This window comes from Nicotiana tabacum, chromosome 9 (assembly GCF_000715075.1).
Source record: "Nicotiana tabacum cultivar K326 chromosome 9, ASM71507v2, whole genome shotgun sequence".
Lineage (NCBI taxonomy): Eukaryota > Viridiplantae > Streptophyta > Magnoliopsida > Solanales > Solanaceae > Nicotiana > Nicotiana tabacum.
This window is the reverse complement of record NC_134088.1, coordinates 71,275,886-71,420,064: the sequence shown is the minus strand read 5'-3', so window position 1 is coordinate 71,420,064 and position 144,179 is coordinate 71,275,886. Positions and strand designations below refer to the sequence as shown.

Sequence of the window (144,179 nt, the reverse complement as noted above, 5' to 3'; positions counted from 1 at the left end):
GCAAGTATCCAGATGGCACCATTTGAGGCATTATATGGTAGGAGATGTAGATCTCCCATTGGGTGGTTCGATATTGGGGAAGCAGAGTTGATAGGGCCATACCTTGTACATCAGGCTATGGAAAAAGTTAAGATCATAAAGGAGCGGTTGAAAACTGCTCAAAGCCATCAAAAATCCTATTCGGATGTTCGTCGCAGAGACTTAGACTTCAAAGAAGATGATTGGGTATTCTTGAAGGTTTTCCCCATGAAGGGTATTATGCGATTTGGGAAAAAGGAAAATTGAGTTCGAGGTATGTCAGGCCGTACAAAATCATTGAGAGGATCGGTGAGGTGGCGTATAAGCTTGAGCAACCACCTGAGATGTCATTAGTACACCCGCTGTTTCATGTGTCTATGTTGAAGAAAGTAGTTGGAGATCCGACACTCATTGTTCCGGTTGAGACTATTGAGGTTAATGAGGAATTGACTTATGAAGAGATTCCAGTTTCTATTATTGATCAGCAAGTCTGAAAGTTGAGAAACAAGGAAATTGCATCTGTGAAAGTGTAATGGCGCAACCAACAGATTGAAGAGGCTACTTGGGAGGTTGAGGAAGAAATGAAGAAAAAATACCCTTATTTGTTTGAATAACTATGTATTTATAAAGTTGTGATCTAGGAAAATTATAAGACTTACTTTCTATGAATTTTGTATCAATTGTACAATTGGCATTAAGGGTGTTCCTTTTTGGTAATACATTGCTTGTGAGGCCACAATTGGTGTTGTTTTGTTATTATGTTAGTCGTTGGATTATGTATATGCTGTTAGGATGTGTTTCTGGGGCTCTCTCTCAGGTGGATAGGCCCAGTTACAGGGGAAACTCTCGCAAAAGTTTTGGAAATTTAGGGAGTTAGTCAAATTTGGGACTACTGGTGTGTGGTATGAAAACTGAGTTACATAAGATGCTAATAACAGATTTTTACCCTCATTCGAGGACGAATGATCCTAAGTGGGGGAGAATGTAAGGCCCCGTAAAAATTTTCAAAAGAAAAAAATAATGTTTCGTGGTGCCAAATTGGTTTTACGGCTCGGACTATTTGGGTTGAAAAATGCGACCGCAGAATAGGTCTGCGGGCCGTATAGTGACCACAGACACGAACAGGTTTTTTGCTATTTTGGTCACCGATATGCGGTCCGCATATCGATTATGCAATCGCATATGCGATCGCAGACCTTGTTCCGGAGCTTCATTTTTGGGGGTTTTAAACCGACCCTATTTCGTTAAAACACATCCCATGGACCATTTTGATCATATTTTATGATATTCTTAGAGTGAGAGAGAGGGTCCTAGTGGGAGAAGTGCTATTCATCACATTGCTCTCCAATTCTCACTTAGAATCTTGAAGATTATCAAGAGAGGCACCTAGGTCTTCTTCCTAATAGGTAAGATTCTATCACCCAAACTCTTAATTTCAAAATGTAACTAGAATGGGCCATTAGTAAGGTAATTCATGAGGATGGGAGTGCTTACCTTGAATGCATGTATCCTTGTAGTATGTGGGAAGATTGTGAGATAAAACTGACAGAGAATGGGTTGGGGAAGGATGGAATCCTCCACAAAGAAAAAGGCCTTACAATATTTATGCACACCTAGTGTTTGATAATATGCTCAAATGAGCTAAAACCATGTTCATCTTCCTAATTTTTATTCAATTTTGTTATATTGCTAAAATATATTGAAGTGGCTAATACTCCAGAACATATTAGAGTTTTAAGGAGCTCAATTGAGGTATGTTGGCTAAACCCCATTCTTCTTAGAATCGTACCCCACGGTGATCATATAATTGGAGTAAGCCCTTGATCATTATAGAATTGGCAATTTCTAACGTGTTTGTGTTGAAGGATGTAAGTTCAATATTTATTCTAGATGCCTCATCATGTTATCTTGTCATTGAGGATGTGTTTGAAAATGTGGAATATGTGTTAGAAATGTTAAGACTTCATGTCAAGATCGAAATAAAGGTTGTTATGCCAAATTGTATGAAAAGCCTCTATGTGCATAAGATCCCCAAATTGCTCATATATGAATTTAATGTCTTGAATGGGGAGTCTTATTGATTTTGATAATGATATTGAATATGGAAAAGGGGTCTGGAACTATGAAATATGGCCAAGTGCCAAAAATGACTTTGTAATCGTAATCACTAGTGTCAATGAATCGAAAGTACATGAAAGAAGTACGATGTGAGATGATTGACTGAAAAAGGTAATGTCTCAAATGAGATGGCCTAGCATGTCAGGCCGATATCGGACTCCGTGTAAGAACACGGTGGTATGTGTGGATGAAATTATGAAAAGGGTTGATGTCTCAAATGAGATGGCCTAGCCGATCGGGCCGTGATCGGACGCATGCCGCACACATGGTGGTTCTGTGCTGGAAAGTTATAATGAAATCATGGTAATGTCTTAGATGAGGCGGCCTAGCCGATCGGGCCGAGATCGGACTCCGTGTAAGAATACGAAGGTATTGTGAATTGTGGAACATCGGTACTAAAGGTCACCCAACATAGTAATATGAAATTGTCTTGAAAATGTATATGATCCTTAACTTGTTATTTTACTATTATTTGAAGCCCTTATTGAATTCTTGACTATTCCTCTTGTGTTATTATTCATTCTATTGAGTTGGTGTTTAGCTATACATACTAGTGCTATTCGACGGTACTAATGTCCCTTTTGTCGAGGGCGCTGCATCTTTAAATGGATGCAGGTGGTTACATAGCAGACAGTGCGGATCACAGATAGTGCGGCATCCTCTTCTCAGCGGACTCAGTGAGTCCTATTTTATTCCGGGGTCATGTATTGTAGCTTTTGTTTATATTATGGTCACTTTTTGAGGTACAGCCGGGGCCTTATTGTCGGCACCATCTTTACTCTCTTTTTTATCTTTAGAGGCTCCGTAGACACTATGTGGGTTGTATATGGGTGTTGGAATTGTTAAACAAGTCATGTTGTGCTTGATCACTTGTTCCACTTGAACTTTAAGAAATGTGTATTTTGGGACTTAAAAGCGCAATGACTAATGAAATGATTTAGAATTGTATGAATGAGACTCCTACTGTATAATTAATGAAATCACGTCTTCTCTTGGTCATGGGTTAATTGGGTAGAAAGTATCTAACAGGCTTGCCCGGCCGGGTTCACTCAGTTGAGTGTCGGTCGTGCTTCCCGAGGATGTGGCGTGACAATTATTGAGACCTTTGATGCATCAATTAGATAGAATTTTAAGTTGCAGGCTTTTTTGTTGTGGACCATCAATGACTTTCCAGTATATGAAAATTTATTTGGATGGAGTACAAAAGGAAATTGGCATGTCCATGTTGCAATAAATATACTTCCTCAATTTTATTGGCTAATTGTAAAAACAATGCTTTATGGGTCATTGGCATTACCTTCCTATTAATCACAAATGGAGGAATGACAAGGATTTATTTGATGGTACAAAAGAGAAAAGCCTCCACCAAAAATGCATTCTGGTATTGAGATACTTAATCAAGTGCAAGATCTTGAAGGGATACAATTAACAAAGGATCCAGAGAAAAGGAAGAAGATATCACATGAAAACCGAAAGGATAATTGGAACAAGAAAAGTATCTTTTTTGAACTTCCATATTGGAAATCTCTCTTGTTGCGACATAATTTGGATGTTATGCATATGGAAAAAAATATATGTGACAATATTATGGGGACAATCATGAATGTCAAAGGAAAGACCAAGGACACAATTAAAACCCAACTAGACTTGCAAGAAATGAACAATATGCCGGAATTGCACCCCATCAAAAAAGGGGAGAAAGTCGAAGTTCCAAATGCATGCTACACATTGCCTCCCGAAGGTAAGCACAAACTATTCCTTTTCTTAAAGAATTTAAAAGTTCCTGGTGGATTTTCATGTAATATTTCTCAATGTGTAAACCTGAAAGATCACAAGATATCTGGGTTGAAAAGTCATGATTGTCACATTCTTTTGCAACATATACTCCCCCTTGCACTTCGTGGTATGTTGTCCAAAGAAGTATGTGAACCGCTTATTGAGTTATCTTTATTTTTTAATGTGCTTGGATCAAAGGAGTTAAGGATTCATGACTTGGAACATATTGAAGCACACATTCTTATAACACTTTGTAAATTAGAAAAATTCTTCCCTCCTTCATTTTTTGATATCATGGTGTACTTGGCTATTCATTTAGCTAGTGAAGTTAAGATTGTTGGACCTATTTATTATCGGTGAATGTATCTTGTAGAACGATGGCTATATTTTTTGAAATCTCTCATTGGTAATAGGGCATGTCCAGAAGGTTCTGATGCAGAGGGTTACATTGCAAATGAATGTATGACTTTATGTTCAAGGTATCTACATAGGATTGAGAAAAAATTCAATTGGTCTGAACGGAAATATGATGGGGGGTTAAAAAAATCTAATGCATGATTATCTATATTTTGTCAACCTGGAAGTACTTTGGGAGCCAAAGATCCATGTGAGCTTGAAGCAAATGAATTGGAACAAGCACATATATACATACTGAAGAATTGTGATGAAGTCATACCATATCTCGAGTATGGGGAGTTCTTTCATATCGTCTTATTTCCTTATTTTCTTTAGGGTATTTATTTTTTCTATATGACATTTATGGTTCCCTTCAACTTTGTAGAGTGTTTGCACAAACTCATGCAGATACTTCACAATACTATTCTAAAGGAATTTGGAGTGGGGAAGCTCTTCACTTCTTACATAAAGATAATGTAAGACAAGAGGGGAATAGATGAGTAATCTCGTAAAGTTCAAAGCAAATTTGCAATTCCTTGTAGCAAAGTAACTGGCACAAAACTTTCCGGCAAATGCCAGAGGTCTTGTTCTTATAGTTTTTGTAAATTGATCAAGTGTTCATGAATTGCAGCTTCTTTTACAAAGGAGTAATAGTTATGAAAACTAAAAGAGGTTGACTGAATTTTGCTGTTCCTTTCATATCCTTCCAGTAACTCGAAGTTCTGGTTGACTCGAAGTAACTTGTGTTAGGTTTTAGTTTTAATGATAAAAAATAATATAATTGCTTTTGGTGTAGGGACTCAAGAAAATCAACCAAGATTAAGCATTCAAAAGGAAAAGAAGCACTAACGATCCGGCGAGATAATCAATCTAGGATTGATTGAAGAGTTAAAAAGGAAAAGAAGCATTGAAGATCCAGCAAGATAATCAATCACTAGCTATTACTGGAAGGACTCAGAATTAAGGAGCAAATCTGGCACTATCAAGACTTAAAAATGGAAAGTTGTCAAAGTCCACACATCAAGGAAGAGTAACGGGAATTAACCTTATTCTTGGAAAGAATTAATTTCTTTCCAAGGATCAAATCTCTTGGGTTGGAAAATCTCTTCAGTAACGGTCTCCTACAAAGTATTTATACCAACCTTAAGTCTTAGAGAGATATACTTTGATCAAACCAATTACCCTCTCTTTGTTCTACTTCAAACAAACATTGTAGCTCTACTAGATCTATTGTGTAACAAGTTAGAGAAGAAATAGAGAAAAATATTGGTGAGGCATTGTATCAAGAAAAGACGAGTGACATAGAAACTGAGTTGTTTGTGTAAACTACACCATTCACTTTGTACTCAAGAAACTCAATCACTGAAAGAGAACTCCCTTGCAACCCAAGGGGACTGGACTAGGATTCACAGTGAATCCGAACCAGTATAAAAACTCTAGTGTCTTTAATTCCTGCACCTTACTTCTGCATTTTAATTCTGCACTTTTTATTTTCTCACAATTACATCTAGTCGACTAATTGAAAAACCAGTCAACTTATAATAATAAATTTTAAAATAAGCAATTCACCTCCCCCTCCCCCCCTGAACTTTCAATTGGTATCAGAGCAAGGCTCACATTTTTCTTTTGCTTAACAGCTTGTGAGAAAAGATCATGGCTAATCAAGTTATTGTCGGAGCACTCTTCCAAGAAGGAACATCGCAAGTAAGGCCACCATATTTCAATGGACAATATTTCTCTCACTGAAAAGTGCATATGGAAGTGTACGCAAAGTATTATGATGTCAAGGTCTGGCGAGTTATCAAAAAGCGGAACTATCCTCTGTCGGCTGCTGCTAAACCACCTATTGATCCTGAAGATATAGATGAATATACTGATGAACAAATGGAAGTTGTGCAAGTTAATGCTAAAGCAAGGAATCTACTTTATAATGCTATAAGTGGTGAGGAATATGAGAAAATCTCCAGTTACGATACAGCCAAAGAGATGTGGGATAAACTTGAAGTTACTTATGAAGGAACCAGTAAAGTAAAAGAAACCCATATCAACATATTGGTTTATGACTACGAACTCTTCCAGATGAAAGAAGGAGAATACATTGAAGACATGTTTGCCAGATTTAGCAAAATCATTAGCGATCTAAAAGCTTTTGGCAAACCATACTCAAGTGGTGATCAAGTTAGGAAAATTTTGAGAAGTCTACCCACTACTTGGCAGACAAAAGTGGTTACACTTGAATCACAGGATTTGAAAAAATTATCATACGATGAACTTCGAGGAGAACTTATAGCCTTCGAGAAAACTCATCTCAAGAAAACAAACCAAGAAAAAAAGAAGAAAATAGTTGCTTTCAAGGCTACAACTGAAAGAGCAGACAATGATATTGATCACGACCCTGAAGCTCTTCAAGAAGAAATTACCATGGTATCAAGGAACATGGATGCTTTAATGAGGAGATACAGGAATACAAGAAGAGGCAGGATACCACCTAGGAGAACTAGGAAATATAACGAACAAGACAAAAATGATGGCAAATGCTATGAGTGTGGAAGATTTGGGCATGTTCAAGCTGAGTGTCCTGATCTTAAAAGAAAGGTTTCCAGAGGTTTTAACAAGAACAAATCATTTGGAAGCTGGAGTGATGAAGACAGTTCAGAAAACGAAGAGATAGCAAAACTATGTTTCATGATAATTCTAGAAAATGACATGAACAAACTCTCAGGGTGCTGGACAGATGAGGACACTTTAGATGACGAATGCAAAGATGACAATGAGAACTGTTTCATGGCGCAAGGTAAAACAAGTGAGGTAAGATCTTATAACTGTGAAAGATGTAATGAATTGTAGGATATTCTTGACCTTACTTTGAAAGAGTCTCAAAAAATGATAAATGAACTAAAGAGACTCAACAAAGATGTAAAAGACTGGAAACTCAAGCTTGAAGTATGCGAAATTGAAAAAGAAGTACTTCAAGATGAGTTTCAGGAATTGCAAATGCAACTCAATGGCATGCGCAAATCCATCAGTCATAGTTCTGTCAAGTCGAACCAGGAGACTTACAAGTCAACTGGAGAAGGACCAGCTAGAACACAATCTACTAGTACTAGCACAAATGAAAGATCCAAATGTGGATCAGGACTTACATATCACTACTGTAACAAAAGTGGACATAAATATTCTTTTTGTCGATTTCGTAAATCAAATATCTCAGGATGGATTTGGAAACCAAAAACAATCCTGAGTCCAGTAATACTAACCAACAAGGACACAAGCAAGCTTGGGTACCTAAAAGGAAGTGATAATTATGTTTTGCAGGAACACCACAGAAGGAGTCACAAAGGAAAATGGTACTTAGATAGTGCGTATTCCAGTCACATGACAGGTGATAGAAACCTGTTTAAAGAAGTTACAAAAATAGACGGAGGAAGTGTCAAATTTGGTGATGACTCAAAAGTAAAAATAGTCGGTACCGGAACAGTTCCTTTCAATAATAATTGTGATATCACTGAGGTTTATCTTGTTGACGGACTTAACTATAATCTTCTGAGTATAAGTCAGCTATGCAACTCAGGGTATGAAATAAAGTTCAAGAAAACAGGTTGTGCTATTGAAGATGAGACAGGTAAAATAATCCTCCCAGGTAAAAGGTATGAAAATGTCTATATTCTTGATAGTTTTGAAAATATAGATGGTCATATTTATTTAACATCCATATATGATGATCCATGGTTATGGTATAAGAAACTTGGTCACGCAAGCATGCATCTGATAGAGAAACTTTTCAAGCATAATTTAGTTATTGGTTTACCTAAACTCAATTTCTCTAGACATCATGTATGTGATACATGTCAGATTGGTAAACAAACTAGAAACTCTTTCAAAAACAAAGATATTGTATCTACTTCAAAGCCCTTGCAATTGCTTCATATGGACTTATTTGGACCCACTAGAACTGCTAGCATAGGAGGAAAATGATATGCGTTTGTTATTGTTGATTATTACTCATGCTTTACTTGGGTGATTTTTCTATCTCACAAAGATGAAGCTTTGAAAAATTTTGAGATCTTCTGTAAAAAGGTCGAAAGAGAAAACGGGTATCTTTTACAACAATTCAAAGTGATCATGGAGGAGAATTTGAAAGCAGAGCATTTGAAGATTTCTGCAATGATCAAGGATACACCCACAATTTCTATACTCCAAGGTCACCCAACATAATGGAGTTGTTGAGCGAAAAAATAGGACTTTACAAAATATGGCAAGAACTATGATACTAGAATATTCGTTACCACTTCACTTCCGGGCAAAAGGAGTAAGTACAGCATGTCACATTCTCAATAGATGCCTCATAAGACCCATCCTGAAGAAGACTCCTTATGAATTGTGGAAAGGTAAACGACCCAATATAAGTTACTTTCATCCGTTTGGAAGCAAGTGCTTCATTCACAATAATGGTAAGGACAATCTTAGAAAATTCGATTCAAGAAGTAACGAAGGTATTTTTCTGGATTATTCATTAAATAGTAGATCCTTTAGAGTCTATAATAAATGCACACTGTGTGTAGAAGAATCAGTATATGTTATCTTTGATGAAAATAACACTTCGGCCGAGAAAGGAATTATTGCAGGTGATGAAGATCAAATTCAAAAAATTCAGGAGACAAGCAAATCACAAGAGTTGACTAATAAACTTGATGGCGTAATGGAGTCAACTAATGAGATTAGCAACAGTCAATCAAAATCTCCGAAGGCATCAACTACTTATACAAGTAAAATTTATCCAAATGAATGGAGAGGTGAACCAGAATATCCTCAAAAGTTTATCATAGGAGACCAAAGCGAAGGAATAAAAACCAGGGGCGCTCTCAAGAAGAAAGCAAACATAGCACTGATTTCCCAGATTGAACCAAAGAAAACAGAGGAAGCTCTGAAAGACTCAAGCTGGTTACAAGCAATGCAAGAAGAGCTAGATCAATTTGACAAAAATCAAGTGTGGAAACTACTGCCTAAGCCTGAAAACGCTCCTGTAATTAGAACAAAATGGGTTTTCAGAGATAAGCTAATTAAGGATGGAAATGTTGTGAGAAACAAATCCAGATTAGTAGCTCAAGGATATTCACAACAGGAAGGAGTCGACTACGATGAAACCTTTGCTCCAGTAGCTCGACTGGAATCAATACGAATTCTTCTTGCATACGCATCCTTTAAAAGATTTAGGCTCTTCCAGATGGATGTTAAAAGTGACTTTTTAAATGGTTTCATTGAGGAGGAGGTATATGTAAAACAACCCCCTGGATTTGAAGATTCAAAGTTTCCTTACCATGTGTACAAATTGACCAAAGCATTGTATGGACTTAAACAAGCTCCACGAGCATGGTACAAAAGACTCCGCTCATTTCTTATTGATCACGGATTTACAAGAGGTAAAGTAGACACTGCCCTTTTTATTAAAAGATCATCGGAAGGTAATCTCATTATTCAAGTTTACGTTGATAATATTATTTTTGGTAGTGCTAATCCTTTTCTGTGCAAGGAATTTTCAAATCTTATGCAAAGTGAGTTTGAAATGAGTATGATGGGAGAGCTAACGTTCTTTCTTGGATTTCAAATTCAACTATATGAAGAAGGAACGTTTATATGTCAGACAAAATACACAAAGAAGTTGATTTAGAAGTTCGGTATGAGTAATGCTAAAGCTATTGGCACACTAATGAGTCCTTCAACAAGTCTTGACAAAGATGAAAAGGAAAATCTTGTTGATGAAACTAAATATCGTGGAATGATTGGCTCCCTTCTTTATCTAACTGCTAGTCGACCAGATATTATGTTTAGTGTTTGTAAATGTGCCAAGTTTCAGTCAGCTCCTAAAGAATTACATCTGACTGCAGTAAAGAGAATTATTTGATATCTCATTGGAACTATTTCTCACGGATTATGGTATCCACACTCTAACATTTTAAACTAGAAGGTTTATCAGATGCTGATCTTGCAGGTGATAAGGAAGACAGAAAAATCACCAGCGGAACATGTCAATTACTTGGAAAAGCACTTATATCTTGGAACAGTAAAAATCAAGGATCAGTTGCACTATTTATAACTGAGGCTGAGTATATCGCCATTGGACAATGTTGTGCACAATTACTATGGATGTCTCATCAATTGGGTGACTATGAACTATTCTTTAAACCCATTCCAATTTTTTGTGATAACTCTAGCGCTATATGTCTCTCAAAAAATCATGTGCATCATTCTAGGGCAAAGCATATAGACATCAAGCATCATTTCATTAGAGATCATGTTCTTAAGGGAAATATAGAATTATCTTTTGTTGGAACTACTAATCAACTAGCAGATATTTTCTCTAAACATTTACTTGAAGACAGATTTTACTTTTTAAGAGAATTACTTGGTATTATTTTCATTGATCATTAATACTAGGACCTATGTGATATTTTTATGTTTTGTATGCCTAATGTTTAAACTTTGTCTTTTCATAGTCATTAATAGCGCCTCTGAATTCCCTCTCTTTTTCTCTCTTTTCACATCAATTGCAACGTTCAAGAAAGAAAAACTAATCATCACGCCTATTCAACTGACACCCTTTCCTTTCCTGTACCCAATCGTCAGAAATCCCTTATTTTAATCTCTGAAATCCTCTTCCAATATCCATCATTCCCATCGCCTAGAAACCCTCTTTGAAACTCTCTTCAACCAGTTTCTTCAATGGCTAAACACTCTAAAAATTCCTCAGCCTCCGCCAGGAAAAGTACTCGCTCCAGAGCAAAACCTTCTTCCCAGCCTCCAGAAAAAGTAGACCTAGGGTCCGACCACTCAGAAGGCTTTGCCTCATCTCAGGCAGAACTCTCAGATCATTCTCATCCTCTAGGAGAAAAAGCCTTTGGAAAAAGACCTTTGGAAGAACCTCCTAAATCCTTTACTCCAAAGAAATCGATAATATATCTCTCAATTTCTTTAGAGTCTGACCTAAATTTCTGGGATTCTCCAAACAGGAATTTTTTTATTGCTCTGAAAGACGAGCCAATCGCTCATGGCAGAGTAGTCGACCTTGATGACATAGAAGCCCTAAACTATAAGGTAAAAGATCTGTTTGTTTATCAAGGCTGGTCAAAAAAAAAATCTGGTTTTCCCATGCTTTTCAAAAATTCTTGGCCTGATGATTTTGAAATCATCTTTGATCAAGCAAAACGTTGTACTGCTGAGTGTACATCTGAATCCCTCCCGAACCAATTAGGTCCAAGTGATGTTAGCTTTGAAACTCGTGTTCTAGCCCACATTGTTGCAACTACTCTGATCCCTCGTACATGCTCCTTCTCCACCTTCTCTCAAAGAGATACCTTTCTTGTTTATTGCCTTGTTACCAAACTCAAGATCAAATTATCCTCCAGGGTCAAAAATTTTATGAGTGAAAGTGCTGATGATCCCACCAGTCTGCCCTATGTAGGGCTGGCAAGTGGGCCGGTCCCGGGCCTAAACGGGCCAAGTAGGCCGGTCCAAATGGTCCCGGGCCGGGCACAAATTAAATGGGCCAAATGGGCCCGGGCCTAAACGGGCTTTTTCTAAGGATTGGACGGGACCGGGACCGGGACCGTTTGGTCCCGGGCTAAACGGTCCCGGGCCGCGGGCTAAACGGGCTAAGTGGGCTAAGTGGGCCCAATATATATATTTTTAAAAAAAAAATAGATATTAGAGACAAAAGGATGTTAAAAAAAATATCTAAGACAATGCTTTGTAAATTTTATTATAGAATTCTGACCTAAATTTTATTTAACATCCTAAATTTTAATATTCAATATTTAATATCGAATATATATAGTATATAAGGTGTATATATAGTATATAAGATGTATATATAGTATATCGATCTTAAGATATATATATATATATATATATATATATATATAAGCTATATTCGATAAGCTATATATACATCTTATATACTATATATAAGATGTATATATAGTATAGTATATATATTAAATGTATATATAGTATATATATATAAGCTATATTCGATAAGCTATATATACATCTTACATACTATATTTCTCCCGAATTTCAACTATACCCATTGGAAAAATTCCTTTTTTTGCTTAGATTTTTGGAATTTTGTGTGTGTGTGTGTGTGTGTGTGTGTGTGTGTGTATATATATATATATATATATATATATAAGATGTATATATAGTATATTTATATATAAGCTATATTCGATATGCTATATATACATCTTATATACTATATATAAGATGTATATATAGTATAGTATAGTATATATATAAAAGTATTAAATGTATAAGTATATATATATAAAAGTTATATTCGATAAGCTATATATACAGCTTATATACTATATATAAGATGTATATATAGTATAGTATAGTATATATATATATTAGTCTAAAGACAAAAGGATGTTAAAAATAATATCTAAGTCGAAAAACAAAAATATTGTAAAGAGATATGCCTTGTAATTTTATTATAGAATTAAAAAATATGATAATATCTTTCTTAGTCTTCATCCCCCTATGGAATGAGCACAACAAGGTGCTAATACCACCATTGAGAAGAAAAAGAAACTAATCAAGATGTGCCAAAATATAAGTTACATAATACATACTAATTTTTGTTCAAACAAGTTACATGGTATCTCTTACAAATTTCATAAATCTATCAAGGTCCGGAGGAATTTCTGTTGGTGGTGGCGGAAAAGTTTCTTGGTCATCGCCACTTCCGGGCGAAGAAACATCCTCCGCAAGTTCAGCTAGCATTTGTTCGTAAGCTTCGTCTTCATCTGGTTGTGATTCAGCAAGTCCAAAATTTCTTCTTTCCGACCGGATCCAATCTCTGAAAAGTACTGATTTTTCCAAACTCTCCCTCATAGACGCTCTATAATCACCGAGTTGAAATCTTGCTTGACTGAAAGCGCTCTCTGATGCCACTGTTGAAGCTTGAATATTTAAAATATCTCGGGCCATCCTTGAAAGAACCGGAAAGAGTTTTTCTTTGTCCTTCCACCATTCCAAAATATTAAAGGAACCGTCGGGATTCACTTCCTCAATTCCCTGCGACAAATAAACTTCAAGCTCATTTAGTATTTAGCGTAGTGGTAAGCAAGGTTATAGCATTTGTGTTACTAGTAGCATTATCCATTGAAATTGACATTATTTTATCACTAATGCAAAATATCTACAAATATCTGTAACTGTGCTAGCAATAAACTGCCATGTGTGACGCGAATTAATTATTCTATAAGAAATAATGCGCTTTTGCATTATCCAATCCTCATCAATCCAATGACTGGTAACAGTAAGGTAATCACAGTCGTTACCACTTCTACCAATATCAGTTGTAATAGCAACACGACAATTTATATGAGTAAATAAATAACGCAAATATTATTCATATTCATGTTTATATTTATAAATATTGCTCTTTACGGTTGTGCGAGGAAAACCTTTATAAGTAGGATTAAAAAAATTCTAATATAATGCAAAAAGTTAGGATCAGAAGAAAAACTATAGGGTAAACACATAACAATTACCATTTTTGCCAATTCTTCCCGATCTTTTTTTGGATCATAATATAAAATACCACCGGTAACGGTGTTAATTCCCGGTTGAAATTGATTTGAACTGGCACTAGGGTCAACCTGATTAGGAGTAGGTAGACTTTTCCCCTCGGCCAAAGCTTTCAGATGAAGATATCTCACTTTATCTTGAGGGTGTTTCATTATGTGTCTAGCCAAAGTTCCCGTCCCCCCCTCCTCCCCCCCTCCGCGATCCAAAATATTTAAAAACTAACTCCGTGCCACAAGTTTTACACTTAGCCTTATTTTCTGGAATTAGTTGAGTAAAAAATGGCCAAACGGGAGATGTTTCCGTCCGTTTGCTAGGTTGTCTAGAAAAAGTAGGGGTAGTAACAGGAGTATCAAATGGGGCATCATTTGGATTAGCAGGGTTACCACTAGTTGGGTTAACATCAGGAGCAGGACTAGTTGGTGTATCATCATCCGGTTGAGTTTCATCAAAATCTATTTTCTCGTCATCATTTTCATCAATAGTTGGATTAGAATAAAGAGCATTCATTAATTCATGGTCTAATTGTTCACCAGATCTAATATTATGGCAAAATTGACTTTCAGTAAATTGTAATAAACTATTATCGCTATCAAGAATAGCAGGTGTAGGACGTATATGGAGTTTGGTTCGGGGAGCCCGGGGCAGTGGGGGAGGAACATATTGAGCACTAGATTCGTCACTCTTGGATTTTTTCTTATTTTTACCAAAACGTTTTTTTAAGGAAGCCATCTTAATTAATAAAGTAATAGAAAATAAATAAAACAAATAAAATTATAATATTAAAACTTAAGAGTTGGAACGAGTTTACCGAATTGACGAACAACTTGTTGGAAATTAATTATCGTTGAAAACTTCAATTCACCAACTTCACAATTGTTTCACAAATTGTAACAATAAAGTAAGCAATAGTAGTAATTATAGAAGAAAATTAAAGAGAGATTGTGATAGATTGATGATTTTGTAAGAAAAAATAAAAGAATGATGGGGTATTTATAGTTGAAAATAGGGAAAAAGTATAATTATAAAAAGTTTGGGATTAAAACAAAGTTGGGGGGGTTAAATGGCTATTTTATAAATAGCCAACGGCTATTTTTGACAACCCAACGACTATATTTTTTTTAAAAAAAATAGCCGTTGGGACCGTTTGGCCCGCTAAGGAACCGGGCTGGTCCCGGGCCCTGGCGGGCTAAACGGTCCCGGGCCTGACGGGCCCAAATCATAGGACCGACCCACGAGACCGGCCCAGGCCCACTAAAACCGGGCCAAACGATCCTGACCCATTTACCCCGTTTGGCCCGTTTGGCTCGCGGTCCCGGGCCGGTCCCGGGCGTGGACCGGCCCACTTGCCACCCCTAGCCCTATGGCACGGCCATTACTCACATTCTAGAAGCTCATAATCTCTCTATCTCTGAATATCCCTTCGTCTTTGTTTCAAAATCTTACAATTCTATGGCATTTGATAGTATGGGATATGTGTGTGTGAAGGGCTCCTGGGTTAAGAAACAGGAAGGTGAGGTCAAGCATGTTCAACCTGATCCCAAGACCAAAGCTTCTGTTTCCCATCACAGTCTTTGTAATCCTGACCTTGCTGAGAAACTGACTGCCATTAACAACTAGCTGACCACCATCAAAGATCTTTTTGTTTCCACTCAGTCCACTGTTGGGGACATTCATGCAATCTCCAAAGAGACAGGGTCTGATGTTTCAAAGATAAGGGTTGCAATTCTCAGAGTTAGGGAAAACGCAGTCAAGGCGTTCAAGGTAGTACACGACAGGCTTGATGGAGTGATTTTCTCAGCTAATGCTAGCTTTGATCAACTGAAGGAGGAGATTTGCAATACTCTTACTTATTTCTTACGTCGTTAGTGTGGAAGTTTCAAATTCATGTTTTTTTGGTATGCTGTTTTGGACTGGATAACCAGTCATTGGATGATTTTTTTTAACTCTGCATGCATATTATGCTACAAATTCTGCTTTAATATCTGGTGTGTTATTGTTTTTATCCCCTCTTTCCTGATGCCAAAAAGGGTTCTCTCTCTATATATATATATATATATATATATATATATATATATATATATATATATATATATATATATATATATATATTCGTGCAGGTACATCCATTGCAGGGGGAGTCGACTATAGATACTACAGGAGAAGTCGACTAAAAGAAGTAGTCCCAATGGCACCTATTGAGGGGAAGTCAACTACACTCATTGAGGGGGAGTTAAATACAGGAAAGTTAACTGATATTTACATATATTATTTTTTTTGTCATCATCAAAAAGGGGGAGATTGTTAGGTTTTAGTTTTAATGATGAAAAATAATATAATTGCTTTTGGTATAGGGACTCAAGGAAATCAACCAAGATCAAAGTGCACAAAGAGAAACAATCAAAGCTGAAGGAAGAAACCAATCAAAGATTGATTGAAGCATTCAAAAGGAAAAGAAGCAAGACGATCCGGCGAGATAATCAATCCGAGATTGATTGAAGAATTAAAAAGGAAAAGAAGCATTGAAGATACGGCAAGATAATCAATCAGTATCTATTACTGGAAGAACCCAGAATTAAGGAGCAAATTCGGCGTTATCAAAACTTAAAAATGGAAAGTTGTCAAAGTCAACACATCAAGGAAGAGAAACGGAAATTAACCTTATTCTTGAAAAGAATCAATTTCTTTCCAAGGATCAAATCTCTTGGGTTGGCAAATCTCTTTAGTAACGGTCTCCTACAAAGTATTTATACGCAACCTTAAGTCTTAGAGAGATATACTTTGATCAAACCAATTACCCTCTCTTTGTTCTACTTCAAACAAACATTGTAGCTCTACTAGATCTGTTGTGTAACAAGTTAGAGAAGAAAGAGAGAAAAATACTGGTGAGACATTGTATCAAGAAAAGACGAGTGACATAGAAATTGAGCTGTTGGTGTAAACTATACCATTCACTTTGTACTCAAGAAACTCAATCACTGAAAGAAAACTCCCTTGAAACCTAAGGGGACTGGACTAGGATTCACATTGAATCTGAACCAGTATAAAAACTTCGATGTATTTAATTCCTGCACTTTACTTCTGCATTTTAATTCTGCATTTCTTATTATCTCGCTATTACATCTAATCGACTAATTAAAAAACCAGTCAACTTATAATAATTAATTTTAAAATAAGTAATTCACCCCGTGTACTTTCAACTCAAGGTTGACTGAGAAGAGAATTGTTCTGGTTCCACTATCTTAAGAGGCAAAACTGGAGTTATTTATAATGCATACAGACTACTAACTTGTCAATCAAGTAGATGTGTACTAGATGAAACACAGAATTCAATTTGGGTTTATAAAATTTCATATTTTGTTGATGATCCTATTGAACTGTAATGTTCTTAGTGGTAAAAACAGGTTAGCTAAGTATCGTAATATGTTGTATATTCCCAGAAGAAATTATTTGACATATTTTTTGATAATTTGTGTCATACCATTTATATATCATGGAAGTTTCACTGCCTTACCATGATATACTTTCATTATCAGGAATGTTAGGATAAATAGCTAGCTTGCATAGAAACTACCTTCTGCATGTATCTCTCAAACCATACACCTACTTCAATTTTTCACCTTATTGTAAAAATGATTATATAATGTTTGCCACCATAAGATGTCTAGAGAAAAACTAAGACACATCATGCCTCAGAATTCGTCCCTACAAGTGTCTATAGCAGTAATATAATCAAGCAAATATTTTTGAATTGCAATTATTTCGTCTGCCTTTTTTGCTTCTGCCATTGATTTTAAGTCCTTGAGTTGGTTCATGTACAAATATTTAGTTGTTTCTTGTTTCAAGTTTCATGTGTGACTTGTTACTCTAAGAGCCTAAATTGCCAAATCCAGCAAATTTCGATGAAGAATGTAGACTTTGACTTTGGAAAAGGCAAAAAAACATACATAGCAAAATAAGAAGGGAGAAGGAGAAAGTATTCAATTAGTTGCACTTGCCGCGACACATGATATGTTCTGGTGAAAGCAGCTGGACTTATACAAAATAACAAAATAAACTTTCTCCTCTTCTTTTATCGAACCGAAGTTTAATTTACCGTTCCAAAACTTTTCTAATTAATTTGCTTATATTCTTGTAGCCTTGTTAATGTTGCTGGATAACACCTAATGAATTTAGACTGCTTTTGGGGTTAGCGGTTCAACCATTTCTAGTGTAAATTTACATATATTATTTTACCAATAGTTATTTATCAGTCTTTTCAAAATTTTGTACTTACAGATTTTGAAGATTGAAGCTACAAGCCAAGATACAAGTTTAGAAGAAACAAAAGCTCATTATTATTTTGCTAGGAATGTTATGTAAAACATGATTTCATAGTCTAGCTCAGGATGTTAGCAAAGTTTTTTTGTTAAGATGTTGAGCAAATATTGAAACTAACATCATGGGATGTTAGCATTGTAATTAATAACTTTTTATATAGCAATTTAACATTTATTGATAAAAATTAATGTTTTGTTACATCGAGCTTTAGGACTACTTGACAACAGGGGTGGATTTAGGGGGGCGGAAGGGAAACCCCCTTCGCTGAAAAGTTACACTGTATATATATAACGCAAAATCTATTTTTATCTCTATATATTAAGTTTTGAACCCCATTGACACAGTCCAAAAGTATAGCTTAGTGGTCAAGGGGGTTCAAAATCTTTGAAAGGTCATAGGTTTAATTCCCACTAGGTACGATCTTTTTTTTTTCTTGAACCCCCTTCGCGGAGATCCTGCCTCCGCCACTGCTTGACAAGAAATATGGTCGTTATAGTTACTACAATTATTTTAAATAGCGACTAGTGCTGCTCGTCACTAAAAGATAATCTACGAACAATTAAAGATTGGTCGCTAAAACTGGTTGACGATCGGAAAATATATATTTTTCATAATATATTTATCGTCTATTAGGGAGGAGAAGGCTGGTCGCTAAAACTGTTTAACGACGGGCAAATATATATATTTTTACAATATATTAATTGTCTACTGGGACGAGATATGTAGTCTCTAAAAATATTTAACGACTAGATTTTTTTTCCGTCTCTAAAAACATTTAACGACCAGGTTTCTGAACCCGTCGTTGTTGAGCTTTAGCGGCGGAAGCTATTACGACGGGTGGCGACCGGCTTTTTCCCGTCACAATTGCTCTATTAGGACAAGAATTTGATCTTTAGGGACCAGATTTCCCTTCGTTAAACGCCGTTTTTCTTGTAGTGCCCAAGTAGCTTGGAATAAAATGTTGTTATTCATGTGGCTATGGCAGTGAGGTACAGTGGAGGTCGTGCGTATGAAATCAAGGAAATAATACAAATTTATGGCCTATAAAGGTCTCCGGTCATTGAAGATAAAATCAACAAAGGTGTCGTTTGAATGAAGAGTCTTTGAAGGAATTCAAGAATTTTTGAGTTGGAGTTCCATTCATGGTGAATTGGTGATCAGTAGTTGTGAGAAGGGAGACTATTTTGGGAATGATAGAAAACATCTTTGCTAGGTGGAGGTTTATCGCTAGTTTTGAAATTATTGACTATCCAGTGAAATAAGTTTTGGGTTTCTATTTTGTAAACGGGTTTCCTTTGCCACCCGATTGTTATTTTAGTACTTGTTACGCATGAAATTTAATCATTATTTTAAAAAAAAAAAAATAGAACAAATGTTTTTTATCTAGCCTATTATTATCCATCTCATTTTTTTTACTTTAGAATAAATTATGAACGAGTTGAACGATAACTATTTTTGTAGCGCGAAATGCACAAATATATGCTTTTTGGACCACTACATTTAAAACATGGTCGAAATTTACAAACTATTTAAAGCTTAGCCAGATCAAATCAAAATTAAACTTCAAACCAATTTGAAGTTTGCACTATGGAAATCAAGCTCTAGATGTGAACTATGAAGTTCGAATGAGATAGGTCTGAAATTAGGCTCTGCAATTCAAACTCAAAAATTCTGACCTTCGGATGAAAGTTTGAAAACTTCTGCCCAAAGATGTGAACTTTTTTACTGTTATTATTGAACTTCAGACCCATATTTTAAAGCAAGAAGTTTTTCCATCTGATTAAACTGTAAATACATTATAAAAATGAGCTATATTTCAAATAGCGTATCTAAAAGTCGTTAGCTGGTGCAATTTCTACATGACATTATCACGGACTCTACATTCTCGCCCTTTTTCTTCACTCAAGAACCAACGACAATGTGTCTGGGACACTATCCTTGCTAGGTAAGATTTTCTTCAATTAGGTAAGATTTTCGTTGTTATTTGTTCTTAAAATGTGTCTGACGTTTCACGTGTAGATGCTGAAATTCGCAAAAAAATTGTAAATTTTATATTATCCACAATTTGAGTAGAGAAAACCTAAAGAGAATGAACTTTTGAACAATATGTCCGTTTGTTGAATTTGCTTACTATTATTTACTCTGTAACATCTTATCTAGGTATTGAAAGAAATTTATATCCTTGTATTTCATGGTTGCTAGGTTTCTGTATCATTAATGGTATGACCAATGACGAAGTCAGTAATTTTGCAAAGAATGTTCAAGGTTTAATATATATCTACAAAAAATAATTTTTGACCTGCATACATTTATAATTTTTTATATACTTAGTTTTAATTTTCTGACGAAGGATGTTTATCCGAATACCCTTCATTGTTTTAATGAAGTATTAAATTATTAGACTAGGAGAGTTGTTTGAGGCAAATGGACACACTGTTCTATTTCTGGTTCCTTTATTCTTTTACTACGCACCAAGTGCTATGCATACCAATACCAACTGCCCATCCAACGAGGCTTTTGGTGTATGCAATTTGACTATTAACAGGGAGATTAGGACTGAGGGACTCGAATTGAGGAAACTTGAAATCATATTGTTGTTGTTGTAACAGTAAAATTGATCCAATACTAACTATTTGCGAAACTTTATGGGAACAGCTACTTATGATTCGTCAGGTTAAGGAGAGTTTTCCCTTGCACCAGAATACCATTTGTCTCTGCCTACCACTCTCCCACTAACTCCTTCACTACATTAGCAATTTGAAAAATCTAATTTTTTGTTCAACTGTAAAACCTTCGTTCTGCCTTGAGGTCTTCAACGAGCAAGACCTGTTGACTAATGCAGAAGGTAACTAACGTATTTTACTTTCACAAACTGTCTCAGTGTAGCACATTGCCTTCGTTGTTGCATACATTTGTGTTAATGAATATATATGCTTTAGTTGTGATATCTCTCTCGTGTGTGATATATTGCAACGTCTTAAACAAGTATTTAAGGGGAACAGAACTTCATCTCTGTTTGGTTAAAACTTAAAGATATGGTCATTTTGCGCATCAATATATTACCTATCCTTTTTCATTATTTTACGGCTTGAAGCAACATTGATATTACAAAAGAAGAAAAATTACAAACAAAAAAAAAAGTATTACAAAACAATAAGTGGTATACCATCAAAAGACGCCTATGGTTGAAAGAAAAGAGAAAATATGCGACTTGCATCTTATTACATCACTAGGATCGAGCACATTGAGTTCACCAGGATTGCTGAGCACCAAGTACCTTAAGTCCTTATACAACATGATATTAAGTTACAGGCGGATACAATGTGATTTCAAAGTACAATTATTCATCTATTTTACATTATTTCGAGCTTTCCATAATGGCGTGTAATTACAAAGAGGGGCTATCACGCGGCTTCAGCAAAACCCAGTTGAAGATTACCATAGTCAAATACAGTATGATACACCCCCATGAATACATTACCAAGAATCCTGCAAGTACATGAATCTTTTGGTATGAAACAGATAAGCTTATAAGACTATTTGAATAAATTGAGGTAAGTGTAGTATTCTTGTTTATGCATGCAATTTCTATGACCTTTTGCCAAGACTAATGCACGAAAGTAACACATGTTTTTTCCTTGTTACATTGTAAAGAGAAATGGTTGTAAGAACAATAAAAACATACCAAAGAGGACCACGAGGTGGTGGCACATCCAAAGCAACAAACCCACTGAGGCAAATGGTAGCAATCCCCTCCCCAGTTTTCAAAATATACTGGAAACAGAAGTTGAGTTTTAACAGGGTATAACAAAGCCATTAATAACAGATTTTTAATTAGTTAGCTATTTGGAAAAAAGGAGAATATGATTTTTAACACTTGGTCTACTTTCCATGTAGGAAAGTCCTCCATTTAGTTTTATGTTATAATCATGATAATAAGGGAAAAGCCACCTCACAGCCACAGTTGAAAGAGGGCTGAGTAATTTTGCAGTTGGAACAGGAACTTAGGCACCACAGATGTTCCACTCAAGATTATGCAACATAACAATGTAACATAAAATTAGGAAGAGAGGCATAACCTGTTCTGGAGTGAGGACAAAATCCTTATCACCAATATTGAATGTAACATTTGGCATGGATGATATGCTATTGCAGTCGATTACAGATTGTCCCGTAGGACTTGGTAATTTCTCACAGAGCTGTGAAACACCAAACATTAGACATTAAGACAATGTTCTGCACTACATAACGAGAAAATTCACTCATGAATTTCACCTGATTCACATATTCTATCACACTCTCCTTTGTTGTCTTCTGTTTGAGCTGGTTCTGCATCCAAATTACAGCCATCTCACAGGCAGTGCACAATGGGGCTTCTCCTATGGAACTTCCTTCATTTTCCTTCTCAACGACTGTTCTGATATTCGAGCTGCAAAATTGGTTGGAGCATTATTGAGATGACATCAGATTTTGGCAATTGTGGGACTAAATATCACCAGATTGTCACATGGTTACACAATTCAACATGTATAGTAGCAGAAGTAGATCCTTGGTTCAAATCTCATTACCATCCTTCATCATAATGAATGCCCATGAAAAGATCAGACTTACACGTAAGAGAGTGTGTCGAAGATATAATTAAATAAGATTTGTGACATCTTTGACAGCTTAAGTTTTTAAACGAGATGATTACACAATTCAACATAAATAACATAGCTCTAGAGCCTTGACAGAACACCCTTGACAACGATATTTTCAAATGATTTCACTAATGAAGATAAATCCTCTTAACTTGCAGTTAAAAGAAAGATATAAGCCTGATCTCTCTAGAGAATTTGACTATATGCTCAGATGCAAAAATCTAAGAACAGACTAGGTGCCTGCCTTAGTTTTACAACTCTGAAACCTACCTTCAATTTGTCACAATAGTAATTCTGCTAATGTAAAAATTAGTTTTACCCCTATAATAACTTCACAAAAACCACCTTAATTCACATATGCTCCAAAGCCAGATGGTCCAGTTCAACTTTTTTGGAAAGAGGGGGAAGCACCCATACCTGAAATGCTGAGCTCCATTAAGATAACATAAACCTGCTTGTAAACAAATTTGATCAGCTGTAACCTGCAGACAATTAGTAGTACCATCATATCTACAATGTCACTTTAGTGGCTCAAATAAACTAAAGAAGAGAAATAGAACAAACCCCTGATACTAGTAAATCCCAAATCATTTCCCCATATTGAGAAATGGTTTCTTTACATTCCATGCTCAATACTCCTTCTGCTCCAATGGCATGGTTGACTTGTGTCACAACAGCCTGTTATGTACTTGCTATAATTACTTTCAAGAATTTGTTTAAGATAACTAGATAGTCGAAAGGTCTACAACTTCTGCAACAATTCAAAGAAAGTAAATCATACAGTTGGACCAGCAAGCAATGATGTTCCAGAATCCACTATAGCAGCACAACCGCCTTCACAAAAGCCTGTAAGGGAAAAGTATTAGGACAAAAAAAACTTAAGACTGTTATTCTTATCTTAGGCTCGTAATTTTTTATGAGGCTTCAATATCTTTATTGTTCCAATATAAAGAGTCTTCAATCTTGGACAGCAACTCTCACCTGTTGATTGGTTCCCAATAGAGAAATCTCCCATTTTAAACTGAAACAGAAAAAGGAAAAGAACAGATGGGGGACAGTGAAAAAAGGAAAAAGTAATGGAAACCATAGTGGGAAAAAAATTCAAGTACCTGCCAGTAACCTTTCTGAGTCAAAGGAACATAAGTATGTTTATCCTTGAAGTGTTTTGGATCAACACCACCAAAAACAAGTTCACCTCCCTCTTTTGCATTTGTATCGCGATTAAGCCAGAAAGAGAACACAGGCTCCTTTACGAGATCTTGCTTCACCATATTGTACCTGCACATAGATCATGAATCAAACAGACAAGATTCCAAAAATTGAGAAGAAAGAAAAACAAGATAGAATTGGTTAAAAACTGAAGTGAACAAATGAATTGCAGGCATTATTACCAGAGAGGTGTAGTGTTTCCAACAGCAATTTCCTTGAAACCAAGCCCAAGTATTCCATCAAACTTTGCCACTATAAATGTAATACTTGGTTCTCGTGTCGCCTCGATAAAGACCTGAAGAAGTTCATGTAAATTTCTCATCCATTGTGTTTTAAGAAGAACAGAAAGGACCAAAATATGAGAGTGATGAGTTACTGTCAAGCCAGAATTCACCTGATCCGTGACTAGAAGGTCACCAACTTGAACATTATCTTGACTAAGAAATCCTGAAATTGATCCAGATCCATAGTGGATTGAACAAGATTCTCCTGGATCAGAATAAACATCAAATATAATCAGAAACCATCAATAAATAACTACTTGTCTATCAATTAATGTGAAAGAACTATAACATTAAACTATGATATGATCATCACCTTTTTTTGTGTATGTACTAGACTTGCGTGCCTTGTACTTGGAATGGATCCAGCATGCAATCTGGAATAATTCAAGTTTAAGGAAAAATTATACTGTATAAACCGGTAATTCAACAAAGGAACAAAAGAATTCAAGTTATATACACTAAAAGTGTAAAGATTTTTGTTACTATCAGTATAGTTTAACTTGTGATAGCAACAATTAAGTACCATCTTACCAATTAATGTTTTCTTATAGAGATGTACATGTAATTACCTTATAAGTGACCTGATTATATAACTAACCTTTGCGCCGTTAGCACATAGAACTTGAACATTAACTAAAAAGAAGCACAACTTACAGAGAAATAACATCTTGATGATGGAACCCAGAGATTAGAACTCCCTGTATCAAATATGACAGTGAAATTTTGAGGGGGTGAACCAATACTAATCTCTCCATAATATTGAGCATCCAAATAGTTCTTTAAGGAGACGATATCTGAATCTTTGTCAGATTTCTTCTTCTTCTTCTTCTTTTGTATGTCCTTCATCACATGCTTCCCATATCTGTCTTCAAGTCTAGCTACATTGGCTGCATTTAAGCTACTGATATCTAATTGTCGCTTCTTCAGACTAATTCTTAGCAAACTATCAGAGGAAGCAGGAAATACAAAGCAGGCAATGGCCAATAAAAGGAGAGCAGCCCAAAGATGCTTCCTTTCCATGTTCAAACAGTGCCTGTACAAGAGCAAAAACCAAGCTTTATGAGAATGTCAAGCAGCAAAAATGAATGCAACTTATTATATATGAAGTATCTATATTCTTTCTACATGGTGATGATTGTCTTAACATGACATGAATTATCAAGCCAAATGGAGAATCAAAAGCTGATCATCAACAAACATATAATTCAAGAAGAAACATGCAGAGTGTCAGACCTTAAAGAGTGGTTAGAGCAACTAGAAAAGAGTAGAAGCTTTGAGATATAGATTCTATTCAGGTTACCACAGAGTACGTAGATTGAATTAGGAGATATTTCATGGAGAAGGTATTGCTCTTTGTCCACGACCAACTAAATAGCCGAGGCCCGACAGAAAAGAACAACATGATAATTGGTACGTACGCTTTTGGCATGCAAAGTTTGGTAATAATACATTATCAATAGTATATTTAGTTATGATTAAGTGGCAAGTGTTATGTAAATTTACGCTAAGACAGGTCATATAGTCATTGATTTGGTGAAATACCAGGAATTTATAATTCTTTTCCACAAATGTGCGTGGTTGATTTGAGGATTTGTGCGACAACACAGATTTTTGGAAATATTTCTATGAAAAGAAAATACTTCATCCGCTCCATTTCATGTATGAAGATTTTCGACTGGGCATAATATTTAAGAGAAAAACAAAGCTTTTTGGGCTATGTCAAAAGTACTAGGAAAACTTGTAATTTTAAATATATTATAATATTTTTATGGGTATAAGAGCATGTAGCGAAGTGGATCTCGGATTTGAACTTTACGTGTTCAAATTCATAATTACATGAATATAAAGGGATCTCAAATATAGAAAAATAATATTCTTTTTGGAACAAACTAGAAAGAAAAGCGTAAATACTATTATGCAATAAAGGAGTACTTTACTCTTTAATACTCCCTCCGTCCAATTTATATGGCAGCGTTTAGCTAGGCACAAAGTCTAAGAAAGGAAATGAGACTTTTGAAACTTGTAGTTTAAATCAAGCCATAAATATTTATGTGCTATAATTCATCTCACTAAGGGTAAAATAGGAAGTTTAAAGTCAAATTATTTTCAAATAAGAAAGTATGATTTTTTTTTTTGCGAAATAAACTAAAAATGAAAGTATGACGCATAACTTGAGACAGAAAAAATATGATCTTTAAAACAAAAAAAAACAAAAAAAGGTGTTTCGATAATTGTTGTTTTTCAGAATTTTGTTCTGTAAAAAATTCCGGAAGGTCTCTCAAAATTTGTTTATAAAGGTCATAAACATTGTTAGACAAATTAAGCGAAAAAGAATAATAGAACATAGAGTCATGTAAATGTTTTCAAAAAACATTCTCTCAAAAACCATATCAGACCGCCTCCCCTTTTATTTAGTTTCTTCTAATTAGTGCTTTTTTCCTCAATTTCATGTTATTACGTTTTCGTGCAATCCTCTCCTAGGGAATAAGACACCTCAATGTTTCGGTTCATTTATATTCGGGAAATACGCCTTCAACTTCATAATTATGTTGTACTATAATGGTTACATAGTTTCTTCGATATGCTTGTGGACAGTAGTTTTTTTCTCGAATATTTTTGAGAAAGCCATTGTATTTGCATTGCACGTACCTTTTTAGGTTTTTCTTCTTTTAAAAAAAATTACTTTTCAAAAGACAAGCAAAACATATTATTTTATTCTAAAATCTAAAATTAAAGAATATTGATTTTAAAAGTTGTACTCTAAAACATGCTTATAAACTGTCAAAACACCAAATTTGCATTTAGTTTTCAAAATAAAAAATTCGAGGTGTTTCTTTTAATAGTAACCTTAATTTTCAAATCAAGTAAAATTACTTCAGATATTCTCTTTTGAAATCATATAAAATTAGTAGTAAGTTTCTACAAGACTTTTCCAATATAATGGCCTTACCAGATAAGGAAAAGAATACAGGTTCCAATCTTTCAGCTATTATTATGATTTTTATTCTCTTCTTCCTTTGGAATTTAATGTTGTCCAAACAAGTTAATTTAACTCTAGGGAGCACTAGTTAGAAATTGAAGAACTAATTAATCGTATTTAGGTGATAAATGTTTTTTTATATACGTAGAGAACATGTTATCCATATATTCATTTGGCGCAAAGATTGAATACAAATATTTTTTTGTCTTTTTTCATAAAAAAGTTGATATGAAATGATACAGGGAGAGTGCACACTACAGTATTTGCAAAGAAGACCGTGGCATGATTTTTGGCATTTGAAAGCTCACGCTCATACTTGAGATATGGCAGTAATGACATCTTGATTTTTCTTTGATGAAATGACCTCGAAATTTCCTTCTAAGATGTAGACAAAAATATTGATCATCAAACATGGTTACAAAATCGGATGATATAGTTACGTTATCCCTGTGCAAATACGGGGCGGATCTAGGGGCGCAAGGGTGAACCATTTTCTTAAAATTATATTGTATATTATAAAATCAATGTATGAACAGTGGATGTTGAATTCCCTTGTTTTCTTTGTGATGTGGTATTTTTAAATTTTGAATCCAAAATCTATCTCGGCTTCTCCACTGTCTACAAAATGTAGTAAATTACAATCACCCACTGTAATTCTTTTTTTTCCTTGTAACGCTCGTTTTTATTTTCATTTCAAGTATTATCAAAATCTGTCATGTTCAATGATTTGGCGATCCCAGTAATATATAAGATATTTGCCCTTAAGGGAAATGACGTAGAAATTTCCTCCGAAGATGTGTTGACAAAAGATTGATCGCCGAACATTATTGCAAATGAAGGTTCTTGCGTTTCCCCCAAAAATGTCGTGAATTGCAAATTACTCCCCTACAATTTTCTTTCTGTTTTACCTGTTATAACCCTTACTGTTTTCTCTTTTTTTCTCTTTATATTTTGACATTCATTTTCTCTATAGTATTTGGTGAACTTATAAACCTTGCCTATAAATATTTCAAAAGGTTACGACGAACACTAAAAACCTACGCAAGAAAATGTTAATCACTTTGGTATCATGTATATTTCTAAAATAAGTTTTCATTTCTACACATGTTTAATATTAAATGATTTTATTGAGTTACTTTTGATTTTATATTGAAATTAATCTATTTATACAATAAACTATGTCTATTACTACAAATTTTAAATGACGAAGACTTCTACAATATGTAAATATGTTACTCCATGTTATAATGTCATAAAGAGATATCTTAATAGGAATTAATATCTCCTATATTTGCTATTTTTGACGTGCCAAATCGTTTCCGAGAAAACAAATAGAAAGATGACCCCCAATTAAGGGTGCTGCCTTCTTTTGGTTTGTGCAGATCGAAACGTCGTATGGCGTCTGATTTTGTATACGGTTAAAACCGATCCTCGATCATGAAGATCGATCGAGGATGGCATTTCAGTCAAGGGGTATCTTCATGGAGAACCTGAACGAATTTCGAAATGGGGGCGTCGAGCTCGGGGCGTTCGAATCGACCGAGGTAACGTCGACCGATACAGGTCCCGAACATCGATGCCCGAAAGTGATCACCTAACTCGAAACCAAGGCCGAGGTTCCGATCCGATGTCGAGCTCGAGTCGGTATCGAGTTCACAGACAAAAAGCTGTTACAACCGCACAAAAGGAGAGAATCTCGACGGGAATTAAGGAGGAGACACACCATCATGGGTCCTCCACTAGTAATATTATTCCATCATGTTGCTATAGATAAAATAGTGATCCTTGGCTATAAAAGGGAAGATAGATTGTAATAGAAGAGACCTTCGATGGGATTAAGAATTCATTATATTTATCTTTCTAAAGCTCACTAAATATCTTGTTCATCATTTTCTATTTTTGCACCATAAATACGTGTATTATTATTTTCAGATCAAAGGAATCTACTTGCCCTTAGAACCATACATAAATTCAACGTTATTCGATTTTTCGGGTAAACAGTTTGGCGCCCACCATGGGGCTAAGGATAACAAGTGATTATTTGATACAAATATACAGTACACTCCCGCTTACAACTTCATACCAGCAATGGCTCCGCCAATCGACCTCAAAGCCGGCCTTCAGGATGAAACCAACAACTTGGTGCCCGTGGCCGAAAGGCTACCCAACAACGGCAACGAGGCTCGAATCGAGGAACCCGAAATTCGAGCCGAAGTACCAGTAGATATCAATTCACGAATAGCTCTAGAAGCGAATCAATGTTCCGAGCAGGAAAGAAGTATCCAGGGTGGCGCTAGGCCCATAGCCCGAGACACCCACAGCACGGGAAAAATCGGGGTCAGCTTGCGTATGATTTTCTAAATGCTACAAGCCCAACAAGTAGCGATAGCTCAGTTGCAGAGCCAAACTCATATGCAAAGTAATCCAAACTCCAATCCACTTCTTCGAGAAGTAACCCCCAGAACGAAGCCCGACACAGTGAAATCGAACGAGCGAAAATCAGGAACCGCTCCTGAAATTGCTAAACTGCTCGAGGAACTCACAAAACGAGTTGAAGACAACGACAAAAAATTTGAAACATATGATGCTAGGATCGATCAGATCCCGGGGGCTCCGCCCATGATGAAAGGGCTGGATTCGAAGAAATTCATACAAAAGCCTTTTCCATCGAGCGCGACCCCGAAACCGATCCCAAAAAAGTTCCGTATGCCCGTAATTCCCAAATATAATGGTACGACCGATCCTAACTAACATCTCACCTACTATACATGTGCCATCAAAGGCAACGATTTGGAAGACGATGAGATCGAGTCTGTATAATTGAAAAGGTTCGGAGAGACCCTCGCAAAAGGAGCAATGATCTGGTATCACAACTTACCACCGAATTCTATCGATTCTTTTGCCATGTTAGCAGATTCATTCGTAAAAGCACATGCTGGTGCCATAAAGGTCGCAACGAGGAAATCAGATCTATTCAAAGTAAAACAAAGGGGTGACGAAATACTGAGGGAATTCGTATCTCAGTTTCAAATGGAACGCATGGATTTGCCACCAGCCACGGACGACTGGGCCGTACAAGCTTTCACCCAAGGGTTGAACGGACTGAGTTCGACAGCATCACGTCGGCTGAAACAAAGCTTGATCGAATACCCTGCAATAACTTGGGCGGATATACACAATCGGTATCAATCGAAAATCAGGGTCGAAGATGATCAATTGGGTTTTCCGTATGAACTCACGCGTCAGAACCGCGCAACCACTAAAATTCTGAAGGAAACCAACAGAGAACAAAGGTCAAACAGAGACCGACACCAGTTGTACGTCACAGATCGGGTGAACCACGGTTCGGCACATGAGACAGTTAGGAATAACCGCAGGTATGATCGGGGGCAAAATTCTCGGGGACTTATGTGCAAGAGAGGCTTTGATAAATATGCCGATCCTATAGAAGTTCCTCGATTATCGGAATATAAATTCAACATCGATGCATCCGCCATCGTATCGGCTATCGGACGCATCAAAGATACCAGATGGCCTCGACCCATGCAGACCGATCCGGTCCAAAGGAATCCCAATCATATATGCGAGTATCATGGCACCCATGGTCACAAAATGGAAGAATGCAGACAATTAAGAGAGGAAGTAGCCCGCTTGTTTAACAAAGGGCACCTTAGGGAATTTTTGAGTGATAGGGCGAAGAACCATTTTAAAAACAAGGACTTCGGCAAGCAAAACGAAGAAGAAGAACCACAGCACATCATTCACATGATCATCGGCGGCGTCGATACCCCTCAGGGACCTATGCTCAAACGCGCTAAAACGTCGATTGCGAGGCAAAAGCAATCTCGAATTCAAGATTACACTCCCTCAGGGACTTTATCGTTCAATGATGAAGATGCAGGGGGAATCATCCAACCCCATAACGATGCACTAGTAATATCTGTACTCATGAATAAAATTAAAATTAAGTGTGTGTTAATTGATCCAGGTAGCTCGGCCAATATCAGATCGAAGGTCGTAAAACAGCTCGGCCTACAAAACCGGGTCGTATCCGCAACTTTGGTTTTAAACGGATTCAATATGGCATGCGAAACCACCAAAGGCGAGATAACCCTACCGATAAATGTTGCCGGAACAATTCAGGAAACAAAATTTCACGTGATCGAAGGCGATATGAGATATAACACCCTTTTCGGAAGGCCGTGGATCCACAACATGAGAGTTGTACCTTCGAACCTACACCAGGTCCTCAAATTCCCAACACCGACAGGTGTCAAAATAGTGTACGGAGAACAACCAGCCGCAAAGGAAATGTTCTCCGTCGAGGAAGCAAAACCAATATCTTCGTCTTCGCCAGTGAATGGATCGGGTTCAAAAGGAGGGACAGTCGAAGACCGGAATGCCAAATAGCAACCAAAGACATCGGCCCCGACCCAGCCAGATAAGCAGAGCATCGAAGAAGATAATGATCAGTGGATCCCTCGATCCTTCGTGACCCCCGATGACTCCGATGCCACCAAATTGAGGAATTGGAGCAAATCATTTTGATCGATCACTAGCCCGAACGAAAGGTATACCTGGGAAGGGGTTTGAGACCCGAACTCAGGAAGAAAATCATTCAATTTCTTATCGATAACATCGATTTCTTTCCTTGGTCCCATTTAGATATAATAGGAATCCCGTCGGACACAACAACACATCGACTAAGTGTGTCCCCTAGATTCAAATCGGTGAAGCAAAAAAGAAGACCCCAATCGGAGGTAAAGCACACATTCATAAAAGATGAGGTAACTAAACTGCTCAAAATAGGATCCATTAGAGAGGTAAAATACCCCGAATGGTTGTCCAATGTGGTCGTGGTGCCTAAAAAGGGAAACAAACTTAGAATGTGTATAGACTACAAGGACTTGAACAAAGCATACCCCAAAGATTCTTATCCACTGCCCAACATCGATCACTTGATCGATGCCACGACCGACCACGAGATCCTTACTTTTCTCGATGCCTATTCCGGGTATAATCAAATCCAGATGAACCCGGAAGACCAGGAAAAGACTTCGTTTGTGACCAGATATGGAACATATTGTTATAACGTAATGCCCTTCGGGCTAAAAAATGCAGGAGCTACTTATCAACGCCTAGTAAATAGAATGTTCGAAGAACAAATAGGTAAATCAATGGAAGTCTATATTGATGACATGCTAGTCAAGTCCCTGCGCGCAGAGGACCATTTGACCCATTTGCAGGAAATATTCGATAATCTGAGGAAATACAACATGAGGCTCAACCCCGAAAAATGTGCTTTTGGAGTCGGCTCGGGTAAGTTCCTCGGCTTCATGGTGTCAAATCAGGGAATCGAGATTAACCCAGACAAAATCAAGGCCATTGAAGACATCACCATCGTGAACAGCGTGAAAGCTGTACAAAGGTTAACAGGAAGAATAGCAGCCTTAGGCCGATTCGTTTCGAGATCATCAGATCGAAGCCACAATTTTTTCTCTCTACTCAAAAAGAAGAACGACTTCGCTTGGACACCGGAATGCCAACTAGCGTTACAAGAACTGAAACGATATCTATCGAACCCACCACTGCTGCACACTCCAAAAGCCGACGAAAAACTTTACATGTACTTGGCAGTATCAGAAGTCGCCATAAGCAGCGTCCTGGTTCGCGAATAGGAAGGTACGCAATTTCCTGTTTACTACGTAAGTCGGACCTTAGGGGAAGCGGAAACTAGATATCCGCACTTGGAAAAATTGGCGCTTGCGCTGGTTAGCGCCTCTAGGAAGTTACGACCGTACTTCCAATGCCATCCCATAAGCATATTAACCACCTGCCCACTTCGTAATATTTTACATAGGCATGAACTATCGGGCCGATTGGCCAAATGGGCCATCGAACTCAGCGGGTATGATATCGAATATCGACCTCGAACGGCCATTAAGTCTCAAATTTTAGCAGACTTCGTGGCCGATTTCATGCCGACCCTCGTACCCGAAGTCGAAAAAGAACTACTGTTAAAATCAAATTTATCGACGAGGGCATGGATCCTCTTTACGGACAGAGCTTCGAACGTAAAGGTGTCCGGGCTAGGCATAGTTTTAAAATCTCCCACGGGTAACATTATTAGGCAAGCTATTAAAACTATCAGGTTAACTAACAACGAGGCCGAGTATGAAGCCATAATTGCAGGTCTCGAGCTAGCTAGAAATTTGGGAGCAGAGGTCGTTGAGGCCAATTGTGACTCTTTGCTAGTGGTGAGTCAAGTAAACAAAACCTTCGAAGTCCAAGAAGGCAGAATGCAAAGGTATTCGGACAAACTGCTTATCACTTTGAACCTTTTCAAACCATGGAGTCTACGACATGTTCCACGAGAACAGAATAACGAGGCCGATGCGCTTGCTAATTTGGGATCATCGGTCGAGGTGAATGATTTGAACTCGAAAACTGTCGTTCAACTTTCAAGATCTGTAATCGAAGAAGGGCACGCCGAAATAAATTCTACTAGCTTAACCTGGGATTGGAGAAACAAGTATATTGAATACTTAAAAAATGGAAAGCTCCCTTCAGACTACAAAGAGTCCAGGACCCTTCGAACTAAAGCTGCTCGATTTACTTTGACTGCGGATGGAACGTTATATCAAAGAACATTCGATGGACCGATGGCGGTATGCATAGGTCCGGGAGACACCAATTACATCCTTCGGGAAGTACACGAGGGCACTTGTGGCAATCACTCCGGTGCCGACATGTTAGTTCAAAAAGTGATCAGAGCAGGGTATTATTGGATCGATATGGGCAAAGACGCAAAAGAATTTGTTCGTAAATGCGATAAATGTCAAAGGTTTGCTCCAATGATCCATCAGCCCGGAGAACAACTTCACTCGGTCCTATCGCCATGGCCATTCATGAAATGGGGAATGGACATCGTCGGCCCCCTACCATCGACCCCAGGTAAAGCCAGATTTATTTTGTTTATGACTGACTATTTTTCTAAATGGGTTGAAGCGCAGGCATTCGAGAAAGTAAGAGAAAAAGAGGTTATCGACTTTTTGTGGGATCATATCATATGTCGATTCGGGATACCATCCGAAATAGTATGTGATAATGATTCATTGGCAACAAAATCACAAAATTCTTCGAAGACCACAAAATAAGAAGGATACTAGCAACCCCATACCACCCCAATGGGAACGGACAAGCCGAATCAAAAAACAAAACTATTCTTCAAAACCCGAAAAAGAGATTGAACGACGCTAAGGGAAAATGGAGAGAAATCCTGCCCGAAGTCCTTTGGGCATACCGAACAACATCGAAATCCAGTACAGGGGCGACCCCGTTCTCCTTAGTATATGGCTCCGAAGCATTGATACCAGTCGAAGTCGGAGAGCCTAGTCCCAGATTTCGATTCATGACGGAAGAATCAAATAACGAGGCTATGAACACCAGCCTTGAATTATCGGACGAAGGACGAGAAGCTGCCCTCATCCGGTTAGCCGCACAAAAGCAACGAATCGAAAGGTATTACAATCGAAGAACTAAACCTCGCCACTTCAAGCCAGGGGACTTGGTGTTAAGGAAAGTCACCATCAATACTCGAAATCCAAACGAAGGAAAACTAGGACCAAATTGGGAAGGACCGTACCAGGTGCTCGAGAACTTTGGGAAAGGATCGTACAGGCTCGGCATCATAAACGGCAAACAGCTATCAAGCAGTTGGAATGTATCAAAACAGCTATCAAGCAGTTGGAATGTATCACATCTAAAACGGTACTACTGCTAAGGTCCGACCTTTCCCATATTTATTCAACTGTCCCGTACAGAAGTTCGAACAAAGAACAGAAGTATTCTTTTACTCAAAAGCACGTGTTGCACTCTTGTTTTCTTAGACTGTTTTTTTCCCAAAAGGGTTTTTTGCGGCAAGGTTTTTAACGAGGCAACCATCGATCGTGCTACGCTTTCAAAGCAGTATCCGAGGCTTTCGACCCTTAGCCCGAACGGCCTCGAATACCGGGAGGGCACCAGGGCCTCAAATACATCGAGTTCAGATGCAACAAAGTCTTCTCACAACAATAGAGGAAAAATTGTAAGAGCCAAAATGGTCAAAATGAACCATGCTCATATTAGATTGCCCCAAAACATACTCGAATATTAAGCCTACGGGCTACTTCTATATCGAGTTCGAAATACTCAGTCGACCGTTGAGCCTACGGGCTACTTCAACATCGAGTTCGAAATAATCACTCGAATATTAAGCCTACGGGCTTCCACATTATCTCGAGTTCGAAATAATCACTCGAATATTAAGCCTACGGGCTACCACATTATCTCGAGTTCGAAATAAACACTCGAATATTAAGCCTACGGGCTACTTCTATATCAAGTTCAAAATACTCAGTCGACCGTTGAGCCTACGGGTTACTTCAACATCGAGTTCGAAATAATCACTCGAATATTAAGCCTACGGGCTTCCACATTATCTCGAGTTCAAAATAATCACTCGAATATTAAGCCTATGGGCTACCACATTATCTCGAGTTCAAAATAAACACTCGAATATTAAGCCCACGGGCCACTTCTATATCAAGTTCGAAACAAAACACTCAAATATTAAAGCCTACGGGATGCCGAGTTCGAACAAGGACCCAATCGAATTTGAAACATTGAAAAAGCTACGTTTACTCAGAGTTTACGTTAACCACTGACTGACACACATTAAATGCTTCGATAAAACCAAATCGATGGGACAGCTATCACGGACGTCATAGTCAAAGTCGATAGAAACGTCATCATTGATTCGGTCGAATCTTAGGGAAATCACATAGTTTCTCGTCATCTCCTTTCCAAGAAACGAGGGGGCTATTTGTATACGGTTAAAACCGATCCTCGATCATGAAGATCGATCGAGGATGGCATTTCAGTCAAGGGGTATCTTCATGGAGAACCCGAACGAATTCCGAGATTGGGGCGTCGAGCTCGGGGCGTTCGAATCGACTGAGGTAACGTCGACCGATACAGGTTCCGAACATCGATGCCCGAAAGTAATCACCTAGCTCGAAACCAAGGCAGAGGTTTCGATCCGATGCCGAGCTCGAGTCGATATCGAGTTCACAGATAAAAAACTATTACAACCGCACCAAAGGAGAGAATCTCGGCGGAAATTAAGGAGGAGACACACCATCATGGGTCCTCCACTAGTAATATTATTCCATCATGTTGCTATAGATAAAATAGTGATCCTTGGCTATAAAAGGGAAGATAGATTGTAATAGAAGAGACCTTCGCTGGGATTAAGAATTCATTATATTTATCTTTCTAAAGCTCACTAAATATCTTGTTCATCATTTTCTATTTTTGCACCATAAATACGTGTATTGTTATTTTCATATCAAAGGAATCTACTTGCCCTTAGAACCATACATAAATTCAATGTTATCCAATTTTTCGGGTAAACAGATTTCTTGTAGGATAGAATATATTTTAAAATGTATATATGTACGTATGTATGTGTAAGTGTGTGTTAGCTTCGGGGATCCCTATTTGCAATTTTCCTTGAAATAGTAATTTGAATGCCCACAGAGGAATTCTTCAACACCTTTAAAGCTTCTCCAATGATATGGATCTGGCTCCTAATCATTTTTTATGATCTCCATTTTTCAAGTTCTTAGTAGGATAGATGCCATATGTCTTACTTTAGTATTAGTAATTAATTAAAGTAAGATCTTAACCATAGTTAGAAATTTAGAATAATAGATAATTCTATATATTTGCTCCAAAGAGAATTCGACAATATATCCCACAATTTTTGCAATACATTCCTTCATTTTGCAAATACTTTTCCAAATATTTTACAGCAATATTACATTCTAGCTTACAGATGTGTACGGCAGGTTCTGGCTAGCTTAAGGAATAAATTTCCTGAATCTTTAATTGTTCCTATGGCCATTGCAATCTGACTTAACTTCAGCCTGGTTCAAGATATAAATATTTTCTTCTTGTTCCATGTTGAGCTGAGCATGTGTTATATTTTCATGATTAACAAAGCATGATTAATTATGTGAAAGTCCCAGGTTTCATGTTCCAGGATAATGTGCTACTAAACTGGTGTGCAGATGTGAGTTGCAGATGACGAATGAGTTGATCAGACGCAGGATATTCGAATACATGTGCACGTTGGATTCCCCAAGAAGTTATATTCGTACTCTACAAGGAATGCATTAATTAGATGAGTCCCTCGTCTAAATTGTAATCTATTTACTTTGAGAAGTGTAATCACAGGTTAGTGCAAAAACTTTGAGTTTTTGTTAGCTTCCTAGACTAGAGTTAGTTGGGGAAGGGGCAACTAAAATTGAGTTGATTGTAGGGGTTAGGGTAGTAGAATTAGTCCCATTGATTATTGATAGAATGTATGAGTCCACCAAACTGTATAGAGACCTGATCTTGTACCAGTTCCCACAGAAATAGCTAATGAACCAGTAAGTAAATGACACAGGAGATTTTACGTGGAAAAATCCCTGCTCAAGGGGATAAAAAAATCACGACCTACACTTGTAGGATTTCAACTTCACTACTTGAGCAATCTTTAGATTACAACCTATTGTAACCTAGGAATTAAACTATTAATCCCTCACTAACTTGTAATACACCTATTACAAGCCACTTTGCAATACACCTATTACAAAGACTTCAACTCATGACTAACTCTAGTCACGACACAAACTCTAAGGTTTTATGATTTTTGGAGGTTCCTAGTTAAAGCTTCTAAATAAGCAAAGTAGGAATTATAATGAAAAACTAATACAAAGATACAACTCAACTAAGGACATACAAAAGACTTGTTGTAGGAACTGGTCTGTAGTAGTGTTGTACTTTGTTCTTGATGCACTTGTGACTTCAATGCTTGATTATCAGTTCTTGAGTGCTTGAATTATTTCACAAGTATTCAAGTGATGTTTTGTTGTAATGCTTCTTGTTAATATCCTTTGGATGACACCACTTGGATGATGTAAACACTTGGTTGGTAAAAAGCCCTTCCTAATGGGAAGTGACTATTGTATTATTTCTGCACTATAGCATGTACAGTGCAGGCAGTCACTTTCCAACTGTAGAGTTGACTTCGTACTGCTTTCAGGGAAACTCAAAGGGATTAGGTCCCTGAGTTGATTCTTCTCTGTCTAAAGTAATACAGCACACATTAGCTTGAGTCCGTTGATAGAGATATATACCAAGTGTATATCAGGTTCTTTATCTGGTTCTTAACAATAAGTTTATTAGATCATCAAAACATAAATCTAAGATACTTTAAACCCATAAATTTCTCCTTTTTGATGATGACAAACTTAAAAATTGAAAACCATTTGTAGAACACAATAAACCATATAAAGTACCAGGAACTTCACAAGTTCCCCCTGACTCTATGCCTTCCCCCTTACTCAGATGCCCCTGCTTCAATTTTTCTTCCCCCTTGTGGCATCATTAAAAATACACAAGCAAGTAATAAGCATAAAGAGGTCTAGCCCAGCTAACTCATGCCACATGTATGCACACAACATGATTAGAAAAGAGAAGCAGAAAAGCACAAGCATTTAATAGAAAAAAAGAGTCTTCATTGATTTATAAGACATAAGCCTCTGCCAAGAAAGCAGAGTCAAGTTTGGACTGTTGAAAGCGGGAACAATTCAGGTGAAATCCATCCACATCACAAAAAAAAAAATAACTACCACAAGTCATCAGAACAAAAGAGAGAAACTTGACACTGGTCACTGGCACTGGTCACTGGAAGATATTCCTAGGGAGCACTAGAGGAAGAAGGCTTGGAGGAGGCCACAAGAGTGTTGAGAACAAGGTCAATCCGAGTATTTGCGAACATCTGCTCTGCGAGCAATTTCTCTCTCAAGTTCTCCACATGTTGCCTAAGCTCAGCATTTTCTTTTGTCACCAGAATATCATCATCAGATACTGATTGTTCCTCCACAACTTGCTTAGACTTGATACTACTTTTCACAGACTTTTTACTTGATTTTTCAACAGCTTCCTTTGAAGCACTCTCAACAGATTGTTTCTTTTTCTGAGATCTCTTAACCAGGGAACTTGGTTCCTCTTGAGCATCCTCATCCACTTCCACTACAGGTATACTTTTGTCATACACAATTTTCCCGTCCTTCACCAGCCTCTTCTTCTTTTTCTTGCTACTCCTTTTGCTTTTCTTCAAGGTAGACTCAAAAGCCTCCTTCTGTTGCAACCTTGTGGTAGGTCGCTTAGGAGGGTGCTCATGAGTGACCACGGGTTTTCTAATCTTAAAGCGTGCACTGAGAACCACATCATCCTGTTCATCCTCATCACTAGATCTCATAACGGGAGGGATGGAATCCAACGATTCAGCATCAAAGTGAGGAGATGGAGAAGGATCGAAGTTGACATGGGAAGATGATTCCTGACCTGTTTCCTCAGGGAGTGGATCAAGTTCATCAGCAGGGTTCCAGTAGCTTCTTCAGGTGCAGAAGATCCTAAGAGCACTGTTGGTCCTTCTTCTCCTAAGAGTGGAGTCCCTTCCCCCCTGAGACTCAGGCATGGAAGAAGTTACCTCATTCACCAGTCTCTCGGCAGCAATGGCCAACATGTTTTCGATGGCCTCCTTTTTCTGAGGTTCCATAGCAGTAGCAGTAACCAAAGGACCAGCACACTGATCAGTATCTTCCTCGGACACCCATTTTCCTTGTTGAGTTTCACCCTTTTCTTCATCCTTGTTCTGTTCTTTGAGAGTATCGGGCAACAAAGAAGAGACACTATCTATTTTTGGTTCTTCTGAGTCCTCAACACTTAAGTAAGGAGTATCAACAGAGGGAGTGATGAGAGAGATACGGGGTGAAAGGGAATCAGGTTTGGGTGTTTCTGGGTTAGCAATGGTGGAAGAGGGGTCGTTTGTTGGTGTTTCTAACATGATGAATGAGTCAAGGGTTTTCTCTTCAGAGGTGGGCAGGTTTGCTTGCTCTTCAGCCATGGTAGATAGTTGGGTGGAAGGTTCTGGAAGAGTGGAAAGAGAGAAGGATGATCGCTTAAGGTTAGGAGGTATAGGGGTTTTAAGGAGGGAAAGGATAATTATGAGGGAAGAGAAACAGGTTCTGAAACGGCTGTAGGTTTGTGGGAAGATGCAACGTTACAGAGGGAAGTGAAAAGATTTGAAAGAAAAGACGTGATATACAGGGTCTGAAAAGGTGGATGACGTGGTAGTTAATTTTGTTTCTTTTGAGATATACATGAAAAAAAATACAAGACTACTAAGCTGTGGTACAAGAACCAGGTTCTTGATAGGTCTTTCAGAAAATATTTTTGAACTCTCTTTTACCGCTCATGCATTGTTTCTTTAGCTTCTATAATCATCATGCGTGTCTACCTGCAACGGTATAGAGGTGAGTTAGGCTTGGCCGGAAAACACTTCAGCTAGATTTACCTGAATGTAACTTTCATATCCATATGAAAGGGAATCATGTTCTCAATTAGGCTTGATTAACCCCAGTGCCATCCTGTTTTTCTATACTTTGGTGAAGATGTCTGCAATTTGGTCTTCTGTACTACAAAACTTCATGCAAATAAGCCCATTCTCCACATTGTCTTTGAGAAAATGATATCTCACATCAATGTGCTTGGTTCTCTTGTGTTGGACCGAGTTCTTTGCCATGTTGACTGCATTGGTGTTGTCATATAGAAGAGGTACACAGTCAGTTTATACTCCAAAATCCTCCAATTGTTGTTTGATCCACAAGAGTTGGGCACAACAAGAAGCTGCAACAACATATTATGCTTCAGCTGTTGAGAGAGCTTCAGAGTTTTGCTTCCTTGTGCCCCATGAAATCAAACAAGATCCTAGGAAGTGAGCCATTCCGGATGTGCTTTTTCTGTCCACCAGATAACCTACATAATCTGCATCAGCGTACCTAACAAGATTCAAATTGTCACCTGAAGGGTAATACAGAACCAGGTCATGTGTTCCCTTAAGATATCTCAGAATCCTTTTGGCAGCCTTTAGGTAAGATTCCTTGGGGTTTGACTGGAACCTTGCACATAGCACCATACTGAACACAATATCTGGTCTACTGGCAGTGAGATAGAGGAGAGATCCAATAATGCCTCGATACATTGTTTGATTTACAGAAGAGTTAGATTCATCCAAGTCCAGTCTAGGGGTAGTGGCAATGGGAGTGTTGATCACTTTTGATGCTTCCATATCGAACCTTTTCAAAAGCTCCTTGGTGTATTTCTACTGACTGATACAGGTTCCCTTCGTGGACTCCTTCACTTGAAGGCCCAAGAAAAAGTTCACCTCCCCCATCATGCTCATCTCAAACTCACTTCCCATGAGTTTTGCAAATTCCTCACAAAGTGAGTCAACTGTTGCCCCAAAGATAATATCACCAACGGATACTTGAACAATGAGCAGGTTCCTTCCTCGTTTCTTCATAAATAGAGTGTTGTCAATTTTTCCTCTTGTAAAGCCATTTTCTAATAGAAATTTTGACAACCTTTCATACCAAACTCGAGGAGCCTGCTTCAAACCATACAGTGCCTTGTCCAATTTGAACACATATTCAGGATATTCATGACATTCAAAACCTGGAGGTTGCTTAACATAAACTTCTTCCTTGAGAAAACTATTCAGAAATGCACTTTTGACATCCATTTGGAACAAGGTAAATTTCCATATGTGATGCAAAGGCAATGAGAATTCTGATGGCTTCCATACGAGCAACTGGAGCGAAGATCTCATCATAATCAATCCCTTTCCTCCTGATTGTAGCCTTGAAAAACTAGCATTGCCTTGTTCCTTGCAGTGTTTCCATGCTCATCAAGCTTGTTTCTGAACACCCACCTGGTCCCTATGATGGTTTTATCTGAGGGTCTAGGTACCAGGTGCTATACTTTGTTCCTTTCAAATTGATGCAACTCTTCTTGTATAGCTGTGATCCAGTCTGCATCCTTCAAGGCTTCCTTAATATTTTTGGGTTCTATTTGGGAGAGGAATGATGAGAAGGCAAGTGAATTTCTTACTTTTGATCTAGTTTGGACTCCAGAATCAAGGGGGTGATTATATTCTCGAGAGGATAGGAGCTTTTGTGTTTCCAGTTTGGCATTTGAATATCATTAGTGGAGGAACTAGGTAATCCTGACTGGTTCCCTTGCATTCTTCTTTCTGCTACCTGTGGAGTACTTTGAACTGCATCAACCACTCTTTCTTCAGCTTCAGTGGTTGTGATTTGGGTACCTGGTTCCTCTTGAGTTGGAGTGGAGGAGGTTGCATTGCCTTCATTTGACTCCTTCACTTGACTCATCATATCTCCCTTTCCATTTTCCATATCAATGATTTCTCCTGGAACCAGCAGTGGCTCACTGTCTTGATCATCCTTGTTGCTCTTCACACCAGATGAAGGAGACTCATTAAAGATTACATGAAAACTTTCTTCCACACACTCAGTCCTTTTATTGTAAACTTTGTAAGCTTTGCTTTGAGAAGAATACCCCAGAAAAATTCCTTCATCGCTTTTGGCATCAAATTTTCCAAGTTGATCATTTCCATGGTTGAGAACATAGCACTTGCACCCGAACATTCTTAAGTGAGTCAGCTTGGGCTTCCTTCCATTTAGCATCTCATAGGGAGTTTTGTTCAAGAAGGATCTGATCATGCACCTGTTCACCAAGTAGCAGGCAGTATTTATGGCTTCTACCCAGAAGTTTTTGCCTATCCCACTGTCAATAAGCATTGTTCTTGCCATATCTTCAAGGGTTCTGTTCTTCCTTTATACAACTCCATTTTGTTGTGGAGTTCTAGGAGCTGAGAAGTTGTGGGTGATGCTATTTCCACTGCAGAATTCATCAAACTTGGCATTGTCAAATTCTGTTCCATGATCGGATCTGATGCAAGCCACTTTTGATTCCATCTTCACTTGAATTTTCTTCACAAAGGCTACAAATACTTCGAAGGTCTCATCCTTTGTTCTGAGAAACAATGCCCAAGTGAATCTTGAGCAGTCATCTACTATCACAAAAATGTATCTTTTTCCTCCCCTGCTTGGAACTCTCATAGGGCCACATAGATCCATATGAAGTAGTTCAAGTGGCTTTGATGTGCTAACATCCTTCTTTGTCTTGATTGAAGATTTCACATGCTTCCCTCTAGCACATGCATCACATACTTTGTGCTCTTTGAACTTTGAATTTGGCAAGCCACGAACCAGGTCCTTCTGTATCAGTTTGTTCAGAAGAGAGAAGCTTGCATGTCCCAGCCTTCTGTGCTACAGCTCGGCATCATCATCAACAGCTTTCAGGCAGCTCATGTCACCACTTTGTAGGGACTCGAAATCAGCAACGTAGATGGTCTTGTATCTTTTGGCCACAAGTACCACATCACTAGTTACCAGATTAGTAACTGTACATATCTTTGACAAAAACTCCACTTTGTTTCCCTTATCACAAATTTGAGAAACAATCAAGAGATTGTACTTCAGACCATTGACATAATACATGTTCTCGATTGAGTGTGAGAGAGACTTTCCAATTTTTCCAACACCAAGAATGTACCCCTTTTTCCCATTTCCAAAGGATGCATTCCCTCCTTGTAGGGCTTTCAGTGAAAAGAAGTCCATGGTATTCCTAGTCATGTGCTTAGAGCATCCACTGTCCATGATCCATTGTTGACTGCTTCCTCTCACTGTTCCCTGCACAAGGAATTCAAGGGTTAGATTTAGGAACCCAAACAAGTTTGGGTCCCTTGTAATGAGTAAAGGGATGAATGAGAGCTCTTCTAGTCCATGCAGGCAACATACGTTTTTTGTGAGTGGCACCTGATCCTCTTCCAGTAGTTACTTTTTCAGCAAAAACTTTGTTTTTCTTAACAGACTAGACTCTGGCTTGACAATTTTCCGTGAAATGCCCATTTTTCCCACAGTGGGTACAAAGCCAGTTATCAGGTACAGTGACATACTTTCTATGAGGGTTATAGGGAACTTTCCCCCTTTGGAACCCTATTCCCCGTCTGTTTCTACCATTGTTAAAATACATGGCAGTAATGGCATCTGAGGACCAAGTCCACTTAAGAGATTTCTCAAGATTATTTTTTACTTTTTTCAATTCTGCTTGAAGCTGCCTATTTTTCTCAAGCTCAGCACATAAACTAGTTTTCACAATATTCAGCTCATTTTCAAGTTTAATATTTGCCTCACTAGTAACTTCCTTTCCTTTTTTAGAACTTCCAGGCCTAGAGTCTGCTTTATGTTCCTCAATTATTTCCTTTGGGTCTGCAATCACCACTAGGAGATCATCTCTTTCTTGCTCAGTGATAGCAACTTTCTCCACTAAGGCATTCTTTTCTTTACTAAGGTTCTCAATAGTTTCTTTCAAGTCAACTACAACTACCATCAAATCATCTCTTTCATGTTCTACACTAGCAATTTTTTCTGTTATAACCTCTTTTTCATTTTTTAGATTTTCTATAGTTTCCTTCAAGTCAATTACACAAAAACCAAGTCATCTCTAGTCTGCTCAGCATCTCCTAACTCTATGGTTAAGGCATCCTTACCACTCACCAGACTATGATATGCGTCAATCAATACATTAGCTAATGACATGAGTTTTTTAGGAGAATAGGATTTCAGATTTCTGTGAACATCCCTAAAATTTACCTCATCATTGTCATCGTCTTCATCATAGTCTGATTGAGCCATCAAGGCGAATATTGAATCATATTCATTTGCTTCACTTTCAACTACCAACATGGAGTTATCACCTCCATTATTTTCTTCTTCAGACTCACTGGAGGAGTCTCCCCATGCTGCAAGAGCTTACTTCGCAACATTGTCAGCTACGTTTTTTCTTTTGAAGCGTTTGTCAGGAATCGGGTTCCTCTTGGCTGCTTTATCAGAGTTGTGCTTGAAATGTTCTTACTTCAGAAGAGGACAGTCCTTGATGAAATGCCCTGTCTTTCCACACTGATGACAGAGGTCATAATTATTTGGTTTGCTGGAACTAACTCTCTTTGGTATACCTCCATTCCTTCGAACTATTTTCTGAAACCTTCTGGTAAGGTATGCCATATCGCTATCCTCCTCACTTGAATTATCGTTTTCAGCTTTGAGTACCAGGTTCTTCTCCTTCTTTGGTTCTCTTCTTTCACTGTCATTCTTTCTCTACATCTCATAGGTCTTCAGATTTCCAACCAGCTCGTCCATAGTCAGTGTTTGCAGATCCTTGGCTTCAATAATAACGTTCACCTTACTCTCCCGGGAGCTGGGTAAAACATTAAGAACTTTCCTCACAAGCTTGTTCCTAGGAATGATTTCTCCAAGAGAGTGTAGCTCATTTATAATGGAAGTGAATCGAGTATGCATATCTTTAATGGATTCATCATCCTTTATTTTAAAGAGCTCATACTCGGTGGTGAGCATGTCGATCTTGGACTGCTTTACTTGAGTGGTTCCCTCATGTGCCGTTTGTAGAGCTTCCCATATCTCCTTGGTGGATTGACAGGCTGAGATCCTATTATATTCATCAGGTCCTATGCCACACACCAAAATATTTTTGGCGCGAAAGTTCTTTTCTACAGCTTTCCTGTCAACATCATTGTACTCTTTCCTGGTTTTTGGAACTATTACAGCAGGTTCTCCTACCTTCTTTGTTGGGACGTATGGACCATCACAAATAACATCTCATAACTCGAAGTCTTCTGCCATTATGAAGTCATGCATTCGAGTTTTCCACCAGCCATAGTATTGGTCGTTGAATCTCGGGGGCCTGTAGGTTGATTGTCCTTCCTCGAAGTTTGGTGGAGCAGCCATGGTGAGGATCCTCTCTAGGTGTTAACAATTTAGAAAGAACCTGCTATGATACCAATTGATAGAATGTATGATTCCACCAAACTATATAGAGACCTGGTCCTATACTAGTTCCCACAGAAATAGCTAATGAATCAGTAAGAAAATGACACAGGAGATTTTACGTGGAAAAATCACTGCTCAAGGGGATAAAAAAATTACGACCTACACTTGTAGGATTTCAACTTCACTACTTGAGCAATCTTTAGATTACAACCTATTGTAACCTAAAAATTAAACTCTTAATCCCTTACTAACTAGTAATACACTTATTACAAGCCACTTTGCAATACACCTATTACAAAGACTTCAACTCATGACTAACTCTAGTCACGACACAAACTCTAAGGATTTATGATTTTTGGAGGTTCCTAGTTAAAGTTTCTAAATAAGCAAAGTAGGAATTTAATAAAAAACTAATACAACGATACAACTCAACTAAGGACATACAAAAGACTTGTTGTAGGAACTGGTCCGGAGTAGTGTTGTACTTTGTTCTTGATGCACTTGCGACTTTAATGCTTGCTTATCAGATCTTGAGTGCTTGCATTATTTCACAAGTGTTCAAGTGATATTTTGTTGTAATGCTTCTTATTAATATCCTTTGGATGACATCACTTGGATGATGTAAATACTTGGTTGGTAAAAAGCTCTTTCCAATGGGAAGTGACTGTTGCACTGTTTCTGCACTGTAGCATGTACAGTGCAGGTAGTCACTTTCCAGCTGTAGAGTTGACTTCGTACTGCTTTCAGGGAAACTCAAAGGGATCAGGTCCCTGAGTTGATTATTTTCTGTCTGAAGTCATACAGCACACATTAGCTTGAGTCCGTTGATAGAGATATATACCAAGTGTACATCAGGTCCTTTATCTGGTTCTTAACAATAAGTTTGTTAGATCATCAAAACATAAATCTAAGATACTTTAAACCCATCAGTTATAGAGTTGTAACCTAAAACAGTTCATTGAAATTTAGTGAAGTTTGAGAAAATCCTATTGGGTAGGTCGTTGTTTTTATGCCCTTGAGTTAGGAGGTTTTTCGTGTAAAAATCTCTATGTCATTTAATATAAGACTCGACTTGATAGATATAAGACTCGACTTGTTGCTATATGAGTATACAAAATAGGAGAAGATTGACTATGACGAGACTTTCTCACCTATTGTATGGATTCACCTCTATACACATAATTCTAGCTATTATTCCTAGCTTGGATCTATAATTGCATCAAACGGATGTAATATATTGCCTTTCTCAATAGAGAACTAGGTGAAAAATTAATATAGAATAATTTGAGTTTTTCCTTCTAAAGGTCCACTACTAAAAAAAATAGGATTTAGCGACGGACAAATTCTATAACTAAATCAAAAAATTTGTCTCTCCTATTTAGCGACGAATTAGCGACAGACTAGCGACGAAGTTCGCAACTAATTTCAGTTTTTTAGTAGTGGTCACGAACATATGATTTGTAGACTTTTATATATTATGGTAATGATCGTAAACAATCTTCAAGCCAGTGTTATATACGTATTCTTACTGTTGTCACTTCTATTATCTTCACAATGATTCATAAAAGTTCATTGCATTTATATTAAAAAGATCTAAAAGCAATTTTATAGTTATGTCATTATATGTTGATTGCATGTACCTGAAAAATAGTTTAGAGTATATAAACGAGGTAAATGCCTTGTTATCGTCTCAGTTGATAAAAACATGGTGAAGATGCATATATTTTCGAACTAAATTTCAAGAAAATGTTTAAGTAAATTATTCTTTAAATGAATCAACTTGTAAAATTGCGAGCTTATCAAAACTCCAATCAACAAAGATAAACCTTTATATGTTGTACTGTGTCCTAAGACTCCAAAACAAGATAAACAAATGAGTAGAATTCCATATCCTAGTATGTTTGATAGTGTAATCCAAGATACGTTTGTTAGGCTTAATATCTATTTTGCATTTTTTTTGGTCGAAAAGAGAGGAACTATTTCATTAAGTAAAAGACATACAGGGGGCGGGGTGCTCAGCAGGCACCCCAAGTACAAAGTTGTTACTAATATTACTGACTTCTATGAAAGTACAAAAGGGGGAGATGAATCGTCGATTTTTCTTTTTGTACCCTAAGTAGTTGACTAGTTTACTAATTAGTCGATTGAAAGTAAGAACAGAATATAAATAAAGCATAAATAAAATGCAGGAATTAAAGGCACTATAATTTTTATACTGGTTCAGATTCAATGTGAATCCTACGTCTAGTCCCCTTGGGTTGCAAGGGTGTTCTCTTTCAGTATTTGAAGTTTCTCGATACAAGAGAGTTGATGTAGCTTTAATTACACCAACATCTTAGTCACTATGTCACTTTTCTCTTCTTGATACAATGTCTCACCAATATTTTTTTCTTTTTCTTCTCTCACTAATTACACAGCAGATCTAAAGTAAACTACATGCTTGTTTGGAGTAGAACAAAAAAACTGATAGTGGTTCGTTCAAAGTATGTTTCTTCAAAGCTGGTGCAGTGGGTATTTATATTTCTTGAGGCCTCCATGTCTTGTGAATCTTGAGAGATTGCTAACGCAAGGGAGTTGATCTCAAAAAGGAATCGTAGATTAATTCTTTTCAAGAATAAAATATTTCTTCTGTTGATTTGCCTTGACTTGTGATCTTGATTTATTTCTTTCTTTGTTGAATAGAAATTCCTTTTATCAAATCCCTTGATTTCTGCTTCGCTTGACGTCCTTATATGGAGGAATCTTCAGTGCATAATTCTATGCCCTTGATTTTCTTTGATTGAGGTCCTTCCTATAATATCCTCATTGATCTCATACCAAATCCTTGATTGATTTTGCCTTTGATTTTCCGCTACTCCTTCCTTTTTCGTCTTGATTCTTCTATGCCTCCTTTCCATTGCCCAAGGACTGTATCTGCACGTAAAGAGTAATTCGTTATTTTGCATCATTAAAATCAACTTAGATCTAACAATCTCCCCCTTTTGATGATGATAAAACAACAATATAATAGCCTCAGTTTACTTCCCTATTTATCAGTTGACTTTGAGTGCGTTGTAGTCGACTCCTCCTCAATCTGTGTTTCTTGTTAGATGTGTCTAGTCGACTCACCCTCAGCTGGACATTCTGTTGTGCAGTAGTTATAGTCGACTCCCCCTTAATTTTATACTGTATGATATACCTGCAAGTTGAACATTTGCAAAAAATATTACAGAACACAGAACATAAACCACACAGAACAGGGAATACAGAGGAATACAAGCCCTAAAGTCTGCTTACTTTTCTCCGCCTTTGGCATCAACAAAAAGTTATAACCTACTTTAGCATGCAGAACAGAAAAAAAAAGTCCTAATAATACAACCCATGACTGAACCACCAGTCTCAAAATAAGCAGAGCAACAAAAATTGTCTTAACAACCATGCATCAATGACGCAGAAAGTAAGTAAGGGTATTGCAAATAGCCTCCTTGAGGCGATCAAAACTAGCATTCACTGTGACAGAGATCTCATCAATTTTGTCGTGCACTTCTTTAAAAGCCTTTAATGCTTTTTTTGCAGTCTTGAGAATCTGCATTCAGATCTTAGACACATTAGAGCTTGTCTCCTTTGCCACTCCATGGACATCTTCAATTGTGATTTGAATAGAGGTTAAAGAGTCCTTGATGGCCGTCAATTTTTCGTTGATGGAGGCTAGATTTTCTAAGAGATCAGGATCACCTGCACTAAGAAGAGACACAGAGGTTTTCACTTTTGAGTCAGAGGGGATATTCTTGTATTCACGTTCTTGCTTCTTTACCCAAGCTCCCTTTACAGAAATATATCCCATGCTAGCAAATCCCCTGGAGTTCTATGACTTGGTGACAGTGATATAGGGATAGTCGACAAGAGATATGTTGTTGTCTTCTAACAGATTGGTGATGACTATACCATAGGGAAGACTCATGAGATCATCGGTACTCTCAATCATAAAATTGATAACCCAAGAAGACAACTTGACCTTGTATTTAGTCAGAAGACAATAAACTAGGAGGGTATCATGCTGGGAGAAGGTAGAGAAGGATCCTCTTCTTGGAAGAAGAGTGGTTGCCACAATAAGTGCTAAGACATGAGTTTTGAAACAAACATCACTAAGTCCTAGTTGACTGGGAAGGGAATCAGAGGGTGATTTAGCTATACACCTTTTTGCTTGATCAAAAGAAATTTCAAAATTCTCAGGCCAAGTATTCTTAAAAGTCATAGAGAAACTAGAACAACTACACTAAAAAATAGAGTCAAATAGAGCACAGTCCAACACGATGCATTTGCCAAGAACTAGGGTTTCTAACTTATCACGTTTTCTAGAGCGAACATTAGCATAGAACATTTAACAAGAGGTTCATATACCTTTGGAGGAGGCAAGCAGAGAAAGTATTTCCACCCCTGGAAGTGGAAGAGCTCCTTGACTTTGCAGTTGAGACTATCCCTGACATTTAAATCAACAACTCTGTCATGGGCAACAGGCTTGTCTTTAAAAGGAATGAAGGCATCCTTGTTGGGTGTGTCCCAGAAATTTAAGTCAGACTCAAGGGAACTTGAGAGATCAGTTTTGGGCTTTTTGGGAGTGAAGGTTTCAGGGGGGATCTTCCATAGGTCATTATCCTAGGGCTTTTTCATTGAGACTACGTGCATCATCTGAGAGGACTTGAGAAGAGGCAAAATTCTGAAAGTGATATGATCCTAGATTAACTGGTTCAGGAAGTTGAGAGGAGGGTTTCTCTCTAGAACGAGTGCCTTTGCAGGTTGAAGCAGATTGGTTTTCGGAGTTTTTCGCCATAGTAGGGTTTGGAGCAGGGGAATGGAGATACAAACAATGTGAGGAAGATTGATGAGACTTGGCCTTAAAAAGATGAAAACTGGCGGTTGAGTACAGACGAAAAGGCGTTAGTGATTCAACGCTATGATTTACTGATTTCTGAAAAGGCATGAAAACGTGTAAAAAGGGAAAAGTAAAAGACACACAATTAATGCCACTTACACACATAAGGAAATATGCAAATTGAGAGACGGTAAAAATTTAAAATATCACAAAGGCCCTAAAATTATGAATTAATGGAAATAATGCCAAGAGAGTCTCGTAATGCACAGAATCTGTCTCCAAGCAAGGGATTTGTAAAAATATCTGCTAATTGATTAGTGGAGCTTACAAACGATAACTCTATATTACCTTTAAGAACATGATCTCTAATAAAATGATGCTTAATATCTATATGCTTAGCTCAAGAATGATGCATAGGATTTTTAAACAGACAGATAACACTAGAATTATCACAGAATATTTGAACAGGTTAAAAAGATAATTCATAGTCACCCAATTGATGTGACATCTAGAGTAATTGAGTACAACATTGTCCAATTGCGATGTACTCTGCTTCAGTTGTGGAAAAAGCTACTAATCCTCGTTTCTTACTATTCCCAGAGATAAATGTCTTTTCTAGTAATTGACAAGTGTCGCTTGTGCTTTTTCTGTCTTCCTTGTTACCTGCAAGATCAGCATCTGAAAATCCCTAAATTTTAAAATTGTTAGAGCATGGATACCAAAGTCATAAGAGGTAGTTCCAATGAGATAGCGAATTATTCGCTTTACTACAGTTAAGTGTGACTCCTTAGGAGCTGACTGAAACCTAGCACATTTACAAATACTGAACATGATATCTGGTCGAATAGCAGTTAGATATAATAGAGATCCAATCATTCCATGATACTTTGTTTCATCTGATTTTGCATGTTCATCATTGTCTAAACTTATAGAGGGACTCATAAGATGTGATGACTCAAAAGGTCATCTTATATTTTAGAACTCAAATATGCGCTCTTAAGCCTTTAAAATCTCATTTTAATCCTCCTCGATTTGTGTGCGCAGTCCGGGCAGGTTTCCGGAAAGCTTTCATGTTGAAAACTAATAAAAATATAAATTTTTACCTTAAAAGTTATTTTTAGTTGACTTCGGTCAACATTTTTAGTAAATGGGCCCAGATCCATACATTGACGGTCCCGGTAGGTCCGTATCGAATTATGGGACCTGGGCATATGCCCAGAATCGAATTTGGAGGTCCCTAGCTTGAGTTATGAATTTTTGATGAAAATTAAACGTTTGAAAATTATTTATTTTTAAGAATTGATTGATATTCGACATTGTTAGTATCGGGTCCGTATTTTAGTTTCGAAGCCCGGTACAGGTTCATTATAATATTTAAGACATGTATGTGAAATTTGGTGAGAAATGGAGTTGATTTGACGTGATTCGGACGTCCAGTTGAGAAATTAGAAGTTTTAAAGTGTTCTTGAGAATCTCATTTGAATTGGTGCTAAATTTAGATTTTTCGGTGTTAATTTGGCGATTTGATCGCGCGAGCAAGTTCGTATGATGTTTTTAGACTTGTGTGCATGCTTGGTTTGGAGCCCCGAGGGCTCGGGTGAGTTTCGGATAGGCCACGGGATGTTTTGGACTTTGGAAATCTAGTTTTTCTGTAGAATCTGTGTTCGGGCATGTCCTTCTTCGCGTTTGCGAAGGTACTCTCGCAAACGCAAAGAGTAAACTGGGCAGCTGAGGATTTCTTCTTCGTGAACGCGAAGGCTTGGTCGCAAACGCGAAGCGATGGGGGCGTTCGCGAAGCCCATGCACTTCGCGAACGCGACAGTGCTCTCGCGAATGCGATGAACACTGTCGCCCAGCACTTAACAGAATCGAAAACAGGATTTTTTCCACAAAACTAATTTTTCTCAAAAACCAAACGGTGAGGGGCAATTTTTCAAGAGTCATTCCTTCCCCAAATTATTGGTAAGTAATTCTAAACCATTTTCTTTCAATTACCCATTACATTTCTTGAATTTTCAACCTAAAATCTAGAGTTTTCATGGTAGAATTAAGGGTTAGGGTAGAAAATAGGGATTTCGGAAATTTGGGGATTTAGACCTTAATTTGAGGTCGGATTCCAAAACTAATTACATATTCGGGCTCGGGGGTGAATGGGTAAAAAGATTTTGGTCCGAACCTTGGGTTTTGACCAAGAGGGCCCGGGGTCGATTTTTTGACTTTTTGGAGGAAAAATTGGAAAATTTAATTTATGCAATATAATTGATTCCTTTAGCAATATTTGATATTATTGAGTAATTTTTGAATAGATACGAGTGGTTTGGGGGTGAATTCCAAAGGAAAAGCTGTGATTGAGAATTAAGTGGCCTTCGGAGCGAGGTAAGTGTTGTGTCTAACCCTGACTTGAGCAATTATGAATCTTAGATTATTTGTTAAGTGAAATTCATGTGAGCGGCGTATATGTTAGGTGACGAGTACCTATGCGCCGCCAATTTACCTGTTTTTCCATGTATCTCTGTTTTTATGATATTGTCTCATTCCTATGCTAAATTGCTACGTGTTATACTTGTGTTGTCCAAATTATCATTCTTATTATGTTTACGGATTTTTCTGGTGATAACTGAGTTTTTATTTCAAAGTTGAGATTGATATTATGGAACCAAATATTGAAGTAAGGTTTGTACTTGTTATTCTATCTCCCTATTGTTATTTATGCATTGCATTATGGTATAGGAGAGAGAGTGATGCCGTGCCATATTGTGAGTGTTAATGCACGAAGGGTGATGCCGTGCCATACTGTGAGTGTTAATGCACGAAGGGTGATACTGTGCCATATTGTGAGTGTTAATGCACGAAGGGTGATGCCGTGCCATATTGTGAGTGTTAATGCACGAAGGGTGATGCTGTGCCATGATATGAGAGTAAAAGCACGAAGGGTGATGTCGTGCAGTTTCTATAAATTTTATGGTGAGATTGAGAGTAAAAGCACGAATGGTGATGTCGTGCATTTTTCCTTACTGTATTCACTATTCTTATTGATTCATGGTATATTGACTGCTCCGGTGATCATTCTGTTGTACTTCTTTATCTTGTATGCCCCTCAGTATGTTTCCCCTCCCGATATTTCCTGTTTAGTTCTTTAATCCTGTTATTTGCGTATACATTGTTAAATTGTACAGGTTGATTTGTAGGTGCCTTGCCTTAGCCTCGTCACTACTTCGTTGAGGTTAGGCTCGACACTTACCAGTACATGGGGTCGGTTGTACTGATGCTGCACTCTGCACTTTCTGTGCAGATTTCGATACCGGCTCAGGTTGATCGAGATTTGCTATTGGTCCGCTGTCCGGAGACTCAAGGTAGATCTGTTGGTGTTCAAAGTCCTTGAAGTCCCCGTCTATCTTTTTATGTCCTACTGTTTTCTTTCATTCAGACAATTATATTTCTTACAAACTATTACTTGTAGTAAAATTCTAGAATGCTCGTGAAGTGTGACTCCAGATCCGGGTGGTAGTAATTAATACAGTTTTTTGATATTTCGCACTTATTATATTTTATTTTAGTTAATTATTGTTATTTACTGAATGAAAATAAGGAATTGGTTTTATGATTCTCTAATGTTGGCTTGCCTGGCAAGTGAAATGTTAGGCGCTATCACGGTCCCGTCGATAGGAAATTTCGGGTCGTGACATAGGAGTTCCAATTGATTTGGCATTACTCATTCCAAACTTTTGAATCAATTCCTTCGTATACTTGGCTTGGCAGATGAATATTCCACTTTCTGATTGATGCATTTGGAGTCCAAGAAAGAATTCCAGCTCTCCCATCATACTCATTTTGAACTCACTCTGCATGAGATTTGAGAAATCCTTGCACAAAGAAGATTAGTACTACCAAATATAATATCATCTACATAAATTTAGATAATGATATTACCTTTAGTGGATCTTTTGATAAATAAAGTAGTATTCACCTTACCTCTGATGAACTCATGATCAATTAAAAAAGAACTCAATCTTTCATACCAAGCTCGAGGGGCTTGTTTGAGTCCATAGAGAGATTTAGCTAACTTATACACATGGTAAGGAAATTGTGAGTTTTTAAAGCCAGGGGTTGTTTTATATATACCTCCTCATTAATGAAACCGTTTAGAAAAACACTTTTGACATTCATTCGAAATAGTTTAAAGCCTTTAAAAGATGCATAGGCAAGGAGTATACGAATTGATTCTAACTCTGCTACCGGTGCAAAGGTTTCATCATAGTCGACTCCTTCCTGTTGTGAGTAGCCTTGAGCTACTAGTCTGGCTTTGTTTCTTACTACCTTTCCTTCTTCATGTATCTTGTTTTTGAATACCCACTTTGTTCCAACTACAGTAGCATTTGATGGCCTAGGTACTAGTTCCTAAACTTGATTCTTGTCGAATTGATCAAGTTCATCCTACATAGCTTGTATCCAGCTGAAGTCTTTTAGGGCTTCATTAACATTCTTTGGTTCTACTTGAGAGATGAGTGCAATGTTTTCCTTCTTTTTGAGAGATCCTCTGGTTTTTATTCCTTCGCTTGGATCCCCTATGATGAACATTTGAGGGTACTCAGGTTCATTTCTCCATTCATTTGGTCGCGTTCCAACTACAGAAATAGTTGACTCCTTTTGTGGTTCAGTAGGATTGCTCACAGGTTCACTAGTCGACTCGGTGACTATGATTGTTCTATCAATCGACTTTTGTGACTTGTTTTTGCATGTGGTACTTCTTGACTGATATCTTCATCACCTGGAATGATTCCTTTCTCGTCCGTAGTGTTATTGTCATCAAATATAACATGCACTGATTCTTCTACAGATAAAGTATATTTGTTGTAAACTCTAAAAGATCTACTATTAATGGAGTAACCGAGAAAAATACCTTCATCACTCCTTGGATCAAATTTTTCAAGGTTATCCTTACCATTGTTCTGGACGAAACACTTACTTCTGAACGGATGAAAGTAGCCTATATTAGGCCTTTTGCCTTTCCATAATTCATATGGAGTCTTTTTCAAAATGGGTCTTATGAGACATCTGTTGAGAATATGACATGATGTACTTACTGGCCCAAAAATGATTCGGCAATTAATGTTCTAATATAATTTTCTGGCCATATCTTGTAGAGTTTGATTCTTACGCTCAACTACCCTATTCTGTTGGGGTGATCTTGGGGCTGAGAAATTATGAGTATAACCCTGATCGTTGCAGACTTCAAAAGGTCTACTTTCAAATTCTCCTCCATGGTCACTTTGGATGGTTGAGATAAGATACCATTTTTCTCTTTCGATTCTTTTGCAGAAAATCTCAAAGTTTTTCAAATCTTCATCTTTATGAGATAAGAAAATCACCCATGTAAAACGTGAGTAGTCATCAACAATAACAAAAGCATATCATTTACCTCCAATGCTGGCAGTTTTAGTAGGTCCAAACAAGTCCATATGAAGCAATTGTAAAGGCTTGGTAGTGGAAATAATGTCCTTTGTTTTGAAAGAGTTTCTAGTTTATTTGCCAATCTGACATGCATCACATACATGATTTCTAGAAAAATTGAGTTTAGGGAGACCAATAACTAAATCATACATAGAGAGTATTTCAATTGACGCATGCTTGCATGAGCAATTTTTTTATGCCAAAGCCATGGATCATCGGATATGGATACTAAACAAATATGACTATCTAGATTTTCAATGCCAACAAAAATATAAAAAAATTCATACCTTTTACCTGGAAGAATGATTTTACTTGTCTCTTCAATGGAACATCATGTTTTCTTGAATTTTACTACGTATCTCGAATCACATAGCTGACTTATACTCAAGAGATTGTAGTTGAGTCCATTTACAAGATACACCTCTGTAATATCACAATTATTGCTGAATTGAACTGTGCCAGTACCAACTATCTTTCCTTTTGAATTATCACTAAATTTGACATTTCCTCCATTTATTTTTGTGACTTCTTTGAACAGATTTTTGTCACCCGTCATGTGACTGGAACATGCACTGTCTAAATATCATTTTCCTTTGCAACTCTTTCTGTGGTGTTCCTGCAAAATAGAATTATCACCTTCTTTTAGGTACCAAAGCTTACTTGGGCCTTGTTAGTTAATTCTACTGGAATCAGGGTTGTTTTGGGTTTCCAAATCCATCTTAAAATATTAGATTTACGAAATCTGTAAAAAGAATATTTATGTCCAACCTTGTTACAGTAATGACACCTAAGGGTTGATCTAGTTTTTGATCTACCACTTGTGTTAGTACTTGTGGACTCAGTTCTAACCGGTTCTTTTCCAGTTGACTTGTAAGTCGCTTGGTTAGACTTGACAGAACTGTGAGTGGTGGATTTTCGCATGCCATTCAGTTGCATCTGCAATTCCTGAACCTCATCTTGAAGAACATCTCTTTCGATTTCACAGACTTCAAGCTTAAGTTCCCAATCCTTCTTTTTCTTATTGAGTCTCTTTAATTCATTCAATATTTTTTTAGACTCCTTTAGCGTAAGGTCAAGGATATCCTGTAATTCATTACATTTATCACAGTTATACGGTCTTACCTCGCTTGCTTCACCTCATGCCATGAAACCGTTTTCAGTGTCTTCTTTGCATTCATCGTCTGATGCATCTTCATTAGTCTAGGAACTATAATATTTGTTCATATCATTTTCCAAAATAGTCATGAAGCACAGATTTGTTATTTCTTCATATTCTGAGCTATCTTCATCACTCCATCTTCCCAAGGATTTATTTTTATTGAACCCTCTGGAGACTTTTCTTTTAAGGTTTGGCCATTCAGATTGAACATGGCTATACCTTCCACACTTAAAACACTTTCCGTCATTCTTGTCTTGTTCATTGTATTGCCTTGTTCGTCTAGATGACATCCTTCCTTTTTTGTGTTTCTGTATCTTCTCATCAATCCATTCATGTTTCTTGATACCATGGCAATTTCTTCTTCAAGAGATTCTTGATCATCATCAATATCATTTTCAGGTCCTTCAGTAGTAGTCTTGAAAGCAACTGTTTTCTTATATTCTTCCTGACGCGTTTTCTTGAAATGGGTTTTCTCAAATGCTATAAGATCTCCTCGTAGCACATCATATGAAAGTTTGTCTAGATCTTGAGATTCAAGTGCAAATACTTTTGTCTGCCATGTAGTAGGCAAGCTTCTCAGGCATTTTCAAACTTGATCATCACTTGAGTAAGGTTTACCAAAGGCTTTCAGGTCACCAATAATTTTGCTGAATCTTACAAACATCTCCTCAATGGATTATCCATCTTTCATCTAGAAGAGTTCATAATCGTGAACCAACAGGTTTATCCAAATTTCTTTCACTTTGCGGGTTTCTTCATAGGTAACTTCCAGTTTGTCCCACATTTCTTTAGCAGTATCACAGCTTGAAATTTTCTCATACTCTTCTCCACTTATAGTATTATAAAGCAAGTTTTGTGCCTTAGCATTAACTTGAACGACAGCCATTTGCTCGTCTATGTATTCATCTATATCTTCAGGATCAGCGGGTGGTTGAGCTTCTGCTGGCAGTGAATAATTTTCTTTTTTGATAACATGCCATACTTTGACATCATAGGACTTTGCATAAATTTTCATGCGCACTTTCTAGTGGGAGAAGTGTTGTCCATTGAAATATGGTGTCCTTACTTGTGATGTCCCTTCTTGAAAGAGTGCTCCAATAGTTACTTGGTTAGACATGATCTTTTTTCACTAGCTGTTAAGCAAAAGATAAAAGTGTGAGACCTCCTCTGATAGCAATTGAAAGTATAATAGAGGGGGGTGAATTGTCAATTTTTTTTGTACCCTAAGTAGTTGACTAGTTTACTAATTAGTCGACTGAAGGTAAGAACAGAATATAAATAAAGCAGAAATAAAATGCAGGAATTAAAGGCACCGGAATTTTTATACTGGTTCGAATTCAATGTGAATCCTACGTCCAGTCCCCGTGGGTTACAAGGGTATTCTCTTTCAGTGTTTGAAGTTTCTCGATACAAGAGAGTTGATGTAGCTTTACACCAAAAGTTTAGTCACTATGTCACTTCTCGCTTCTTGATACAATGCCTCACCAGTATTTTTCTCTTCTTCTTCTCTCACTAATTACACAGCAAATCTAAAGTGAACTACAATGCTTGTTTGGAGTAGAACAAAAAGAGTGGTAGCGGTTCGTTCAAAGTATATTTCTTCAAAGCTAGTGCAGTGGGTATTTATACTTTGTGAGGCCTTCATGTCTTGTGAATCTTGAGAGATTTCAAATCCAAGGGAGTTGATCTGAGAAAGGAATCGTAGATTGATTCTTTCCAATTATAGAATATTTCTTCTATTGATTGCCTTGACTTGTGGTCGTGATTTATTTCTTTCTTTGTTGAGTGGATATTCCCGTTATCAAATCTCTTGATTTCTGCTTCGATTGACGTCCTTATATGGAGGAATCTTCATTGCATAATTTTGTGCCCTTGATTTCCTTTGATTGAGGTCCTTCCTATAACATCCTCCTTGATCTCATACCAAATCCTTGATTGATTTTGCCTTTTGATTTTCAGCTACTCCTTCCTTTTTCGTCTTGATTCTTCTATGCCTCATTTCCATAGCTCAAGGACTGTTTCTGCACATAAAGAGTAATTCGCTATTTTGCATCATTAAAATCAACTTGGATCTAACATTCTACACCCCTAAGGGGCACATTACAACGAAAAGTAGTGCGTAAACCAGACTGAGACTCGACTGCTTGTGGTGGATTTACAGGGGGTAGTGTAGTAAAACAAACATGCATTAACAGGTCTTTTGGATGTAACTCCCATGCAGTCATCTTGGTAGAGATGGGTGACAAAAGATGGTGGCGCGGCAAAAAGTTCCAAGCTGCTTCCATGTGGCTTGAGAGATCCATATTTAGCTAAGTTGTCTGCTACATAGTTTTTCTCCATATATGTGTGTTGGATGAGTGGATCATCCAGTTGTTGGATCATTAACCTGCAATCATCAAGGATGTTAGTCTATTTTGCAGTTGGCTTATAAACAAATATGTAAACAACATATACCCAGCATATTGGAAAAGAAGTCACAAGGGAACTTCTGATTATGCATTTCGTCATAAGGGTATGACATGAACTGAGAAGTTATATGGACAAGATTAGGTCCATCTCCAAATGTATTTTATGCTCTATAATAGCACCATATCTAAAATAAAAAGTAATCATGTGCACCGAAGCTGAGTTTGTGCTATCTCCTCAATAACGCAAGCAGTTGTTTGGGTCAAAAAAGGCCTTGAACTATTTGTTGGTGCTGCTGTTAGTATTGATCTTGTGACAGTTCGTATGACACTCAAACTGCTATTTTGGGAATCAAGGATCCTAAATATTATTTTAAAACCAAACACATTGCATTAAAATCAATCTTATAAAAGACAAGGTTGCATGCAAATAAATAAACGTATAGTGTATCTGCACAAATGGTTGTAGATTCATTGACTGTATGGGCTTATAGAGTCATTATTTTTTTGATTTATTTTTACGACGTTCATTTTTTTTAAATCAAAATGAGTTTGATTTGCATACACTTATTATTTGACTATTTGGGTGTATTCTTATTTCGAATGTTTATTGTACTTTCATATTGTTTGGTGCATTTTTTTAATTAAATGACATATCGAGTAGATAGAGGTCAGCCTTTTCTCACAGGTGACCGCCTCCATCGATGTAGTTGTTTACCCGGAAAATCGATAATGATATCGAGCTTGACATTGACCGGTCCTAGAACTCGAAGTTTAATGACCTGACTTCGGACCTCAACCTGATATTACGAAGACACTCTTCGATCAAAGTATTATTATCTCGACCAGTTCGTACGACGGACTAATCGACTTTGGCCATATACAGATAGTCCCCTCGTTTCTCGGGAAGGATATAACGAGAAACGACATGATTTTCCAATGGTATGATTAGATATATACTAACGTTTGCATCGAGTCCGATCGTAACGTACGTGATAGTTGTCCCGTCGGTTCAGTTTACCGAGGCATTTAATGCGTGTCAGACGATGGTCGGCCATTACCGATATTGAACCGCCACTGTTCAGACTATAAATAGCCCGCTTCTTCATTGAATCAAACTTTACTTTTTGCTCTAATCAGACCTCTAAATCTTCTTACTCTCCTTTTCGCCGCCTGTAGAGCCATCTTTATCAGCGTTGAAACCGCCATTTTGTTTTTGTCTTCCTTCGCTCCACTTTACTTATACAAATGGCGAAAACCTCAACGACCATACCGCAGAAGGAGAAAGCTTCTTGCTCCTCTTCCCGCTTGTCCGGCGGCAAGGCGCCGGCGGAGCTGCTTCCCCACGAGTATGTTCCTGGCCCGTGTACTCTAAAGTCCGATTTCAAAGTCGAAAACCCTTCATCGATCCCGGGCCGATGTGAGCATGTGTCGATGTACATGTGCTCGATAACAAAGGGCCACCTCGAGGTCGTAAGGAGGGACTGCAACTGGGGTCCCGAGGTCGTGTTGCAAATTCCTTCCCCCGAATAGAGTATCACCGCTCTTGTGGAGGAGTTCTTCAGTGTTTATACTTACTCCTTCACATTGGGTCCCCTCGACCTAGTGATTATTGATCTTTGTAAAAGATATCAGGTCACTCTTGGCCAAATTCACCCCTCCCTATGGCACATAGTAATCATACTGCGCTTCATCTCTAGCAAGGTCGGGGGGCTAGAGTTTACTCTAAATCACCTTATGCAGTTGTATCGGCCTCGAATCTATCGAGGACTAATCAGGATCCAACGCCGGGAAACGAAGGCCTTGATCTCGAGTATCGACGAATACAAGGATCGGGGTTGGATGAGCCGTTTTGTACGGGTGAGGACCCATGACATTATTCCGGAAGAGAAGATGTCGTTCCCTGAGGAGTGGAACTTTCACCGTAAGTGATCTTTTGAAACTTTATTCTTCGTACCTTCTTCGACTTCACCTGATACCCCTTTCGATATGCAGATGTTCCTTGGATGCCTCAAGCGGTGCCCGACCTCGAGTATTGGGTTTGGAAGTTAGCCTCGACTTCTACTTATGCCGAACGCGCATGGCATGATTTGGCAAAAGGCAGATGGGAAGCCAAGAATCATGGTAAGGGCCTCCTTTTTCACATTTTTAAAACACTCTTTACACTTCATTCGTCACTAACTTTCTTTTATGCAGGCCTGACCAAGGATGCTATTTTGAGGCCTTCAAGTGGCGAATAAGGAACCAAGTCCCCGGTTCCGAAATCGGGTGATGATAAGTAGAGGAAAACTGCCTCGCAGTCCGAGGACCCCAAACCCAAGCCTCGAAGGGTGAGGAGAAAAGTTATCCCCCTTACGATGGACTCGGTCCAAAGACTGAGAGACGAAGAAGAGAAAAATGCCTCGGCACTGACGGTTCGACCTAGGAAAGCCGTCGAGGTTTCCAAACCTTCCGAACCGACGGCGGCTGCTAAAATCAAGCCTCGTATCGAGGAGGCTTCCAAAAAGAAATCGGGTGAGGGTCTGGAATTACCAGAGGTCAAGATCGTTTCTCGGCCATCTACGACCATACCAGATGGGGCCGGTTCTGAGAGCCCGAAGATCGATCAGAGCGTCCCGAGCAACTTGCTCGGGACCATGACAGCAGGCCACTTGCTATATACCCGGCCGATGCTGAGGCTGCTCAAGTGCAGCTAAGGGAGGCTTCTGACCGAGAGCAATAGATCATAGACTCGGCAAAGTGCCAATCCCGGAGGGAGACCATCGAGGAAATCCATACTCGAGGTTTTGACCTCTCCGAGGAGATAGCCCGAGCCAAGTTGCTCGAGGCTGAAGCCAGGCAACTTTCCTCCTTCGATGATAAAGGTGATGATGAAGAAGGCAGTCGAGGCGAATCCGATGAGGGGCCTGAAGGAGAAGTTGCTCCCGAAGAAGAGGTCGAAAACCGGCCGTAGTTAGGACTTAGTTTCCTTTTTTGCAAGGCCTTGATCGGTTTCTTGTACATAACCTTTTTTATCAATAATAGAAAAACTTCTTTTGAATGCCTTCTCAGTTTTATGATCAAACTTAGAATACTAGTCTCTTGTACATAACCTTCTTTTGCAGCCTCTGTAATCGAGAGAATACTAGTTCGAACTTAGAACAAAACCCTTAGGTTTTTTTTTAGACACGCAAGGGTAAGTCCCCGAGTTCAATAATATGTTCGATATTTCGAATATCTTGATTGACGCCACGACCGCGCTGTGTTTTATAACTAAGTTCGAGTATGTTTTGAACTTAGAATAGAATAAACCCTTAGGTTTTTATCAAATAATGGGTAATTTTCGAATCTTGTAGTAACATACCCATATTGGTCCTTAGGCTTAATAGTTGAGTGAGTGATTGTTCGAACTCGAAGTAAGATAGCCCTTAGGCTTAATAGTCGAGTGAGTGATTGCACGAACTCAAACTCGAAGTATTGTAGCCCGTAGGCTTTTATAGTCGAGTGAGTGATTGCTCGAACTCGAAGTAAGATAGCCCTTAGGCTTAATAGTCGAGTGAGTAATTGCTCGAACTCGAACTTGAAGTATTGTAGCCCGTAGGCTTTATGGTCGAGTAAGTGATTGCTCGAACTCGAAGTAAGGTAGCCCTTAGGCTTAATAGTCGAGTGAGTGATTGCTCGAACTCAAACTCGAAGTATTGTAGCACGTAGGCTTTATGGTCGAGTGAGTGATTTCTCAAACTCGAAGTAAGATAGCCCTTAGGCTTAATAGTCGAGTGAGTGATTGCTCGAACCCAAACTCGAAGTATTGTAGCTCGTAGGCTTTATGGTCGAGTGAGTGATTGCTCGAACTTAAAGTAAGATAGCCCTTAGGCTTAATAGTTGAGTGAATGATTGCTCGAACTCGAAGTAAGATATCCCTTAGGCTCAATAGTCGAGTGAGTGATTGCTCAAACTTGAACTCGAAGTATTGTAGCCCGTAGGCTTTATAGTGTAAGTTTTTCAAAACTCCTTCGGTAGTGGTCGGCCCTTAAACCCATTTGAATCATGAAGCAGAACGAAATTTTCAAAATATGAGTTATCGGTAAAGAGGTCATTATATATGTGTTCGTAGTTTGTGCTAGGGCTCGAGCAAAACTACCCGGGCATGGTTCGTTTTGACCATTTGGCCCTTACACATTTCCCTATCGAGACCCTGTTTGACATGACTTTGGTATGAAATAACTTTCTTGTATTGAACTCGATTTATTCAATGGTAAATCCCCCTAGTATTCGAGGTTGATTGTAAAGAAGCCTTGGATACTATTGAATTGTCCTCAAGTAGCACATAGTTGTTGTCTCGTTAAAAACCTTGCCGGAAAAAACTCGGTTGGGATAAAAATCGATCTAAGGGAAAAAGAGTGCAACGCGTACTTTAAAACCTGAGGTCTCAATGTCTTTGGTCGAACTCCTACAATGAGTTAGCATCGAATATATAAGGGAGAAAATCATACCTTAACAATAATATCGTTTGAGAAGTGATATGTTCCAGTTGTTTGGTAATGGTTCGCCATCCATCGTTCCGAGTTTATAAGACCCCCCTCCGACTTTATCGAGAACTTGATAGGGTCCTTCCCAATTCGGGCCGGGATTCCCTTTATTAGGATCTCGAGTGTTAGCGGTGACCTTCCTTAGGACTAAGTTCCCGATCCTTAAGTGGCGGAGGTTGGTTCTTCTATGATAGTACATTTCGATTCGTTGCTTTTGCGCAGCCATTCAAACAAGTGTCGCTGCTCGTTTTTCATATAATAATTCAAGGCTAGTACCCATAGCCTCGTGGTTTGATTCCTCCGATGTATGTCGAAACCTTGCATTGGGTTCTCCGACTTTGACTGGAATTAATGCTTCGGAAACATACATTAAGGAAAACGGATTTGCCCCCGTACTGGACTTCGATGTTGTTCTATATGCCCAAAGGACTTCGGGCAGAATTTCTCTCCATTTCCCTTTAGCTTCGTTCAACCTTTTCTTCAGGTTTTGGATGATAGTCTTGTTTGTCGATTCGGCATGTCCGTTCCCACTGGGTGATATGATGTTGAAAATATCCTTTTTATTTTATGGTCCTCAAGAAACTTTGTCACTTTACTGCCGATAAATTGCTTACCATTGTCGCATACTATTTCTGCGGGTATCCCAAATCGATACACGATGTGATCCCAGATGAAGTCTATAACCTCTTTTTCTCTCACTTTCTCGAACGCCTGTGCTTCAATCCATTTAGAGAAATAGTCAGTCATAAACAAAATGAATTTAGCTTTACCTAGGGCCGATGGTAGAGGGCCGACGATACCCATCCCTCATTTCATGAATGACCATGGGGATAGGACTGAATGAAGTCGTTCTCCGGGCTGATGGATCATCGGTGCAAACCTTTGGCATTTATCACATTTTCGAACAAACTCCTTAGTGTCTTTTTCCATACTATCCCAGTAGTATCCTGCTCTAATGATTTTGTGAATTAGTGATTCGGCGTCGGAGTGGTTTCCACAAGTGCCTTCATGTACCTCTCATAAAATATAATCGGTGTCTCTTGGTCCTAAACATACTGCCAATGATCCATCGAATGTCCTTTTGTATAATGTTCCATCTTCAACCAACAAAAATCTACTAGCTCTGGTTTGTTGAGCCCTCGATTCTTTAGGGTTCAATGGGAGTTTTTTGTTCTTCAAGTATTCAATATACTTATTCCTCCAATCCCAGGTTAAGCTTGTAGAATTTATCTCGGCATGACCTTCTTCGATTACGGATCCCGAGAGTTGAACGACAGTCCCCGAGTGAATCTCATCTTCCTCGACCGATGACCCCAAACTTGCGAGTGCGTCGGCCTCACTATTTTGTTCTTGAGGCACATGTTGTAAAGTCCATTCCTTGAAACGGTGCAAAGTTACCTGTAATTTGTCCAAATACCTTTGCATTCTATCTTTTCGAACTTCGAAGGTTCTGTTTACTTGGTTCACCACTAGTAAAGAGTCACATTTGGCTTCAATGACTTCTGCTCCCAAGCTTTTAGCTAGCTCGAGACCTGCAATCATGGCCTCATACTCGGCCTCACTGTTAGTCAACCTAGAAGTTTTTATAGTTTGCCTAATAATGCCACCCGTGGGGGGTTTAAAAACGATGCCAAGCCCGGACCCCTTCACATTCGAAGCACCATCTCTGAAGAGGGTCCAAACCCGCGATGATGTACCCGATTTTATCAAGAGTTCTTTTTCAACTTTGGGTACGAGGGTTAGAGTGAAGTCGGCCACGAAGTCCGCTAAAATTTGAGACTTGATGGTTGTACGGGATTGATATTCGATATCGTACCCACTGAGTTCAACAACCTATTTGGCCAATCGGCCCGATAGTTTGGGCTTGTGCAAAATGTTACGAAGTGGGTAGGTGGTTAACACGCATATGGGGTAACATTAAAAGTATGGTCTTAACTTTCTAGAGGCACTTATCAGTGCAAGTGCCAATTTCTCTAATTGTGGATATCTAGTTTCTGCTTCTCCTAAGTTCGACTTACATAATAAATAGGAAATTGCGTACCTTGCTCTTCTCGAACTAGTACGCCACTCACCGCGATTTTCAATACTGCCAAGTATAAGTAAAGTTTCTCACCTGCCTTCGGTATGTGAAGCAGTGGTGGGCACGACAAGTATCGCTTGAATTCTTCCAATGCTTGTTGGCATTCCGGGGTCCAGGCGAAATCGTTCTTCTTTTTGAGTAGAGAGAAGATTCTGTGGCTTCGATCCGACGACCTTGAAATGAATCGGCCTAAGGCGGCTATCCGTCCTGTTAACTTTTGCACGGCTTTTACACTATCCACTACGGCGATGTCTTCGATGGCCTTGATCTTATCGGGGTTGATCTCGATTCCCCGATTCGATACCATGAACCAACGAACTTGCCCGAGCCAACCCCGAAAGCACATTTCTTGGGGTTGATCTTCATGTTGTATTTTCTTAAAATCTGGAATGTCTCCTGCAAATGAGTCAAATGCTCCTCTGCGCGCGGGGACTTAACTAGCATGTTATCAATATAAACTTCCATTGACTTACCTATTTGTTCTTCGAATATTTTATTTACTAGGCGTTGGTAAGTAGCTCCTGCATTTTTTAGCCCGAAGGGTATTACATTATAACAATACATTCCATACTTGGTGATAAATGAATTCTTTTCTTGGTCCTCCGGGTTCATTTGAATTTGATTGTACCCGGAATAGGCATCGAGAAAAGTAAGGATCTTGTGGCCGGCCGTGGCATCGATCATGCGATCGATGTTAGGTAGTGGAAAAGAATCTTTGGGGCACGCCTTGTTTAAATCCTTATAATCCACACACATTCTTAGTTTGTTCGCTTTTGGGGGGACTATAACTACATTGGCTAACCATTCAGGATATTTTACTTCCCGAATCAACCCTATTTTGAGAAGTTTAGTTACCTCGTCCTTTACGAATGCGTGCTTTACCTCAGACTGAGGTCTTCTTTTTTGTTTCACCGGTTTGAACCTAGGGTTCAGGCTCAGCCGGTGCGTTGTTATCGACGACGGGATCCCTGTCATGTCTAAATGGGACCAAGCAAAATAATTTATGTTATCGATAAGAAATTGAATAAGTTTTTTCCTGAGTTCGGGGGTCAATCTCGTTCCCAGTTATACCTTTTTCTCGGGCAGATGCTCGATCAATATAACCTGTTCCAGCTCTTCAACCGTTGATTTGGTGGCGTCAGAATCTTCGACGATGATAAAAGTTTGAGGGGTCAGAAAATCCTCCTCCTATTCTTCTATTTCCTGCTTCCCCGATTCGGTCGAGGCTGGTGGCTGTGATTTCTATTTAACTTCTCGTTTACCTTTGATGCTTGACCTTTTCGAGGTTGATAGTGTTGATATCGGCGTTACTTATCGACCGCAAACATTTCCTTCTCAGCATGCTGCTTCCCGTATACTGTTTTTACACCGTCCGACGTCGGGAATTTCATTACTTGGTAGAGAGTCGAAGGTACCGCCCTCATATTATGGATCCAAGGCCTTTCGAGTAGGGGCATTGTACGTCATGGCGCCCTCGATTACGTGGAACTTAGTATTTTGGATGGTCCCAGCCACGTTTACCGGTAGAATAATCTACCCTTTAGTTGTTTCGCTGGCCATATTGAAGTCGTTTAAGACTCGAGTTGCGGGCACGACTTTATTTTGCAAATCGAGCTGCTCCACGACCCTCGATCGAATGATATTCGCAGAGCTACCTGGATCCACTAAAACATGCTTAACTTGAACTTTATTTAATAAGATAGAAATTACCAAAGCGTCGTTGTGGGGCTGAGAGATGCCTTCGGCTTCTTCGTTGTTGAATGATAAAGTGTCTTCGAGCACATAATCTCGGGTTCGTTTTTATCTAGTGATAAGTATCTTTGTGCGTTTGAGTATGGGTTCCTGTGGAGTGTCGACCCCACCGACGATCATATGAATGATATGTCTGTTCATTTTTTCTGTTGGCGTCTCTCTCTCTTAAATGGTTCTTGGCTCGATCGCTGAGGAATTCTTGAAGGTGGCCCTCATTGAATAGACGGGCTTCCTCCTCCCTTAATTGTCTGCAATCCTCGGTCTTGTGGCCATGTGTGCCATGATATTTGCACATTGAATTTGGGTTTCTTTGGGAAGGATCGGTTTTCATGGGTCTGGGCCACCTAGTATCCTTGATACTTCCGATTGCCGATACAATGCCCGATGCATCGATGCTAAAGTTATATTCCGATAATCGAGGTGCCTCTAAAGGATCGGCATATTTGTCGAAACCACTTTTGCTCATAAGTCCCCGAGAATTCTGTCTTTGATCACTTCTTCGATTGTTTCAGGCAGAATTGCATCCCGAACCATCGTTCCTTCGATTTGTGGTGTATGGTTGATATCGGTCTCTGTTCGACCTTGGCTCTCTGTCGATGTCCCTCTGGTTTTTAGTAACCAGCTTGTTTGGATGTACTAATCCGGAAGGAACTCCTAATTGGTCGTCTTCGATCCTGATTTTTGACTGATATCGATTGTGCACATCTGCCCAAGTTACAGCTGGATATTAGATTAAATTTGGTTTCAGCCGACGTGATGCTATCGAACTTCGCTAGTTCAACCCTTGGGTGAAAGCTTGAACGGCCCAATCATTTGTGACCGGTGGCAACTCCATGCGTTCCATTTGAAATCGGGACACGAATTCCCTCAGCATTTCATTATCCCTTTGTTTTACTTTAAAAAAGTTTGATTTCCTTGTTGCGACTTTTATGGCACCGGTGTGTGCCTTTACGAAAGGATCTGCTAGCATGGCAAATGAGTCGATGGAATTCGGCGGCAGATTGTGATACCAAATCATTGCTCCCTTTGAGAGTCACTCCGAATTCTTTCAACAACATAGATTCGATTTCGTCATCTTCTAAATCGTTACCCTTGATGGCACATGTGTAAGAAGTGACGTATTCGTTGGGGTCAGTCGTTCCGTTATATTTGGGAATCTCGGGCATACGAAATTGTTTTGGGATTAGTTTCGGGGTTGCACTCGAGGGAAAAGGCTTTTGCACGAATCTATTAGAATCCAACCCTTTTATCATTGGTGGTGCCCCCGGGATCTGATCGACCCTGGAGTTATATGTTTCTATTTTTTTATCGTTTGCTTCGATCCGCTTTGTGAGCTTCTTGATTATATTAGCAATTTTCGGAGTAGTCCCCGATTCTTGCTCATTTGACCTTACTACGGCGGACTCCGTTCTGTGGGCAATTTCTCGAGGTGGACTGGGCTCCGGCCTGCTTGGTACCTGGGTTTGGCTCTGCAACTGAGTTATCGCTATCTGTTGGGCTTGCAGCATTTCAAAAATCATACGCAAGCTGACTCCGTTTTTCTCAACGTTATGGGTGTCTCGAGCTGCAGATCGAGTACCGCCATGAACGCTATTTTCAGGTTCAGAACGTTGGTTTGCCTCAAGGGCCACATGTGAATTAACGTCTAGTGGTACATCGACCCGAGCTTCATGTACTCCGACTCGAGCTTCCACGGCATCGATAAGCGGTCTTCCGGCCCTGGGCGTCAAGTTGTTGGTTTCATCTTGAAGGTCGACTTCATTGTCGATAGGTAAAGCCATTAACCGAGGGTTTGCCATTGCTAATCTGAAGTCAAAGACACTTTCAAAAACAAGCGTAAAATGGTGTGTGTTGTAGATTTGTATCAAATAACCACTGATATCCTTAGCCCCACGGTGGGCGCCAAACTGTTTACCCGAAAAACCGGATAGAGTTGAATTTGAACGTAGTTCTAAGGGTATGTGGTATAATTTGACACAAATCATAAAGAGAAATATAAATATCCAATCTTAACTATAAAGAATGAAAGATAAACACAGTTGAAAGGAGGAAAATGAATGAGCAAAACAAGACGAACTAATGGAGCTCAAAAGGTTAATCTTTCAATATGAGAAAATAGGATTCTTGTTACGATGTGAATGTCTCTCCCCTTACAAAAATAACAATCATCCCTCTTATAGTGGAGGGATCCTACTTTAGATAAAATAAAATTAAAATACATAATGGGGAACCTATGATGAATTAGTTTTTCCCTAATTCCTGCCAGGATTCTTTCCCCTAGTGCGGTTGCAACGGCTCTTGTCTGTGAGCTCGGTATTGACTCGAGCTCGGTATTTACTCGAGCTCTTGATCTTGACTCAAGCTTGATTCTGACTCGGAGTCCGGTATCGATTCGGGGTCGGTGCCGGTTGGCCTATGAATCTTAAGCTCGATAATTTCGCTTCGCCTCATAGCTCGATTTGGATTCGAGCTCGATAATGATATCGAGCTTGACATTGACCGGTCCTAGAACTCGAAGTTTGATGATCTGACTTCGGACCTCAACCTAATATTACGAAGACGCTCTTCGATCAAAGTATTACCATCTCGACCAGTTCGTACGACGGACTAACTTTGTTTTGGCAGTATACATTAGTGTTGATAGAAGATAAGACGATATCTTAAGCAAATTATCATAAAAATAATTTGAGAGCATGTGGCATAAAGATCTTTAGGATTACAAAAGTAATGACAAACGGTCATAATAGTATTTTGTTGGCGGAAATGAGTTTCACCTAATTGAGTAGATCAAGGAACCTAGTTCAAATGCCCATGGTGTCTGAATATCATCTGTATAACATCAACTTATGAGATGAAGACATGCACTCCATGGGAAAGGAGAAAATGATGAGCACATTTTCATGTCATGTGTGCAAATATCGACCAAAAGGGTTAACATAAGTTTTAGCTCGACTTATTATTGTGTGAGACTCCAAATTAAGTACCCTCACGACTTCTATCAGTGGCTCAAAGCTTGGTTCTCCAAATTAAGTACCCTCACGACTCTTATCAGTGGCTCGAAGCTTGGTTCGATATTCACTATCTTAACATGCTACCAAATGACCATGACAAATTCAGGTTGGTGTAGAATGACTAGAAAAGCAAATTGAATTCAAATTGATAAACTCGCGGAAAGAGGAAGATCATTGATAGAATCTCATTCGGTTTGTATTTGTCGGTACCGATTATGACTTATGAGTCATAATTGTGAATGCAAAATTTACGATACATGAGATCCAGAGGGCCACTAAGCATATTTTTGTGACATACTTGAAGACTTTCATGAAGACAACCAGAGACTCTATATTCCTAACAGATGTCCATCAACATGCTCTCATAGTATGATAGTCGCACAACTTATTTATCATTATGAAATGATGTAAGAGAATTTAAAAGAGAATATGTTTTTCCTAGCTTGATGGAGCTACAACACTCCCTTAGTGTGAGTGAGAGATGTAGTAGAAAAGCTATCAGTCGGATCCACCCATAAAGGGTGATAATTAGCTCATTAGCTTGTCCTCCTCGTAAACCTACATATAACCCATAAGTACACAATTGAGGGTGTAGGAAAATAAGATTTTCCTAAAGTTTCTTGTGGGAAACAAATAACGTCTAGGGTTAGTACTTCCTTGCATCAGAATAGGAGATAATCAAGACTATGAAAAGGGGAGTTCATCCGCTTCATGAGGATTTCTGACGATCGGTGATACAAGTTTCGTTATTGCAGATCCGCTTTCGCAAAAGAAAAACCCGTAAATCTCCTAAACTAATATTTAGGGTTAAATACCTCACTATCTAATGTGGGTTCTGACATTAACTGATTGAGAGACAAGCAGCATTGGAGGGCTTTAAAATAGTAATTTTGAACAAGTGTAGGTGTTTGGACGAAATCCCATAGAGTAGGAAGACCAAAATCTTAAAATTGAATAAGTACATGTGTCAATAAGGCTATTTGCCAATAAATTAAGCATCATTTATTTGCCTGGGCTACCAAGTCCCAATCGCACTGTTTACTTGTGCTGTAATGTTAAGCTCAGGTTAGTAAAAAACTATGGAAGAGGGTATCCAATGTCTGCCGTTTCTTCACTTTACCTTTTTAGTTTTTACTACCTCGAAGTACAAAAATTAAACTGTTCAATCATGTTTCAAGTGGCACCGAAACTGCACATGGGAAAACAGAGAAAAAAAAGTCAAGAATTATGAAAAAGTTACTTGTCCAGGAAAAAGTCTAAAAAATTAGGAAAAAATTACTTGTCCTAAATCCAATGAATATTTACATTATTCAATTAATAATGTCATCCTATATGTTTTTATCAAACTCCATTTAACTATTCAATTTCTATTTTTTTTTCATTCTTTTCAAGTAACCCATCAAAATAGTGCATCAACCAATACTTTTAACATATTGTTCTACTATCACTAATATAAGTCAAACCGAGTATCAACTAGCCATCAAAGCAGGAGATTAGTAGTTTCCTTTTTGAAAAATCTTTGTCTGTTGATCTTTGTTGGCTGTACAATGCAAATCTTGTCTATAATTGAGGGGATTTTATCCCTGTATGGCTGTACTCAACTTTTTTTTTGAAACACATTCTTAGAATAAGAATGACAACTGACCCAAGTGCTTTCCATGGAGAAAGGCAAAAAAGAAAAAGCAAAGAGAGCAACTGATTTTGCTGGGCTTTCTACTCATTCCATTTAGCTTTTAGCTTGAACCATCTATGCAACATATTCAACCTAACAATTTCTCCCAATATTGGATTTCTGATGCACTGTCGTATAAATAGTTTGACTTCGGACCTATTTAATTTTAGTGGCGCGAAAGTTACTTCAGAGTACAAGACATGGATTTTGCCCCTAAAACCAATTTCTAAAATTTTCACTTCTGAATAAGTAACTAACTTGAGCAGTGTATAGGTATGTCATATCTAAACCTTGAGAGGGTACTACTAACTGCTTTTGTTTCCTCCACAAAAACTGTACATAGCTTGAAAGTAAACATCCAGCTTCTTACTTGAGAATTGGGCTTCTCTTTTCCTCAGATATCCAAAACAAACTTGACAGCAAACAGAATGATGCAGCTGATAAAGGGTTTCAAACTACTCGACATGGATGTCGACGTGGTAACAGTTGGAGGGATGGTATCACCGAAGCCTGTGGGCATTTCTCCCAAAGCAGGATTGCTCGCATTCAACACCGTTGGAGGTGCTCCGGTGCTGCACAAGTACATCAAAATGGAGTAAATGAAGAGCCTATAGATAATCTTTTCCAGACATTGATTAACTCTGTTCTCACCCTGGTACTGCAACCCCTGTTGTTGATGATGTCGTTGGCACTGCTGTTCCAGCAGATGGAGTTGTGATTGTTGGAGTAGATGTCACAGGCGATGAAGTTGAAGATGCCGAATTCGGAAAAATGCAAGAACCAGTGCCTGTACATAAAAGATAAGGAAAATTCTGAGATGTAGGTTTTCAGTAACAAGACACGATAATGAAGAGATCTTTTTAGCTTACTTGGATTCGAATTGGTAATCATAGCAGTACCCCCAAAATCACAGCTGGTTTGTGTTGGATTCTTTTGAAAATAACTATTGAAGGCATAAGATGCATGATTTTGCATAGTATTAGGATTGTAACAACTGCCACCCTGTTGGATGGCCAAGCAATTTGCACCTCCCATTCCACAAGCATAATCAAGTGCTGACTGAAGGGCAGTCTCCATTGCTCCATTCTTTGCAACACACCAGCTCTGCCCTGGAGCAATAGGTGCATTCGTCGTAGCAGGAGGTGTTACTGGAGTGATGACAGGAACACCACCTACAGGTGGTGACGGATTTGTCGTTACAGGATTACTCACCGGTGGATTTGTGCTCGGGGTGGTAACTGGATTGGTTATTGGTAATGGTGAATTGACAGGATTTGTGTTTGGGACAGAAACAGGAGTAGTAGAAGGAACAGCTAGAGGTGTCGACCCAGGATTTGGAAATCCAGAGTTAGGATTTGTAGCAGGGACAGTAACAATCGTCGGAGCTGAATTATCTGGAGGAACATTATTTGGAGTCGTGACAGGAGTTGTAGGATAGACAGTTGGTGGATCTATCAAGTCATGTTTAGCTGCTTTAACGGGTAATAATTCAACCAATTCTTTACGGGACAAGTGGAAAATTTGTTCTTTTTCCCTTTCTACCTCTTTGTGCTCAAAGTCTTTGGCTGGTGATTTCCCTGCAAAAGAACATCTTGCATGAGACTTGTTTTACTTTTCTTTAACATTAGAGTTTAACTGATATTTTCAAGCTCTTGTAACACCAGATATCAACTTATCATTCCCTTCCTAACTGCTTCCATATAAGCTGTATAAGGAAGCAGCTCAATTTCAAAGTAGACATGATCAGATTTTAGCATGCTTACTTTGGATACCAACTTTTTTTTTTCCGCGAGTAGTACTTGGGGCCAAAGGTGGATCGAGTATTTAAATCAGTTGGGTTCAACCTTTATGTTTTCACCACTAAACCATAGCAACTTTAGCAATTATAGGTTCAGAACTTGATAATAAAAGTTTACTAGTAATTTTCACACACATATCTGCTTACGTGTAATTCATCGAGAAGCCTTCTAGTTGAATCTATGTTAACTAATTCATCGAGAAGCCTTCTAGGTGCGAGATAAACTAGATAGGAACAGATGAGCTGACGGAGTGTTGTAGTTAGGATTTATACCTACTCCAATGTCTCAACACTTGAACCATACCATTGGAATACCAACTTCAAGCAGTACAGACCAGCTTTATGGATGTCTAATTCATTAAGTCATTTTCTCCACTTAATTAATCTATGAGCCTAAACACACTTCTTACAGATATTTGTCTTGGATTCAAACTCCATTCTTCCTCCCCCAGGCCTTAACCCTACCCCACCCCCACCCCCAACCCCAAAAGCAAAAAGGAGCAGAGACCAGTCAATATCCTTGGTATACTGGGGTAGGTTGAGAGTTTCACTTGAAAAAGAAAAAAATTCAGATCTTTACACACTACATAGCCATTTCCTTAGTAAATAAAAACCCTAGTCTAATTTACTGTTCATTAACAGAAAAGCAGAAAAAGAGAAGCTTGTTGTAAAACAAAAGGCAAACTTGGTAATTAATCACCAGAAAGTGCAGCAAATGAAGAAACTTGCTGGTAATCAATCAAACATTCAGACACCAATATTTTTGTAAGTACTCAAGCAAAAAGTGCAATAAATTTCATATTCAGAAATTAAAGTACCAACCAAGAATGCAGGTAATAAGGAGAATAGACAAGAAGAGGAAAAAGATCAGTTTAGAAGCTGCTGTAGCCATTATGAGGAGAGTCATTTTCTTTATTGAACAGACCCAAACAGGATTGTAATGTGAAGAAGTAGTAAAGGGTGGTGGTGGTCTTTAAAATACATGACACACACAATGAAAAGGTGACAAATAGGAGAATAGAGGGGAAAAGGTGTGTATAGAGGATAGAGAATGGGAAAAAGGTGAAAGGGAAACGAATATATCTTGTTGAACTATTTTATTTTAGAGAAAAGAGATTCTTTTGAGATGAAAATTGAAATAAATAATTCTTGCTTCTCTACTGTCAAAATTGAAGGCATAAAATACAAAGAATTTTTCAATGTTATTTGGACGTCAAACTATATTAATATTTTAGATATATAAATATTATATATTTGAAAATTATAAAGTGACTCCTTATGTATACGAAAGTATTTAACTAAACGCTAAGAGCTTGTTGGAAAGGCACCTAAGAATTGAACGTGGGTGTAATTGAGTTTCATTATTATATGTCATATTTTTCTAGCCAATAATTACTTGGTCAGCATGAAATTGGGTGTAATTGAAGATGTGTAATTATTCTTTCCAATTCTTAAAGGGGAAGTGAGAATTGGTGGTAATTACACTGTGTAATTACAAAGTTATTTTTTAATTTATTTTCTTTTTGTTTTTATTTTAATTTATTTTCTTTATAACTTTTTGTTTCCATTATTTAATTTTTTAAATTTTACTTTTACTTTTTAATTTTAAAATATATTTTTTGAACATTAATTATCTGTTATTTCTCTACCTTTGCTTCTTGTAATTCCATGTAATTGCTCGTATATTTTATTTATTATTTATTTTATTTTAATTTATTTTCTTTATAACTTTAATTTCCATTATTTTAAATTTTTGTTTTTACTTTTAAATTTTAAAATATATTTTTCTTTGTACATTATTTATCTTTTATTTCTCATTATTTATCTTTTATTTCTCTACCTTTACTTCTTGTGATTCCATGTAATTGCTTGTATATTTTATTTCTTATTTATTTTATTTTCTTCATTTACCGTAACTGCGTTATTATTCTAGAATTTGAAATATGTTAAACTATTTTTTTTGGATTTTAAAATTATGCCATATTTATGGTTCTAATTTAATTGTTTTAGTAATATTGGCTTGTTATTTCACATTGCATATGGTTCATTTTTTAGTTAGAATTGATAGATTAGTCTTGTCAAACATTTAAATAATGTTATGACATTGTATTTATAAATATTAGTTTATTTTAGCAGAAATGCATTCTATAATATTCTTACAAAACGTATGGTTTTAGTTTTTATAATTAATTAAACTAAATATTATTAATTTAGAAAATATATATATCAATTATTTTTACAATATTAGTTATAAATATATGATTACCAATTGATGTATATTCAAGCAAAAATATTCATCTTAAATACCAAATCTAATATCATTTATACTTATAAAAAATTATTTATAGGCATATATTTATTATATTAACTTTTAAGTTTTGATAATTACTTCATTTTTTTAAAATTTAATCTAATAATGTAATCACGTGTGTGCAGCCAAACAATACACTTGTAATTAAAATGTAGTTACATTATGACAAACAAACATGTCGTCGTAATTACTAATTGTGTAATTATTAGGTTGTGTAATTACACCAATTTCAATTACCGGGTGACTTTCCAAACGAACCCTAAAGTTAAAATATTCAATTGGACTTATAAATTACATTGTTAATAGTAAAAAATGTTAAAGCAATGATAAAGTCAATTAATGCAATGAATATCAATTAATATCAAAGGTAAATAAGTATATAATTTAATTAATCATAATTTTTGAAGGGTGTGAAAGTTATATAAAAATGAAATATCCTCAAATTTCTTTTATATCCAAAATGAAACAAGTGATAAATTATTAATTAGTATGGAAGGAATATACTACATCGTAACCTTAATTTTATATGTAAAATATTAAAAATGTGTTTTCTGAAAACCATAGTTGCAGAAACTTATGACAAATAGCCCATTTTTTGGACTTCTGAGAGCTTTTTGTTTTAGAAATTTTCCTTTACTGAATTTAAAAGAAAAAAATGGAACTCCTTTAAACACTTGGCAATTTGCAGAGGCTACTGTAAGGCATGCACGTAAGGACACTGGACATGACGGTGGTGGCCTCGGTATCTAGAAAAGGACCAGATTCAAGATTTTTATTTAACCTGAATTTACATGATTTAATTTACATTAATAACTGTAGTCTTTTCATTTTTTTGACTAAAATAGGGTGACTTGATTATTAGTTTCAAAAAAATTGTAGTTATATCTAAGTTTTCATGCGAAGAAGCTATTTCGGAAAACTGTAATAGCTCTTTCTAAACTACTTAACATCCAGTAGTCTTTTCATCTCGTATCAAATATTTTATTATTTTTATATCAAAATATAAAAAGATACATTACCTATTACGGGAAATAATACATATATTAATTTTGGTATTACTAATCTCTTATTTGACAATTTTTTTCAACTCATGTATTAGTTATACACCCTACCAAACGACCCTTTAAAGTACAATTTGACTAATTAAAAGTAAAATGTGACTTATGTGTTTTATTTTTAAAATGTTAAAGGGTACATATTTATTTGTATGTTTCATTTAATAATTGTACATAGCCAAACAAAACTATTTATGTTTTTTACGTTTTTTTCAAGTCGAAAATGGTAAGGGACATTCCGGTACACAAAGTATCTCGTATTTACTTAGGGTCGCGCACCTAGGGGCGGATTTATAGGGGAATTATGGAGCATGTGAACCCATGGTTTCTTTATAAAATTAGATATTTTATGTATATATTTTTTAAAATTGGTATAATATTAAATGTTGATACTCGCGCTTTAAGAATGTTGAATGGTGCATTTGGTTTAAGGTTGAGTTGGGATCAATTCCCACTTAATATATTTTTTCCTCCATTTTGAGTAGTGCATCCATGTACTTTAAATCATAGATCCGCCTCCGATTGCACCCCAATGGATATAATATAGAAACTCTACCCTAGTGCAAGCATTAATAGTTATTTCTACGATTCAAACATGTGACATATAAGTTACACGAAAATAACTTTATTGTACTCCAAGATAATCTCTTAGTCAAATAACAACATTATACTAGGAAGACGGATCATTACATAAGTCATCATTCATCCAAGAGAAAAGCAAATTATAGTATTTCTTTTGATCCCATGAAATAAAAAACCAAAAAGGACAGCCCCAAAACGAATTTACATGTAAAGTTTGGGTGCCGGAGCACCCATTAACCTCGACTGAGAGTACGTACCCAAGAAAAGAAACACATGTTTGGTGCTTTGGTTAAGGAAGTGTATTCGAGGCTTTAATGAAATGAAGGGACGTGAGTTTTAAACTACTCATAACAGACAAGGGCGGAGTTACAGTTGTGGGTGCGGGTTCGGGCGAACCTAGTGACTTCTTCCGGAACTTTATATTTTTATTGAAATATTTATTAAATCTATATAACTATATACTGCCGAACCCAATAACAAAAGGGGTCTTGGTTCAACGGTAAAGGTTGTGGGTTCGCTGGAAAAGATGGGGGTTCGATTCCCTTGGAAGTAATGTTTTATTTTAAAATTTAGAACACACACTTAAATCCCTAGCTCCGCCTCTGATATTAACATATCTTTTATACATTTCTTCTTGTATCCCAATTAAGTCTTCTTCTTCTTTTTTTAATTCTTTCAGGTAGCCACTTTTTTACCTAATATTACTTCTTCTTCTTTTTTAATTTCTTTTTCTCATTACTTTTTTGCTGGAACTTCAAAAAAGAAGACTCTAAAGTTCAACACTCTTTTTAAAGACGAATCGTTCCATTCATAGTGTCAATAATATTAATATGAATTTTCTAAGTTTTAATCATCTTGTTCAAATAATTGTGCACTTATACTATGCCATTGATAGTGACTACACATAGTAAAAGAGTTTAAGTACCCACGAACCTAAAATCTTGAATCCTTCGATGAACAACCTTGAACGTGAACCTAAATTATCTAGCTAACCCTCCTCCAAATTGTGTACGGATAAAATTGGGGATAAAGTTAACTCTGATTTCCCGATGAAGAAACGAGAAACAACATGATTCGACACTGGCTCGGGTAAAGCCGAGGGCACCCACAAATCAGAGCCCGGGGGGACGAATGACACGTCAATAATCGGGCATGACTTCACGCCCAACTATGCCTCCTAAGAGGTCTAGCGATCGTTGCAAATATAATCTGGTTTACAAGTCCGGAATCGAATCTCACAGGGAATTAACCTACTAATCACAACCACAAGTTTCGCAAGAATTCAAGTAATCAACCTTCAAAAATATTGAATAATGAGTTGATTCTTTACTAACTAAAAGCAAGGTAATTAAAAAGCTGTAATTTTATTACTAACAAAGCAAATGTTGTAGAAAAGATTGGAAAGGTCTAGGGTTACGATTTCCCCTCTCGTTGAAATTCTCCCTGCCACGTCTCCTATAAATCCACCTATATATTCTCTATCGATCGTGAGCACATTAGGTGTCTAAATTCTCTTTCGAGTAAATACAATAATTTACTAGATGTATTCTTTCGAACTACGCTAGTTGGCACTAGTTTACCGCTCACTAAGATCGCACCAAGGTTTCGTTATTCCTAATCCTGCCTTTAATCACTCTATATTGATTTTTCATATACGTTAGGAGTGATACTGGTCAATAACTACCTAAATGTGTACCCTTTTCCAAGCAATACACACTAAATAGGCACAGTCACTTGAGGGCCTTTCAATCAACCATAATAATTACGTAGTTAAAAAAGTAGAGAAAATCCAATGGCAACCTTATATTAAACGCAACAAAAATTCATCCTCCAAGAGGTTCCATCAAACCCTAGATGAGAATTTAGCTACTCATAATTGTTTGCACAAATACAAGATTAGAATTCATAACAATGAAAAATTAGGAAGAAAGAGAAAAAAACGTGAAGTTGAATCCTTAAACATTAGGAAGAAAGAGAAAAAAACGTGAAGTTGAATCCTTCTCTTTGCTCCAAACGTGTTCTTTCCTCTCCAAAGTCTTCTCTCTTTCAAAAAGTGGCTAACTTTCATATTTATATGGTTTAGGGTTAAGTTAGGGCGAATTTGGCTTCTCCTTATTCGGATTGAAAAAGCTGATTTGTTTTTGCTTTGGTCCATGTTTGGCGAAGTGAACCTCGCTTCGCTGTCCGAGACTTTTCTGGTTTCTTCTGCTCCGGTCCTGGTCTGGCGAAGTGAACCTCGCTTCGCCGTCCGAAACTTTTCTCTTCAGCTCTTTTTCACCAATTTTTCTCTCATTTGATCATTTTCCGCGCAAGTTTGTTCTTACACATAAAAAATACATAATAAGCATATTTTTACTTCAAAAGCGGCGTGAACTTTCGCAACTCACACACGAAATAACACACAAACACACTCAAAATATGTACTTTTCATCTTTTATCACCACCCCACACTTAAACTGTGATGACCCAATATGTCATCTTTAATTTTAAACATTCATTTATGTATTCTGAGACCTTGAAAAGAACCCTTCAACATCCCTCGACTTACAAGCGCAGTCTATAAATTTTTCCGAAAAGTTTCTATGTGAAAAATTAATTAAAATGTGAAATGGAGCTTCAAAACTCATTTGAGTTGACTTCAGTCAACTATTTGAGCAAACGGACTCGGATCAGTATTTTGACAATTTCGGTAGGTCCGTATCGTGATTTGGGACTTGGACGTATGCCCGGAATCGAATTCAGAGGTCCCTACCTCAAATTATCGACATTTAACGGAAACTAAAAATCTAAAGGCTAAATATTTCAAACTTGACCGTGAATTTGACTTTATTGATATCAGACTCGGATTGAGATTCTAAGAGTTGAAATAGCTCTGTTATGTCATTTATGACTTGTGTGCCAAATTTGAAATCATTCTGGATTCATTTAACACGTTTCGGCGCGAGTTTTGTAAAGTGAAAAGTTTGAAACTCATAAGTCAGAATCGAAGTGTGAATTATAATTTCGACGTTATTTGAGACCCCGAGTAAGTCCGTATTATATTACAGGACTTGTTGGAATATTTGATTGAGGTCCTGAGGGCCTCGAGTGGATTTGGATGGTTAACGGATTTTAATTGAAATATTCTAGAATGTTTCGACGTCGTTTGTTTCAAGAATAAGTTGTATCACATTAATAAAATGAGCTCCAAATTCAGTTTTTATTGAAGCATTAGATCCGTATTGAAATTTTGGAGTCATAGCAAAAAGAATCGTCGAATTTGGACATCGTATGAGAGAGTTCTGCTCATTTCCGTGTCAGGAAAGACTTTCCGTCGCCGCCAACGCCCAGGGTAGCGTGGGGTGCTAGCCCTGGCACTAGGAATTGTTGGGGTTCTGGAAACTGCGCCACAGGCAGCACCCCACGCTACCTGTGACGCTCAAAAATAGAAGAGGCTCTATAAACGGGATTTTTTGCCATTTTGACAAAAATAGAGTTGGGGAGCTCGGTATTGGCGATTTTCAGAGGGGTTTTTACAAATGCAATTCGGGTAAGTGTTCATTATCCCTAATATAGCTTTTCAGACTCGGTATGGGCATTACCAATTCCTAGCGATGTCATTTGGGCTGACAAATGCCCTAGCAACATTTATGGATTTGATAAACCGGGTATTCAAGCCCTATTTGGATTCTTTTGTGGTTGTATTCATTGATGATATCTTGATTTACTCTAGCAATCGAAAGAAGCACGAGCAATATCTTCAGATTGTGCTTCAGACTTTGAAAAATAAACGGTTATATGCCAAATATTTGAAATGTGAATTTTGGTTAGACTCAGTTACCTTTTGGGGCATGTTGTATCGGAAGAAGGCATAAAAATGGATCCTAAAAAGATTGAGACAGTTCAGAATTGGCCTAGACCTACTTCAGCTACAGAGATCCGGAGTTTTCTGGGGTTAGCAGGTTATTACCGTCGGTTTGTGAAGGGGTTTTCATCCATAGCATCCCCATTGACCAAATTGACCCAGAAGGGTGCCCCATTCAGATTGTCTAATGAATATGAGTTGAGCTATCAGAAGCTCAAAACTGCTTTGACTACGGCGCCAGTGTTGGTATTACCCAAAGGTTCAGGATCTTATATGGTGTATTGTGATGCATCTCGCATTGGTCTTGGTGTAGTGTTGATGCAAGATGGCAGGGTAATTGCATATGCGTCGTGGCATTTGAAAGTTCATAAGAAGAATTATCTTGTTCATGACTTAGAATTGGCAGTTATTGTTCATGCGCTGAAGATTTGGAGGCATTACATTTACGGAGTCTCGTGTGAGGTATTTACTGATCATCATAGCCTACAGTATCTGTTCAAAGAAAAATATCTCAATTTGAGGCTGAGAAGATGGTTGGAGCTATTGAAAGACTATTATAGCACAATTTTGTATCACCCCGAAAAGGCCAATGTGGTGGCCGATGTTTTTGTGTAGAAAGGTTATGAGTATGGTTAGCCTTGGGTATATTCTGGTTGGTGAGAGGTCGTTAGATGTAGATGTTCAGACTTTGACCAATCAGTTCATGAGGTTAGATATTTCAGAGTCCAGTCAGGTTTTAGATTGCACAGTCGCTCGGTGTTCCTTGTATGAGCGCATCAGAGAGCGACAATATGATGATCATCATTTGCTTGTCCTTAAGGACACGGCACGACACGATGGTTCCAAGTAGGTTATTATGGGGGAAGATGGAGTTCTCCAGATGTAGGGTCGTATTTGTATACCTAATGTGGATGGGCTTTGTGAATTAATTCTTGTAGAGGCCCATAGTTCCCAGTATTCTATTCATCCGGGTGCCGCCAAAATGTATCAAGATTTACGGCAGAATTATTGGTGGAGGAGAATGAAGAAGGATATAGTTGCATATGTAGCTCGGTGTCTAAATTGTCAGCAAGTCAAGTACAAACATCAGAGACCTGGTGGTTTACTTCAGAAGTTAGAAATTCCTAAGTGGAAGTGATAGCGTATCATTATGGATTTTGTTGTGGGGCTCCCACGGACTCAGAGAAAGTTTGATGCAGTATGGGTCATTGTGGACAGGTTGACCAAGTCAGCACATTTCATTCCAGTAGTTGTTACCTATTCTTTAGAGCGGTAAGCGGAGATTTACATCTACGATATTGTCCGCCTTCACAGTGTGTCTGTGTCTATCATTACTGATCGAGGTACGCAGTTCACCTCGCACTTCTGGAGAGTTGTATCGGTTGAGTTAGGCATACGGGTTGAGTTGAGTACAACATTTCATCCTCAGACGGACGGACGAACGGACAATCTGAGCGCACTATTCAGATATTGGAAGATATGTTTCGCGCTTGTGTTATAGACTTTGGAGGTTCTTGGGATCAGTTCTTGCCACTTTCGGAGTTTGCATATAATAACAGCTACCAATCGAGCATTTAGATGGCTTCGTATGAAGCATTGTACGGGAGACGATGTCGTTCATCAGTTGGCTAGTTTGAACCGGGAGAGGCTTGGTTGTTGGGTACCGATTTGGTACAGGATGCCTTGGATAAGGTCAAGATTATTCAGGATCGACTTCGCATAGCTCAGTCTAGTAAAAAGACTTATACCGACCGTAAAGTTCATGATGTTGCATTCATAGTTGGAGGAAGAGTGTTGCTCTGGGTTTTACCTATGAAGGGTGTAATGAGGTTCGGAAAGAAGGGCAAGTTGAGTCCTAGGTATATTGGACCCTTTGAAATTCTTGAAAGGGTGGGTGAAATAGTCTACAGGCTTGCACTACTACCAAGTTTATCAGCAGTTCATCTGGTGTTCCGTGTATCTATGCTCCGGAAGTATCATGGTAATCCGTCACATGTGTTAGATTTCAGCTCAGTCCAATTGGACAAGGTTTTGACTTACGAGGAGGATCCGGTAGCTATTCTAGCTCGGCAGGTCTAACAGTTGAGGTCTAAGAGTTATCCTTCAGTTTGGGTGCAATGGAGAGGCCAGTCGATTGAGGTAGCTACCTGGGAGTCCAAGTCGGACATGCGGAGTAGATGTCCACACCTTTTCACCAGCTCAGGTAATTTTCTAATTCCGTTCGAAGAAGAATATTTGTTTTAGAGGTTGAGAATGTGATGACCCAATATATCATCTTTAATTTTAAACATTCATTTATGTGTTCTAATACCTTGAAAAGTACCCTTCAGCATCCCTTGACTTGCGGGCGCAATCTGTAAATTGTTTCGGAAAGTTTTTATGTGAAAAATTGATTAAAATGTGAAATGGAGCCTCAAAACTCATTTGAGTTGACTTCAATCAATTATTTGAGAAAACGAGCCTGGATCAGTATTTTGACAGTTTCGGTAGGTCCGTATCGTGATTTGGAACTTGGCGTATGCCCGGAATCAAATTCAGAGGTCCCTACCTCGAATTATTGCCATTTAACGAAAACTAGAAATCTAAAGGCTAAAGATTTCCAAACTTGACCGTGAATTTGACTTTATTAATATAGGACTCAGATTGAGATTCCGAGAGTTGGAATAGATCCATTATATCATTTATGACTTGTGCGCCAAATTTGAAATCATTCTGAATTCATTTAACACATTTCAGCGCAAGTTTTGTGAAGTGAAAAATATGAAACTCATAAGTCTGAATCGAGGTGTGAATTATAATTTTGATATTATTTGAGACCCCGAGTAAGTCTGTATTATGTTACAGGACTTGTTGGAATATTTGGTTGAGGTCCCGAGGGCCTCGAGTGGATTTAGATGGTTAACGAATTTTAATTGAAATATTCTAGAATGTTTCGACATCGTTTCTTCAAGAATAAGTGGTATCATATTAATAGAATGAACTCTAAATTCAGTTTTGATTGAAGCATTAGACCCGTATTGAAAATTTGGAGCCATAGCAAAAGGAATCATCGAATTCGGACATCATATGAGAGATTTATGCTCATTTCTGTGTCAGGAAAGACTTCTCGTCGCCGCCAGCGCCCAGGGTAGCGTGGGGAGCTAGCCCTGGCACTGTGAATTGTTGGGGTTTTGGAAACTGCGCAACAGGCAGTGCCCCACGATACCGGTGGCGCTCAAAAACATCAAAAGCTCTATAAACAAGGTTTTTTTGCCATTTTTGACAAAAATAGAGTTGGGGAGCTCGGTTTGGGCGATATTCAGAGGAGAATTTCTGCCTGTTTCTTCTCTCCCCTCCCACCTCCCCCCTTCTCCCTCCCCCCCTACCAGTGGTTAATGCTTTCAGTTATAATATTATTTCTTATAATTTTCTTTTTAATTTTTTAAGTTTCTGGAATTTAAATGAACATCGCACTAACAGTGTACATGCGACATAGTTCGCAAACACAATTATCCAAAGGGTGACGGATAAAACTCATTTTCTCGCTTTGTTATTTTATTATTTCATTTTATCTTATTCTGTTGAAGTGAAAACTGAAAAGGATTAGGAAACCTGATTACAACTAGAGGAATAGTTTTGGCAAATCATGTTGATTGAATCGTTGTGCTGTGTAGGGGTGTACAAACCGAATCGAAAATTGCACCAAATTGAAAAATTGGTATTCTCTTCAATTTGTGAATAATTTTGATTTTCTTTGCTCGAAAAGAGAAGGAGAACTTAGAGTGCATTTGCTGGTGGCTTTCAACAACAACAACAACCCAGTATAATCCCACTAGTGGGGTTTGGGGAGGGTAGTGTGTACGCAGACCTTACCCCTACCCTGAGGTAGAGAGGCTGTTTCCGATAGACCCTCGGCTCCCTCCCTCCAAGAACTCCCCACCTTGCTCTTGGAGTGACTCGAACTCACAACCTCTTGGTTGGAAGTGGGGGGTGCTTACCACTAGAGCAACCCACTCTTGTCGGACATATAAATATACAATATAATCATGTTGATTTAATCGTTGTGCTGTGTAGGGGTGTACAAACCGAATCGAAAACCGCACCAAATCGAAAAGTTAAACCAAACCGATTAAAAAATCCGATTATGTTTGGTTTGGTATGGAGTAAAAAAATCATTAACCAAACCGACATATAAATATATAATTTTTAGGCCAAATTGGTGTACGTCCCCTTAAACTTGGCTCCAGTTTCCATTTTGACACCTTAACTTAGTTCTTTTCCTATTGAACACTTTAACTGTACTTTGGACTATACTATTTAAACACAATGCATGACCGGGCTGTAAAAACTTAAGCGCATGTTTTTAAACGCTTCCCCACGTGGAATAACATACCAATAATAGTCTGACACGTGTTTATTTATCCAGGTCGGATAAAAAATCCCGTTTTTACCTTACCCACATACCTCGCCTCACTTAATCGATCTTCCACCCAAAATTTCCTTTCTTTAGCCTAATAAACCCTAATAAACTACATTGAGACCGATTTCCGGTGGAATCTTCATCGCTTTTGAGTTAGATTCAACTGTCCGTCAACTATTTGGCCATTATATTACTAATACGGGTAATCATTTGCTTCTTTTGACCGTGGTGGTGAGTGGAGTTGGTCGTAACTGGAGCTGGTCCTGACTGGAGTTGGTCGTGACTGAAGTTTTGAGGGTATAGACATGTCTGCAGACGAATATATTCTTGTTGATTTTCACCATGGTGGACATATTATCAAGGATCCTTTCCCGAGATATGTAGGAGAGAGGGGTGAGGATGGTCACATGATAGACAAGGACCACTTTTCTCTTTTTGAGCTTATGTCCTACACAAAGAATATGGGTTATGCTGAGGTAGAGGGTTTTTATTTAATTAATCCTAAATCTAATGACTTTGTCTTGATTGAAAATGATGAACAACTATATAATATAGTTTGTCACCTTAATCATCTTGATCATTTAGATTTGTATATTAAGCATGCAGTTAATGAGCCTGTATTGCTTGATGAGACTGTCCCATGTGGCCTTTTATGTGGGCCAGAAATTATTGAACCAAGTGAAAATACATTAAATAAAGAGGCTAGGGCAACATCTACTGTTCCAGAGGATATAAATATCCAGAGAAGTGCTGCAAATAACACATCTGTGCCTGAGGAAAACCTAGCTGATGCTGGGGTTGCAGGTGAGAATTTACAAGGGGCTGAAGAAACAACAAACATAGATGCTAGTTTGGCATCAGTTTTTTCAAGTAGTGAATCTGAATTAGATAACATTCCTGATGAAGATGATAGTGATGTGAATGAAGAGCTCACTTCATTAAGGCATGAAAGAAGAAAGAAGAAAAAACAGAAGAAATAAAGAAAGAAACTTACTCCAACTGAAGAGATTATTCTGGGAGAAACTGGAATAGATAAAGGCTTTGAGGATATTGGCAGACCATCTAAGGAGGACAGGTTTGCTGAAAAATTAGGAGGGGATGAAGACTACTATACCAGTTATGATATTGGAAGTGATGATAGCACATATGAGTTAGATGTTTTAGCTGAACGAGGTATTGACTTACCTTCTAGAAGGTGAAGTAAAAAGGTAAGGTTTGACCCTGACCGTTACCTTGCTATTTTTGAGCTTGGTATGGTATTTGAAAATGTTGTAGAGTTTAGAAAAGCAGTAGCCTCATATGTTGTGGAGAACAAAGTATAACTAACAATTAGGCCTAATGAAAAAGATAGGGTTAGAGTTAAGTGTAAAGGAGCCAAGTATAACTGGGAATTGTATGCAAGCAATTATGGAGATTCATGTGACTTTACTGTGAAGAAGTACCATCCAGCTCATAAGTGAAACACCAAAAATAAGAATAAATTATGTACTTCTAAGTACATTGCCAATAAGTATAAAGATAGGATTATTTCCCAGCCAAATATTAAGTTGTGGGAGATTCAAGATTTGGTCAGGGATAAGTTAGGTTTGTATGTTGGAAGGACTATTTGTTACAGGGCTAAGTGTAGGGTGATAAGTCAATTCATGGGTGACTGGAGGATGGAATTTAACAGACTTGCTGATTATGCTGATATTATTAAGCAAACAAATCCTGGGAGTTCATGCTGAATCAAAACAGATAGTGAGACTATTCCTCGCAAGAATCTGTTTGTCTATTTCTATCTATGTTTAGATGCTTTGAAAAAAGGATGGTTAGAAGGGTGCAGAAGGATTATAGGATTTGATGACTGTTTTCTAAAGGGAATCTGCAAGGGTGAGTTACTTGTTGCAGTTAGTAGAAATGGGAACAATCAAATGTTTCCTATTGCATGGGTTGTAGTTGATCAAGAGACAAAATACTCCTAGAGCTGGTTCATCACATATTTGATTGCAGATTTACAGTTGGGAGATGGTGTTGGCTTAACTGTTATGTCAGATATACAAAAGGTAAACTTATAATCAACTTTTAATTTTTCTTTTTCCTGCTTTATATATACTGTCCACTAACAATTATTACTATTTTTTGTAGGGACTAGTACCAACTATAAGAGAATTACTACCAATGGCAGAACACAGAATGTGTGCTAGACACATTTGGTCTAACTGGTCCAAGAACTGGAGAGGTGAAGAAAGGAGAAAAGAATTCTGGAGATGTGCCAAAGCATCTTATGAAGTAAAATTCAATGAAGAACTAGAAGCAATGAATAGGCTTGGTTATAAGATATGTGAAGACTTGTTGAAGTATGATAAATAGTATTGGTGTAGGGCATACTTTAGAGAAGATTTAAAGTGTGATGTCATTGAGAATAACATGTGTGAAACATATTTAATTCTTGGATAGTAGGTCCTAGGCACAAGTCTGTTATAACTATGTTGGAAGAAATTAGACATAAAATCATGAATAGGACCATTGAAATGAGAAAGTTTGGTGAGACTTGGGTTACTGACATTGCACCAATGGCTAGGATGATACTGGAAGAGAACAAAGCCGTTTCTAGGAGGTGTAAGGTTATGTGGAATGCAGAACATGGGTTTGAAGTTGATAAAGGTGTGTACAGATTCATTATTGATTTTAGGACCATGACATGTACTTGTAGATCATGGATGTTGAGGGACATTCCATATCAACATGCAGTATGTGCATTCTATGATAGAGAAATGGACCCAGATGATTATGTTGCCCACTGGGTATAGGAAGAAAACTTTCCTTAAAGCTTACCAGCATTTCATTCAACTAATTCCCAACATGAAGATGTGGTCGGATTCAACAAATCCATCTATAGAGCCTCCGGAACCTAAACCTATGCCAGATAGACCAAAGAGATGTAGGAGAAAAGCCAAGGATGAACCAAAAAAAAAGCATGGTAAACTATCAAAGAAAGGGGTAAAGATGACTTGTTCAAACTGCCAACAAACAGGACACAACAAATCTGGATGCAGGAAAGGGGTAAGTTCTAATATTTGTAATTCTGCCTTTTACATTCTTTTTTTGCAATTCTGATATTCTTTTCTTTTACTTTTGTCAGCATGTTCCAAGAAGTGCTACTCAGCAAAGTCAAAACATGCCACCACCTCCACCAAGATCATCTCAGGAAATACCATCTCAACAAAGCAATCGATCCTCCATATGTGAGGATACAAGTGTTGTCAAAAGACAAAGCAACAGCCAATCAACTGGGCTTGGTAGAGGAAGAGGAAGAGGAAGAGGCCATGAACTAGGTAGGGGAAAAGGAAGAGGAACTACACTAGGAGGAGGCTCGGCTAATACAGCAACCATTGGACATAAAAGGCCAAGGCATACTGGTTTTGGGATTTTCACTGACACTATGACTGGAACTACTATCCTGAATGTAAGGGTGTATAGTTTATTATAATGCAGTTTTGTGGGCTGGAATTGTTCTATTTTTTACTAATTTATTGTATTTTATAGCCTGGTATATCATCTGAGAGAGTCATATTAGTTGGGACATTCAAGGATACATCTGCAATTAACATAGACATTGGATTTAAGCCTCCCGGATTGAAGTTTAAAGGAAGAAATGCAGTGATAAGGTCATAACTTCAGCAAATGAGTGCAGCAAGGAAAAAAGGTTCTTCAAGTCAAACAAGTTCAGATGCATCTACACTGTGAAGCAGGCCAGTTTTTATTTATGTTATCTAAGATGTCACTACAATTTTTTTGTTTGGGCAGTTATGCTCTATTAGAATTTACTAGTTTGGGCAGTTATATGTTTGGGAAAATAATGCTCTATTGTTTTTGTAATTTGTAGACCAAAACAATGCTCTATTTTTGAGCTTGGATGCAATGCTAGTCCATCACATTATGCAATGGAATGTTTAGGCAGTTATGTTTTCAATTCATGAATATGAATTTGCATTTCATTCATAACACAATATGGAAGTGCAGCTGAACTTAAATTTGCATTAAAAATTGGCCATTTGCATTTCATTCATTACAAGATAATGTACATTAACAAAAGGCCAAATTCCTAGTACTTACTTCCAACATACTATATTTTTCTTGAACTAATAGCAGCAACTACAACACTATTAGCACCAGCATATCATAAAAATACTACATTATTCTTCAAACCACCAGCATCACCAAAGCCAAATCCATAGAAACAACACCACCACCACAACAAATAACCACTTCAGCCGCGCAACTATTTTCTCAGTTCTTTCGACTCTCTTCAACAGACCCCGTATAACCCTCTTAGCTTGGTCAAGCATTTTATCATCATGCCATCTGAAATATTTGCAGCCACCTCGACCCTACAAAATTCAAAAATAAATGCGGCCAAAAAAATTAAAAACAAATTTCTTTATTAAGAAATTCAAGGGTCTAACAAAAACAATACGACCGACTTACCAATTTACAACCATAAAATCGGCGACCTGAATTTGCAGATGACCATGATATAGTCAGTGGCGCATTAAATCCACAGTGGCAAATTTTCATTCCATTGCGAGAAGTTGTTGATTTTTGTGACATGGAACTGATAAACGAGAAAGATGAGGAAGAAATCAGATCAAGATTCAAGCTTGGGCACCTAAGCTTCAGTAGAAAGGGAAAATGGCGAATTTGAAAGGGAAGAAGACGAAAGAGGAATTAGGGCATTCTTGAGAGAAAAATGAAAAAATCGGGTATTTTAAAATGGGTCTAACGGGTGAGTTTTATTTTTACCATTGAAATATCCACCTAAGCAAATATTAATAACATTCACACGCTTATCATGTGTGGAGATAACGCTCCTTTGGTCGGACATGCGTTGTGTTTAAATGGTATACACCAAAATAGAATTAAAGTGTTCAATAGGAAAAGCGCTAAATTAAGGTGTCAAAATAAAAACTGGAGCCAAGTTTAAGGGGCCGTCTATATATTTGCCCTAATTTTTATATATACTTTTATGACTTTTCATAGAATATTTTAAAAAAATATCTAGAAATATTTGTGATCCTCTTATGGGATGTAATATTTAGTTAAATATGAAGTGTTCTATTTTTATTAACTTTAAATAATGAGTTATATGATCACTTTATTATCAGGTGTTAGTGAAATGCGTTAATTTCTTTGTTCTTCCATATTCATATGTCAAGATCTATTAAAATTTTATATTATTTTTGAATTTAAAGTGGTATTTCGATAATTTAAGATTAAATAGAACATATCATTATATATGTATCATTTTTTTTTATGTTTAATTATTAAATTCAGTTAACCTTGAAAGTGTACATCAACGAAAAATTATTGTCAGGCGACTAAAAACATAACTATCATATGTTTTACTAAGAAAATTCTCCCATAAGAATATGTTAATAGATCATATATGTTTGTCAATTTTTTTAATTTTTACTAAACATATATTTACCTATAAAAAATTTAACAAAGGTAGATTGAAATAATATTCATGTAACAAAAAAATCCGAAAATTCGAAAAATCTGACAAAGCCAAACCAATCCAAACCGATATAAATGGTTTGATTTGATTTTGATAAAAACCGAATCAATCCGGTCCATGTACACCACTAGTGCTGAGGTAAACAATCCATCATAAGTTTCACAATTAGTTCAATTTTTTTCTGTTAACATCATTAAATAAATAGAATAAAAAATAACATGTTAAGGAATTATATTACTTATTATATGGTTTCCATTGGAACTTTTTTTTACTAACTCTAATCATGGTCTCAGCACTATCAATTTATCCTGGCAACAAAGAGGAAACTTATATGAAAAAAAATAATCCACATAAAATTCGATAATCAGGAATTCAGTGCCATTAGCTTTATGTTGTTGCTCTCTTATTTACAGTTTGTATAGATTCGTGCATGAGTTTCCTTAAACAAAGCTATTTGATAATCGATCATGTAAACGAGCATTAATGAAGTCTTATTCGGCTGTTTTGTTTTTTCTTTCTTTTATTTTTTGTGCATTTTAGAGTAAGCTTCTTTATTCAGATAAATTAGTATCAAATCAAAGGGTCCACCCATGTGGGCTAATTTTTATCGCTTAATCTTTTCGTTCAACATGAATCAAAAGTAACAAGTGTGACTATGTCTTATATCAGCATGAATAAAAAAGAAGTCTGCTCGTCTCTTTTTAAACAAGAATGATAAAAAGCAGAAACATCCAATAAGACATAATCCTAGCTTTTTTTCTTTGTATCTTTTATTCCAATTTGATTGTTTAAATTAAATTAAAAGTTGAGATAAGTGTTATATCTGTATTTAATTGTGCCAAACTAGCCCAAGAATATTATCTTACCATGTGATATTATCCCAAAACCTTCACACAACTTAGCATATTCCTACGTACGCATTGTAAGTCATTTCTTTTTCTTACTAACTTTTTATATGGTATTTTGTTTGCACGCCCTATACCTCATAATTACAAAATTGCTGATAGTGTTGAAAAAATTGATTATGGAGAATAAGAATTAGCTTGAGGCGTATTAAGAATAGTGTTCTTAAGAATATTTCGCCTACACAATAAAAAATAAAATTAAACGTATAATTTAACAAACTCTTCTAGTTATATAACTCAATAAAGAAACCATCAGCATAAGGGGAAGAAGATTGAGAAAGTTGGTACGTACAAATTGCATTAAAGCGCGGGGACATTGGAATGGATTAGCCATATCCATTAAATTCTAGTAGGCAGTAGAAAGTTTTGATAGGTCCACTCTGAGATTCCCAAAGAGAAATTAATCTTTGGTGAAAAAGGTGATAGGCAACGTCTGCATGAGCTGTATATGTTCACGATTTATGGAACAGAACACGAGTCTTCAAATAGCATCTGGCCGGTGTAGACTCTAAACTGATCCTTTGGAGATGGAGCAATTGATTTTTGGCTCCGCCACCCCTAAATCTTTCCTCTCTCGTACAAGATATATAGCAATGGCATTGACTGGACACTTTCATTTACTTTTGATTTTTCTTGTTCTTTGATCAATAGGTATTCAGATGGTCATGGTTATTGGTTAATGATTAAATAATCAAAGCGCAAGCAGCTGAAGTTGATGCCAGCTAATTGCGACTTTATTGTTGCTTATAGCCTACCAACTTTATCATAGATTGATTATATGATTTCTTCAACAGCTAGCAATACGTCAAGCCAATAGTAATACTACATCCGTTCCAATTTATGTGAATCTGTTTGACTGGGCATGAAGTTTAAGAAAAAAATAAAAACTTTTAGAATTTGTGCTTCTAAACAATTCAAAAAGGGGCCTAGAATATTTGTGTGGTTATAAAAGTTTCTCATTAAGAGTAGAATTGTAAGTTTAAGCAAAATTATTTCCAAATTTAGAAAGGGGTCAATCTTTTTGGAACAGACCAAAAAAGAAATAAGTTCACATAAAGTGAAACGGAGGTAGTATTAATTTAGCAAGAGTCCCGTGATTGTAATTGTATATATATATACATAATGTTGTAGTATCTGCTTAGGTACTGGACTACATAGATCTATGGTTCAGTCGTGCCCGGTGTCATGCTCATGCAGGTTATTATTGTATATGGTAAAATATGATACGATATGTGGCTGACTAAAAGGAGGACACGTGGAATTCAAGATGGGATGGTTGAGGACTAAACGCAGCCACTGCACCTGTCACCGGAACGGATAACGTTCATAAAAGTATATTAAATACTCTGCGCCCGGTAGCATTTACTAAGGATTATTCTATAACATTAAGAGCGTCGGTCTGTTATAAAGAATTTGACATTTATCCTCAACATTACATCTTCATCAAAGACCCTTATAATTGGCATTAAAGGAGGGCATGATCCCACGACCCTTTTTCCTAGGCATAATTATAAATAGTGAGCTCACTTACCATAGTAAATGACACGAATTTTCTGGCAAGAATATATACTATATTCTATATAAAGTTGTATACAATTTCACTTTCTTACTTTTAGATCCCATCATTACTGTGTTCGGAAACCATGTTCACGGAATCATCATCTTTGCTATTTCATCTACATTCTAAGGCTAAGTATTGTGTATTTATTCAATTATTATATTATTACATGATTAAATTAGTTCATTTGTCTAGAAACCACGTATAAATTCAATTGTACTATTTTACGGGCAAACAGTTTGGTGCCCACCGTGGGGCCTAGACAGTCGTGCAATTAAATTGATCCTTGCCTTTTTTACTAATATTTTTTTGACTACTTTGTCATAGAAAAAATCGCAAAAAATGGCAGACAACACTATTAACGATGCACACAACCCTGATATTCGAGGAGATCAGCCTCATTTCATGGACTCGATCAGTAACACCCACAATAAGGAGAATGATGCCACGCCGGTGCATGACCGAAGGTACCCTCGACAGGTTTGGGAGACAACCCCCGACGATGCTGACGAGGAACAAGTAGCGGATGCTGTGAGGATCCTACAAGAGCAATCGACAATCATTCTAGTCCATCTCACGCGGCAGGATCAAGTTATGATGGAACTAAAGCAGGCACTATCAGGTGCTTCGAATAATGCAAACAGGCGCGACCCGGTTCCTCCCGTTGTTCCCACAGACCAAACAACGCAGAGAATCGACAATAACACTCCCAGGGGTGAAGTTGGCTACGATGGGGCTAGGGGAGTAGATCAGGTCTTAACAAAGAGAACAATTCATTCAAGGATGAGATTTTACGGTTCATGAGGGAAGGAAACGCCTGCATGGATCAAATCCCGGGCTCACCACCAGTATTGAAAAGCCCAAACTTGAAGAAGTATGTTCAATTACCGTACAAGACAAGTACGGCACCAGAACTAATCCCGAAGCATTTCAAAATGCCTGAAGTTCCAAAGTATGATGGAACTTCAGACCCGCAGGAACATATTACTACCTACACAACGGCGGTGAAAGGAAATGATCCAGTTCCTCACGAAATTGAATCTGTATTGCTAAAGAAATTCGGCGAACTCTCACGAGGGGAGCCTTAACGTGGTACTCATTACTGCTTAAGCATTCCATAGATTCTTTTAAAATGCTCGCGGATTCTTTCATTAAAGCTCATGCCGGGGACAGAAAGGCGCAAGCCCGAAAGGCCAACATATTCAAAATCGCACAGAGAGAATCAAAATTATTACGAGAGTTTGTTACCGGGTTCCAAAAAGAAAGAATGTTGCTCTCGGTCGTCCCAGACGAATGGGCAGCTGAAGCATTCATCAAAGGATTAAATCTGAGAAGTTCAGACGCTTCCCAAAAGTTGAAGGAGAGCCTGCTTGAGTTTCAAGCAACAACCTGGGAAGATGTTAACAACCGGTATGAGTCGAAGATAAGGATCGAAAATGACCAGGTCGGTTTTACATCATTGGCCAAAGGACGAGAGAAGAACCGAGAAAAATCAAAGGATGACTACGACGCGGATATGCGGGCTACGAGGGGTCTGTTTTTGCCCTACGAGTGTACCGAAGGTTGTGGCAGAAATTTCCGTGCATCAACCAAGTTCACCGTTGCCAGAGGGACTGATCATGGTCGAAACAATAGATCACTTCAAGATAAAGAAATGTCGGGGTCTCGAGATCTTTCTTACCCCAGGTTATCAGAATATAACTTCAACGCTAGTGTAGTGGAACTGGTGTCAGCCATGAGGAACATTAAAGAAGCATAATTCTCAAGACCTATGAGGTCCAATTCCATCTAGAGGGATCCCAATTTATGGTGTGAATACCACGGGACGAACGATCGTCGGATATGGGACTACTGACATCTTTAGGAGGATGTGGCAATGCTATTGAAGAATGGTCATATCCGAGAATTATCGAGTGACCGAGCTAGGAGTAATTACGATCACAACAGAGAGCAGAATCCTCAAAAGCAGGAAAAGAAACCCCACTCCAAGTGATCAACATGATCTTTGGGGGGGACGAGATACGAGGTCACCTTTTCGGTGGCAAAGAAGACTAAAGTATCGATAACTCACAACAAAATACTCTAGGAGGACGATATCACTTTCATGGAGGAAGACGCAGATGGATTGTTGTTACCACACAACGACGCATTGGTAATCTCTTTAAATGTGTTAGATTTTAAAATTAAGCGTGTTCTAGTGGATCTGGGAAGTTCGGCTAATATCATACAATAGAGAGTATTGGAACAAGCTAAACTCACTCGAAGCATTATTCCGGCGACAAAACTCCTCGCTGGATTCAACCTTGCGAGCGTGACAACCCGGGGGAAGATCTTGCTGCTCACAAATGCTGAAAGAGTAATGAATATAACTCTCTTCAAAGTAGTGGATAGTGATATGGGATACAACATCATCTTAGGAAGGCCATGGTTACACGCGATGAAAGGTGTACCTTCGACGTATCACCAACTGTTGAAGTTTCTAATGCCCGAAAGAATTAAGCAGTTAAGAGGTTACCAACCGGCAGCAAGGGAGGTGAATGCAATCTCAATTTCCAGTAGCAAAGGGAAGGAGCACACGACATAGCAATTACAAGAACGGGCGCCTACTCCTGTACGAAATGAAGAAGGAATTGAAAATTTTCTCTGTATATTTCATCATTGTTGCTATACATGTATATATACACTTACATCTGAAGAATAAAGAATGGCAAGAAAGAGAAACTATGTACACATGTCCTATTCTAATTTGCCTAATAATAACAAATTTATTCTTTCTATCAACTAACTATATTCCCTAACATGTTAGTCACGTGAGGGAAGCTTATAGAATTAAGACTATCAAATGGTTTATAATTAATCCATCATGAATTGATTTGCTTGATCCAAAGGTTGTGAGTCTTCCATGTGGTCCAAACAAAAACCACTGACTATGACTTATGTAATATGGGTTATATCGAAGATAGCCACTTTGGTCGGAGAACACATGAGATCCTTCTAGGTCTTCTTATTCTTCTTCATTCCCTCTACTCCATCTGAAAGCAAAGCTCCATGAAAATCAGAATTAAGATGGGGTTTCTTCTTCTCAACATCCCCCCTCAAGTTGAAGGGGAACTTTGTGACCCCTAACTTGACCAAAATCTCGCGATGAGAAACTACAAAGAAAGGCTTTGTGAAGAGATCTGCGAGCTGATCTTTAGAAGGAACAAAAGAAAGAGTGATTAGCCCTGAAAGAAACTGTTGGCATATAAAATGACAATCAATGTCGACATGTTTTGTGCGTTCATGAAAAATGGGGTTACGGGTGATGTGGATTGCTTCTTTGCTATCAAAGTGAAGAGGAATTGGTAGAGTGACCGGTGCAGAGATATCCTCAAGTACTCGTACTAACCACGTAAGTTCTGCAATGACCCTTCTCATAGATCTGTATTATGCTTTTACAGAATATAAAGAAATTGATGCTACTTCTTTGATTTCTAGGAAATAGGAGCTCCTCCTAGTGTTATGAAGAAACCACTGACGGGCCTCCTTGAATCCTTGCAAGAAGCCCAATCAGCGTCGCAAAAATGCTAGCAAAGAAAATGATGGTTCTGCTAAAAGGAGAATGCCTTGACCTGGATTAGAGCTGAGGTATTTGAGTACTCGTAGAGCAACAGAGAAGTGATTTATGCACGTATGGACCGAGGGTGAGCACCGCAAAAGAGAGATCTGGTCGAGTATTAGTTAAATAATTTAACTTTCCGACCAAGTGACGAAATACAGTGGGATTTTGCAGGGGGTGTCCATCATCAGCTTGAAGCTTGAAGCTTGAAGGAAGGATCCAAGGGGGAGCTGACTCGAGTCAAATGAGACACATCAATCTCCTTCAACATATCTAAGGTAAATTTCCTTTGACTGTTGAATTAATTCTTTTCTATCAAGATTTCCATGCCTAGAAAGTAGTGTATATTTCCCAAATTCTTGACTTTAAACTCAGTATTCAGAAAGTCTTTGATGCTTTGAATTTCGTCTAAGTCATCTCCTGTGAGTAGTATGTCATCAACATAGACAAATAGGATAGATATAAGACTTCCTGTGCATTTAAAGAACAAAGAATAGGCATTTAGTGATGAAGAGTATCCCTTAAAACTTAAAGCCCCCGCAATCCTAACATACCACTGCCTGGAAGCCTATTTTAAACCACATAATGATTTCCTCAATAGGTAGACATATCCGGGGCTAGGAGGTTCTAATCTTGCTGGGAGCCTCATGTATACCTCTTATTGTAGATCCCCATGCAGAAATACATTATTCAATCCAATTGAGATACAGTCCAGTCTTTCTTGGCTGCAATAGTGAGTAGACACCTTATGGTTGTCATTTTTATCACCGGTGAGAAATTCTCACTATAATCTATCCCTTCTCTTTGGATATCCCCCCTGACCACTAACCTTGCCTTCAACCTTTCAATTCTGCCATCTGTCAAGTGTTTTTCCTTGTATACCTATTTACAAAGTGAAGCTCTTTTTTCCTTTAGGTAATTCAACCATATCCCATGTGTGGTTATCCTCTAAAGCTTTAATCTCTGCATTCATAGCTTCTATCCAACCTGGATATTGATAAGCCTGGCTGAAGGTATAAGGTTCTATTAGGGTAGAAAAGGATTACATTACATGCTGATTATTAGGTGAGAGAGATGAAAAATATTATTCCTTAGACTTGTAAGGTTGAGCAAAACAAGTTGTTTCTACATCTGTGAACATGATACTGCTACACACATAGTCTTTCAAGTAGATTAGTTGATTAGAAACCCTTCATGATCTTCTTAATGGCATAGGTTCCTGAGGTATAGGAATATGTGAGCTGGTGTGTGATGAATCTAGGATAGGGGAAAATGGAATTGGGCTAGGAGATACTTGATGAGGAGGAGTATATGAAGGGCTTGATGATGGTAGTGAGAAAACATCTATTACTTTAGATTCTAAGGAAGTAGGTAATGATTGATCTTGTGATATGGTTGAATAGGTAGGTTATGTGGTAAAAATTGAGGTTGGAAAAATAGTATGGTGTGATGTGTTGATTTGAGTAAAAGGGAATTATTCTTCATGAAACTTTACATCTCTGGATACAAAAACTCTCCTTGTAGACAACTCTAGTAGTTTGTATCTCTTCTGTTGAAGAGGGTAACCAAGCAGAACACAAGTTGTTTCCCTATCATCAAACTTTCCTCATCCCTGTGCTAATATAGAAGCATAACATAGGCACCCAAAGTTCCTCAAATAATCATACTTAGGTTTTTGCTGAAACAGGAGCTCATATGGTGTTTTCCCATTGAGAACACTAGAAGGTAATCTATTTATAAGATGTGTGGCAGTCAAAATGGATTTACCCCAATATGACATAACCAACCTAGATTGGAACATTAAACCTCTAGCAATCTCTAAAAGATGTTTATGTTTCCTCCCAACAATTCCATTTTGTTGAAGAGTTGCTACACAAGATACTTGGTGTAGAATTCCTTCTGAAGCCAGAAAAGTTGCCTCTTGTGTGCCTTTCCCCAATTCTAGTGCATTGTTAGATTTTATCATTCTTACTTTTACATTGAACTATCTCTCAACCATGGACAGAAAAGATTTAAGCATAGGAAAAGCATTGCTCTTAGCAGAAAATAAGAATATTCACATTCCTCTACTATAGTCATCTACTATAGTAAGAAAATATCTGAATCCATTATAGGTACTTGACCTATAAGGTCTCCATGTGTCTACATATATAAGATCAAAAATATGTTTGGATTTAATGATGTTGACAGGAAAATGATTCCTTGTTTGTTTAGCCTTAGGACAAACATCACAAACAAATTCAGAACTTGAGTCACAATGAAGGAAATCTAAATGTTTCGTTGCAGAAAATGAGAGATGTCCCAACCTTACATGCCAAATCTTAACATAAGGAATAATATTAACATGAACTGGACTAGAAATAGACACAGACTCTGGAATGAAATTTCTTCCTTTTTGAATTGAAAATACATTAGTACTGAATAGACCCTTAGACTTAAAAATGCTTGGTTTAAATATGTAGAGTCCCTCTCTAACTTCACCAAAAGTTTGTGGACTCTTCATTGAAAGGCCCTGCAGCACACACCCAATAGATGTGAATAGAACATCATATTTGAACTGAATATAAAACCTATGAACTCACAATAGATTGTATTTGAAATCTGGAACATGTAGCATATTTCTCAATACATGACCTGGCAGAATAGGAACACTTCCTATATGAGTAACAATCACTTTGAAAGAATTAGGTAAACTGATGTTCATAGGTACAGGAAGTTGAGTTAGAGACAAGAAAGAGTTGGGATCAAAACACATGTGCTATGAAGCACCTGAATCAATGATCCAGGTGTCTGAGTTTAGAGTAATAAATACTGAACCTGAGTATTTTAGAATAGTACCAGTAACTGTATTTGCATTGATTCCTGAGTTTCCTGCCTGTGCCAACTTTGCCTACTTATACATGCTCATCATTTCTGCAACTTGTTCCTTATTGAATTGCTGCTCAAAGTTGATATTGTTGTTTTTTGTGCTTTGTCCTCCTGCATTCTCATGCTCTTCATGTAGTAAAACTGCATTTCCTTTTATCTGAATTTGATAACATTTGTGATTGGTAAATTCAAAATCATCTGGAAATCCAATGATTCTGTAGTAGTCTTCCTGTGTATGTCCTGTTTTTCCATAATAAGTACAAGATACATTTAGATTATACTTCTTCTTTCCCTTAAACTTCTGCTGAGGTTTAGTGAATTTCTTCCCTGAATTGTTATATTTAGGTGCCATGACTTCTCCTCTTTGTGTTAGGTTTCTGTTTTTCGGAAATCTTCTCCCATGTCCAATGACCATAAAAGCTGCAAAATCAGCTAAAAGCTAGGCATTAGGCGGCTTTTCCTCTCCAACTACCATAAATGAAAGTGAATCAGAGTTGAAGTGTGCATTTGCATAAACTTCTCTTTGATTTTCATCTTGCAGAAAAGTGAATAGGCAACATCCATAGTAGGCAAAGGATTCATCATGAGTATATTTCCTCTTGCTTGTCCATAAATGTCACTCAACCCCATTAGGAATTAGATCAACCTCTGGTCTTTAAGTGACTTAGTTAACTTTGCTTTTCCTTCACATTAACAATATATGATAATATTCAAAACATCCAGTTCATCCCACAATCATTTGAGTTTAGTGAAGTATCCTGCAATGTCACTATTACCCTGTACTAATCATGATAGCTCATTTTGCAGATGATATAACTTGGATCCATTTGGTCTTCCAAATCTCTGCTCCAGACTGTCCCAAAGCTCTTTCGCATTTTTGGAGTATATTACAATGTCTGCAATATCCTTAGAGAGAGTATTCAGAATGTAAGATATCACCATGTCATTGACACAACTCCATTGCTCATGATCTGGAGACTTCAGATCTGGAGATTGATAAGCTCCATTGATGAAACCAAGTTTTTTCTTGGCTGATAAAGATAATAGAATAGATCTCCTCCATCTTGGATATCCTCTTCTATCAAACACAATGTTGACTAGAGTCATCCCAGGAGAATCAGAATTGTTAAGATGATAAGGATGATTGACATCATAGCTGACTGCCTTTGCAACATTACTGGTATCACCGGGGATAGGTTTTTCAGACATCTTAGTTTACTGATTATGAAAATGCATTTGATGTTAATGGAGAAGATGATTGAACTGTTGGATCGAGCTTATTGCTCTGATGCCATGTACGAAATGAAGAAGAAATTGAAATTTTTCTCTGTATACTTCATAATTGTTGTTGTACATGTATATATACACTTACATCTGAAGAATAAAGAATGGCAGGAAAGAGAAACTATGTACACATGTCCTATTCTAATTTGCCTACTAATAACAAATTTATTCTTTCTATCAAGTAACTATATTTCCTCACATGTTAGTCATGTGAGAGAAGCTTCTAGAATTAAGACTATCAAATGGTTTATAATTAATCCATCATGAATTGATTTGCTTGATCCAAAGGTTGTGAGTCTTCCACGTGTTCCAAACAAAATCCACTGAATATGACTTATGTAATATGGGTTATATCGAAGATAACCACTTTGGTCGGAGAACAGATGAGATCCTTCTAGGTCTTCTTCTTCTTCTTCTTCTTCTTCATTCCCTCTATTTATCTGAAAGCAAAGCTCCAAGAAAATCAGAATTAAGATGGGGTTTCTTCTTCTCAACAACTCCCGAGTTCGAAGAAATTATTCTAGAGGCAGAATCGTCAGAACAATATCAGGTGCCGAGATATTTCCAAGTTCTGGAAGAAACGGACGCAACGAAATCCACGACAGAAGACTAGAGCAAGTGTCATTATTCAAAGAATTCTTAGAAAGAAAATTTCACTTGGGAACAGGATTGCACCCCGATCTCAGGTCTGGTTTTATTGAATTCCTTTAAATTAACGCTGATTATTTTGCATGATCGCACAAGGATATGACAGGTATTCCGACAAAAATAGCCGTACACAAGCTAAGTTTGTATCCCAACATACCACCGGTACGACAGAAAAAGTGCCCTATTGTCGAGTCCAGGAATAAATTCGTCAAAGAAGAGGTAACCCACCTGCTTAAAATCGATTCGGTCAGAGAGGTAAGATATCCAAACTGGCTAGCCAATGTAGTAGTAGCTCCTAAGAAAAATAATAAATTTTATATGTGAGTGGATTATAAATATCTTAATAAGGCATTCCCGAAAGATTCGTTTTCACTGCCAAATATCGATCAAATGATTGGTGCCACGGCCGAGAACAAACTGATGAGTTTCCTTGATGCTTATTCCGTGTACAACCAAATTAAGATGAACCCGGAAGATCAGGAAAAGACTTCATTTATAACAAATTTCGGTACATATTCTTACAATGTAATGCCTTTCCGGTTGAAAAACACCGGAGCCACTTATCAACGGATCGTAAATAAGATGTTCGAAAAGCAAATAGCAAAAACCATGGAAGTTTATATAGACAATATGCTCGTTAAGTCTTTGAATGCAGGTGACCACCTTAAGCATTTGCAAGAAACATTAGATATCCTGAGGAAGCATAACATGAAACTTACCCCCGAAAAGTGCGCGTTTGGGGTCAACTCCGGTAAGTTCCTGGGGTTTCTGGTCTCATAAAAGGGAATTGAGGTAAACCCTGACAAAATGTGGCCATAGACAATATCCCGGAACAATTATCTAATGTGAAGGAAGTCCAAAGACTCATATGAAGGTTAGAAGTTTTGAGCAGGTTCATTTTTCGGTCATCGACAAAGTGTCATCGCTTCTTTTACATTGCTAAAAAAGAAGAACAACTTTGAATGAACGCCGGAGTGCCAACATGCTTTGAGGGACTTGAAGAAGTACTTATCAAGTCGTCCAGTGCTCTCGAAACCAAAAGAAGGTGAAACATTGTTAGTCTACCTCGCAGTTTCAGAAGCTGCGATAAGTGCGGTTTTAGTCCAGGAGGATGAAGGTACACAACTTCCTATTTATTACGTTAGCAAAATTTTAACGGGAGCAGAAACTCGCTACCCGCACTTGAAAAAACTGGCCTTAGCTCTAGTAGTCGTCGCTCGGAAGCTGAGGACCTATTTTAATGCCACCCAATAGCTGTGGTGACTACTTTCCCTTTGCGGAACATCCTTCACAAACTCGAACTCTCGGGCAAATTGGCCAAATGGACCGTCGAAATGAGTGAATTCGACATATAATATAAACCGAGGACTGCAATTAATTCACAAGTCTTGGCTGACTTCGTAGCCGATTTTAGTCTGGGACTGCTACCTTTGGCAACCAAGGAGGTAGTTATGGTGTCAAAATCGACATCAGGGGTTTGGACCTTATTTTTGGATGGAGCCTTGAACGTAAAAGGATCCGGGCTCGGAATAGTTTTAATCATGCCTTCAGGGGAAACTTTAAGGCAAGCTATCCGAACAATTCCTTTAACTAAAAATGAAGTAGAGTATGAAGCTTTGATTGCAGGGCTCGAATTGGCCCGGGGACTTGATTCCGCGGTTATCGAAATCAAATGCGACTCACAGCTGGTGGTAAATCAAATTTATGGGATCTTTGATTCCAAAGAAGAACGTATGCAACAATACGTGATAAAGGTCCAGGCTCTTTTGGCACGATTCTCTGAGTGGTCAATCACTCATATCGTGAGAGAGGATAATGTAGAAGCAGATGCATTAGCAAACTTAGGTTCATCGATGGAGATAAAGGGATCAGAGTCTAGAATGGTGGTACAACTGATGACTTCAGTCCTTGATACGAATGGTTACTATGAAATGAATTCGGCCAGTCTGGTCTGGGACTGGAGAAACGAACTAATCAACTACCTCGAGCACAGAAAGTTGCCTGACGATCCTAAAGCGTCACAAGGTTTACGCACTAAAGCTGCACGTTATAGCTTCAAGAAAGGCCAATTGTATAGAAAATTATTTCAAGGCCCGTTGGCCCGGTGTTTAGGAGCATCAGAAGCTGACTATGTCATGAGAGAAATCCACGAAGGGATATGCGGTAATCACTCAGGCACAAAGTCTTTGGTGCTGAAATCGGTACGGGCAGGATAGTATTGGCCCCGCATGGAACAAGACGCCAAAGATTTTGTACGAAAATGTGATAAGTGCCAACGCTATGCATCATTAGCACATCAACCGAAAGAACCCTTACAGTTCTATCCCCGTGGTCGTTCATGAAATGGGGGATGGATATCATCGGACCACTGCCCCCGGCTTCTGGAAAGGTAAAGCTTCTTTTAATTTTGACTGATTATTTATTTAAATGGGTGGAAGCAGGTTCTTATCAAAAGATTGGAGAATGCGAACTGGTCGATCTTCTGTGGAAAAATATAATTTGCAGGTTTGGAATACCAAAAGAGGATAGCATGCGATAATGTCCCCCCCAGTTTATCGGTGCAAAAGTTACAAAGTTCTTCGAAGACCTGAAAATGAAGAGAATCATATCCTCGCCTTATCATCTGAGCGCAAATGGTCAAATAGAGTCAAAAAAATAAGTGATCATTTGCAACCTCATGAAAAGTCTGGAAGTAGCAAAAGACAAATGGCCTAAAGAGTTGCCCGGAGTTCTATGGGCCTACCGAACAGCAGCCAAATCAAGTACAGGAGAAACTCCTTTTTCTCTCATGTACGGTGCTGAAGCCCTAACCTCTTTTGAAGTGGACGAACCCACTTTGAGATATTCTCAGACAAATGAAGAATCGAACGACGAAGCAATGCTAATCAATTTGAAACTGCTCGAAGGACGCAGGGACTTGGCGCATGTAAGAATGGCAACTCAAAAATAGAGGATGGAGCGATATTACAATCGAAGAGCCAATTTTTGTTTTTTCAAAATAGGAGACTTGGTTCTAAGGAAAGTAACACAAAATACCCAGGAGCTCAACACGGGAAAGTTAGGTCCAATGTGGGAAGGTCCTTACCGGATTTCAGCTTTCACTGGGAAAGGTTCATATGAGTTGGAGAACCAGAATGAGGATAAGTTGCCCAATAATTGGGATGTGGCACACCTCAAAAGGTATTATTGCTGATGAACAACACTTAAACAGAAAGTATGTGCTGCACTCTTTTTACCTTCGTTCAATTTCTGTCCCAATTGGGTTTTTCTGGTAAGGTTTTTAACGAGGCAGCGACAAAAAGCATACTATGAAGACAACAACAATAAGACCTTTGATTGCAAGGCAAACGAACAAGCTCCCACTCGGGGACGATTAAGTAATCTTTGGTTCGATAGCAAATTCCCACCGGAAAGTTAAATTTGCTACCAAACAGGGGTTACCCGACCGTTCACGGGCACAAACTGCCAGAAGACTGTTAGGTATTCTTTCGCTTGGTAGTATGGATTCCTAAGGGGAAACAAGATATGTTGCCGAGTGGAGGACTTCCTAGCAATTCATTGGTGGGACCTTCGAAGATACAAGACTTCCAGTGTTCCAATTCGCATTCTTCGCATTCCAACACTGGGGGGATGATATGAAGATACGGCAACAATGACTGCCACATCAACCGGGAACAAAAATTCGAAAACAAAATACATCATCGGAATCGGGGACTGCGCAGCCAGCCCCATAGAACAAGTTGTACAAGATAGCCACAAGTAATGGCAGTTTCTTTTCTGCATAGCAAAATGCTTATGTAATTTTTGAAAATAGAAGGAGTAAAATGAAATACTTTTGCTTTTATCTTGTTTCTTGTCTGAGCGATGAGCTGATTTTGTCATTTGAAAGTTAAACAAGTACTTAAAATATTAGTGTCGTAATGTACACGAGACGTCTTCTACAAGAGCACCGCAAACATAAGAGAGCCCTCTCTTATAAAAATCCTCGTGTTAAAGGGTTGGTTCTGGAAGAATCAATACACGGAATCCAAAATGCCATCAGAGAAATATACACCGGAAGTCACATATGAAAAGGACGCAAAAAGCAAACTTGCACAAATATTCATTGAAACTCTCACGTAAAAGGGAAACGTGCGCAAATATTCATAGAAACCCTTACGTAAAAGGGAAACTTGCACAAAAATTCATTAAAACCCTCACGTAAAAGGGATAATACTCGAAACCAAAATGCTTCGAAGAAAAGGCATTCGAGACTACACTTAGTAAAGCACGAATTTAACAACATGCGCAAAATACTTGAGCAAATGCAAAAGTGAAAAACGTGCATGGATATTCAAACGAAAGTAAGACTCAAACGATATTTGAACAAAAAATATGTCTTTATTCACAAGAACAGGCCAAAACGTTACAAGATCAAAATGAAAAAAGAAAGGAAAAGATAAACTGCAGCTCCTCCGGGACCAGAAGGAAGAGAAGTATCTGCATTAACCGGAATCAGAAGAACCCAGAGCATCAGACTGTGCCGGGAGTCCATTTTTTGCAGCCAACTTAAGCTCTCGGGCCTTAGCAATTTCGGCATCAACATCAATGATACCAGATTTGGCCTCTTCAAAGGTTTTTCTCCTCATGCTATACATAGAATAAGTTTTTTCAATAATGAGAGAAGCCGCTCGACGCTTAAGTTATTCTTTGAGTTGAGTAACCTCGGCGGAAAGGTTTTTCCCCGGCGGATCTACCAGATTAGAGGCTGATGTCGAGCTCGCAGACAGTTGAACTAAAGAGCCTATTATGCTCAATAGTTTTCCTGTACTTCTCTTCTAGTTGGTCATGTTTCACCTCCACGACTAAAAGCTCTTCACTTTTGGAGTTCAAGGCTGCCTCCAAGATAATCACTCTTTTAGCGGAGACAACCTCACGGACGGCTGCAACAACTATGACGTTTTGGAATTCTGCCCATTTGGCCTTGGCCTCATCAAATCTAACCCTCAGTGGCCCAATTTCTTGGCTAAGGGTTACCACTTCTTGCTCGGTTTGCTGCAGACGAGCCTCCAAGACAGCGGCCACAACAACTCTGGTTTCCAGTTCCGAGAGGTGGAGAATAGTCTGGTCCCATTCCACCAAAAATTTATTCTGTTCAGAAGTATGTTCTTCCTTCTCATGAATCAATCTTTGAAGGCCCTTAGAAGCAAGAAAGTTGGCCTACAAAACAAGAAGAAGTAAAACTTAAAATAAATTCATACTAAAGTAGAAGAAGTGACGAAGGAATAAAAGAACGTACCAATGCGGCATTGTGCATGGCATTTTTCAACAAACACTCTCCTGAGAAGGGGCGACATACATGGTATTGTTCAACCACACATGACATTGTGCATGGCATTTTCCCAGTCATTTTCTGAAGCCAAAGGCTTTAGATAATTAGCAAGTTCCACCGGTCGGGACAATAAGTTGCACCTGGTAGAAACCAAAAGAGTAATTCCTCCTCTTTTGTGGATCTTCAGAAGGGGCGGCATAATATTTCCCCAAATTACCATGAACTGGGATTGTGGAAGAGGAACACCTTATTCATGGTCAGATGTGGCTGATGGAGGTGATACATCAATTGCTGGTGGAAGAGTGGATGGAGATGGAAGTGATGTAGCAGTTGCTGGTGTTGGTGAAGGTGGACATGGAGCTGATGGAGTTGAAGAATGAGAAGCAGCTGCATTAAATGCAGTGCCGGTTGTTGAATGCTCTCCAACCAAAGACTGCAAGGACCCGGTACTCAGCCTCGTAACACCTATTACAGCAATTGGTGCCCGAAAACGGGAGTTAGCATATTCCACTAAATCAGATTATCCTCAAAGTGTTGAGACGTTGCCTTCAGTTGGTGCAATTATGTCAACAGGTCGAGCATCCTCTTGAGATGATGAGGATTGTCGCCTCATATGTAAACAAGCTCCCTCATCACCAACTTCTTCATCATCGTCGATCATCATAGTGTCTATGACCAGCCCAGAAGGAGGGCCAGTCATCATCGCCACCGGAGATGACTCGGGGGCAGCAATCTTAGCCCTTTTATTCTCAACCAAGTTCTTCATACGCAAAAATAGAAACAAGGTAAATTAGAGTTACTATGATATTTGACCTTCCACCCGTATTTAAGGGCCAGTTGTTTTCACGAACGAGTTTCGGGCGTTGTGACGTCCAAAATCTTCTGAACCCACCGGTACAAACCTTCCATCGGTGGTGGGAACCATAGAATTTCTGAAACATACGAAGGGTGAAGAGATGATACGGCCATAAAAGAATATCTAATAAGAGAAATTTTATACAAAGAACTTACGTGTGCATTTCCAAGCAACCGGAAAGGATGAAGCCGTTGTCGGAATAGTTTTGTTGGTGGCCACTACAACGAACTGTTCTATCCACCCACGGTCGTTTTCATCATCCATGCTAGACAACAAAGCATGGTGGTCACGCTTGCAAAGGTTTATCATTCCCCCGTGGAAGATTTTAGGGGAATAAAGATTCATCACATGAGCTAAAGTTAGCTCCTCTCTAGTTTCTTGGCGCAAGCGTCGGAGGCAGGCGATCGTCTTCTACTCTGAAGGACTTACCTGTGCCAAACATACTTGGTAGCGAAGACAAAACTCTGCAATCACGGAATCAAGCTCCGCGGTTAAAGAAAAAAGTATGTAAAACCTTTCTTGGGAACGGTCACTCGCTCCGATAGATCAGGAGCGATAATTTCCAACTCATTACAGTTGCAGGCATCCTTCATAGCAGAAATACTGAAAGGACGAATGGAAGAAGGGTACCTACTAATAACCCATGTACGAGGGTTAGCAGTGTGGAATTTCTCTTCAAAATTCTTCGAAGTAATAAGCCTCCTTGGGATGATGGAATCCACTGTTGGAGGAATGGAGTCCTCGGCTTTGTTCTTATTCTTTGAGGAACTACCACGTTTGGAAGGAGAAGCCATTGGAAAAGAAGAAGGTAAAAAGTTTGTGTTTAAAGGAAATTAGAAAAAAGATGCAAATCAAAAGCTCAAGCAGTTGTGAAACGTAAAGGAAAAGAAAGTTGCGTATAAGTAAAATTTTGGCGGCTAAATTCATGGCCATGATTACCTCGATAATCGGCAAAAGCTGTACTGAATCATGGGATGACATGTGTTCGGAGCATTAAATGCGGAGAGACGTGAGTCTAATCAACTGTCAGAGACATTCGGAGGGAATTATAGTAATTCCCGCCAAAAAGGTGTTTCTACCAACTTTCCGGTAACACAAAGTTATGTCACCGGAAAGCAGAGGGACTATCTGTATAGGGTGAAATATGATATGACACATGGATGATTAAAAGGAGGACACGTGGAATCCAAGATGGGATGGTTGAGGACCGAATACAACCACTTCACCTGTCACCGGAACGGATAACGTTCATAAATGTGTATTAAATGCTTTGCGCCCGATAGCATTTACTAAGGAATATTCTGCAGAATTAAGAGCGACGGTCCGTTAAAGAGAATTTGGCATTTATACTCAACATTACATCTTCATCAATGACCCTCATAATTGACATTAAAGGAGGGCATGATCTTATGACTTTTTTCCCTAGGCATAACTATAAATAGTAAACTCAATTACCATAGTAAAGGACACGAATTTTCTGGCAAGAATATATACTATATTCTATACAAAGCTTTATACAATTTCACTTTCTTGCTTTTAGATCTCATCATTACTGTGTTCGGAAACCGTGTTCACGGAATCATCATCTTTGCTATTTCATCTACATTCTAAGGCTAAGTATTGTGTATTTCTTCAATTATTATATTATTTCAGGATCAAATTAGTTCATTTATCTAAAAACCACGTATAAATTCAATTGTACCGTATTACAGATAAATACAGATAAACTTAGTTCAAACATTATACATTATAGAAATTGAGACGGAGTAGTAGTACCTATTAGCTAATTACTCCTACAATGTTTGCATGTACAGTACTTCTGCATAAGTAAAGATCATCTAACCCCATACCTACGTACTACATCGAAACTTCATTCAGGGGCACATTTCAAACTTAAAAAGTGTTGTTTTAACTTACGATGGAAAAAACTTATAACCCTTGTTGGAATATGTATTTTGCACCAAACCAATTTAATGAATTGTATAAACTTTACTAGTCAAAGATTGATATACTTATTAATTAAGCACTGTCAAGCGAAAAAGTATGCAAGAAACATATTTTTTTAACATTCTTGGGATTGTCTAATACTCCCTCTGCCCCAAAATGTTCTAGCTCCTATATAAATGCAAGGAGAGCAACATGTCTGTGTTTCAATCAGAGATAACACAGCTGGAGAAAAGAGCTAATGAAATCCTAACTTTTTTAACCAATAATGTCATTTTCCTCCTACTGTTTCAGGGGTGTCCAGTGGGCTGGTCTTGGGCCGGTTCGGTTCAACGGAAAAGGGGGCTCAGGTAGGGGGCATAGGCAAGCCGAGGTCTAGAGGGTGGGACCAAACCGGCCCACATCCTGGTCCTAGTGGCCCGGTTCTTATCTGGGATGTAGTATTTGGTGGGATTTTCCTTTTTGTTTAATGTGTGTGCAAATTTGAAATATTTAAACATACAACTTTAAAAAAATTTAAAAAATTCCAAAGCTAAAAGCCTTTAATTTTATTTAAAAGGACTTTGAATTTTATATCTTTTTAATACAATTCTAATTTGCAACTTTTTATTTTTGAGTTTAAAACTTGTAAATTACATATTATAATTTTGCATTAAAAATAAAATTACATTAATTTAAAGGATTTGCTTTGTTTTCCTATGGCTTCACGAGGCTATCTTCCTTTAAAATTGAAATATACAATAACAACGTCGACGACGACGATCGAGTAAAATTCCACAAAGTGAGGTATGTGGAGGGTAGTGTGTACGCAAATCTTACCCTTACCCTGATGGAGCAGAGAAGATGTTTCCGATAGACCCTTGGCGCAGGAAGAGGGGAATAAAATAAGAAGAGACAATCCATCAGTAGCGTCAGCAGAAACCGTAGAAATAGTTGCAGAAGCATAAAAACCAAAAAATAGATGACATGCAATAACAGTAACCAGTAATTAAGGTCTGAGACTAAAAAAAAATAGAAAGGATAGTGTGGATTCAATATTAGCCACAAACCATCTAAGATCAACCCTATCCAACCCCGTCTGACCCCCGGTATGAAGTAGGAAAAGCTCGACTACCCCTAGCCTACAATCCTAATGCTTGACTTCCAGACCTTCCTATCAAGGTCATGTCCTCGAAAATCCGTAATTGTGCCAAGTCTTGCCTGATCACCTCTCCCCAATACTTTTTAGACCGCTCTCTACCTCTTCCCGTACCCACCACAGCCAACCACTCATACATCCTCTTGCAATGAATAGGATCTCATTATAAGCTGCCTCATTTTGTTCTGGGAGGTCAAAGTTTCTCATCTTCGTTTTGATCAATCTTTTATAAACAAGACTAAAATTTCTAAGTTGTCCTCCGTCAACGAGTGTATTGTGTTTTTAGTGCGAATTTAAATCTTGCTGTACTAAAAGTGCTTTCTGAAGCTACAAATGATGCTTGAAAAGTTAGCACATCCGAGACCATCCTTGCAAGTGTACAAATCTAACTAGAAAATCGTACCAAACAGAAAAGTCAAATCAAATCGATTAAAAAACCTGATGAAATTTGGAATTGAGTAAAATATTCCGAACCAAACCGGCATATAAATATATAATTTTTATATATACTTTTAAGACTTATGTAGAATTTTCTTTAAAAATATCTAAAAATATTTGGGATTCTCTTATGGAAAGTAATATTTAATAGAATATGAAGTGCTCCATTTTTATTAACTTTAAATAATGTGTTGTATGATCACTTTCTTATCAAGTGTTATTGAAATGCGTCAATCTCTTTGTTCTTTCATATTCATATGTCAGATCTATTAAATTCTTATATCTTTTTCGATTTTGAAGTGATATTTCAATAATTGAACATTAAATATTGTAGAACATATCATTATTTAGGTGTCATATTAATTTTTATATTTAATTATTAAATTCGATTAACCTTGAAAGTTTACATCAACGAAAAGTTATTGTTAGACAACTAAAAAAATAACTATCATGTGATACTAAGAAAATTCTCTCATAAGAATATTTTAATAGATTATATGTTTGTTAATTTTTTTAATTTTTATTTAAGATATATTTACTTATAAAAAATTTAATAAAGTAAGACTGACATATTATTCATGTAACAAAAGAACTCCAAAAAATCCGACAAAATCGAACTAATTCAAACCGATATAGTTGGTTTGGTTTGATTTTAATAAAAATTGAACCAACCCGCTCTATGTACACCCCTAATTGCAAGAATTAATTTTTCTTTTCATGCTTTATCCAATATTTTAGTAAGTCTCCACGTTTATTTTTATCATAAACGTTTAGCTCCGAACCTTATAGTATATAAACATCAAGCTCGTTTATTTGTGAAGAGCGCACCCCTATTTAACTTACCTCGAAGGTTCACAAAACTCTTGACACCAATTGATTTTGTCTGAAAGTTGAATTGAAGAAGAATAGGTAGGAGTAATTGGTGCAACAGTGTTTGATAACGCTTGGTAATCCTCTTACATAATTTTGTAATTTTAAATTATTCTAGCTATACAAGTTGCCAGACTTGGTTTTTTTGTCGCTGCAATTTTTAAGTTTTTATATATTATTTCAACAAGTGTTTGTGCACCACAACCTTTTAGAGTAGGATTTAAGTAGCAACAAATGTGAAAAATAGGCGGAATAGCAAAAATATACACTTTTTTAACTTATCAATCATTTATTTACAGCTAATCTATAGTTGGAATTTTACTTATATTAAAAAAGTGAAATTCCAGCTATATAAAATAACATAGAAATAATTGTCAGATAATAATGTAACGACCCGACCGGGCGTTTTAAGCATTTGCACTTCGCTCGGTGGTTTGAGGGCATGAGTAGCTCCGTACGATGTAGTATGACTTGCGTGTATTGGTTGTTTCGATTTTCGGGTGATTCAGAATTAGTTTGGAAGAATAATTCTCAATTAGGAAGCTTTAAGTTGAAAGAGTTAACCAAGTTTGACTTTTGAGTATTGGACCTCGGATCGGAGTTTTGATGGTTCCGTTAAGCTCGGATGGTGATTTTGGACTTGGGCGTATGCCCGAATTTACATTTGGATATTTCTAGAAGGTTTCGGCACTCATTAGCGAAAGTTGGAAATTTAAAGATTTGGAATGTTCGTAAGTTTGACCGATAGTTGACTTCGATGTTATCGGGTTCAGATTGTTGTTCCGGGAGTTGGAATAGGTTCGATATGTCATTTGGAACTTGTATGCAAAATTTGGGTTCATTCTGGATTTGTTAGGTGAATCGGACGCTTGATTTGATGTTTGAAGTTTATGAACTTAAGAGATTGATCTTGATCGGCGATTCATGGTTTTGATGTTGTTATGTGTGATTTGAGGTCTCGAATAGGTTCGTATTCTATTTTGGGACTTGTTGGTATGTTCAGACGAGGTTCCGAGGGGCTCGAGTGAGTTTGGGGGGGGGGGGGAGGGTGGTATAGGACCATTTCTAGGCCATTTTTAGCTGCTGATTTTTGGCTACAAGGTGTACATTGCGATCACGTAGATAGGGCCGCGATCGGGAAGAGTAAAATAGGAAAAATAGACATGTGAAATCGCAATCGCGGAAGCCTTTTTGCGATCACGTAGAAGAAAAATCTGCTATCACTGACCCGATTTTGGAAGTTTATATCTTGCAATCTATAAGGAATTTGGAGATGATCCAAAAATGAAAGTTGTAACCCTTTGTGTCTAGTTTTCAAAAATAAACCGTTTGTCATTTAGAGTTTTATACAAAACGTTATGGCTAGTAAACTACAAGCTGTCTGAGAAGAGTTTGAGAAAGGTTAGAGAAGTTTGTTTTTCGCGATCGCAGGGAAATGGCCGCGATCGCATTGGGTAAAAATTGTCCTGGAAAATTTTGTAATCGCGATCGCGAGGTTTGTAACCGCGATCGCAAAGGGTACCCCTGGAACAGTGTATAAAGTACTATATGTCGAAGGTTTAAGATATTTTTGAATATTTGGAGCTATGGAGCTCGGATTGAGACGATTTTTGAAGCGATTTCACCATATGGATTGGGGTAAGTGTTCTCTACTCGATTTTGTTTATATTTCAAGAATCAATCTTTATTTTTGGCAATTGGTTGATGATTTGAAAAGAGAAATTAGGGATTTTTGTCTAAAGTTTCATAGAGTGATTTTTTGAGTTTTGAACATCGATTCGGTGTCGAATTTGAGTGAAACTAGTATGGTTGAACACGTAATTAAATGAGTTGTCGGATTCTGAGGTGCGGGCCCAGGGTTTGACATTTTGGTTGACTTTGGAACTTTTGATTAAAGATTTGTCCTTTACCGATTGGTTTTGTTTTCTTTGGCATTGTTTGATGTTCTTGGGTTGCTTTTGGCTAGTTTCGAGCCGTTCGGAGGTCGGTACGCGTGGGATGGCATTTTTGGAGCATCGTTTGGCTTGCTCAGTATTGGATTTGGCTTGTTCGAGGTAAGTAACACTTTTAAACTTCGTACTGAGGGTATGAACCCCTGAATATACGTGTTATGTATTTGGTGTTGAGGTGACACACATGTTAGGTAACGGGCATGTGGGTGTGCACCGTGTGAATTATGAGTCGATTGATTCTTTGGTATTGTGTAGTGACCTACTCTTGTTTCTATCCGTGAAATTTCTACGTGCTAGAGTAAATGAGCTGTGATCCATGTTAGAAACCATGTTTAGGCTATATGCTTATTATGTTGGGACCCAATGAGGTCATATCTATTGTGGAGTTATTTGCTTAAATTGTAGTTACATAATTAGTCATACTTATTTATTTGCATATCATATCTCAGTCTCTGTTGCTATTTATTGATATATCATATTATCATTTTTGGACTAATCTTCATGACATTATGAGCCCGAGAGACTGGAGAGATTGATGAATGAGTGAGGCGGAGGGCCTGTTTGTGAGTGATATTTATAGTATCGGGCGCAATAGACTTTATTGATTCATGCCACGATTGGCTTATTATACTGCTTGGGCTGGATCTGTCCCTCCGGAGTCTGCACACCCACAGAGAGCGTGGTTGCTATATTGATTCACGATGGGATCGGGCTACGCGTCGCAACATAATTTATTAGCGTTTGGGCTGGATCTACCCTGTACAGAGTTGAGTGACTGAGTGTGTTGAGTGATTGAGCGTGATGAGTGAAAAGTGTGAGACAGTGAGATTTAGTATTATAAGAGTGTGAGTACATGAGTTCATCAAGGTAATGCATTGCATTTGACATGCATACTTGACATACATGCATAGAGATGCATTTCCTCATGCTACCTAGTTTTGGTGACATTCATGATTTCACGTACACGCTGATATGTAGGCATAGAGAAGTACTTTTCTCAGGTTATCTGATAATGAAACATCTTATTTATTGTTAAAAGGTTTTGGGAAAAATTACAGTTTTTCTGATTTACTCATACTTTGGTATTTTCGGTGAAATATTTGGGTTTTACTGTTATACCTGAGAAGCATGACTATTTTTTCATAACTGAGAACAAGCTGAGTGATAAATAGGGATTTTGACACTTATTTGCACTGTTTTACTTTTGTTTTAGCTCACAAATACTTAAAGGTATTCCATAGAACTAATGAAATGTGCTTTCTTGCAGGAATATTGGGAAATGAGCCAAAGAGATGAAAATCAACTCAAGAAGGAGTAAAGTTGGACAAGGACCAAAACAGAGCAGAAAAGAGCAAAGTGCGGATGCACAATACTGTGTGCGGCCGCAGACTATGAAGAACCACTGAAAATTCCCTTCGCAAAGTGAGGACCGCACAATTATTGTGCGGCCGTAGAAGACGAGATTCAGAGAGATGGTGTTTTGGGTCACTGAAGAAGTACAGACCGCACTATTATTGTGTGGCCACAGAATGCAAAAGTGCGACTGCACTCATAAATGTGCGGTCCACAGAAATCTCCCATGTCCAGCTCAAGTCCAAGAGTGCGGCCGCACTTAAAAATGTGCGGTCCGCAAAATCTGAAAAAGTGCGGCCGCATCCCAGAATTGTGCGGCCACAAAAGTCCATCCTGTCAAGCCAGCTTCAAAGTGTGGACTGCACACAGAATTATGTGGCCGCACAACCTCCGCAGGGGCAATTGTTTCGATAATTTCATCTGTTTATAGATTGATCTTTTTGTCGAATTTAGGTGATGTTTGAATACCTGAAAGTAGATAGCAGTTTTTTTCCCTTACTGTTTTGGGTAACTTTGTAATAGTTTATCATTTTAACATTAGATTTTCTTCCCTTAATCATCTATTATGAGTTTAATCTTAATTTCTTCTTTAGTTTCTTCAATTTTGCCTATGAGTAGCTAAATTCTTAGCTAGGGTTGTGACCCAACCCTAGTGTGGGTGCGTAATGGGTGTTTAATTTGGGGCTTGTTTGTGATTGGGTGTATGATATTTAGCCTAGTTCTTGCTTGAATTTAAGAATTAATGGTTGCAAACATTGATTCATGCCTAATTGACCTAGTCTCTACTTGAGAAAGAGAGACTAAGTCTAGGAAAACTTGGCTAACAAGGAATTGGGGTGAACTCAAAAAATTGATAGCCCCAATTAAAGGGTCAAATCTAGAGATAGTAAGACCCGACTTGAGCATCTATCATTAGTTTTGTGAATTACCCATTTGGACTTGAGAATGCCAAATTGGGCAAAACCACTCAAACTACCGAGAGGTATAGAGTGAGAAATTGCGTGTGATTACTATATTACACCCCGATCAATCAAACCTGCCCTAAAGCCCACAATCTGTTAGGTAACCACATAGATGAAAGTCACGACCCTAGATCTTTTATTAACTTGAAAAACAACAATACCAAAAATATCGTTCCTTAGCTTTTCATTTACAAACAATAGTATACTTTTTAGAAGTAGGAAGAAACAACCAATTATGTGGAAGTGCAATTTGGGCACGTCATACACCTAGTCTAGATATATGCCTAATCCAATATAAGCTCTCTGTGGAATCGACCCCGACTCACGTTGGGTAATTATAATTGCATCGACCGCTTCACAATCCCAATCAGTGGTGTGAATTTGGGCGACATCACTGAGCAACATATTTTTGAGTCATTGCATGTACTATTTTTCTTATATTGTTAAGAACTATTCTTGGCTATTGGTGTTGGGCTCTAACCTTTGTCTAAACTCGTTACTACTTTCAACCTATGGTTAGGTTTGTTACTTATTGAGTATATGGGGTCGGTTGTACTCATACTACACTTCTCCACCTTGCGTGTAGATGTTGGATGCTGATGTTACTGTGTATGGCGGAAGCTGGATTTGAAGATGTACCTGCGTTTCGGTCATAGATGCCTCTTGTTCTTGGTAGCTTTAGAATTTTTAATCAATTCAAGTATATTTCAAACAAATGATGTACTTATTTCATACCAACTTTGTAAACTCTAAATCTTAGAATCTCATGATTTGTACTACTAGTCCTTGGGATTTTTGGTATAAAAGTTTAGTTATTTCATCATGTATTTTCTCAGTTATATCTCTTTTGAATCGGATTGTTGCTATTTGACTTACCTAACGGGTTGGGTTAGGTGCCATCACGACTAGTTGAATTTTGGGTCATGACAAATAAATGCTAAAAATGCTGTAGTAGCATAAAAACAGTTTTCTAAAGATGTAATAAGTTGGAAAATAAATCTCAATCGTCATCTACAATCTGATCATTAGAATTAGCATTATGGGCATTAGATGTTAATTATAAAGGCATTCAGTATTTATAAGCACGATTAACTGCTAATATTTATGTTGAAATTTAAAAACATCACATCTAATAGTTAATCGAGGAAAATCTTTATAAGTTAAATTATATGTATATTGTATGTAACGAGCAAGACTGTTAGAGGAAGGAAGATCAAAAAGGTAAACCCTCCACAACTACGATCTTTGCTATATTTTTTCAATCTTTGTTTTTGTCATGTGCTAAAATTCCTCCCGTCAAAGGGTTAAGTAGTGCTTGCTCACAAGCAGAACTCTGAGCGAGTAGGAATTGCGTGAGAAGGCCCAACCTTAGCAAGGTCCACCCCACAATATTTTGGGGTGTTGGCGGGCCAAAATATCGTCCATAACCATTGCAAAAATAACTATTGAGCAACGTGAAGAACCTATCAGAAAATTTAATTTTTTTATTTCATCGGTCTGGCATGCTGGGACCAGGCCGGCCCAATATTTTTTCCGTCTATTCCCACTCCCCCTTCCTTAATCCCTGCCCCTTCTCCTTTAGTGGTATCAGGATGGTCCGGGCCCGTATCGGGCCTACCCGACTCACTTGACACCCATATATTGTATATGGCCCTATTTTAGAGTATAAAGCTACCTTGTCCAAGAACAGTTGCTATCACATTGGTTTCCTTTATATATACTTGAAGTATTTTCTTCCATGATCATGGAATACACAAATTTGAACAATTGCTTTTCATTTATGAACGAATTGACGGAAACATAAAAGAACTAGAACACAAGCACGAGAAATTTGAAATGCATACATGGATACGACAAAAAATTAAAATATCTCTAATAATGCTGAACAACACCTTTCAACAACGGAAAAATTTGTGATTGATCGAGCTGTGAAAATAATGGATCCCCATATCTTATTTGAATTTTGGTTGCACAACATGATATTTATTTTGTTTGTTGGTGTGTTCGCAATAGTTAATATAGTTGTTTGGTGTCCTACTGGTTTCTCCAACTATTGTGGTATGTAAGTTAACTCTACTTCAAATTTTCACTAATTTGAGATGTGTTAAAGGTGTATGTGATGCATAGTTTTATAAAAACTTAAAACAATTTGTAAATTTCACTATTAGTGCTAAAGAAATTGGTTGAACATTCATTTACGTTATTAAGAAAGGGGATACAATCAATGGACAATAACATCAATGGCGAATTTTAATAAGAGATCGTTTATAATATAGTATTTTTACAAGACATAAAGCCTTAATCACATAGCAATATTATTATTTATATTGATATGATTAATATAAATTAATAGGATTTTAGCTATGTGTTTGCAATATATTATCTTAGATCTTGTTGTAAAAAACTTTATTTACTAATATAAAATTTGAATAGTTTAATTCAAAGCTCTAAAATATTTCTACTATTAAAAAGTAACCGTCTTTTTTGTTTCTTTTTTGTATTTTTCGAAGAACGTCAATATTGTCAAAGTGAAAATAAAATTATAAAATAAAATTAAAATTTTTGAATCCTTAAATTGAGACCTAAAGCAAATGTTTTAATAGCCTCCCCTGAAGGGCATCTCCATGAATTGAATCCCACTTGGAGGTGGGTATTCACAAATGAATCTTTAGATTCAAAATTTCGACTCTAGAAGTAGTTATGGTTGTTAGTTTTCTTTTTGGGATATAATTTCATGTTTTGTTTTGGGTCTTTGCTATCAGGCTAATAGCCTGTTTGGCCAAGCTTCTCAAGAGGTCATGAGTGTTTGTTTTCTTCTCAAAAGTACTTTTTTCTCCTAACTTGAGGTGTTTTGCCAAGCTTTTTTGGGAAAAAATGTGCTTTTGGAAAAAAACAGAAGTAGTTTCTGAGAAGCAGAAAAAAGTACTTTCTTCCCAAAAGCAGAAACAGAAGCAGCTTTGACTTTTCTTCTTACCAAGAATACCCTTAACAAAATATAGTATATACCAAAATAACCGTTAAACTTAATACTTAGGATATTAATATATACATATTTCTTATTATTTTTAAGATAGCTTTCTAATATATAGTGACTTTAGGGGTGAATACTTTTATATTTGCTGAATGATTTTTAATATATTTAACTTATATTAAAAGAATTAAGTACTTTTAAATTTTATTTCCATATTTTACTTAAATAAAATGAAAAGATTTAATTATTGCCTGTAATAATAATTTTTTGAGATTATTTATTTACTTATAATATTAACTATTAAGTAAATATATTCATGTCCTTATTCATAATTTGATACTTAAAAGCACTTTCTGAAAAGCTTGGCCAAACACAAATTATTGCTCAAAAATACTTTTCAGAGTGATTAGCCAAACACAAACTGCTTCTATCCAAAAGTACTTTTTTCAAAAGTACTTTTCAAAATAAACTGATTTCTCCAGCTTAGCCAAACATGCTATAAATTGAGAGTAATATTGTGCTTCTCAAACGGTAGGAATTTGATTTGGTTTGGTTCTGTAAGCAGACAACATCATTCAAGAGTAGCATCAAACTATGAATTTGTGCATTTCGTTATTTATGTGTATGTTTGTTTATTCTGGTTTGTATTTGAAATAGTTATGTATGAAATATGTATTTATAGTCCGATAAGGTCTTTAAATTGGAGTAAAACAAGGAAGGACGAAGAAAAACAGAAAAGACCTTACATTGAGGGATCATGAAACCGGCGAATAGAAAGACAATGTGGATGAGAAATTGCCAGCAGTAGTACGTCAGAAAACCACAATTGACTGAGACTAATGCAAATAAACTGTGAAACATGGTGATTGATACTATACCTTTAACACATCAAATTTAGTTAGAAAAATGAGTAACTATTGTTTAGTATAGTCTTGCGTGACTGGGAAATTATGAAATTGTGAATTGCTCTAACGAACGATCATTCGTTTTGAGTTTTGGCATTTCGTTCTGTGATTCGAGACTTTGAGTAGTTTCATATGATGTATTATGACTTGCATGTATGGTTGATTTTGATTTTGAAGAGGTTCAAGATTGATTTGGAAGAGTAATTCTCAATTTGGAAGCTTAAAGTTAGAAGAGTTGATAAATGTCTAACTTTTGAGTAGTTGACCTCGAAATTGGGATTTGATAGTTTTAATAGGTTCGTATGATAATTTTGGACTTTAGCGTATGTTCAAATTTCAATTTGAAGGTTCCTAGAAGGTTTTGTCTCTATTTATCGAAAGTTAACAATTTGAAGAATTGAAGGGTTCATAGGTTTGACCGGGAGTTAACTTCGGTGTTATCAGGCTGTTACGAAGTTTTTGAGACCTTGGATAAGTTCATTTGGTGGATTGGAACTTGTGTGCAAAGTTTGGTTGTGATATGAAATGTCTAAGTGTGGTTCGGACGCGTTCCAAGAAGTTGGAATGTTTGAAAGTTAAGAGAACGAATTGATCTTCGATTCTTGGTCTTGATGCTATTTATGGTATTTCGAGCCTTTGGATAAGTTTTGTTAATTTATTTAGACTTGTTAATATGATTGGACGGGATCCCGAGGGGTCAGGGTGTGGTTTGGGTCATTAGGTGAGAGACTAGTTAAGTTAAGGAGCAGATTCATTGACAATCATTCTGGTGCAGATTCATTAGTGCTCAAATTAATGAGAGCCGATTACTATTGGTGCAGAATGGAACAAGATACTAAGTTATTTGTGCAAAAGTGTAATAAATATCAATTTATGCATTCAGTTGTGTCGCCGTGACCGTTTATGAAATGGGGGATGGATATAGTTGGGCCTTCAGGGACCCGGACAAGTATTCTTTTTAATTATGACTGATTGTTTTACTAAATGGGTTGGGGAAGGTTCGTTCAAGAAGGTTGGAGAACGAGAGGTGATAGATTTTATTTAGGATCACATTATTTGTCGATTTGGAGAACCAAAAGAAATTACTTGTGACAGTGGGCCATACTTCATAAGTTCCAAAGTCACAAAATTCTTAGAGAGATTGAAGATTAAAAGGATCACATCGTCTCCCTATCATTCAAGTGCTAATGGTCAAGCAGAGCCAACAAACAAGGTGATAATTCAAAACCTCAAAAAGAAGTTAGACGATGCAAATGGCAAGTGGCTTAAGAAGTTACCGGAAGTACTATGGGCGTATCGAATCACAACAAATATCAGAAAAAGCCTTTTTCTCTTGTATATGGAGTTGAAGATCTAATTCTAGTGGAGATAGGTAAATCAACTATGAGGTTTTCCCGGGCAAACGAGCAGAAAAATGCTGAAGCTATATTGATTAAGCTGAATTTGCTTCATGAACACCGGAATTTGGCTTATGTGAGGATGATGGCACATAAACAAAGAATGGAAATATAATATAATCGTAGAGCAAATATTCGTTCTTTTATAATCGGAGACTTTTGTTTGCGAAATGTGACCCATAATACTCGGGAAGTTAACGTCGGCAAATTGGGACCAAATTGGGAAGGACCTTACATGAGCTATTACAGGAAAAAGGCTCGTATCAACTGGAAAACCAAGATGGAGTTAAATTACTAAGAAACTGAAACGTGACCTATCTCAAGAGGTACTATTGTTGAACATCGATGATTATACTGAAAGTACGCGCTGCACTTTTTCCTTCGTCCAATTTTTTGTCCCAAATGATATTTTCTGACAAAGTTTTTAATGAGGCAGCAATGTAAAGCATACTACGGAGATAAGTTGTTAATGGAAACTAGAAGTTTAGTGTTTGAATCCTCATATTTTGAATTCGAACACTAGGGGGGAGGGGGGAAGCTACTCCTACAGGTATAGATCGTAATCAAAAGCATTAAAAGTGTTAGTGCTAGCTTAAAAGTAAAAGCAAATGCATTATCTGAGAACACAGTTATAACGCGGACTGCTGAAACTGGGGAACATGTTTTGAACTTAGAAGTTCAGTTGTTATGGATCACCTCAAGTCAGGACCGGGACTGTACATCAAACCCCGTAGAAATAAGAAGTACAAATTAGTCACATGTGTTGGCAGTTCGTTTATTTGACAAATGTAATTTACTTGCTTGTCTAAATTTACTGTTGAAAATAGAAGAAATAAATAAAAGTCATTTTGCCTTTATCTCTTATTTCTTGTCCAAGAGACATGGTGTTTCTTTTATTTGAATGTTGTTTAGATATCAAACTTAAGTGCCAGGATGAACATGATACATCCTCTTCAAGAGCACTGTAAATATAAAGGTTCTCTCTTATGAAACCTTTCTAGTTAAAGGATAAAAATCGGAAGCATAAATACTCGGTAATAAAGTTAATTGGAGGCAAAAATTCCCGAACTTTATCAATAAAAAAACATAGATAAAAATAATATTTTTTGCTAACTAAAAACTCCAAGAAATTAAGGAAGAAAGGTATCTTTTATTTCAAAATTTCGGGCCCAGAAGCGAGTTCGGAATAGTTACAAAGTTGCTAAAAAAAAACTTTTTAAAATCTATCAATCTGCTTTATTATCAGAGGTCGAAGGTTGAGAAGCCTCTTCTTTATCTTTCTGAGTCGAAGATTGCTCATCTTCGGGCTCAACGTCTTCACCTTTCTCAGAGCAAGTTTTCGAAGAGCTTGAAGGAGGGAGCCGGGCAGGAATGTTCTCGAAGAAGGTCATTTCCAAAGCAAGAGCTTCAGCAATGTAGTTATCTATATTTTCAATGCCATTTTTGGCATCCTTTAGAGTCTTTCTTCGCATGCTGTAAACAACATGAGTTTTCTCAAGCAGGAAGGAATTCTCTTGAGCTTAGAATCTTGCTCAAAGTTCTTGGAATTTAGACTGCAATTGCTCGATTTCAACCTTTAAGATTTTGTTGGTCTTCAACTGGTCAAAACTAGTTTTTGCATGTTCCTCTATTTTGGCTCTTTTCTCTTCGGTCTTAGTAGCTTCTTCGGTCTTGGAGCGCAAGTTAGTTTCTAGATTGTTGTTTATTTCCATGGAAGCAGACTCACATTCAGCAGTCGAAATAATAGCACCCTGTAACTCAACCCATTTAACCTTCAACTTAGCAAGCTCAGATGTAGCTAAGTGGCTTTTAATGAGCCATTTTTCTTGCTCTGTTTGCTCCAGCCGGGCCTCGAGTTTGCCCATTTGAGCAAGTTTGGTATCTGGAATCGGAAGGCGCTCAACAAGTTGATCCCACTCAGATTAAATTGCTTCATTGTCAAGTGTCATCCTTTGCAAATCCTTAGAGACAAGAAGGTTAGCCTATAAGGTTAATTTTAAAATTATTAGAGACAATGAACAATATGTGTAAAGAAGAGGATAGGAAAATGAAGGGTACTTGAGCAACAAGATACATGTTGTTGTTGATTAAACATTCAGTGGAAAGAGCATCCATTTTCCTTCAATCTTCTTTTATAGCCAAAGTTTTCAAGTAATTGCCTACCCTAACCGATTTGGAGAGTAAGTGGATTTCATCCAAAACTATAAGGGTAACACTATATTTGCCGTTAGGGTTTGGATGGAAACTGAGAAGATATTTTCTATGTTCCCGTGATCAGGTGATCGGGGGGAACGTGCACCTTGCTCTCGATCAGTAGTGACCGGAGGCAGAACATGAGTTGGTGGTGGAGCAGAAGTTGGGGAAGCACTTGGATCAGAACCCTTCTGGCCGGTGGAAACAACTAGAACCCGAAAAGGAGAATAAGCTATTTCAACTAATTTAGACTCTCGAAAGAGTCCCTCCACTCCTCCGATTGAGTTACTGGAGCTCTTCTTCTTCTTTGAAGAAATAATGTTTTCAGCATCATCCTCAGTATCTTCTTCGTCAAGGACCACAATGTCTAACTCTTCCTAGATTTCCACTATAATCGGGGGTTGCACTTCAGCATCAATCCTAGATGAGTTTTTCCTTTTAGGTTTCTTTCCCTTGGGCTGGGGACTGATTGATGATGTAGCTTCACCGGAAGCAAGAGCTACATTACAAGACCTTTTCCGGTCAAGGACCTCTTGGAGTTATTGTTGGGCCACTTTCGAGACAGGTATGTCACGACCCAAACCGTAGGGCCGCGACGGGCACCCGGTGCTGCAATCAACCGAGTACCAACGTAACATATCCTTCTTATCATACTATCATGGGTAAATGAACCGGAAAGGCCGTCATGAGATAACTAGAATTAAACATAAGAGAATACTCGACATGGGATGACCCAACAAGATATTGAAGCTTATGCATGAGACATACGGGCCTATAAGGCTGACATGATCATATGTATACTCAAAACATAGGCCGACAAGGCCATACAAGTATCCATAAATATAATATCTGTCTACAAGCCTCTATGAGTACATAAATATTATAAAGTTCGAGATATGGCCCCGCCATACCAATCAATACATGTTCAATTCATACTGACCAGATAGGCAACTCCGGAGTAAGTGGAGTGCACCAACACCTTCCGCTGAGCTGATAGCCTACTAAGAGGACTCTCAACCTGTCTATCGGGACCTGCGGGCATGAAACGCAGCGTCCCCAGGTAAAATGGACATCAGTACAAATAAAGTACTGAGTATGAAAGGCATGACAGAAGTATATAAAAGACATGAAAGAAACATGGAGTAAAGAACTCAACCTGTGATTCTGAAGAGCTCTGTGAATCATGAAAAATATTTATAATGTCAATGCATGTGCGTATAAATGCCATAACATGCATAGGTGTATGCGTACATAACATTATCAAGCCTCTAAGAGCATCCCATCATATCATCTCAGCCACTATGGGTGAAATCATCAACGTATACTAGCTGATCAGGTGGTGGTGCATATATAACGCCATAACCTTTTCCCATATCCCATATACATATAATATACGCGTATATATAATGCCATCTGGGTATGGGTCAATATACATGTATAAATGAATATAATGCATAATGAAGTAAGTTAGTAAGATTTCTCAGAATGTCATAAGATCAATATACCTTCGAATAAAATTTAGCAACTTACGTATTTTTCTGATATCCATGAACAAAAGATATAATAATAGGACACATGGGGAATCAAGAACATAGGCACCCCTAGTACTTCTATAAATAGAGTCATTTATGAAAGTTCCGCATTTTACACGTTTCGTTTGTATTATATGGATCATGCCAAAAGGAAAGAATGGATAACCTTAACATACCTTAACTCCATTGAGTCCTTAATACCTTCCAGGCAATTCTTTAAACAACTCAACTCAATCTACCATAGCATAAGGAGATTCAAAATTAGTGTTGAGTAAAGGCTAAGTCCGCAACTTAAACTAGTAGCTCGTTTATGTAAATTTGGGAAGAATCTCCCCTGTAACAAGAGCCTCTTCCAATACCATTTACCAACAACAATGACCAGAGAAATCCAACAATACGTAATTATCAATAACAAGACACCATATAATAACAACAAGTCACAACTACTTCATGACGAGCTACAAGCCCAATTGGAATTTGTATATCACATATCACCCCTTATAGACTTCTTACTTTCAGTTATTTGTATCATTAACATGATAATGAAGTCATTTGTCAATTATTCCAGCCTTATACCATATATTTATAACAAAGAAAATAATTCACAACTCCAATTATCCTCAATTAGCAACTTTATTAAATAGTTCATGTCTAGTCCATCCATTTAACTTAATTAATGTCAAGATAACCTTAAGCACATGAAATAACACAATATAAATACCTCCTACAGTAGCTTCAAGTTCAAATCCAAGTTATATTTAGCATACAACAACCCACAATGGCAATACAATACCATAGAAGTGACTTAAGCTAATCTTCACTCCCAATCTTAAGTTTCGTATGCTTCTTTCACCAATTCACTTGATAAACATATAGACATGCATAACAAAAGAAACCATATCATAAACAAGTTATTTTTCCCGTTTTCCATCCATTTATAGTTCATGGAAACAACCTTTCCAAAACAGTCTATTAAAACCCATAACATCTCAAACTATTTCAAGTCTCCTCTTGTAGTATACAACCAACACACAAACAACTTCAAGTACATGTAGTAGGATTTTATACTCACCTTACATAGTAGAAACAACATGAAATTACAGCCAAGCACAGCCCATAATTATCCTCAATAACACCACAACACTATAGGTATTGTATTCTCTTCTTAAATCAACTTTTGATGTTCAAGTTGGTGTGTAAACACTTGTAATTCGCCTTGAAAATCTAATATATATAAAGGAGGGACTGATTATTACTTTAATCAACAAGAACTACACGAAATCTGAGGTTACTTACCTTTGAAGAACCTTCCAAAACAGCCACAAGACGAAGAACTATGATCTAGCAAGCACCACGGGATTTCTATCGTTGGATTCATGTTTTCATCTTAGGTTCTCACCCTAGAATCATGGAGGAACCATTATAGAGCATTTAGGAGGATTTAGGAACTGTTTTAGACCAGAAAAATGAGTTAAAACGATGGAGAATTAACTTAAATACAAGCTGGAGCTTTCCCCCGACTTTGTGGGTCCCATGGGTGCTACTTGCGCAGTCTCGCAAAAATGTGAATATCTCTCTACTCCGATATCGTATCGATGAACGGTTAAATAATTTAGATACTAGACTTAAAGACCTTCAATTTTATATATAATATGTCCCAAAAAAACATAATAAAGCTTACAAAATGAATTGCTCAAAAAGCTTCATTACAAGGCAAATCCTTAGTCGGTTCTTCCGCAACTTAAATCCGATTTTTCGCAAACTTTATATTTCATATCCAAACATCATATATAGTCATATAATGACTTTAAAATCTTTTAAATTATGATTAAAAAGTCATATATTCATCTTAACGTACTTAAGACTTCGGTAAACCTTTCTTATCCTTGTAGAAGAATTTCGTCCTTTTTGAGCTTACATTAGATAATCATATAATGACAGTGACGCCTGAAGTACAGGTTGTAATAACATGTCCCCTTAAATCATTTATCCCCGAATGATTACTCTTAAAGGCTTGTGAAAATGGGACGTAACATCATTATATCACTTTATATATTTTCAAAGAGGATCTTATTTTTCAAGCTTACATCAATTGACTTACAACGTACTTTCACGTACAAAAATATGGGTTGTAACATCATTCCCCCTTTAGAACATTCGTCCTCAAATGTTGACTGATGCGCTTATAATTCTCATAATATATGGCTCTTATGAATACTTTAATATTATCCTTTTCCATCTAGGCAACTGTTCTATGAATAAATCCAAAGGCCAGGGTATTCCCCCCTTTAGGCCTCTTTCTCACGCCACGACTCGTGGTCAAAATTCTTCCAATCTCGTAACTATTGCTACTTTTTATCATGCAGTATGTACGACTTTGTCCTTGTATGTGCGCCTATGCGACTCTTCTCACATTTTCTTCCAGCTTTTAGCCAATCTCTAGGCCTTACTTTATGAATATATACAGGACTACGACAAACTGTCCCTCTGGGCATCTATAGGTATACTGAAGTTCTTCACTTGGTACTTTGTTGAATGTACCACTATTGCTATATTTTATTTCCTAACCTTGGTTATCTGTCCTTATGGCTTTTATAACACTTACTTTGGTTTATTATTACTGAGTTTTGCTACCCAACTCCAGGTTACTCTCTCACTACTTATCCCATATGTATAAATTTAAGTCCTTTAATGCTTCCTTATTACTGTTCATCTAACGAATGTCATTATAACCTCCTCTTATACTTTGGAATTTTTATCCATCTATTGTTGATTCACCTTAATGTTAATCTATATCTACAACTGATAACTTGAGACCTCTTACGTAATACATTGTCACTAGGGCTCACGTCTCATCGAGGAACATCTGAAGTGATTTTCCTGATCCACCTAAGGGTGATACTATACTTCAATAACTGTATTTCATAGCATCCCATCGTGATTCATCTTATATGGGTATTCTAATCCTATGAAATTCATGAAATCCATTTTCTTAAAATCATTACTCATTCAAACGCCTAAACGTCATCCTCTTATCTATCACCATTACACCCTTATTCTACTACCAGAGCAGCATTTCATCTATTCTAATTGCTCATATTCTTAGACTCCTCTGAGTTCCTTTAGACTGTACCGAGCTTTATATAACTTATGGAAACCATCAAAGCTCTTATTTTGATAGGCTTAATCTTGAGGCCTTACCTGTTCTCGTCACCTTCTCACTCACCTTTTCATAACCTTACTCTTGTCTACCTAAAACCTTGTCGCTCTATCATACTTTAGCTTGTGACCCATACATATCTATTTATACTACTCGCAATCTTCCTTTAAATTACTAGCACCATAGATTTCCTTTCGTGCCTGCTCAGTTGTCTTTAAATGTAAGTAATTACTTTTCCTGGTCGTTCTTCTACTTATTGCATGAATACTTGGCTTATCTTATTGCTCACGAATACTGAAATTTCCTGTAACTCATATGATATCAAATATCACCTTTGATTTTTACTTCCCATTCATTAGCCACGATGGTGCCACTTTTTTATGGAGTGTATACAATATTGTAGTGAGACTATTGTTACAAGACCATTTCTTCTTTATGTCACTATGCTTAGGTTGAATCCTTCTTCCTTATTTCCTCAGCTAGTCTTTCGGGGTGGTACACAGTGGAGACCCTCTCACTCCTGTAAAGCTACGAGCTTATTACATCGCATACCCGAAGGAATCTTTGATGTTCTTACTCGCCTATAATTATCCTTAGTTACATACCTCCGCGCCCTTGTGCTCGTAGGGTTTCTTCTGAACTGAAATTTTGAATGTCTCCCTAGTGGCACTCTCTTTTATTTCTGAAACACTTATACAGTACCTTTAACTACCCCAACTCCTATCTGAAAATTTTTCAACAATTGCAATCTCGTATCTGTGAGACTGGATTCCCTATGTTGGGGTTCACTATGTTTATCTTGCACGATCTGTTGATTTAGTTGTATCCTCTTGTCTAGCCATAACTAGAATCTTCCTCAATCTTCTACAGACTACTCGTTGGTCCATTCTTATATCTATATTCTGCGTAACCCCTCTTGGGTTATGTCCTTTGTCTTAACTTACCTCTCGTACTGGCTCCTTATGTATCAAGTGATCATTCCCATTTATTTATAAGTATCATCTGGTGCGTAACCCTTACTGCCTCTCCCCGACGTCATTCTTGCATAATGTTCTGGAGTTGTATCATATCTGTAGGATCTAAATAAATGCAATCTCATTCCTTTCACCTTTTCACCGCATTCTTTCTTTACTATTCCATAGTTACCTCTTCATCTTTGGTATCTTTTCACATCTTTACTGACATCTTACCCACCTTGCGGTAACCCTTCTGTACCAAGGATAACTAAAGTTCTTACGCACGAGGGTGACACCTAGTGTAACTGGCACACTTAGTCCCTTAAGCTTAACTTTGCTCATAGTGCTCGCTTTAGGGAAGCGTCTTCCTGAATGACCTTTAAAGGTTATTCTTCTGTTGTCCATTCTATTATCATTGGAATGTGATCTCTAAAATTCTGATGATGTCGGCTATTGTCAAATCATTCAGTCCCTAATTCATATTCATTTTATCTTGTTTACCAGCTCATACTAATTTCTATTACTCTGGGGTCTAACGTTTCCTTCTGGTAATCACGTTTGAGTCACCAACTTATTTCTCGAAAGAAGGATATGACTTTATGGCTTATACTCTTCTATTGTTTCAAGGCATGTCTCCTCTTGTCTTTTCCTTCACTTGACTATAGACTCTGTCATTGTGTCATATTTTGATTTACCGTTATCACCCATATATCACATCTTACTCATGATGCTTTATTTACTCTCTTCTTATTCTCCGGATAATATTTTTGTCTATCACTTTATTCTGAAAACTTCAACAAAATATTCTTTCACTTTTAGTTCCCCTTGCTTCATCTCACTGGCTCTTCGGAATTCCTAACATTCTCCTTTTTTTTTTACTCGGGGCTGGAGTCATACTAAGGTAAATATTTATCCCTTCTAGGATTCCACAGCCTATCTTCTGAAATTTCTGAACATTCTAATATTCATATCTGACTGTACTATTCTAGAGTTCACCATCTGGGTGTTTCACAAGAATATCTATTACTATATTTGCACTATCTTCGAAAATGTTAGCTAATCATAACAATCCATCCACCATTTTTGGGTTACTCTAACCCCAGCTGGATCCAGATATCCTATCCTTCTCTTAAACTATATCTGCTAGCTCCTATAGGGCATAATTAAGATGAGTGTGGCCCATTGTATATAACTCTATTACTGTTGAAAGTAACTCATAATGCTTGTATTTCTTTGTCTGAATTGTAAATACTGATAATCTTCATTAACTAGGTACCTCGTGCCCTTACTTCTTTTACTTGCCGAAACTTGTTTCTACCTTCTGATTCTTTTTACCATATGAGTGGATAGGTGTTCTTGCAGTAGGGCTCCTTATCAAGAAGCTTACACATCTTAGTACACACATGATCTGCTGAAGACCTCACATTTACTCATCATAAGCATGATGCAAAATCAAGTTCCTGTGACTCAACTCTTCCACAACCACATTCAATCTCTTACCAACTGTCTTTCTGGATGTAGGTATCGTTGTATTACGATTTAAATAAAATTTAGGTGTTTGAATTCTTACAATTGAGTTCTACCACACGATCTAGATTAAGAAGAAAGAGTGATAGTCCTAAATGCCCTGTAGCCTCCTGCTTATAAGTATGGTGCACAACACACCCATAAACAAGACTCTACTAGACACGACTTGTAGACTCCCTAGGACAGAACTACTCTGATACCACCTTTGTCACGACCCATATCGTAGGGCCGCGACGGGAACCCAATGCCTAACTCAATCAAGTACCAACATAATGTATACTTCTTATCATACTATCATGGGTAAATGAACAAGAAAGGTCGTCATGAGATAACTATAATTAAACATAAGAGAATACTCGACATGAGATGACCCAACATGATAAAGAAGCTTATTCGTGAGACATACGGGCCTATAAGTCTAACATGATCATTTTGTATACTTAAAACATAGGCCGACAAGGCCATACAAGTATCCATATATATGACATCTGTCTACAAGACTCTACGAGTATATAAATGACATAAAGTTCGAGATATGACCCCGCCATACCAATCAATACATGTCCAAATCATACTAACTAAATAGGCAACTCCGGAGCAAGTGGAGTGCACCAACACCTTCTGTAGAGATGATAGCTTACTAGGAGGACTCTCAACCTATCTATAGGGACTTGCGGGCAAGAAATGCAGCGTTCCCGAGCAAAAGAGACGTTAGTAAAAATAAAATACTGAGTATGTAAGGTATGATAGTAGTATATAAAAGACATGAAAGAAACATGGAGTAAAGAACTCAACCTGTAATTATGAATAGCTCTGTGAATCATGAAAAATATTTATAGTGTCATGCATGTGCGTATAAATGCCATAACATGCATATGTGTATGCATACATAACATCATCAAGCCTCTTAGGGCATCCCATCATATCATCTCAGCCACTGTGGGTGAAATCATCAACGCATACCAACTGATCAGGTGGTGGTGCATATATAACACCATAACCTTTTCCCATATCCCATATATAAATAATATACGCGTATATAATGCCATCTGGTCATGGGTCAATATACACGTATAAATGAATGCAATGCATAATGAAGTAAGTCAGTAGGATTTCTCGGAATGTCATAAGATCAATATGCCTTCGGATAAACTTTAGCAACTTGCGTATTTTTTTGATATCCATGAACAGAAGATATAATAATAGGACACATGGGGAATCAAGAACATAGGCACCCCTAGTACTTCTATAAATAGAGTCATTTACGAAAGTTCCGCATTTTGCACGTTTCATTTGTATCATATGGATCATGCCAAAAGGAAAGAATGGATAGCCTTAACATACCTTAAATCCATTGAGTCCTTAATACCTTTCAGGCAATTCTTCAAACAACTCAACTCAATCTACCATAGCATAAGGAGATTCAAAATTAGTGTTGAGTAAAGGCTAAGTCCGCAACTTAAACTAGTAGCTCGTTTATGTAAATTTGGGAAGCATCTCCCCTATAACAAGAGCCTCCTCCAATACCATTTACCAACAACAATGACCAGTGAAATCCAATAATACATAATTATCAATAACAAGACACCATATAACAACAACAAGTCACAACTACTTCATGACGAGCTACAAGCCCAATTGGAATTTGTATATCCTATATCACCCCTTATAGACTTCTTACTTTCAATTATTTGTATCATTAACATGATAATGAAGTCATTTAGCAAAGAAAATAATTCACAACCCAATTATGCTCAATTAGCAACTTTATTCACTAGTTCATGTCGTGTCCATCCATTTAACTTAATCAATATCAAGACAACCTTAAGCACATGCACGAACACAATATATATACCTCCTACAGTAGCTTCAAGTCGAAATTCAAGATATATTTAGCTTACAACAGCCCTAAATGGCAATACAACACCATAGAAGTTACTTAAGCTAATCTTCACTCCCAATCTCATATTTCAGATGCTTCTTTCACCAATTCACTTGATAAACATATAGCCATCTATAACAACAGAAACCATAACATAATCAAGTTATTTTTCCCATTTTCCAGCCATTTATAGTTCATGGAAACAACCTTTCCAAAATAGTCCATTAAAACCCATAACGTCTAAAACTATTTCAAGTGTCCTCTTGTGGTGTTTTGCTCAAATAATGCAACCAACACACAAAAAACTTCAAGTACATGTAGTAAGATTTTATACTCACCTTAAATAGTAGAAACAACACAAAATTTCAGCCAAGCACAGCCCACAACTATCCTCCATAACACCACAACACTATAGGTGTTGTATTCTCTTCTTGAATCAACGTTTGGTGTTTAAGTTGGTATGTAAACACTTGTAGTTCACCTTGAAAATCTAATATATATGAAGGAGGGACTGATTATTACCTTAATCAACAAGAACCATACGAAATCTGAGGTTACTTACCTTTGAAGAACCCTCCAAAACAGCCGAAAGACGAATAACTACGATCTAGCAAGCACCACAGGATTTCTAGCGCTGGATTCATGTTTTCATCTTAGGTTCTTACCCTAGAATCATGGAGGAACCATTGGAGAACATTTAGGAACTGTTATGGACCAGAAAAATGAGTTAAAACGACAGAGAATTGATTTTAATACAAGCTGGAATATTTTTCCGACTTTGTGGGTCCCATGGGTGCTGCTTGCGCAGTCTCGCGAAACGCGAATATCTCATTTCTCCGATATCGTATCGACGAACGGTTTAATTATTTAGAAACTAGACTAATAGATCTTCAATTATGTATATAATATGTCCCAAAAATATATCATAAAGCTTATGGAATGTATTGCTAAATAAATATTATTATAAGGCAAATCCTTAGTCCTTTTTTCCGCAACTTAAATCTGATTTTCCCAAACTTTATATTTCATATCCAAACATCATATATAGTCATATCATGATATTAAGCTCATTTAAATCATGATTAATAAGTCTCATATTCATCTTAACTTTCTTAAGACTTCGGTAAACCTTTCTTATCCTTGTAGAAGGATTTTATCCTTTTTGAGCTTACATTAGATAATCCTATAATGACAGTGACGTCTGAAGTACAGGGTGTAATAACATGTCCCTTTAGAAACATTTGTCCCCGAATGATAACTCTTAAAAGTTTGCAAAAATGGTACGTAACATCATTAAATCACTTTATATACTTTCAAAGAGGATCTCATTTTCAAGCTTACATCAATTGACTTACGACATACTTTCACGTACAAAACTATGTGGTATAACAGAGTGAAAACAGTCAGACAAACATATAACCATATTGTAAGGCCTGAGGTTGCATCATGAAATAAGAAAAGTCACCAATCTATTATCGAATAAAGGCACGTGCCAACAAGAAGGGAAATATGGAGCTGTTTTAACCGTGATTCTCGCACTTCAAAATTTTCTTTATTGAAATTTCCTTCTACATGCAGAGTTCCAACGTGGAAGTATCCAAAATATTCTGAATCCATTGTGTTCGATTTTCTACTATTGGGGGAACCTAGAGAGTAGCTAAAATAGAAGGAAGAAGAGTTAAGGAAAGAGTGAACACTTTTAAAATGAAAAAAAGAGATATATGAGAAAACTTATGAGTATAGTTCCAAACTTCATGAATTGGGGATGCTGATGATGGTATAATATCCCCGAGAGCAACGACAACAAACCTCTCTATCCAACCACAATCATTATTATCGTCCACACTTGTGATGATGGTATTGTGACCACGTTTGCTGAGTTTGATCACGCCTCCTCGAATGATCTTGGGAGCGTAGAGGCAGATCAGGTGTGCAGGAATGAGATTTTCTTGTACCCGGGAATACAAATACTAGAGACAAGCTACCGTACGCCATATCAGGGGACCCACTTAAGCCAAACAAACTTAGTAATTTTGGAAAAACTTATGAATAATAGGATCTATTGCTTTTCCAAACCTGAGGGTAAAAGGGTATATATAAACAAAAACATACCCTAATTTATTGAATGTTACCCTCTCCACTTTGAGAGGGGTCAAAACCTCAATGTTTTTTCAGTCACAATCTTCCTTCATGACCGGAATGCTAGCTGGGCAAATAGAAGAAGTATATTCACCGATTACTTTATTTCTGTTGTCGTCAGGGTTGGAGGAAGTATTTTGGACTCAGAGATCCCTTTTAAAAGACCATTTAGAAGGAATGGTTGTATTTTTTGTGGGAGGTTTAGCGTCAGAATTCTTGGGCTTGCTATTCTTGGATGGTCCACCACCAATGCAAGTTCCAGTGCCAGTGGATGAAGGGAGAGATGAAGTCTTAGTAAGATTTTGTTGTTTGGCCGTAGAAGATGAGTTGCCGGAGAAGGAAATAATAGAAGACATGGTGACTAAAAAATGGAATTTGATATTCAAAAACGAAGGTTTTGCTATGAAAAGGGAATTGCAGAAGAGTTTAAAGAAATTTGACGAAGATGTGTGGAAAAAGTGAAAGATAAAATTGGTTCAAAAAGGGGAAGCTTATAGGCGGTTCAGTAAAAAAGCCATCATTACCTAGGTAATTGGCGAAATTGTTCCTCGAATCACGGGGGAATGTTAACACGTGTTTAGCTCATTAAATTCAAAGAGAAATGCGTCCTTTCACGTATCAGAAACCGCCCGAGAACATTCCTGCCAAGAAAAGAGAAGATCTTATTTATTTTCCGGTCACATCAAGTTGATTCACCGAAAAGTAGGGGGACTATCTGCATTTGGTAAGATTTGCAGTTTACAGATGGTCTTCTCTCGAGCAGACACATGGCAGTGATGACAGGGTGGAGATGAGTCAATAGATAGTTAATACCGGATACAGTCATATGATAGATATTGAGTAGATTCTAAGGACAAAAAGTTCGTGGAAGAGAATTTAAAAGTAAGGTACCAGTTGGAAAGAGCAGCGTTAAAGGAGCAGTCGTTATAAAAAATCACAGCATTTACTCCCAACGTTATGCAATCATCAAGAGGAGTTTTTATTTATCTTTAAGAGGGCGTGATTTTGGGATCTTGTCTCCTTTGATTTAACTATAAATAGCAACATTAGCGCTCATTATAAGGACACGAAGTACTAGAATTACAAAAGCTAGAATTCTTTCTCTCATTTTCTTAAACTTTATAAGACTGTTATCATGATTTTCTAGTTACTCTTAGTTCCGGTGGGATCAAGTTGAAATCCAGGCTTGTTCTTTCTTTCTCTATCTTTATTTTATTTCTCTTTATTCTTTGTTATTTTGTTAATCAGATCAACTAAAATTCACGTATCTATAGACTACGTTTACAAATTCAATTGTACCTCTTCTGCGGGTAAACAAGGGGAGAAAAGATTTAGGGGGAAAATCTGGATGGGTTCTTTATTTCCATTCTCTTTCCATCATTGAGTATAACCATGCCCGAAAAACGTGTTATTACATTTGAATAAGGGTAGCCAATTATTTTATGATTTGACAATACTTTAAAAGTGTAGCGTTTACCCTTAATAGGAATGCAAAATATGCGTTGCTAAAATCCGTATCTAAAGTGCTTGACAAAGGCCACCTGTTCACCTCATGAACAGGGGCGGATCTATTAAGACCCAAGAGGGTGGCACGCCACCCGCAAGCTTCCATCGGAATTCTGTATATATGTATATGATATCGTACAAATAAATGACTTGCCACCATGAGTAACAAATGATGCTAAGGTGCCAATGGCAAGGGACCGGAGTTTCCTCCCTTGTGGAGAGGGATCAAACCCTCCTGACGCTAGTTTCAAAACATTTTAGGCTTACTGCATCACAATAAGCTTTCTGTCCATTACATTCTCTTTATTTTTCTTTCTTTGATTATTATTGACTATCTTTCTTTATTAGTTAACTTTTACTACTACTTTTGGTCTCTTACTCAGAAGTATTTGTTTCTTCCATACAAATGTTTAAATTACATTTCCTTTTCCATATGTTCTCTCTCATCACAACTCAGAACAAAAACTCTCACCGATAGACCATCTTCCCATCCCCTTTGACAGTTGCCACTGTCATCCTCCAGCAGCCAATTGGGAGGCTCTTATTCTTAGTCTCTCTTTGATGATTTCTCTGGGTTATTTTCCTACTTAAGTGTTTGCTGAATTTTCTTCTTGATATAGCTTGATCGACAAAGTCAATTTGCTATATTTAAAAGTCACCTGTAGAGGTTGATTGACTCTTGAGGGCCAATAGATTTTAATAGAATGATACTAAACACCATTTTGACCACAAGTCATGAATCTTAATTTACCTAAGTTTGGTGGCTATTGTTAAGTAAAAAGTTATATTATGTTGGAACTTAGAACTGCTCAATATGTCTGTTTTTGTTTATTCGTGATAATATTTTCTTGTCAGGGAAATAAATTTTTATGTCCAATTGATTATAGTAGCATTTTGTTTATTGGAAGATATTGTCAACTGCCACAAAATGGAATAAGTTTGTTGTCTTTCTAAGTTTTTCATGTAGAACACAATTTATGATATTAGTAATATTATTGAAAGTTTAATGCTTTGCACCGAGTTGTCATAATTATACTATATTTTTTCATTCGATCTATCTGCCTATATAAATTGAAAAGATGAATGACCCGAACCGAAACCCAAAGTTGATCAAACTGGCGAAATGTTTATCCTATTTGGACTGTGTAAAAAACACCATGTTTACCTTCAAAATAATGTGGCACCCACAATCTTTAAATCCTGGATCCGCCTTTACTCATGAAGCATTTACACAGACACTTGACAATACTTTTCAAGCGTTGTCTAAAATTGGTGAGGCCTTAGACTAAATTTATTGTAGTGTGGGCTGATTTTGCCATCCCTAGTTCTGGCTCATGTACTCAGTAAGAAGCCTAAGTCATGTGGTATTGGGTCTGCTAAAACAAGCTTATGCAAAATTGGCAGATGATGACAGTTTAGAATTAAGTACTACTACTTGATATAAGAGCACTAGTGGAATTGAGGCAAGTGGAAGTCCATATATAAATACACATTTTTGTGCTGAAATCTTGCACAAGAATTTATGAGTTTGGACGAAGTATCATGTTTTATGAAGAGATAGTTCGAAAGAATCTGGAAAGTGAAATCTACATTGAGAATTATTAATATGCGAGTAAAAGGGGTGATTATGAAAGGGTAAGAAGGGTGTTTGATCAACAGCCTAACAAGAAAAGAAGGAAAGAAAAGGAAACACACCTCTTAGGAAACTTCTTAATGACAGACTTTAGACATGTATGTATGAAAATTAGCTTTGGCACAATTAACTTGAAAGCCTAATTTCAGAGGTATTTCTCAAGTTTTAAAACTTCTAACTCGCCATACATGTTTAAAAGACTTTAGACATGTATGGCGTGCAAATCGTTGACTAGATTGCACCGGAACCACATAAGTCCAAAAAAGATAAAGACTTGTTCAAGTTTGATCCCTTTCCTTATCCCTCCACCTAATTATTTTTTTTTTTGTTTTTTGAAAAATATTTATATTATTTCTTTTACCCATTAGAAAGTTTGAAATAATAATTTAGGGCTTTAGTGATACTTTTTGGAAAAGCAAACCCAAAACCAGTCAAAATATTTCTTCCCAATTCAAATAGTAACATTATTGTCGTCCAAAACAAAAATAAAACCAATTCTAAAACCAGAACCAAAGCCAAATCAACTTCTAATCCACAGATAATTGATTCCTGAATGATTTAAATAAGCCTTATTTGTTTTCGAGAGTACTTGAGACTTGAGGCAAAATAATCGAGAATTCTCTCAGTTTTACCTCCTTTGGTCTTCCCTTCTCTGCGTTAGGCCGTCGCTCTTGCCCTGGTATTTGGTTCGACGATTTGTAAGTTCCTGTCCCAAGTGATTAATAATACCCTGTAAGTTCCTGTCCCAAGTGATTAATAATACCCTATTTATATATATATATATACATATATTTGTTTACTTCCTATATATTTAAGCTTTCGCATGATTTGAGTTTTAATCATGTCCATATTTTGTGATTCGAGTTTCTTATTCCATTATTATACCCCTCTTTCTCAATTTTGAATCATATTACATTATAAAAGAGAAAATTGCAATTTATCATGGCTTTATTTTTCTCAGTTTATTTTCTTTAGGATCAATATGTGTATAGTTTGCTATCATATGAAACCGTAGTTTTCTTATTTTCTGCTTCATAGGTCATGGTACTTCAATGCTTCACTTGGACTACAGAACTCTTGGGTTCATTATTTAATATAATATATAAAGATGAAGACGAGTAGACTTCCATTAGATTGCCTTGTTAGATTTCAAAGGGATTGTAGGGATTTGAGAGCTTTGATCTCAACACACGATTTTTCCAGCGTACATCTCAGTAGAGCTAGACCTATGCTGCTCATACATGATTATTTCAAGAGTACCAAGAACGGACAACAACTATATGTGTTTGGTACTGAACATCTTAATGGGAAGAATGTGTTCAGGAAATTTCATCTCAGACCCGAGCTTATGATCAATAATAAGCGCTGGGAAAAACCCCCAACTCTTCAATGCTCTTGTCAAGGAGTTCTTCTGTTTGCTGATCCCATGCGCCCTACTTATTATGCTTTGAACCCGATAACACAAGAGAAAGTAACCATAAAACATACACCAGATCCCGGAAAATCGTGTGCTCTTTATTTTTGTCCATTAACAAGACAATTCAAACTTCTTTATGTACAAGCACAAGGGAGTTTGTGTCAGTATTTTGTATACATGTTCAAGACACAAACGTGGAGGAAAATCCATCCATCGTCCACTTTCAACTTTTTGCCATATCGTAACTCTCACGCAGTTGTAAATGGAGCATTGCATTGGATCATGTACTCTAATTTAGAACAAGAAGGGATTCCTCCTTTTGCAAATGGAATCATGGTATTTAGAATGGATAAGGAAGAACTCTTCGCTATGCCTCATCCTGGAAGTGTGTGTACCTCAAAGAAAGTGCATACAACTATGACTCTTTTAGTGAAGGAAAACTGTTTGTCTTTCTGTCACTTGCTTGTCTCTGAGTATGCAGTGGATATATGGATCTTGGAAGACTATGAAATGAGGGCATGGAACAAAAGGTACAAGGTTAATCTCTTTGACAAGAAAAGTTTTCCTTTTAGTTTGCCCTATATTCTCCCCGGGTCGGCATCTATAGACGTGTATTGGTGGATAAAGCTTACTAACATCCAAGACGGTGAACTTCTATTTTACTTGCGCGATAGAGGTTTATTTTCTTATAATTTAGAGCATAAAACTGTAAAGATATTTGAATTTCCACAACTGAAAAAGTTATATGCTTGTAGGACTTATATAATGAGCCTACTGGCAATAACTTAACTCTCCTCGCTTTTTATTCTTGTTCTTTATCTTTCTAAGTTTGGTGCTTTGTTAAGTTATCAAATACCGTTCTTAGTGGAGGTTCAATGTGTTTCTACTTTTCTTGCACGGGAATTGGAAAAACTCTAAATCTTTAGCTAATGTTAAATTCTTTACCATGCAAAATTTTAGGTGTCCTATAACCCATCCTAGTTTTCTTAATTATTCTCCATATCCTGCTGATATACTAAGTACCCTTTTTTCTTTGAGCCACTTAGTTGTTATAAGTGTTCATGATGTAGCATTGCTTATTTTATAACTTTATCTCAAATGTAGTTGTAATCAGTGCAAATCCGTTGTGCGCTGCACGATCCTACACTATAAAGTGAAATAATATTTGAAAGTATAATACTGATAAATTTTATTCTATATCATAACGGGCACTATTTATTTTGCGCAGTCTATAAATTTTCATTTTATAACAAAACACGGGAATTACACTATCAAAGCAATATCATATATATTTCTCTGTCAAATTTCATAAATTTTGACGCAAATACAAGACAAAGTTCATAGTTCAAGACGTATGGAAAAAGAGATTTAGAATTCCTTCTTAAGACATAAATGTTGAAATGTATCTAAAACATTCATTCCAATGTATCTTAAACATAAATGTCGCAATGTATCTTAAACATTCATTCAAATGTATTAAATACAAATTAAACAACTCAAACATATTATCAGAAAAGAATTAACCTCATTAACAACTGTATGAGTTAAAAAAATGATTTATACTTATGTCACGACCCAAAATTTACCTAGTCGTGATGACACCTAACCCAACCCACTAGGTAAGCCATATAACAGTCAACACAATTCTAATGAAAATAATAAGAAATTAATAAGGAAAATAACTGAATTTCTATACAACAACCTAAGGATTAGTAGTACAAGTCACGAGTCACTAAGACTTAGATTTAAAAAGCTAGGATGAAAATAAATACAACATCTGTTAAGAATATACATGAATAAATTATAAATCTAAAACTACCAAGGACAAGTGGTAGCTATATCCGGAAAGCAAGTACATCTTTAGTGCCAACTCTTGTCATCCACTTCATCTCAGCTCCAAAATCTGCACACAAGGTGTAGAAGTGCAGTATGAGTACAACCGACCCCATGTACTCAGCAAGTATCATAACTAAATTCGGTGAGGTAATAGAAGTAAGAATTATAAATAACACTCACCAATTACCTGTAAAATTCATAAATTCCAACAAGTAAAGAACAATAATATGAACAAATCATGAAATTACAGATAAGACCACCTTGGTGCACATAATATTTTTAATGTACTCTGCCCAGTCAACAATCTAGCATATAAGGAAGATACGCAAATAAATTGGGTAAATAGCAAAGAAGAAATGCAATAACCAAATATCAATTCGTTGTGGCGCGCAACCCGATCCAAATATAAATCACAATACGACTCTAAGGCCCACATCATAATCTCAATAACCGAACCAAACCACTGATTAGCCTTCCCAAGGCCCATCAACCAGAAACCCGTCAGTTTCTCACAATCCATGTGTACACCATCAAGAAGAAACATGAGAGGGGCCCTAGGGGATGGATCCATATCCATACGCTATACGGATAACTCACATGCTAATAATATCAACCGCACTGACAAATCACTGTATAAACTCACCATGCACATACCCATAGGTGATCCCATATCACCCCAATCCATATAAATTTGACAACACAACCTAATAAAGATTCTTACTTCAACCTTAGTCCATGAACCTTATAACCCAATCTCCAAAATCTAAAACTCATTATAAGACCCGATTTTTGCATCTATACATTGTGTAAGTCCGAACAAGGTGTATCAAACCATAAGCATATTCCAAATATAATCATATGAT

At 37.5% G+C, this 144,179-nt stretch overlaps 4 protein-coding genes and 1 long non-coding RNA gene across 6 annotated transcripts; 1 reads left to right on the top strand and 4 right to left on the bottom strand.

Annotated features, from left to right (window-relative positions):
- Positions 1 to 21,404: 21,404 nt before the first annotated feature.
- Positions 21,405 to 25,764, bottom strand: LOC107832672 (cyprosin). The gene is made up of 14 exons (XM_016660533.2): positions 25,586 to 25,764; positions 25,007 to 25,385; positions 24,666 to 24,726; positions 24,463 to 24,557; positions 24,251 to 24,363; positions 23,969 to 24,137; positions 23,841 to 23,880; positions 23,641 to 23,705; positions 23,424 to 23,537; positions 23,277 to 23,341; positions 22,495 to 22,648; positions 22,299 to 22,418; positions 21,905 to 21,993; positions 21,405 to 21,708 (listed from the first exon to the last, which is right to left on the bottom strand). The coding sequence occupies exons 2-14, from the start codon at positions 25,370 to 25,372 to the stop codon at positions 21,624 to 21,626; spliced, it is 1,536 nt and encodes a 511-aa protein (XP_016516019.1). The 5' UTR covers positions 25,373 to 25,385; positions 25,586 to 25,764; the 3' UTR covers positions 21,405 to 21,623.
- Positions 25,765 to 72,400: 46,636 nt separating this feature from the next.
- On the bottom strand, positions 72,401 to 75,941 carry LOC107788012 (uncharacterized). Of its 2 annotated transcripts, XM_016609650.2 has the most exons (5): positions 75,709 to 75,941; positions 73,958 to 74,665; positions 73,740 to 73,875; positions 73,459 to 73,660; positions 72,401 to 72,605 (listed from the first exon to the last, which is right to left on the bottom strand). In XM_016609650.2, exons 1-4 carry the CDS (start codon positions 75,791 to 75,793, stop codon positions 73,483 to 73,485), a joined length of 1,107 nt encoding a protein of 368 aa, XP_016465136.1. In that variant the 5' UTR covers positions 75,794 to 75,941; the 3' UTR covers positions 72,401 to 72,605; positions 73,459 to 73,482. The 2 variants fall into 2 exon arrangements, with proteins under 2 accessions (XP_016465136.1, XP_016465135.1); XM_016609649.2 differs by lacking the exon at positions 72,401 to 72,605 and having other exon boundaries at positions 73,113 to 73,660.
- A 15,149-nt stretch (positions 75,942 to 91,090) lies between these two features.
- Positions 91,091 to 94,127, bottom strand: LOC107801913 (uncharacterized). Its single transcript, XR_001651727.2, has 3 exons — positions 93,775 to 94,127; positions 91,548 to 91,674; positions 91,091 to 91,450 (listed from the first exon to the last, which is right to left on the bottom strand). It is a non-coding gene; the product is annotated as an uncharacterized LOC107801913 (long non-coding RNA).
- An 8,165-nt stretch (positions 94,128 to 102,292) lies between these two features.
- LOC142163950 (uncharacterized) lies at positions 102,293 to 102,715 on the bottom strand. Its single transcript, XM_075221105.1, has one exon. The coding sequence runs from the start codon at positions 102,713 to 102,715 to the stop codon at positions 102,293 to 102,295; it is 423 nt and encodes a 140-aa protein (XP_075077206.1).
- Positions 102,716 to 140,473: 37,758 nt separating this feature from the next.
- Positions 140,474 to 142,359, top strand: LOC142164374 (uncharacterized). Its single transcript, XM_075222346.1, has 2 exons — positions 140,474 to 140,761; positions 141,102 to 142,359. Exon 2 carries the CDS (start codon positions 141,172 to 141,174, stop codon positions 142,267 to 142,269), a length of 1,098 nt encoding a protein of 365 aa, XP_075078447.1. The 5' UTR covers positions 140,474 to 140,761; positions 141,102 to 141,171; the 3' UTR covers positions 142,270 to 142,359.
- The last annotated feature ends 1,820 nt before the right edge of the window (positions 142,360 to 144,179 follow it).

What these genes read in the sequence shown, in the direction of transcription:
- LOC107832672 (XM_016660533.2), bottom strand. Translation starts at nt 25,372, where the DNA reads ATGGAAAGGAAGCATCTTTGGGCTGCTCTCCTTTTATTGGCCATTGCC. An exon ending in GGAAACACTACACCTCTCTG is followed by an intron (nt 24,138 to 24,250) that starts GTAATAATGCCT and finishes ATCTATGTGCAG; the next exon opens with GTACAATATGGTGAAGCAAG. An exon ending in TTGTCCTCACTCCAGAACAG is followed by an intron (nt 21,994 to 22,298) that starts GTTATGCCTCTC and finishes TTCTGTTTCCAG; the next exon opens with TATATTTTGAAAACTGGGGA.
- LOC142163950 (XM_075221105.1), bottom strand. Translation starts at nt 102,715, where the DNA reads ATGTCTGAAAAACCTATCCCCGGTGATACCAGTAATGTTGCAAAGGCA.
- LOC142164374 (XM_075222346.1), top strand. Translation starts at nt 141,172, where the DNA reads ATGAAGACGAGTAGACTTCCATTAGATTGCCTTGTTAGATTTCAAAGG.
- LOC107788012 (XM_016609650.2), bottom strand. Translation starts at nt 75,793, where the DNA reads ATGACTCTCCTCATAATGGCTACAGCAGCTTCTAAACTGATCTTTTTC. An exon ending in GATTACCAATTCGAATCCAA is followed by an intron (nt 73,876 to 73,957) that starts GTAAGCTAAAAA and finishes TTTTATGTACAG; the next exon opens with GCACTGGTTCTTGCATTTTT. An exon ending in ACAGGGGTTGCAGTACCAGG is followed by an intron (nt 73,661 to 73,739) that starts GTGAGAACAGAG and finishes GTACTTGTGCAG; the next exon opens with CACCGGAGCACCTCCAACGG.